This window comes from Amia ocellicauda, chromosome 11, assembly GCF_036373705.1.
Source record: "Amia ocellicauda isolate fAmiCal2 chromosome 11, fAmiCal2.hap1, whole genome shotgun sequence".
NCBI classification, from domain to species: Eukaryota; Metazoa; Chordata; class Actinopteri; order Amiiformes; family Amiidae; genus Amia; species Amia ocellicauda.
Genome location: NC_089860.1, coordinates 3300782 through 3433338, shown reverse-complemented (window position 1 = coordinate 3433338; position 132557 = coordinate 3300782). Strand labels below are relative to the sequence as shown.

General features: G+C 41.5%; 3 protein-coding genes and 1 long non-coding RNA gene across 7 annotated transcripts; 3 read left to right on the top strand and 1 right to left on the bottom strand.

The window, feature by feature from the left end:
* Window positions 1-27265: 27265 nt before the first annotated feature.
* LOC136762834 (solute carrier family 23 member 1) lies at window positions 27266-74062 on the top strand. 4 transcript variants are annotated; one of them, XM_066716383.1, is made up of 15 exons: window positions 27272-27364; window positions 28219-28291; window positions 38015-38140; window positions 43364-43521; window positions 44992-45080; window positions 59777-59844; window positions 63357-63538; window positions 64326-64446; window positions 66680-66836; window positions 67325-67472; window positions 69376-69481; window positions 70736-70865; window positions 71240-71383; window positions 72599-72694; window positions 73571-74062. In XM_066716383.1, the coding sequence occupies exons 2-15, from the start codon at window positions 28274-28276 to the stop codon at window positions 73816-73818; spliced, it is 1791 nt and encodes a 596-aa protein (XP_066572480.1). In that variant the 5' UTR covers window positions 27272-27364; window positions 28219-28273; the 3' UTR covers window positions 73819-74062. The 4 variants fall into 4 exon arrangements, with proteins under 4 accessions (XP_066572479.1, XP_066572481.1, XP_066572482.1 ...); XM_066716382.1 differs by lacking the exon at window positions 28219-28291 and having other exon boundaries at window positions 27266-27364; XM_066716384.1 differs by lacking the exons at window positions 28219-28291; window positions 63357-63538; window positions 64326-64446 and having other exon boundaries at window positions 27266-27364.
* A 5564-nt stretch (window positions 74063-79626) lies between these two features.
* Window positions 79627-83796, top strand: LOC136763592 (solute carrier family 23 member 1-like). Its single transcript, XM_066717701.1, has 4 exons — window positions 79627-79783; window positions 80272-80419; window positions 82323-82428; window positions 83683-83796. Exons 1-4 carry the CDS (start codon window positions 79633-79635, stop codon window positions 83794-83796), a joined length of 519 nt encoding a protein of 172 aa, XP_066573798.1. The 5' UTR covers window positions 79627-79632.
* A 371-nt stretch (window positions 83797-84167) lies between these two features.
* On the top strand, window positions 84168-86985 carry LOC136762833 (uncharacterized). The gene is made up of 3 exons (XR_010820911.1): window positions 84168-84306; window positions 85522-85617; window positions 86494-86985. It is a non-coding gene; the product is annotated as an uncharacterized LOC136762833 (long non-coding RNA).
* Window positions 86986-96658: 9673 nt separating this feature from the next.
* LOC136762832 (uncharacterized protein C4orf54) lies at window positions 96659-102045 on the bottom strand. Its single transcript, XM_066716381.1, has one exon. It carries the CDS (start codon window positions 101990-101992, stop codon window positions 97532-97534), a length of 4461 nt encoding a protein of 1486 aa, XP_066572478.1. The 5' UTR covers window positions 101993-102045; the 3' UTR covers window positions 96659-97531.
* Window positions 102046-132557: the final 30512 nt, after the last annotated feature.

Here is a 132557-nt window from a genome sequence, read left to right as displayed (position 1 = left end):
AGCTTGTGCAACGAGCGAGCGAGCGAGCGCTGTGCTGACAATTTATTATTAGGGGGCCAAGCAATTAAGTTGCTGAAACCCTATAGTTAATATTAGGATTATTGGGCTTCCATGCACGAAGTGCTGGAAGCCTATTGTTTCTGTTAGGATTTTTATTATTATTAGGCTTCCATGCACTATTACGCTTGTTAATCAGACGTTGCTCGGTCTCACGCTTTGTCCGCCAGGCTGCGTTTTCTGATTCAAGCTTTGGTGCCTTCTACTCCATGCCACTTATACCCACTCTTACACAAATTGGTATGCATGACACTAGTACAGAGTACTACCAAGGGTGTTAAAGGCTAGTTGCCCCAGTGAAAAACATGGGTGCTGTGGGCCAATGAAAAAATATGCGTCGCTTCAGACAAGTATCACATTACCTCTACACTGGAATGCAGTACACACATGAAACTCAGCACCTATGTCTATGTCTGTGCATTGAACATAAAACCTGATCATTAAGATTGTGAGGTATACGGTTAAGCCGCAATGTTGGATTTAACATGTGTCCGCGTGCGAAATTGAAAACAGCTACTACTCCGGAACTCTAAAGCCCAGTGCCCTGAAACTTTGCATGTATTACATAGACACTGCTATCTATTATATCTGTAAGAGACAAGTGACTGTGTGCAAGAACATGACAGCCACAAGAAAATGACTGTGCATGAATGCAAAATACACATATTTATAAATAGACCCCAGAAAATCCTATCAGCAAAATTCAAAAACTCACCAAATTGTGTTACATTATGTCACTTATGACAGCAAATATATTCAGAACTATAGCCTAATGAACTTAAATTGTCAGTGATTAAACTAGTACAAAGATCTACCAAAGTTGATGAAGCCAAGTTGATAGGACATAAAACCTGGCTGCTGTACACCAACCAAAATTAAAGCTTCACATGTCAGCCACATCATGACATTCCTTATGTAGACCTCTACCTCCATAATGTGGCCAAACTTGGGAATTGCATTCTGCATCGTGAATAACACAATGAAAACTTCACATATATGCTAGAATTAAGTGAAAAATACAATGGTACCTTACAAAATTGATGCATGCAAGCAAGAAATTAACATTATACTTCACTGACATTAAAATACACACTTCAAGTGACAAAAGATTGAAAACTTCAAATCTGTACTACATTGGATTAGAATTGAAAATTACACATTTAATAACACATGCATTTAAACTACAAATGCCTGCTCAAAATCTGAAACCTACTGATACAACATGGAAGCCTTTAAAAGTTGCATGCAACTTCTAGATATTATTATTATTATTATTATTATTTTCCTTCTGACAAAACTTCTATTGCAGCTAAAATGTTCATGCATACATTAAAATTGTAGACACCACTTATACCTACAAATGCACTGAAAACTACACGTGCCGGTCACAATAGTGCTGCCCGCCATGTTGCAATAAGTGGCAAAATTGTGAAATTCTACAAAAATCTTCTTCTCCAAAACCAACAGATGCATGCATAAGCCACATGCATACCTTATGCCCCACTATTACACTTGTTCATCAGAAGTTGCTCGGTCTCACGCTTTGTCCGCCATGAAGCATTCTCTGATTCCAGCTTTGGTGCCTTCTAATCCATGCCACTTATACCCACTGTGACACAAATTGGCATGCATGACACTAGTACAGAGTCCTACCATGGGTGTTAAAGGCTAGTTGCCCCAGTGAAAAACATGGGTGCTGTGAGCCAATGAAAAAAAAGTACACACAGCTTCAGACAAGTTACACATTTCCTGCACACTGGAATGCAGTACACACATGAAACTCTGCACATATGTTTAAGTCTATACCTTGAACATACAACTAGAAAATTAAGTTTGAGGGGTATACGGTTAAGCCGTAATGTTGGATGTAACATGAATCCGCGTGTGAATATGAAAATGGCTACTACTCCAGAACTAAAGCCCAGTGCCCTGAAACTGTGCATGTATTACATAGATACTGCTGTCTATCAAATGTGCAAGAGGCAAGTGACTGCATGCAAAAACATGGCAGCCACAAGCAAATGACTGTGCACGTATATGCGTACAGTGAGGGAAAAAAGTATTTGATCCCCTGCTGATTTTGTACGTTTGCCCACTGACAAAGAAATGATCAGTCTATAATTTTAATGGTAGGTGTATTTTAACAGTGAGAGACAGAATAACAACACAAAAATCCAGAAAAACGCATTTCAAAAAAGTTATAAATTGATTTGCATGTTAATGAGGGAAATAAGTATTTGATCCCCTATCAATCAGCAAGATTTCTGGCTCCCAGGTGTCTTTTATACAGGTAACGAGCTGAGATTAGGAGCACTCTCTTAAAGGGCGTGCTCCTAATCTCAGCTCATTACCTGTATAAAACACACCTGTCCACAGAAGCAATCAATCAATCAGATTCCAAACTCTCCACCATGGCCAAGACCAAAGAGCTGTCCAAGGATGTCAGGGACAAGATTGTAGACCTACACAAGGCTGGAATGAGCTACAAGACCATCGCCAAGCAGCTTGGTGAGAAGGTGACAACAGTCGGTGCGATTATTCGCAAATGGAAGAAACACAAAATAACTGTCAGTCTCCCTCGGTCTGGGGCTCCATGCAAGATCTCACCTCCTGGAGTTTCAATGATCATGAGAATGGTGAAGAATCAGCCCAGAACTACACGGGAGGATCTTGTTAATGATCTCAAGGCAGCTGGCACCATAGTCACCAAGAAAACAATTGGTAACACACTACGCCGTGAAGGACTGAAATCCTGCAGCGCCCACAAGGTCCCCCTGCTCAAGAAAGCACATGTACAGGCCCGTCTGAAGTTTAACAATGAACATCTGAATGATTCAGAGGAGAACTGGGTGAAAGTGTTGTGGTCAGATGAGACCAAAATCGAGCTCTTTGGCATCAGCTCAACTCGCCGTGTTTGGAGGAGGAAGAATGCTGCCTATGACCCCAAGAACACCATCCCCACCGTCAAACATGGAGGTGGAAGCATTATGCTTTGGGAGTGTTTTTCTGCTAAGGGGACAGGACAACTGCACCGCATCAAAGGGACGATGGACGGGGCCATGTACCGTCAAATCTTGGGTGAGAACCTCCTTCCCTCAGCCAGGGCATTGAAAATGGGTCGTGGATGGCTATTCCAGCATGACAATGACCCAAAACACACAGCCAAGGCAACAAAGGAGTGGCTCAAGAAGAAGCACATTAAGGTCCTGGAGTGGCCTAGCCAGTCTCCAGACCTTAATCCCATAGAAAATCTGTGGAGGGAGCTGAAGGTTCGAGTTGCCAAACGTCAGCCTTGAAACCTTAATGACTTGGAGAGGATCTGCAAAGAGGAGTGGGACAAAATCCCTCCTGAGATGTGTGCAAACTTGGTGGCCAACTACAAGAAACATCTGACCTCTGTGATTGCCAACAAGGGTTTTGCCACCAAGTACTAAGTCGAAGGTGTCAAACACTTATTTCACTCATTAACATGCAAATCAATTTATAACTTTTTTGAAATGCGTTTTTCTGTATTTTTTTGTTGTTATTCTGTCTCTCACTGTTAAAATACACCTACCATTAAAATTATAGACTGATCATTTCTTTGTCAGTGGGCAATCGTACATATCAAATACTTTTTTCCCTCACTGTATTTATAAACGCATGAACTTTGACCCCAGAAAAAACCCATGAGCCATATTCAAAAACTCACCAAACTTGGTACGTACAATAATAAATGACAATGTTATGCTTGATTGTGGTGAGTTTTGTCACCAAAGGGGACACGGCACGGTGGCCACGATGCTTAAGGCCATGTCACATGCAGCAGTGAATTTCTACAGCATAGTTAAACCTACGGTGCTTAAAATATCAGTGATTAACACTAGTACAAACATCTGTCAAAGTTGAAAAAGCCAAGTTGATTGGACACAAAACATGGCTGCTGTACACCAATAAAAATGACAGCTTCAACCTTATACTGACATTTGTTATGCAGACCTCTACCTCCATCATGTGGACAAACTTGGAAATTGCATTCTGCATCTTCAATGCAGAAAACTTGAAACTTTCAAATGTCCCTAAAACGCTCATACATGCATGAAAACTCACAAAACTCACAAGTGTAGTAGAAACCACTTATACCTACAAATGCAAACTGTACATGCTGGTGTCATGGTGCTGCCAAATATTGCGATAGGAGGCTAAATTGTGAAATGCTACAGAAATCTTCTCCAAAACCTCAAGACACATGCATATGCCACTTCATACACATGCATACCGTATGCCCCACTATTACACTTGTTCATCAGAAGTTCCCCGGGCGCTTGCTTTGTCCGCCATGTAGCATTCTCTGATTCCAGTTTTGGTGCCTTCTAATCCATGCCACTTATACCCACTGTGATATAAATTGGCATGCATGACACTAGTACAGAGTCCTACCAAGGGTGTTAAAGGCTAGTTGCCCCAGTGAAAAACATGGGTGCTGTGGACCGATGAAAAAAAACATATGCGCTGCATCAAACACATTACACATTTCCTGCACACTGGAATGCAGTACATGACACTCTGCACTTATGATTATGGCTATGCCTTGAACATAAAACCAGAGAATGAGGTTAGTGGGGTACACAGTTAAGCTGTAATGTTGTATTTAACATGTGTCAGTGTGCGAATATTAAAATGGCTACTGCTACGGAACAATAAAGCCCAGTGTTATGAAACTTTGTGTAAGTTACATAGGTACTTCCATCTGTCAAATGTGTAAAAGGCAAGTGGGTGCACTCTAAAACGTGGCCGCCACAAGCCAATGACTTTGAATGTATGTTAAATATGTGTATTTTCCAACATATGACATTTGACCCCAGAAACAATATGTATGCCAAATTCACAAACTCACAAGACTTGGTACAATAATACATTACATTGTTATGCTTGATTGCGATCAGTTTCATCACCAGTGGTGATACGGCATGGTGGCAAATTGCATTACAAGATGTCACTTAAGACAGCAAATATCTTAGAGCTTATAGAGCCTAATGTACTTCAGTTTTCAGTGGGGAACACTAGTACAAAGATCTATCAACGTTGATGAAGCCAAGTTGATAGGAAATAAAACATGGCTGCTGTACACCAATCAAAATGACAGCTTCACATTTTAGTTACATCATGACATTCCTTATGTAGACCTCTGCCTCCATCATGTGAAGTTTGGAAATTGCATTCTGCATCTTGAATGACACAAGAATGAAAACTTCACATATATGCTGGAATTAAGTGAAAAATACAATGGTACCTTACATAATTGATGCATGCAAGCAAGAAATTAATATTATAGTCCAGTGACACTGAAATATGCACTGCAAATGACAAAAGATTGAAAACCTCAAATGTATGCTACAATGGAGTGAAATTGAAAATTACACATTTAATAACACATGCATTTAAACTACAAATGCCTGCTAAAATCTGAAACATACTGATACAACATGGAAGCCTTAAAAGTTGCATGCAACTTCTAGTTATTATTATTATTAATAATAATAATAATAATAATAATAATAATAATAATAATAATAATAATAATAATATTATTATTATTTATTTATTAGCAGACGCCCTTATCCAGGGCCACTTTCAAAACATAAGAGCATTGTTGCGGTGTCTGGCAACAGGGACAATGCAACAATGATTTGGCACCATCATCACAGACTTCATCAGTAAGCATAATTTCCCATCAAACCATTAACAAATATCACCTGAGATCGGGGGCAGAAGGAGGGAGAGTTGGTGAAAAAAGGAGAGCAGAGTGAGAGACAGGAGAGAAATGGTGAACTGAGAACTCTTCTGAGTATTGAGAGCCAGCGTGCAAAAGCACTGGACTTGGACAAATTTGTTAAACGTTTTGCTGAACGGCATAACAGCAGCCGTGGACCTCTTTTGTCTTAAAACCTGACCTTTGACCATTGTATAATATGTTGTTCTCTCTCTTCATCTCTCTCTCTTTTTCTGTGATGTCAGAAATATATAAATTGGATTTGCTAAGATTTAGAAATCAATTAAGTTAAAAAAGGTAATGTATGCTACTTTTTTGCTTCTATTTCAGATTAACTTTATTGTACTGTGTTTTTTTTGTCTCAAAAAAATTTAAAATAGGCAAATGAACCATGTCCAGGCAGTAATTTTTAAATCTTATTTAATCACCATCATTGTCATACTTGTGTGTCCTTTAGTGTACATCATCCATTCTCCAGCAGATATTGTAGCTGCATGAGGCATCAATCCAGTCCAACTATATCTGGCTAATCTATTTTCCATTATACTTATTTACATTTAGGCTGGCTGATCTGTTTTTGGTTAATCTCCCTTCAGAAATTATATATTTAAATATAATAATGATAATGTACACATAAGAAAATAACTGTACTGATCAGGAATTGAATCCAGATCGCCAGGTTCACAGTACTCTTCCCTTACCACTGCACCAACTGATATACAGCTTTAACATGAAACCTATTTTAAGTAGCCTGCAGCAGTCGCTGCCAGCTGTCATGACTAATTGTATAGAACTTAATTATTGGGGTTATTGTCTCAAATTAATGTATCAATTAAAAACATACATTATAATAAATAATACAAAATAGTTGTGTGTGTATGAACCAGCTCGTCATTGTCTGTGCAGCTGTTTGAACATCTACCGCTCTAATGACACAATGAGTCCGAAAACTATAAACCACACAATAAATCACGGTGAAATTCCTGACGGTTAGTATTACTGTTTCAAATTTTAATTATCATTAAAACTGTGTTTGATTACCACGGTTTGAAAAACTCACAGTAAATACTGTCCAGCATCAACCAAAGTTAGTGTGCTATTGCTGAAGAGTTTCCCATCTATCCCAGAGGTCCTATCTATCCCAGAAGAAAGGCCAATGCTCCATTAACCTAAAACCCTCTTCCCTACACCAAGATTTCAACCACATGTTAAACTTTCTAATCTCAGCCTGTCTCCCTGGCCTGGCTCGTGGTACCGGATGTATTTCAGAGAAAACTACTGTGGAGGTTCTGCGCTTTAGTTTTGTTCCTAACTCTAAATGTGTGTTGCAGAACCTCTGTCCTACCTTTTCCTATGTCATTGGTTCCAATGTGGACCATGACCAGTGGATTCCCCCCGGCTTTGGCCAGTAGCCTGTCTACTAGTTCAGGGAGATCTGTAACCTGAGCACCAGGTCTACGCCTCTAAGAATTGAATCTCCTACTATAACTACCTCCCTGTTCTGGGGGGGAGTGGGCACCATGGTGCTCTGGTGCTCAACTGCCCTTCCATCACCCTCTGAGCTGTCACTGTCCAACTTGGTGTCCAGCAGTTGGAACCTGTTGGGCAATTCTAGCTCTTGGGATGTGGAGACAGGGCCAGGGAGACAGGCAGAGATTAGAAAGTTTAACACGTGGTTGAAATCTTGGTGTAGGGAAAAGGGTTTTAGATTTACGGAGCATTGGTCTTTCTTCTGGGAGAAATGGGACCTGTACAAACCAGACAGTCTACATCTAAACAGAAGGGGGGCTAATGCATTGGGAGAGTGTATGTGCTGAGTAATTGAGAATCTTTTAAACTAGGGACCAGGGGGGCAGGGAGCTCTGACAATGGTAGATGGAAAGAAAACCAAGGGAAACTGCTAGTAGGAAAGCCCTGAAATGTTTGTACCTCAATGCCAGGAGTATAAGGAGCAAGATGTTAGACCTAGAAGTCACAGTGCTGGCGTGTGACTATGATGTTGTAGGAGTTGAAAGGATACATACAGTTTAAGAGGGACAGGCAGAATCAAAGAGGTGATGGGGTAGCATTACATGTCAAAAATGACATTGAGGTAGAAGAACTCAAATTTGATCCTAGTAACCAAGGGCGAAATAGTCACACATTGAGGATGACCAATTTGGTACAAATAAACAGTATGCCTGTGAGAATATTCACATGCATGTGAAACTGTTACATTACATTGTTATTATTATTACGGAGTTTGGGGAAGTCAACCAATGGGAAATTACAGAAATTACATAATTACGGGAAATTATGCAAAAGTAATGTTGATGTTTGTGATTATCTAAAGTTTGTGATACTCTCAATATACTGTCATAAATTATGTCAGTGTGTTGCATAGAAATATTTTCACACCCTCTCATTAATTCAAGTATATCATAATAAATGCTAGTAATTTAAAAATGAATTCCCTACTATCCACATAGAGGTTCAGAAACCTGAACCTTTATATGCAAATTAACTAATGATTATATTGTATAGTATTATATGCAACACAGGAATTACCACTGGGAGTGAACAAATAACTTACAGATAGCATATTGAAAGAAAGGTTTTGCTTCATGATGTCTAATATTAGGGCTGCAACAAACGATTATTTTGATAATCGACTAATCTAACGATTGTTAGAACGATTAGTCGACTAATCATCTATTCTTTCACTGATTAATCAGTAGGATTTTAACGATTATTCAGCTTTTGCAATTTGTAAAAACATTGAGTTATACTTATTCTAACTAATAAATAAAACAAGGAAATCACTTCAGCTTTTTAAAAATAATCTTTTTATTGGACTTTGATCCAACTGAACTGGCCAATCCCTTTTTGTCCAATTCTGTCCAACTCAAATCACAAATGCTCTCTTAGTATTGTTTCAATCATTTTGTTGCTTTAAATCTAAATACAAAAATACAAATAAACAAAAATAAGTCAGTTGCATTACAGACAAAAAAAAAATTAGGAATGTAAACAAATCTCTATTAAATTAGGCAGCAGCATTAAGAGCTTCATTTGTAAGACAACAGGGTTCTGTTCAATGAAAAACAGTATTTTGTTCAAATAAGCAAATTAAAATGAAGAAAGGTCAGCATATCAACATGCTCACATGACAATCTTGCTCTTTTTTGTGAGCAAATGTTTCCTGCAGCAGAGAAGATCCGTTCTGCTGGAGTGGATGTGGCTTCTACTTTTTTGGGTATTTGTGATTCTGAGAAGTATATCTGTACTTCTTTTCTCACCACCTGAATCTATTCGTCATGGTGGGAGTTCTCCTCTTCACTGAGGCTGTCTGTGTCAGACTTGAGGAGGTTTTCTAGCATTGACTGGCAGATCGAATTCAGCCCGGCGACGAGAGTGGGGTGCAACATGTGTCTTTTAAAGTGTCTTTTGGTTATGTTGGTTATTCTGTGTCAGTTCACTCTCCTCCATGTCTGTCTGTGTTTCTGATGCACATTTCTCACCTGCAGCAAAGCGTCGTCCAAATGATGAAAAATACTGCCGTAAAGAATGGGATTTGCAACACAACGATATAAACGTTCATAATATGAAATGATAGACTTTTTCTATCGTCATATCACACAGCCCTAAATACCGCATAATGCGTTTTTATCAACTGGTGTCGCTAACTGGCCATCTTGCTTAGTTCCAGCTGGAGCACACTCCCCTCTCACCGTTTCCATCTCCTCTTTCATCTTGCTGCATGCACGTTCTGCTCCCATGGAAAGCAAGTTCTGCCCTGCACGCGTTACAGATTACAGCATTTTTAGTTTGAACTTCAGTGCAACTTTCCCACACGCGACTTGTTTTGCTCTGTTTAGCGCTGTTTTCATCTATTGGATTGCATACGGCAGGGCTGCATTACAGTCTAGCGCTACAGCGCCGCACTGGTCAAATCACGTTATTGCAAGCACTTAAAATAGGTCCTATGAGATCAAACGACTTGTCGACAACAAAAATAGTTGTCGACAATTTTGTATTGTCAACGTTGCCGAGAATGTCGATTAGTCGTTTCAGCCCTATCTAAATGATATAATGAATTTGGTCAATTCAAAATAGACTCCATACAAAATACTACCACTCACTTCAGCATCTGCCCTGCCCCTGATGGGAACATCCTCTGTCTCCTCCTTAACATCTATACTGCTTGCCCCTACTACAGGCTCAGATGGATCAATTTGCTAAATTAGTAAAACAAACAAACGATAACCCGTCAGACATAGTAACCTTTACCTCATCAAAATGTACATATATGCCATCTTGTAGTACACTAGATGCAATGATGAGAGGAATGATGCCTGCTTCTGTTACTTACTGTTCTTTTAGCAAATAAATTGTGAATATCAGGACCCTTTCTTTTTTCATGTCAATTTCCGGCTGCAAAATACAATAGATTGAGAATTAGATTACGAAAACTGTTTTAGGCTACATCAGTAAAAAAAGAAAAAAAAAATGTAAGTTCACTGCCACCACCTCCAAGAATCTAGGGAAGATGAATGCAAACTACTGGCCACTGCTTTTACAGACTGTGCTTGTCTCACACAACTTTACCAAGACATAGTTATTAGCTGCTAATGTTTTGAGTTGTTGTTTTTGCTAGGCTATTTGCTGAAAATTAGAATAGCTACTATGTCTGCACAAACAAAACATGTAATCTTACGCCAGCAGACAACAAGACGAAAACATTACATGTTCATTAACTAATGCAAACAGAATCTTTTTGGGTTAAACTATAGAATAAGAGATCCGGAGGATTAGTAGTAGGAGTGTGTTACAGACCACCCAATACAGACATTCAGAAAGATGTTTCATTGTACGATGTAATCAGGACTGCATGTAGCAAGGATGTGGCTGTTATAATGGGGGATTTCAATTTCCCAAACATAGACTAGGAAAGCCCAGTTGGGACTACAGAAGCAGAAATATAAATGGTTGAGATGGTAAATGACTGCTTTCTAACTTTTTTTTTGCTTTGTATTTTTTTCATGTATTCACTTTAAATATTTCTTATATTGTCACAATTATTCTTATTAAAAAGGCGTTTGTTTACTTTGCTTTTCCCTCCTCACTTCACAGATATGCACAAGTTTTATTTATGATTGATTGATTTAAATACGAACATGGCTAATCACGCATTCAGGAGAGCACCCGCTTATCCGCCAGGTTACACGAGAGTCAATAATTGACAATGAGGAACACCTGAAAGGCTGGAGGTAAAAAGCTCCCAGGTCTTGAGCTAGCGAATGAGATTGCAGAGTGAGATTGCAGAGTGATCAAGAGACAACTACAGAGCGAGGTCAGGGAAGGGATTGCAGAGCCAAAAGCCAAAGAGGACTTGATAGATGAGCAAAAGAAAGGGCTAAGAGACCCAGAGGAGAGCCAAGACGATCGCAGTAATGCTAATGAGAGTATGCAGGGGAAGGACAGCTTACAGGTTTTTATAACGACAGTAGTGTTTTACCGGATAAGAACTAACAGAACCTGTGGATATTGCTACTTTTATATTTGTATGTTTCCACTTGCATCCCTTGTTTTTAGTATTTTTTTTTGTTGTATTTTAACAATCATTTTAGAGATATTTTATAATTATTTTACTTTTGCCTTTGTGGATCTATTTTGTGGACTAGAAAGGAAGATTTATTGAGGAATTATTAGTATTTTTAGCCACAAACGGACTATTAAAGGCATTGGGTTTTTATTCATCTTTTTAACAAAAGCTTTTTATTTCATTTTAATTTGGACATTTTTTTTCTGGGACTGTATATGGACATTGTGGTTTCTTTGGATCATCAACCCTGGACATGAGCAGAAGCTGGATTTGTTTGTCCCTGCCCATCTTTTCTTTGTGTTAGGACATGTGGACTATTGCCTGCCCAATTCCAGCTCCTGGTACTGCCTGAATAGACCAACAGTCCCTGCAAGAACTTAATTTGTGTTTTTGGTTTTAACCTTTTATTTGTCTTTTAGCTTAAAAAGAAGTCTGCCTGATTTTATATATTATAGAGATCTTTGTAATGAATTTAATTAATTTTACTACTGTCCTGTGTGATCTGTGGTGTGCTCCTGGCTTGTGAGCCCCCAATTTAAAGAACCTAAATCAAAGGGAGAACTATGAGGTAGTCTATGTAAACCAGACATATTTGAGGAATTGACAACCTCTCAGCAGGTCCTAGCGTGTGTGGATAATCGCTAGGTGGCGTAGTCGTGCTTGTATACTAGTTTTATGTCAAGTGGAGTAACTTCCACTTTGTGACACATGCATTGACTTGATCTTTTCAAATGATCAAGATAGAGTCAAAGGGACACTAGTTAGTGAACCAATGGCAAACTGTGATCACAATATGGTTAGCTTTGAGGCATTCTTTCAAAAAACAAGAACCAAGTCTAAATCAATGGTCTACAATTTTAGAAAAGCAAACCTTGAAGGTATGAGGCAGCACTTTGAAGAGTTAGACTGCAGCACACTGGATACAGATTCAGCTGAAAATTGATGGTTATATTTTAAGAATATACTACTTGAGGCTCAGGAGAAATTTGTACCAAAACTTAGCAAATTGAGGACCAAATAACAGTGGCCAAAATGGTTTAATAGAAGTATGCAAAAAAAAGGTATAGAGATTAAACAAAATATAAAGAATATGTTGAATTGCAAAGAGATCTTAAGAAAGGGATCAGGAAAGCAAACAGGGAAATAGAAAGAAACATAGCTCTTGGAGCTAAAACTAATTATTTTTATTATTTTTATTCCTTGGCAGATGCGACTTACAACATAAGTGCAAAACAAAGTGCAAAAATACAGTTAAGTAAAGGCATCAAACATTACAAATTCAATTTACATAAGACATAGCAATTCAAAATATAATACATTTTAAAACTTCCAATTTACACAGGCAAGTACAGTAAGTGAGGTCATATATCCTGGACAGTAAAAGCTATGTAGGGTCACAGTCAAGGGCTATGGGAAAGGGAGCAAGGAGGAAAACAATCAAAAACACAAGAAGCATAATAAAACTCTGTGAAGTGCTATCTAATGGGGATTAAAAGGACTAATATAACAAGTACTGTCTGGAAAGATGTGTCTTGTGTAAGCGCTGGAAGCAGATCAAGGACTCTGCTGTTTTGACTTTGGTGGGAAGGTCGTTCCACCATTTAGGGACCAGGGATGAGAAGGAGGAAGGAGAGTGGAGAGTTAGTCTTCTGGCACTGGAAGACCGCAGTGGTCTGGAGGGGATGTATGGAGAGACAAGTGTCTGAAGGTAAGTCGAGATAGCGGTAGGTGAGGGTCAATGTCTTGAACTGAATGTGTACCGGTATCGGGAGCCAGTGGAGGGAGCGGAGCAGTGCGAATCGGGGCAGAGAGGATAGAGCAACCAGTAGTTGCAGGCAGGCCAGCCAGGAGAGAGTTGCAGTAGTCCAGGCGGGAGAGGACCAGTGACTGGATGAGCAGCTGATTCGAGTAGTTGGTGAGGAAGGGACGGATTTGGTGTATGTTGTTCAGGAAGAATCTACAGGTGCGTGTCAGCATGGTGATGTGCTGGGTGTAGGAGAGTGCAGGATTGAGGGTCACTCCTAGATTTTTAGCGGAAGAAGAAGAAGAAGGAGAGAGTGTGGTGGATTCCAAGGGGATCGAGATGCAGAGGTCAGCAGAAGGTGAGGAAGAGTTGGGGAAAAACAGGAGATCCGATTTGGAGAGGTTGAGCTTGAGGTGGTGCTAGTGCATTCAGGTGGAGATAGCACACAAGTAGGAAGAGATACGAGAGGCGATGAGAGGGTCAGAAGAAGGTAAGACAGGAAGATCTGGGCATCATCAGCATAGAAGTGGTAGGAGAAACCATGGGATGCGATGAGGGGGCCCAGGGAGAGAGAACAGGAGCGGGTCCAGGACGGAGCCTTGGGGAATGCCTGTGAGGAGAGGCTGGGGGGTGGATGAAGAACCTTGCCATGTTACTTGGTAGGTCCGGTTGCTGAGGTAGGAGGAGAACCAGGTGAGAGCAGTTCCAGAGATTCCAAGGTCAGCAAGGCAGGAGAGGAGGATGGAGTGATCAACAGTGTCAAATTCTGCAGAGAGGTCAAGGAGGATGAGGACTGAGGAGAGGGAGGCCGCTCGAGCACAGCTGAGGGAGTCAGTGACTGCCAGGAGAGCCGTCTCAGTGGAGTGACCTGTGCGGAACCCGTATTGCAGAGGATCAAGGAGTGAGTGTTGGGCCAGAAAGTCAGAGAGCTGACGGTGGACCGCCAGCTCGAGAGTCTTTGAGAAGAAGGGGAGTAAGGAGACAGGGCAGTAGTTCTGAGGAGGGGTGGAGTCAAGGGTTGGTTTCTTGAGGAGTGGGATGACAGCAGCTTGTTTAAATGCAGAGGGGAAACAGCCAGTGAGGAGTGAGGAGTTGAGGAGGGAGGAGATGAAGGGGAGTAGATCAGATGCAGTCGCTTGGAGGAGGCGAGAAGGGAGAGGGTCCACGCCACACGTAGGTTTGTCATGTATTAGGAGAGCGGAAACTTCGGCATCTGAGAGACTTGAGAATGAAGAAAAGGAAACTTGATCGGTGGGAGGTTTGGGTGTGATGGGAGAGGAGGGGGGACTGTTGAAGAGCCTGCAGATGTCTGCAATATTGGAGGAGAAGAAGTAGGTGAAATCATCAGCAGTGAGAGATGAGGGAGAAGGAGGGACAAGAAGGTGGAGAAGAGTTTGCGGGGGTTGTTGACAGTGGATTTGAAGAGTGACGAAGTAAAACTTCTTGGCTGAGGTGAGTGAGAAGGAGAATGTAGACTTCGAGGGCAGCTGGGAGTTTGGTCCTTTTCCACTTCCGTTCGGCGGCACACAGACTAGTTCGGGTTGAGCGGAGAACATCAGAGAGCCAAGGCTGAGGAGGGGAGGGACGGGCAGGACGAGACGTGAGAGGACAGAGAGAGTCAAGGGAGGAGGTGAGGGAGGCGAACAAAGAGGAGGAACTTAAAACTAATGCAAAGAGCTTTTTTCGATACTACAACAGCAAGAGGTCAATAAAGGAGGAAGTGAAACGGATAAGGGGCAAAAATTGAAGTATCTTGGAAAATAAACAAGATGTGGCAAATGTTCTAAATGAGTATTTCACAGAGGTTTTTACAAAAGACAGGTAACATGCCACAGGTTAACAACCAGTCCAGTCAAACACTAAGAGAGATTAGGATAAATGAGGAGGAGGTACTAAAGGGACTAGCAGAATTAAAAATAAACAAATCACCAGGGCCAGATAGTATATTTGCAAACAGTACTTAAAGAAATGAGGGAAATTATTTATATGTTGTTAACTAAAATATTCCAAATGACACTTAGAACAGGGGATGTGCCTGACCAGAAGATGGCAATTGTCATACCAATCCACAAGAAATTGGATAGACCAATTATAGAAATTACAGACCAATCAGTCTCACCTGCATTACTTGTAAAATGTTGGAAAAAATGATTAGACAGAAAATTGAGGAGCGTCTTAATGAAAACCATATTCTTGGAGATAGTCAACATGGGTTTAGACGAGGCAGATCACATCTTACTAATTTATTAAAATTTTTTGAACATGCAAATGCAGCTGTAGATCATGTGAAAGCATATGATATACTTAGATTTCAAAAAGCTTTTGATAAGGTTTCACACCAAAGACTGATCCTCAAATTGGACGCTGTAGGCATTCAGGGTAATGTAAGTAGATGGATTATGAACTGGTTGATGTATAGAAAACAGAGGGTGTCGATTAGAGGAGTTGCTTCTAACTGGAGTGAGGTTGTTAATGGAGTTCCACAGGGATCAGTATTAGGGCCTTTGCTTTTTCTAATCTATATTAATGATCTGGACTCTGGGATCATTAGCAAACTTGTCAAATTTGCAGATGATACTAAAATAGGTGGCTCAGCAGATACAATCTCGGCAGCACAGGTTATTCAACTGGACTTAGATAATATTCAGTTGTGGGCCGACACCTGGCAGATGAAATGTGGAAGGTAACAAAAATGTCCACTATAATTACATTATGGGAGGAATAGAACTAGATGAAGTAATGCATGAGAAAGACCTAGGAGGTCTACGTGGACTCCTCACTTTCTCCATCCAAACAATGTGGGGAAGCAATAAAAAAGGGAAACAGAATGTTAGTGTCACAGTTCAAAACACATCCCCAGTTCTTCACTAGATGTCGCCATCACCCTTTTCCAGTCACCTCTCCCAGCTCCCTTCATACAATCAACATTCCTGAAACCCATGTGCACTTCTGCAATCACCCTATTCTCACAACCTGGTTTTCTGTTCCACTTATAAACCCCTCACTAACTCCCAGCCTTTGTGAAGTTTTGTCAGTTTATTCTACATTTCCAAGCAGTCTCCTTGTGCCTTATGAAAACCTTTTGTATCATCAACCCCTTGCTTTTCCTCCCAACCATGACTTTGGACTTTCTTCATTACTCTGTTTGCCTGATTGCCTGATCCTTGCTTGTGACCACGACCACATCTTCGCCTTTGCCTTGCCCTTGTTTGCCCTGTCCTGCCAGTATCTGTCTCATGCCTGTCTGACCACCTCTGCCCCGCACTGCAACTGGGTTCCCCTGTTAATGTTAATGTGGGGTCTTGATTCAAGTCCTCAAAATCATGAAAGGCACTGACCACATCAAACTAGAGGAGCTTTTCCAGATCAGCAGGGACACATGCACCTGGGGACACGCATGGAAATTGAGCAAAGGCATTTCAGACAGGAAACAGCAGACACTTCTTCACACAGAGTCATCATCACAATCTGGAACAAACTCCCCAGTGATGTGATTGTGTGATGAAGTGTCTCCTGTTTACCATCTTGAATGCCTTGAAGCCCAATTTCCATTTGTGTCCTCAGGTCCGTGTGTTGATCTGGAAAAGCTTCTCTGGTTTGATGTGGTCGATGCCATTCATGATTTTGAAGACTTGCATCAAGTTTCCACATAGTCTCCTCTGTTCCAGGGTGAAAAAGTTCATTTCCCTCAGTCTCTCTGAGTAGGACATTCCCTTCAAACCTGGAATAAGTCTGGTTGCTCTCCTCTGAACTACCTGTAGAGCAGCGATATCTGTCTTGAAGTGTGGTGCCCACAACTGTACACAGTATTCCAGATGAGGTCTAACTAGTGCATTGTACAGTCTTAACATTACTTGTCTTGTTTGAAATTCTACACTTATGGCAATATACCCTAGCATTTTGTTTCTCTTTTTAATTGCTTCCCCACATAGTTTGGATAGGGAGAGTCAGGAGTCCACATAGACTCCTAGGTCTTTCTCATGTTTTGCTTCTTCTAGTTCTATGCCTCCCATAGTGTAATTATAGTGGACATACACTCACCTAAAGGATTATTAGGAACACCATACTAATACTGTGTTTGACCCCCTTTCGCCTTCAGAACTGCCTTAATTCTACGTGGCATTGATTCAACAAGGTGCTGAAAGCATTCTTTAGAAATGTTGGCCCATATTGATAGGATAGCATCTTGCAGTTGATGGAGATTTGTGGGATGCACATCCAGGGCACGAAGCTCCCGTTCCACCACATCCCAAAGATGCTCTATTGGGTTGAGATCTGGTGACTGTGGGGGCCAGTTTAGTACAGTGAACTCATTGTCATGTTCAAGAAACCAATTTGAAATGATTCGACCTTTGTGACATGGTGCATTATCCTGCTGGAAGTAGCCATTAGAGGATGGGTACATGGTGGTCATAAAGGGATGGACATGGTCAGAAACAATGCTCAGGTAGGCCGTGGCATTTAAACGATGCCCAATTGGCACTAAGGGGCCTAAAGTGTGCCAAGAAAACATCCCCCACACCATTACACCACCACCACCAGCCTGCACAGTGGTAACAAGGCATGATGGATCCATGTTCTCATTCTGTTTACGCCAAATTCTGACTCTACCATCTGAATGTCTCAACAGAAATCAAGACTCATCAGACCAGGCAACATTTTTCCAGTCTTCAACTGTCCAATTTTGGTGAGCTTGTGCAAATTGTAGCCTCTTTTTCCTATTTGTAGTGGAGATGAGTGGTACCCGGTGGGGTCTTCTGCTGTTGTAGCCCATCCGCCTCAAGGTTGTACGTGTTGTGGCTTCACAAATGCTTTGCTGCATACCTCGGTTGTAACGAGTGGTTATTTGAGTCAAAGTTGCTCTTCTATTAGCTTGAATCAGTCGGCCCATTCTCCTCTGACCTCTAGCATCAACAAGGCATTTTCGCCCACAGGACTGCCGCATACTGGATGTTTTTCCCTTTTCACACCGTTCTTTGTAAACCCTAGAAATGGTTGTGCGTGAAAATCCCAGTAACTGAGCAGATTGTGAAATACTCAGACCGGCCCGTCTGGCACCAACAACCATGCCACGCTCAAAATTGCTTAAATCACCTTTCTTTCCCATTCAGACATTCAGTTTGGAGTTCAGGAGATTGTCTTGACCAGGACCACACCCCTAAATGCATTGAAGCAACTGCCATGTGATTGGTTGGTTAGATAATTGCATTAATGAGAAATTGAACAGGTGTTCCTAATAATCCTTTAGGTGAGTGTATAATTATAGTATTACCTGCATGTAATACCTTGCACTTGTTCACACTGAATTTCATCTGCCAGGTGTCAGCCCACAACTGAATATTATCCAAGTCTCTTTGAATAGCCTGTGGTGCTTGTTTGCTAACTATCCCATAGTCCAGTTTGATTAATATAGATTAGAAAAAGCACAGGCCCTAATACTGATCCCTGTGGAACTCCACTAACAACCTCACTCAGTTAGAAGCAACTCCTCTAATCGACACCCTCTGTTTCCTATACATCAACCAGTTCATAATCCATCTACTTACATTACCCTGAATGCCTACAGCGTCCAATTTGAGGATAAGTCTTTGGTGTGAAACCTTATCAAAAGCTTTTTGAAATCTAAGTATATCATATGCTTTCACATGATCTACAGCTGCATTTGCATGTTCAAAAAATTGTAATAAATTAGTAAGACGTGATCTGCCTCGTCTAAACCCATGTTGACTATCTCCAAGAATATGGTTTTCATTAAGATGCTCTTCTATTTTCTGTCTAATAATTTTTTCCAACATTTTACAAGTAATGCAGGTGAGACTGATTGGTCTGTAATTTCCTGGCTCAGTTTTGTCCCCTTTCTTGTGGATTGGTATGACATTTGCTGTCTTCCAGTCAGTTAGCGGCCTATAAATAGTTTCCCTCATTTCTTTAAGTACTGTTTGCAAATATACCATCTGGCCCTGGTGATTTGTTGTTTTTTAATTCTGCTAGTCCCTTTAGTACCTCCTCCTCATTTATCCTGATCTCTCTTAGGGTTTGACTGGACTGGTTGTTAACCTGTGGCATGTTATCCATTTTTCTTTTGTAAAAACCTCTGTGAAATACTCATTTAGAACATTTGCCACATCTTGTTCATTTTCCAGGATACTTCAATTTTTGCCCTTTATCTGTTTCACTTCCCCCTTTATTTACCTCTTGCTGTAGTGACCACTACGCCAGAGTTCACCACCACATGGTAGTGCCTGGAAATAACTGGACTTGGAGTAACAGTGGGGTGCACCATCTTGCCCTTGGCTTTCACCATGTCCATTGAGGTGATTATCAGAGCTTCAAAGTGGGTAGTGGGTGGGGAGTGTCTGAAATCTGTCCGACTACCACCCATCAGGGCTTACATGGTAAACACAGTCCATGCTTCCTGGCAAACTGAAGCTCTGGTGCCTGCAGTTTGGGCTACTACCCCGCTTGATGTAGCCTCTGACCATTTACAACATCGCCCTCACAAGAGTCGAGAAGATGAAGAGAATGATCAAGTCCTATGTGAGGAAATGGTTAGGAGCTCCATGGTGTCTGAGCAACATTGGCCTCTATGCACATGGAGTACCGAGCTGCCTCTCTCGGGCCTTGTGGAGGAGTTTAAATGCATCAAAGTAAGGCTAGAGATGACACTGACAGTCCCGGGATACATTCATAATAGATGTGGCACCAACCTTGGTGTCAGGACTGAAGTGGACCCCAAAGGGAGGCTGTACAACAGACAAAATCAGCACTCCAACATGGTGACATCGTGGGCCAGGTTCAACAGGGAAGAGGAGGCTTAGGGTTCTGTGAAAGTAGACCTCACTGGAACAAGGCAACCTTGTCAGAACAACCTTGGGATCCATGGTCAAGCCCTATGACAAACCATCAAGGCAACATCAGGTGCTGCACAGTGGAGTAGCCAGTGGCTCTGGATGAAAAGAAAAGACCCCAGCTGGGCCCCAAAGTGAATATTGGCATGGGCAGGTACAGAGGGGGGTGGTTCTGGGACACCAGAACTCACTGTTGAGCCTTCTAGAGATGTTGTGGGCTTATCAACAAAACATCAGGGATGGAAGGTGCCCACTTGAAAACTCCTATGAAATATCTATCCAGCCCTTATCTGTATATTCCCTATCTGAATATCCCACTGTATCAAAGTCGGAATTGAGTTAAAATGACACTTTTAGCCTCTATTCGCCATTGATGAATAAAAATAGCCTGACTTCAATTATTGGGTTAGTAGAATCCGACTAAAGTCTAATTAGCCTGAATGAATTAAAGCAGCAAATTCAATCACGGTAGAAAGAGGATACTACCCAAAGGCAGCATGTGAAAAAAATGTTCTGTCAAAAAAAGACTGAATTACTGTAAGTCACATGGGGCTAAATATTCATAGGGTTTGTGCACCACAAATCTAGGATATGGACTTGTATTAACTGTACGCACTTATGTAATTGTAATTTGAGACTGTATTGTACTTTTATAATGCTCTTATGTTTTGTAAGTTGCCCTGAATAAGGACGTCTGTAAAGACATAATAATAGTAATAATTTGTACACTAATGTTGCAATGTACACCCGGCAACAGCAACCCTGACATGAAGATGCTGCAGGGTGACCGGGCTCACACAGACACAGTTCACCCCCTCATACGTTCTCCACATGAGCTAAGGTAACCATGAGTGCATTCACTTATCATAGAGCCATAGAACACACACATATACACCTATACACACACACACATATGTTCTAATTCCTTATTATTTCCAAATGGATTTGTGATTAATTTCAATAGTGGAGTCATATACAACTATATACAACTACACTTATCAGCTTTTACAATCTAGGATGTAAGACCATACAGTGCATCCGGAAAGTATTCACAGCGCTTCACTTTTTCCACATTTTGTTATGTTACAGCCTTATTCCAAAATGGATTAAATTCATTATTTTCCTAAAAATTCTACAAACAATACCCCATAATGACAACATGAAAGAAGTTTGTTTGAAATCTTTGCAAATGTATTAAAAATAAAAAACAAAAAAAGCACATGTACATAAGTATTCACAGCCTTTGCCATGACACTCAAAATTGAGCTCAGGTGCATCCTGTTTCCACTGATCATCCTTCAGATGTTTCTACAACTTGATTGGAGTCCACCTGTGGTAAATTCAGTTGATTGGACATGATTTGGAAAGGCACAAACCTGTCTATATAAGGTCCCACAGTTAACAGTGCATAGCCATGAAGTCCAAGGAATTGTCTGTAGACCTCCAAGACAGGATTGTATCGAGGCACAGATAATTAGAAGGGTACAGAAATATTTCTGCAGCATTGAAGGTCCCAATGAGCACAGTGGCCTCCATCATCCGTAAATGGAAGAAGTTTGGAACCACCAAGACTCTTCCTAGGGCTGGCCGCCTGGCCAAACTGAGCGATCGGGGGAGAAGGGCCTTAGTCAGGGAGGTGACCAAGAACCCGATGGTCACTCTGACAGAGCTCCAGCGTGTCTCTGTGGAGAGAGGAGAACCTTCCAGAAGAACAACCATCTCTGCAGCACTCCACCAATAAGGCCTGTATGGTAGAATGGCCAGACGGAAGCCACTCCTCAGTAAAAGGCACATTACAGCCCGCCTAGAGTTTGCCAAAAGGCACCTGAAGGACTCTCAGACCATGAGAAACAAAATTCTCTGGTCTGATGAAACCAAGATTGAACTCATGTCTGGAGGAAACCAGGCACCGCTCATCACCTGGCCAATACCATCCCTACAGTGAAGCATGGTGGTGGCAGCATCATGCTGTGGGGATGTTTTTCAGCGGAAGGAACTGGGAGACTAGTCAGGATCGAGGGAAAGATGAATGCAGAAATGTACAGAGACATCCTTGATGAAAACCTGCTCCAGAGCGCTCTGGACCTCAGACTGGGGCGAAGGTTCATCTTCCAACAGGACAACGACCCTAAGCACACAGCCAAGATAACAAAGGAGTGGCTACAGGACAACTCTGTGAATGTCCTTGAGTGGCCCAGCCAGATTGAACCCGATTGAACATCTCTGGAGAGTTGCAACAAAATCTTTATTTTCTCATGTAAAGCTGTCAGTGTTTGGTATCAAACAAAGCATAGTTCTTCCTCTTCCACATTTTATGTAATTTTAAACCATGGGGTGAAATCAGACCAAGGCTACATCCATAAACAATCCGGGCTTGTTTCTATCATGTGACCGTAGAAGCTTCAACAATTGACTAGATCTAACGTGCACATGCGCTTTAGCAACAACTTGACCAAGTACCACTCAGACATACAGGAAGTAATTGCTTGTATGCTGAATGCCAATGGAAAAGACAAGAAAAATTCTCATACTGTTAATGTCGGAACAACTTCACAATCATTCACACTATTTGTATACATGCATAGCACGGTAAAGTAAAGTACAGACACACTGCAGGGAATTAACGAAAGTGTCTTTCTTATTCTATACAGTTGTTACTGGCAAGACATAAAACAATAATACAAGTATCCTGGTATCCTCTTGTTATCTTGTTAGTTTTTGTTTATTCAGTTACTAATTTTGTGCCTGCTCGGACGCGACAATAATAATCACACTCATCTGATCGAAAAGTGCTGTTCTTCACAAACCCTGCAGAAATCGATGTGATTGGATGACCTAATTTATTTTATTTATTTATTTTATTTTAGATGGTGTGTGTGGTAACACTAAATTGGTAATTACAGGTAGAGGAGGAGGGACCCCTAATCTGAGCTTTGATTGGGGCCACAAAATTGATAAACCCACCCCTGACCATAACAGAGTGCAGGGAGATCAGGGGTGATACAACGGTGCTGAAATTTCTAATGAAGCACCAGTAGAAGTTGGCTAAACCCTTGAATCTTTGTAGCTCTTTGATTGTCCAGGGCTGAGGTTTTCACCTTGTTGGAGTCTATATGAATGCCGTTAGCATCGATAACTCCAGTAGCCCAGTGATGCAGCGTTGGTGGAACGTACACTTCTCAGCCATCACATACAGTCTGTTCTATAAGAGACATTGAAGGACTTTTCATACATGGGAGATGTGTTCAGGCGCAGTCGAGAAGTAGATTGTCATCATCTATATTGACGATATTCTAAACTAGGGTTGCAATATTTAACTGATGAATGCTTGGAAGATATTCATAATGACCCCTGCTGGTTATAAATGCGCCTCGAACTTGTTCCAGGGCAGCAGGCACTAGGGGCAGAGGGTAGCGATATTTTACTGTAACTGAATTGATACCTCTGTAATTAATACATGGTCACAGCCCTGCATCCTTTTTAGCCACAGAAAAGAAATTCACCGCTGCAGATGATGTAGAAGGACAGATAATTCCCAGTTCCCTTAATGTACTGCAGAGTATAGATACGACCACTGGAAGGAGAGGCACCTGGAAGAAGATCAGTGGCGCAATCCCAAGTTCGATGTGGAGGCAATTTCGTGGCGTGGGTTTTACTAATGAAGTGGACTCTCAATGTGAGTTGCTCAACAGGGAAGAGACATGCAATGAGAGAAGCAACACAGACCCCAGGAAAGAATGTCTCCTTCTGTCCAGGTTTATGGTAAGTGAGCCATGGGAGATGATGTTGGTGACAATCGATGACCAGTAATATTAAGTTGTGTGGAGGCGACCAATCTGAAACTTGATGGGGTAATCCAAGAAACAAGACCGATGCCGATGGGCTGCTTGTTAATAGCATTTACACGGAGAGGAGGGATGCAAGAAGAGAAGGGAATGTTAAGGCGAGTTACTATTTCTTCATTGATAAAGTTGCCTGATGAACTGAAGTCTAACAAGATGGATACATGGGTGTATTTAGATACCCGAATCAACCTGGCTTGAATACGGAATGAAGATTGTGTAAGAAGGGGACAGAGACCACTAGTCACATGGACAAGCTGGGTAGCTCCGAGGCAATTAGGGCAAGAATCACGAAAGTGTCCAGAACGTCCACAATATAGACAAAGACACTGTTGCATCTTTCTCGGTTTCTCCTCAGTAAACAAAGCTACATCGGCTCCTGTTTGTGGTTGGGACTGGATGTATGATTCAGGTTGGATTATTGATGGGGGATGTCAGATGTGGAGCGCTTTTTTCTTGTTTTCAGCAGATTGTCAAGACAAACTGCAAGTTGGATAAACTGTTGAGTCCAAGGGCTTCATCTCGACAGGTTAATTCAAGTCGGAAAACAGTGATAAATGCATGCTCATTTCATCCACAGATAGCTGCCAGGGTGGAAAACCGGAGCACATAATCTGCAGCAGATGAAGTACCCTGTAAGAAGAGTAAGAAGTTGTTCCCCAGCATCTTTTCCTTTGGCAGGATGATTAAACACTTCCTTGAGGTAAACACAGAAAGCAGATCATGACTGGGTAATTTCTCCCTGCTGCTGCCAGATTGTGGATGTGCAAAAATGAATACAGAGGCTCATCTATTCAAAACGTGAAACTGAAGTACAACCACCCGCAGATTCCAGCCCAAATTCAGCCGATCAGCAGAAGAAGGGCACTGCTGAGGTCTCGTGGACTCCAACTTAAAAGGGACAGCTAAAGTTCATGAGCTGTGTGAATTATGCAGCAGCAGCATCATCAAATGTGATTAACTGCATCAAAACTTTTTCCTCTTTGAAAGCACAGGGGGATGAGGGCTGTAGCTGCAATTAACATTAACTTTCTGATGTCAACTCTACCAAACCAAAATCACATTTTAGCCACATGTGTTCTGTACACAATATACACAATGGTCTAAAAGAGACAATTGGCAACTTTAGCTTTCTTCATTCTTTTTTTGCTATATTAAGAAACCGATAATAAACAAAACTTAAAAACCATAGGCCTATTATATTTAATTTAACTGCTCAGTGTATGTTTTAGTGTAGTAGGAGTAGTCTAGTGCTTGTGGCTGTTTTGTGTGCAAATGTGAATTTGTCCATATTCATGCCTTAAAAAAAAATTCTCGATTGTTACATAAAAAGCATGGCTTATTCTAGTACATAACGTCTTTTACATACACCGATCAGCCATAACATTATTAACAACGGACAGGTGAAGTGAATAACACTGATAATCTCGTTATCATGGCACCTGCCAGTGGGTGGGATATATTATGCAGCAAGTGAACATTTTGTCCTCAAAGTTGATGGGTTAGAAGCAGGAAAAATGGGCAAGTGTAAGGATCTGAGCGACTTTGACAAGGGTCAAATTGTGATGGCTAGATGACTGGGTCAGAGCATTTCCAAAACTGCAGCTCTTGTGGGGTGTTCCCGGTCTGCAGTGGTTAGTACCTATCAAAAGTGGTCCAAGGAAGGAAAAGCGGTGAACCGGTGACAGGGTCATGGGTGGCCAAGGCTCATTGATGCACGTGGGGAGCGAAGCCTGGCTCGTGTTGTCCGATCCAACAGACGAGCTACCGTAGCTCAAATTGCTGAAAAAGTTAATGCTGGTTCTGATAGAAAGGTGTCACAACACACAGTGCATCGCAGTTTGTTGCGTATGGGTCTGCGTAGCCGCAGACCAGTCAGGGTGCCCATGCTGACCCCTGTCCATTGCCGAAAGCGCCTACAATGGACACGTGAGCATCAGAACTGGACCACAGAGCAATGGAAGAAGGTGGTCTGGGGTCTGATGAATCACAAGTTCAAGGTTTGACTTGGCCTCCAAATTCCCCAGATCTCAATCCAATCGAGCATCTGTGGGATGTGCTGGACAAACAAGTCCGATCCATGGAGGCCCCACCTCACAACTTACAAGACTTAAAGGATCTGCTGCTAATGTCTTGGTGCCAGATACCACAGCACACAGAAGTCTAGTGGAGTCCATGCCACGATGGGTCAGGGCTGTTTTGGCGGCAAAAGGGGGACCTACACAATATTAGGCAGGTGGTCATAATGTTATGCCTGATCGGTGTATAATAGTGTAGTATATAGCCTACATTATAGTTAGTCTAATAATGCGTTCATCTCATTTCTGAGTGTAAATGTGCTCTAAGTAGGCTACTTAGTAGTACAATAATCTGTTTAACAATCAATGCGATCCATGATGTGATACATAAATAAAAACGTTAACGTATTTAAGAAAACAACAGGATATTCGTTTTGTTGTTTTCGATGATTCTATTGGTTGCATTATAATTATTACTACATTTGAAAATGACCCAGTTAACACACGATGTTGCCACAACATTGCAGGAGCATAATAATATGTGTGTTAGCTCGGAAGTTCTTTTTAATCCCGGAATCCCGGGATTGAAAAAAGCACCCAAGAGAAAAGGCGACATCTGGTGGTGATCAAGAAGGTAGGTCTGTATACATGACACACACAACATAAATCAAAGCACACATTTGTAACACTTATCGCTATTTTAAATATTTATTATGTTTGTATATTTGTTAATATAACTTTTAATTTTGTAGTTCTACTCTTTGATTGCTTTTGGAATGCTTTTTTGTTTTACTACCTCAACCAATTGACAATCTATGGTTTAATATTATTTATGGATTACATTTATTTAATTTTACTAGTTAGAGTTCAAGAGAACAGCCATGTCAGCCCATCTCAGAACACATGCTAGACTAACATCTGCAATAAATACATTCTATACTTTATTTTACCAGTTTCAGTATATCTATCAGAATCAATGTATAAAATATGGCTAATCATTATCCTGGTTTTGTATGGAATGCAGGTACATAATTGGACACATGTGGTTCAGTTCATTATAGTCACGCAGTGGTGAAATATTTATGGGACTAAATCATGTCCTGGTGCCACCAACTGAAAATATAAGTAGCATCACTGCCACTAGTGGAAAATGACTAGATATTCTTTAAACCATGTTCTCACAGAAATGTAATTAATTAGTAATTCATGTAATTCAAAAGGTGACTGGAGTGCTTAACTGTTATTTACCAACATCTTCACATGAAATAACTATCAGTAAGCATTTTCTTAACCAGTGATATATTCATTAAAGTTACAGTTTCACCTTCTGATTAGCAATGTGGGTAAAGTCCTTTTCGTTTTTAGAGATCATTAACTTGTTTAATCTTTCCTTTCATAAAACAGAAAGGAGTTTTTTTTGTTTTGTCTCATTTAGGGAACTGGATACACATAACCGCATTGCAGCTAGAAAATCACATTTTGCAGAATGGTGAAGACATTTACAGAGTCAGAACCTAAGGTAATTGGATTGTCATATCTCATACCAACAAATTCTCATTGATTGTAATAACGGACTCGTGCTTTGTACCTACTTTTTTGGTTACTAGTCTCTGTTGGTGTCAGTGCAGTACACAAAATTGTAAACCAATCTCATTGTTACAATATATTTAGATATATTTATATTTATTTAAGGATGTTTTTTTGTCTGTGTGTAGTTTCTTACTTCAGTAATTGTACATCAAAACAGAATAAATCAGGGAAGAGCCATGAGGAAATTCTGCCATCTGCCATCAAAATCCATAATTCTTCTGGAAAACAATTATTAAATAAATATGTATATATGAATGGTGTTTCACTGTATTTACATACATAAGTAAATCAGTCAAAAAGTTAGTAATTTAATAAAATACACTTCCAGCACAAGGAATACATTTATAATTCAACACATTTTAATTAATGCTTTTATAGATACTTTGAGTAAACAACCCACAATTAATAATTCTGGAAAACTGACAATATCAAAAGCATTTTTAAAAACTTAAATGTAGTGGATGCTTTTGCTCTGATGATGAAGCCAATTTCTATCAAATTCTATGTAGTTACCAATTTATATTTTAAAGTGTTACCAGATTTTGTCACAAACATGTTTGTTTGAATGTAACTTAACTCCTTTGTTTCTTGACTTTTCTTGACACTGCGTGATTCTCCAGAAGGGGTGATAGTTTCACATATGCTCGTTTCACATTAAAATAATGAGACTAGTATTGATTCTCTGCATAGACAAAACCATTACTCATGTTTTACCATAACTCCAGACTAGACCTCTGGATTCTCTGACCAGTGTGTGATTAAAAACTTTGATTTGATATTCAGCTATACGAGACTGGAGAGACATCCTAAATGTTCCCTAAACCAAAAAAGCATCACCATGCATTTCGATCCCTTGGTAAGTTTACAGATCTTCAAGTAGACAAACGTCAAATCAAAGCATCATTGCAAGTAGTAGCCAGTAAATTATACTCAGATATTGCTACAGAATAGAAAATTAAAGTTATATAAACATAGAAATACATTATGATTCACACTAATATTTTTGGACCATTTTCTTCATTCAAATTGCTCTTAGTATGTTACATGTATTATTTATCTTTTGCTGGGCACATACTGTGCATTTTAGTGATTCCCTAAAATGTCAAGCTATAAACAGGTCTCATTACCAGCATTATTTTAGTTATTGTAGAGTTGTACAGTGATTGCAAAAAATCTAGTGGAGTATTTTAAATGGTAGTACAATCAATGAGATAACAATCTTTTGTGATAAAAAAATTATATAATCTTTAACCGACCCATAACAGTTTTTATACTGAAAGCATGTGATCATAAAGCTTCAGCACATTTCTGTCCTGTTCTTTCAAAGATTATATTTATTTTTTACAAAACAATACTGTTGAGTGAAAAAAACACACAAATCAAATTCCTAATCATCATGCAGACAGAGTAGGTCAGAGTAGGTCTAGTGCAGGGGTTCTCAAACTCTGGAAAGGTGCGGTCCGGGGGGAGGGGGGGAGCGACGGCAATGTGCAGTCCAGGGGGGGGCAGTGGGAGCACTAGCAAAGTGCGGTCTGGAGGAGGAGAATGCTGGCGAGGTGCTGTAATTTGTTTTATAAGTACATTTCGGCCATTCTCTTGCGATACCATTTGCATGTCAGGTGACTACACGTGGGGTCACAACCCAAAGTTTAAGAATCGCTGGTCTAGTGGGTTAGAGGGTCAGGACCTGTAAGGATGATGCTGGGATTGATGTCTGTTGCAAAGGCCACACTACAGTGGGTTGTTGCATTCATATATAATCCTTTAAGTTAATAATTATATATATATATATATATATATATATATATATATATATATATATATATATATATATATATATATATATATATAATCTCTTAGATAATAGTCTCCCCCCATCAAAATCTTAGTTAATTCAGTTGACCTCTTGAGTGACACAGCAAAGTCTATTAACTTATTACAGAATTATTATCCAGAACCAGGAACACATTTTTGCTCATGGCTTGATATCTGTGTAAAAGACTCAAGCCCACAGAACCGCCCAGCAGCCCAGCAGCCCAGCAGCCCACGGACAATTATTAGTACTATTGTTTAAGACCACTTACAGTTTTCACAAAATGTACCCATTTCAACAGTTTTAGTGTTAATTGGAGAAAAAATATAAAGAGGAAGCACAAATGTCTTTAAAGGTTAAGTGGAAGCAGAAATGTGGTGATAGTCACATCAGTGATGTGTGTGCAGTGGGGTGAAAGTACGTTAAATTAAGGCAACATCAGGCCTGATCTCCAAAAGTTGGCAAAGGATTTAGTAATTAGTAAGCGCAATACTTACATTTGTTACATACGTATCTTCAAACTTATCTTTTCACACTAAATAGTGTGAAATAGGTCTCCATTGGTCCACTAGGTGAAGGTTCTTCCTAACCCAATCAGTGAGCAGGGTGGGATGGTCTGCGTTGGATTTCTGTGTTAGATGGTAATCAATTGTCATGGTTTCAACAGCACCACCGATTCTAGCAACTCCTGTATGTGCTCCATAGCCCTTATAGTCAAAACCTGGAAAACCCCTACACTAGATCCAACCGTGGTTATCTGAGAAAAGAAGCACTGCCCCGAGGGGTTTTCAGTGCGCATCGCTGGAACGTATCGAAGACATTTGTCTATCAAACAAATGGCCACATCTGGGCTGCCCAGACGCGAAGACTGCAGTCACGCTGAACTGGAAAGAATTAACGAATGGTGTATCCACGGGGTAACAAGAACCTTGTGCCTACCGCGAAGCCTAGAGCGGCCTCCTGCTCTACTAGCAAGGCTAGGGGCGGGGCCAATACCAAGACCACACCATATAAGCACAGTCTCACATCCTGTGCCCAACATACAGCGGGCTAACCAGACTGGATAGCCACTGCTGGATAATTCAATTAAATCATGAAAATATATACACAGCAGGGCAACAAGAGCCAATTCAAGTGCCTTCTGCTGGACACAGCAGCAGTGGCCCCCAGCACATCTAGCAAAGCTAGGGGAGGGCCACAGACTGCTGGAAAAGGAACTATATACATAGCGAGGCACAATGTGCCCTCGCTAACAACAGGAGCAGTCGTCCATGCTCAACTTTATAATTAGCGGACAACCTCAACTCTCTATTCCAATGAACTATATACACTACGGGTTGCAGGAGCCAGCTCATGCACCACACGCAGGACACAGGAGTAAGTTACACACTGCCGACCAGCAGCTAACGGCAACAGACGCTCTACTCATGTCAATAAATGAACTATATACACAGCGGGGCACAAGAGTAAACTCAAAGCCTCCCGCTGAATACAGCAGCAGTGGCCCTCAACACAGCTAGCGTAGCTAGGGCGGGGCCACAGGCCTGCTGACAAAGGAAGGATGTAAAATGGCAGGGTACAGGTGGAAAACACATGCACTCCTACCTACAGAATGAACTATATACAAGTCACAGTCTGGTAGGAAGGGAAAAATGGTTCTGCATTGCTTTTCCCAAGCACGCTCAACAGGGGCAGACAAGGATAGAAAAGCCAGGAGCCAGTGCCTGATGCCTGGCTACTGAGACTCAACTGAAGCCAACACCGGATTCCTAAAGAAGGAACCAGGCCCATCACATACAGCCTGTAGAACCGAACAAAGGTGTGCGGTGAGATCCAACTCACAGCCCCTCAGTTGTCTGCCAGTGGGGCGCCATGAAAAAGGGCCCACGACGTGGCTACACCTCGAGTCGAGTGGGCCATCAGGTGTTCAGGCATCGGGGCTCCAGCCAACTCGTAGGCCGTGGTAATGGTGTCCACAATCCAGTGCGAGAGGAGCTGCTTTGAAAGCGCCTTGCCCCACGTCCATGCTCCGTAGGACACAAACAATTGGTCAGAGTGCTGAATGTCCTTAGTGCGCTCCAAATAGCACCTGAGAGCCCACACAGGGCACAACAGGTGTAGCCTACTCTCCTCTTCCAAAGAGAAGGTAGGAGGATGGAATGCCATCAACTCAATAGGCCTATTGGTTTGGAAGGGAGACAGAACTTTCATGATTAACGCAGGATTAGGCCTAAGTGTAACCCTGGAACCATCATCCGCAAAACAGACACATGCAGGGTGAATGGACAGGGCGTGTAACTCTCTCACACGTTTTGCTGACGTGATTGCCAACAAAAACACTGTCTTCAGTGACACTAATCTGAGGTCAACTAACTGCAAGGGCTCAAAAGGGGCCTTGGAAAGTGCGTCCTGCACTACATCAAGGTGCCACGCGGGCAGAGAAGGAGCGCGGGAAGGCCTCAGCCTGGGTGCACCTTTCAAAACCAAAAAATGAGAGCCCGGAGGCTCGCCATCAATCCTGACATGACATGAGGAGATGGTGGCCAAATAAACCTTGAGCGTGGATGGGGACTTGCCCTGGTCCAACAGCTCCTGCAGGAATTGCAGAATGACACCTATATGGCAATTAACTTGGTCATGAGACTTCTCCTGACACCAAGTTTGAAAAGTCCACCAGTGGTAGGAGTACTGCGACCTCGTAGAGGGAGCTCTCGCCGACTGAATAGTAGCCACTACTGCGTCTGACAGACCCCAAGCCATCAGGCAATCCTGCTCAGGGGCCAGGCCCAGAGGTAGAACAGGCCCGGGTTGGGATGCCACAGTGTGCCCTGCACCTGAAACAGCAAGTCCACCTGCAGGAGAAGCTGCCAAGGCTCTCCAACCAAGAGGGAAACCAGGTCCGGAAACCACAGTCCGCGGGGCCAGCGAGGTGCTACCAGCAGAACTGTCACTTCTTCCTGCCTGATCTTCTCCAGAACCACTGGGAGAAGAGGGTGGGAATGCATAGAGGAGACAGCATAGCCACATGTGGGCTAGCGTGTCGATCTCCAGGGTCCCTGACTGATCTCGAACGGATGTGTGGACTCTGCCAAAGCAAAAAGGTCCACCTCTGCCTGCCGTAGCATCTCCAAAGCTGCAGAATCACCAGTGGGTGGAGGTGCCATTCCAACACCGGGGGGCCTTCCCAAGAGAGGAGGTCCACTACCATGTTGGAGATGCCCAGGAGGTAGGGTGCTCTGATGGAGCACAGCTGAAGCTGCATACATAGAAGCAGACGACGCACTAGCCGATATCAATCAATCAATCAATCAATTTTTATTTGTATAGGGCCCTTCGCAGGGTAGCCACAGAGCGCTTTACAGACTGGTAAACATACAACAAACGTACAGCAAAATAAATTACATAATTACAATAAAATAAAATATATACCTGTAAACATTTTACATGATCTAGAATAAAGTGAGTGAACATTTAAGTAAATAAACCATTTAGGCACGGAGGAGAGACCTCCCTGCCTATTGATGTAGGCAACCACTGCTTTTTTGTCTGTCCTTACTAAAACATGACTGCCCCAAAGGGCCAGCATTAATTGACAGAGACCAAGGAGCACAGCTCGTAATTCCAGGGCGTTGATATGGAGGGCCCTGATGGGCGCCATCCAACTGCCCTGGACTCCCTGTCCATTGCAGACAGCTCCCTAACCCTACTTGGAGGCGTCTGTTGTCAAAACTACTCGGTGGCAGATTGGCCCCAAGGGCACACCAAGGGTTAAATTCGAAGGGCTCCGCCACCAACGGAGCGCCTTCCAGCACGCTTGAGTCATGCATCCCATGGGACCGCAACACAACGCAAGGGAGCCAACACTACATGCATGCACCTGGAGAAAGTGCAAGGAGCTAGAGGCAGGCCGAATGGGAGAACAGCGAACTCAAACGCTCAGCGAAGCGGAGAAACTTCCTTTGCTTCTGTGCAATGGGGATGTGAAAGTAGGCATCTTTAAAATCCACCAAAGTGAACCAGTCTCCAGGCCTGAGACAAGGCGCGCAGGGTGAGCATCTTGAAACGTAACACCCTGAGGCAGTGATTCAGGTACCTCAGATCCAAGATGGGGCAGAAACTGACGTATTTTTTGGGCACTAGGAAGTATGGGGAAAAGAATCCCTCGTGCTGCCCCAGAGGGGGCACTTTGCAGATACCGCATTTCTCCAAGAGAGTGGCGATTTCGACGTGAAGTGCCACACACTGCAACGGGTCCCTCACTCACATCCACACCAAGCCTCTGAAGGGGGGTGGAAGAATCTGGAACTGTAGGGAGTAGCCAACTGTTATAATTTGGAGCGCCCAGGAGCCTGACGATGCGGCAACGACGTCGGTGTCCAGACATGACTGGGACCCTGTGCGCACCCAAGCGTGAGCAGGGCCCACAGTTGCTCCGTCCCCCTGGTCTGGTCTCAGACAGGAGGGGCAGACCACGTCACCGCTCCAAGCGGGCAACGTGTGGTGGCCGCAAACGGTACTGTGGCGTGTGCGGGAGGAGGAGAAACGGGTCTCCATCCTGTAAATGCCGCGCTCGTGCATGTGAACGTGCAGTGAGTGCTCCAGTCAGGCGACAGTGGAGCACCTAGCGGGACTTGCCGCTGTAAGCGCATCTCGACTGGCAACGCAACACAATACAGTGGGGGAGGGGCACTACACACTGATTAGTAACACCAAGCACTGCCGAAGTGCGCCGAACAAAGCACTGCACACTGCAAGCGCCGCATGGGCTGTACAGGCCTAGTCACACCACGGGCGGAGGAGCCCCTCTCACGTGTGAGGTCTCTTACGACAGACCGAGGCTTAGGCCGGGCGGCCGGCCTCGGCTATTACTGCCGCTGTGTGCGCTCTCGCTGTGGAGGAAAAAATCCTGTGGACAAAAACCAACACAGCGAACTAGCCTGAATAATAATAATAATATTAATAGTAGACGACTAGTAGTTGAATCGAGGCGCTGACGGACTTCTGCAGCGTGGATGGAACAAAACAGCATGGCTAATTTAAAGAAAATTAAAATAGCACAACAACACACAACTGTAGCGAATCAGTGGGTGGATGGTACTATTTGTACTACCAGCCAGCCAAAAAACGAAATTTCTGTTTTTTATTCACAGAGATCCTCTCACCTGTCTTGACGAACCAAGGCGAAGGGCAAAAACAGGAAGTCTTTGTGCAGACGTCACCTTTTATACAAACAAGAAAATAAAGGGTCCTGTTTGAGTGGCGGGCACAAGGGCCATTGGCAGCTTTGATAGACAAATGTCTTCAATATGTTCCAGCGATGCACGCTGAAAACACCTCCCCTTTGGGCAGTGCTCGAAAGATAACACAGTATTCACCTGCTAAGTATGCAGAGTAAAATATTTAATACAATGTTCATATTAATGTAACCTGCACAAGCACTTTAATTCAGCTCATCAGACACATAATTTAGCAAGAGACAAATGGAGGGGCATCATATTCATGAAGAGCATTGTGATGTCCCAGTTTATGTTTAGGTAAGAAACACACATGCAAACACACACACACAAACACACACACACATATATATATATATATATACACTCACCTAAAGGATTATTAGGAACACCTGTTCAATTTCTCATTAATGCAATTATCTAACCAACCAATCACATGGCAGTTGCTTCAATGTCTGAGTATTTCACAATCTGCTCAGTTACTGGGATTTTCACGCACAACCATTTCTAGGGTTTACAAAGAATGGTGTGAAAAGGGAAAAACATCCAGTATGCGGCAGTCCTGTGGGCGAAAATGCCTTGTTCATGCTAGAGGTCAGAGGAGAATGGGCCGACTGATTCAAGCTGATAGAAGAGCAACTTTGACTGAAATAACCACTCGTTACAACCGAGGTATGCAGCAAAGCATTTGTGAAGCCACAGCACATACAACCTTGAGGCGGATGGGCTACAACAGCAGAAGACCCCACCGGGTACCACTCATCTCCACTACAAATAGGAAAAAGAGGCTACAATTTGCACAAGCTCACCAAAATTGGACAGTTGAAGACTGGAAAAATGTTGCCTGGTCTGATGAGTCTCGATTTCTGTTGAGACATTCAGATGGTAGAGTCAGAATTTGGCGTAAACAGAATGAGAACATGGATCCATCATGCCTTGTTACCACTGTGCAGGCTGGTGGTGGTGGTGTAATGGTGTGGGGGATGTTTTCTTGGCACACTTTAGGCCCCTTAGTGCCAATTGGGCATCGTTTAAATGCCACGGCCTACCTGAGCATTGTTTCTGACCATGTCCATCCCTTTACTAAACTGGCCCCCACAGTCACCAGATCTCAACCCAATAGAGCATCTTTGGGATGTGGTGGAACGGGAGCTTCGTGCCCTGGATGTGCATCCCACAAATCTCCATCAACTGCAAGATGCTATCCTATCAATATGGGACAACATTTCTAAAGAATGCTTTCAGCACCTTGTTGAATCAATGCCACGTAGAATTAAGGCAGTTCTGAAGGCGAAAGGGGGTCAAACACAGTATTAGTATGGTGTTCCTAATAATCCTTTAGGTGAGTGTATATATATATATATATATATATATATATACAGTCACCTCCAAAATTTCTGTCAGTATTGATAAAGATGAGAAAAAAGGCTGTATAAAATAAACAAATATGTAATATGTAGAAAACGATTGTCTATAACTTTAATTCAAAACATGCTTTGTTCATAATTACATCAGTGGTAAAGTCAAAGATTTGGCAAATAGTGTTGACATGTCAGACCAGCTCGCCCTGCTCACTGATTGGGTTAGGAAGAACCGTCACTTAAACCTAGTGGACCAATGAAGACTCCCTCTAAACCAGGGGTGGGGAACGTCCAGCTTCCGGGCCGTATACGGCCTCTGAGGCTGTTTGCTCCGGCCCTAGAGTCCATTTGAAAAAATATTTTCTGTGACATACACTAGAAGCGCCGAGCTTATGTAATAAACATCTCTACTGTGTTTTAACTGCATAAACACGAAAATAAATAAGTAACACATTTACCTATAATAGACAAAATCGGGTTATTTTAACCAGTCAGTAAAATACATAAAAACTCAAATATAACCTATAATCCTGCCTGCCTTTTACAATAGAGCCAGTCTGACGCTCAAGTGATGATCTCTACCTGTCTACAGTTTTTCATGTGCTTGAAAAACACACGCATTGTACAGCATTACAGGTGTTTTCTTACAACTGTAGTCAATTATGTTTTGATAAATGCAATAGTTGTTTTTGAACTATAAAATTTTGCTTTTGAGCATTATTCCAATATTTTAGTTTACACTTGTTTCATTATCTTATTGTATGCCGTTGAGCTTTTTGCTTATTGTAGGTGTCACAGTTCAAAACACATCCCCAGTTCTCCACTAGATGTCGCCATCACCCTTCCTTCCCAGTCACCTCTCCCAGCTCCCTTCATTCAATCATTCAATCAACATTCCTGACACCCATGTGCACTTCCGCAATCACTCTCTGCTCCCATTCACCCTACACCTCCCAACCTAGTTTTCTGTTCCACATATAAACCCCTCACTGTCTCTCACTTATCGCAAAGTTTTGTCAGTTTTCAGGTACATCGCCGAGCATTACTCCCCGTACCTTGATCATTGCCTTGTTCCCTTGATTCCTTGCCTGACCTCCCGACCACGACTTTGGACCTTCGTCTTTGACTTTGTTTGCCTGATCACCCGACACTTGCCTGTGACCAGAATCATGTCTCTGCCTTGCCCTTGATTGCCCTGTTCTGCCGGTATCGACCCACACCTGTCTGACCTCCTCTACCCCGCACCACAACTGGGTCCCCTGTTCCCATGCCCCGCTGTACGTTACAGTAGGCTATATAGTTATTTATGTTTTGACTGCAGTGTGTGCGTTTAGAAAAAAAGTGATTTGTTCTTGCATTAGAATGTAAGTTTCATCTGTATTAATGTTTTGATGTAGGTGTATTAATTAAGGTTGTGGCCCGTGAATACATTTGTGAACACTCAAATGGCCCTTGATAGGAAAAAGGTTCCCCACCCCTGCTCTAAACCCTGCCCTCACGGCAAAACAGTGCCAAAACTCATAAAAGAAACCAATGGCGAAAGCAAAGATTGCAGTATTGTAACCAAAGGCAGCGACTCCAGGTGAGCACGTCAGTGAAATGGACTCAATCAATTCAAGTTCTGCTCTCGATTTAAAATGATTTGCATTCAAGTTTTTTTGTGTTGCTTTTGACATAATTATTTTTGCTTTCAATTCTATATATTTTGCTTTCGATTGTTTTATTTTTGATCTCAACATACATTTTTTTCTCAACTTAATTTTTCTCGTTTACGATATATTTTATTTTAAATTCGTTACTTATGGTGCTAATTTGAGCCCATACTGAAGAAATGTGTCTTGAACAGGTATGCCAAAAGAAAAGTAAAAGTAAAAAGAAAATCTGCATGAAATAATAACATAATCCATTGATAACACATCAGTTCTTCCATATTGATTAGTATGAGATTCAATTAAAGCTAACTATGCACAGGTTGGAACCAGTGCTGTATGGAATATAGGCCTCACCCTGTTCTCTGAGTAGAGGCTTCTGCCATTTCAGCCTCTCAGGCCTCCACCTCAGTCATGTTATTTTGACCGCTCTGTGCAGAATTAAGAATACAAACAGTATTTTAATTGCAGAAAAATGACTGCTGTTTAAAACCAGCTTGCTGCTGTGGTTGTACATTGCAGGTAGATGATGCACCTGTTCAAAGTGAGAAGCATGTGCAGAAGGCCCCAACAGACCAAGGCTTTGACATGATCTACAGGATAGAGGATGTCCCTCCCTGGTATCTCTGTGTCTTCCTGGGACTGCAGGTACTGCACTGACCATGTCCACACATCTTCAATAATGCTAATGGCTTCTTCCAGTACAGGGTTGCAGTAAGTCAGAGCCTAACATGGCACACCCAGGGCAACAAAGCAGGATGCCTGTCCTTCGCAGGTCAGCACACAGTTTAGAGACATTTAGAATAGCCAATAACCCTAAACTGTATTTCTTTAGGATGTGGGAGGTTTCACGCGAAAACCCACATCCACGGTGAGCACATGCAAATTCACCACGGGCAGATACCAAAGGCTGGAAACACCTGGGTCCCAGGTGCTGTGAGGTAGCAGTGCCAACCACTGTGCCCTCATGACACCCCACTGGCCAGATCCTGCTGTATGAGGTGCCATTCAATTCAAAATTAACAGAAAAAAGAAATCATATACCAAAGTGGATATGTCATATAGCAGAAAATATAAATCATATACCAAAATGGATATATCATATAACAAAGTGGATTGATCATATAGAAGAAAAAATTATTCATATACCAAAATGGATATATCATATAACAAAGTGGATTTATCATATAGAAGAAAAAATTATTCATATACCAAAATGGATATATCGTATACCAAAGTGAATATAGCATATTGTAGAAAAAAATATTCATATACCAAAGTGGATATATCATATAGTAGAAAAAATAATTCACATTCTAAAGTGGATATATCATATAGCAGAAAAACAAAAAATCATGTACCAAAATGTATATATCATATGGCACAAAAATATAAATCACATACCAAAGTGCATATATCATATACCAAAATGGATAATTCACATAGCAGAGTCACAGGCATTAGAGCTGAATGAGGGAGACATCGATGCAGAAATTCATTAATCAAGATACCATTCACGAAGCCTAAATTAAAGTTTACAAGTGTACATTCTGAGGCTAGTGTATACGTTGCTCGCTATGCTATAGTTCAGGGCTTCCCAACCTTTTCCATCCCAAGGCCCACTTGATCAACATCATAAACCTTTGAGGCCCACTACCCACACAATCCTTTCAAAAACACATTTTTAAAGAAGTACATTTAAATAAATTAGATACATTTGCATAATTGGTAGATGACGTCACATTAACTAGTAATTTTTATGTTTTTTTTGTTTTTTGTTACACCTAATCCATATTAACAAAATAAAACATTCCCAGGTAGTATAAAATAAGTTATCGTGTTTAAATTTAATTTTTACAAGCACATGGTTTATATATAGGTACGCTATTGATTTAACTTGCTATTGACTTAATTTTACTCATAATAAACTGTATGGTGACATATGCATGTTAACTTTAATTTGTATTTAATTCATTCCAGAAAATAGTGTTGGAAATATGGCATCGATGTGAACCCCTTGATTAATATACCCCGGTGTTCAGTTAACACAACAATACTGAAAGTAGTAAATACTACTAGTAGTAAAAAATACCTAACCTAATAGTTGGGTTAACTATAAGTAAAAGACTCCCTTCTACAGTTTGTTACAACATTATATATTTTTGGGTATATAATAATAATAATAATAATAATAATAATAATAATAATAATAATATTATTATTATTATTATTATTATTATTATTATTATTATTAATAATAATAATAATGGGTCAATTGGAATTAAAGTGCAGAGCTGTGTACTAACCACGGGGTCACCTCCAGCACTCTGCTTTCAGTGTGTTGCAATTGACCCATTAAGCCTAATAAATTATACATAATAATTTAAATTGACATTGCTTAAATGATCCCAGAGACTGGTTGTTCACTCCGTGATATACCACTTTTCAGTTGCACAGCTTACGTTCAACTTGTGGAGTCTTCTGTGCATTTAGCAAAACATCCCAAACAGCAGATGTTCTTCTAAACATTTGTTTTGTTTTGGATGTTTTGCACAACACTTTACATGATGGCAGATAAAGAAACAATAACGCAGAATAATCGAGTGGTCCACCTGCATGCTGGTAGATGGGGGGATAGTACTCTTTCAAAGATATATATTTTTTTAATTATCAGTGTAATCGTCCATTTTCAAAATACATTGTTTAAATTGAATCTGGTCCATTACCTGCTGACATGATTGTTTTGAACTTTGTTATATCTACCAACTTTTAGAATGAAGTTGTATAAAGAGCTCGGTGTGGGGGGGACTCCCCCAGAACATTTTGAAAATTGGAGACCTGAAATGCGCGATTCTGAGTCATTTTGAAGTCAAAAACCTGTTACAGCCTTATTCCAAAATTGATTAAATTCATTATTTTCCTCAAAATTCTACAAACAATACCCCATAATGACAATGTGAAAGAAGTTTGTTTGAAATCTTTGCAAATGTATTAAAAAAAAAAAAAAAAAAAAAAAGCACATGTACATAAGTATTCACAGCCTTTGCTCAATACTTTTTTGAAGCACCTTTGGCACCAATTACACCAAGTCTTTTTGAGTATGATGCTACAAGCTTGGCACACCTATTTTTGGGCAGTTTCTCCCATTCTTCTTTGCAGGACCTCTCAAGCTCCATCAGGTCCATCAGAGTTCGATCTTTGTTTCATCATACCAGAGAATTTTGTTTCTCATGGTCTGAGAGTCCTTCAGGTGCCTTTTGGCAAACTCTAGGCGGGCTGTAATGTGCCTTTTACTGAGGAGTGGCTTCCGTCTGGCCACTCTACCATACAGGCCTGATTGGTGGAGTGCTGCAGAGATGGTTGTTCTTCTGGAAGGTTCTCCTCTCTCCACAGAGACACGCTGGAGCTCTGTCAGAGTGACCATCGGGTTCTTGGTCACCTCCCTGATTAAGGCCCTTCTCCCCCGATCGCTCAGTTTGGCCGGGCGGCCAGCTCTAGGAAGAGTCCTGGTGGTTCCAAACTTCTTCCATTTACGGATGTGCTCATTGGGACCTTCAATGCTGCAGACATTTTTCTGTACCCATCCCCAGATCTGTGCCTCGATACAATCCTGTCTCGGAGGTCTACAAACAATTTCTTGGACTTCATGGCTTGGTTTGTGGTTTGACATGCACTGTTAACTGTGGGACCTTATATAGACAGGTGTGTGCCTTTCCAAATCATGTCCAATCAACTGAGTTTACCACAGGTGGACTCCAATCAAGTTGTAGAAACATCTGAAGGATGATCAGTGGAAACAGGATGCACCTGAGCTCAATTTTGAGTGTCATGGCAAAGGCTGTGAATATTTATGCACATGTGCTGTTTTTTGTTTTTTATTTTTAATAAATTTGCAAAGATTTCAAACAAACTTCTTTCACGTTGTCATTATGGGGTATTGTTTGTAGAATTTTTAGGAAAATAATGAATTTAATCAATTTTGGAATAAGGCTGTAACATAACAAAATGTGGAAAAAGTGAAGCGCTGTGAATACTTTCCGGATGCACTGTATATGCACAAATGGTGTGGCAAACACTTAATATATATACGTATGTAAGGGCAGTACTGTACAGTCATGCAACTAGATTGGTTTCACTATTCGGATTGGCTTGCCTTGATTTAGATTATTAGCCAATATATTTTGTCAATGTGATGCTGCCTCTGTTTGTTATAAACTTGACCCTGTGAAGGATCCACTCTCATCTCTAACCAACTGGGTGCACTGTGCATGTCCAACCCAACATCTACACCACGTGACTTTGGTATATATTTTTTTACTGCTATGTGAAATATCCACTTTGGTATATGATTTTTTTTTTTTTTACTACTATATGAAATATCCACTTTGGTATATGATATATGCAGTTTGGTATGTGATTTATATTTTTGTGCCATATGATATATACATTTTGGTATATGATTTTTAGGTTTTTTTCCTGCTATGTGAAATATCCACTTTGGTATATGATTTATATTTTTGTGCAATATGATAAATACATTTTGGTATATGATTTTTTGTTTTTCTGCTATATGATATATCCACTTTGGTATGTGATTTATATTTTTGTGCCATATGATATATACATTTTGGTATATGATTTTTAGTTTTTTTTCCTGCTATGTGAAATATCCACTTTGGTATATGATTTATATTTTTGTGCAATATGATAAATACATTTTGGTATATGATTTTTTGTTTTTCTGCTATATGATATATCCACTTTGGTATGTGATTTATATTTTTGTGCCATATGATATATACATTTTGGTATATGATTTTTTGTTTTTCTGCTATATGCTATATACACTTTGGTATATGATATATCCATTTTGGTATATGATTTTTTTTCTGCTAAATGGTATATACACTTTGGTATATGACAGGGGTGGCTAACCCTGGTCCTGGAGAGCCGCAGGGTCTACAGGCTTTTGTTCTATCCAGATCGTTAACTGCTTAATTGAACCAATTGTGTGTCTTAATTAGGCAAAATGTCCCTGTGTTCAAGGTATCCAATGATTGGTAATTAAGAGAGACCTGGAAATCCTGCAGGATTGCGGCTCTCCAGGACCAGGGTTAGCCACCCCTGGTATATGATATATCCATTTTGGTATACGATAAATTGTTTCTGTTAATTTTGAATTGTACGGCCCCTCATACTGCTGTGCTAATGAATGTTCTGTCTGGAAACAGTCCTTTTCAGCCGTTCATAATAGAATTTGAAACAATATGGAGACAAAATAATTATACATTATACACATCATGGAACAGATTCATGTCATATCATGGTTTGAGTGACAGATATAAATTGATGAAATCATGTAGCCGTTCCAGGATTGTTGAATAATCAACTGCAGTCATAAACCTGTGTAAACCGCTCTAAACAGGTTACAAATTAATGATGCATAGGCAGAGGTGTAGATTATATTATAGCAAACATTCACATAATAATCATTGCTGATTCTATATAGGCTCAGCTGGTTGCATGAAGATCCAATGATACCTGCCCATTGAAGCAACTGACCTAAATGAGAGGTGTTTGTAGGGTATACTTGATGATGCCATTTTCTCATACCACATTATCATTATTTTTTTGAATGGTCAAGCAAATAGTTGAAGTAAAGTCTATCAATAGCCTAAATCATGATTGGAGGTGGAATGAAAAACAGAAGACACAGGGTTCCCACAGGATTAGAGATGGGAAATAGTATACAGACTTACGAGGCTTTAACCAGCTGGGCCAATCAAGGAGCCTGGAACGTTTCTGAGCAGAGCACAATGTTAGTAGGCCTGTTTGTACTGCACTTCTGACTTTTGTGTTGTTCTTCCAAAGCACTACCTGACGTGTTTCAGTGGCACAATTGCAGTCCCATTTCTGCTGGCGGAGTCTCTGTGTGTGGGCAAAGATCAGTACACTGTAAGCCAACTTGTGGGAACTATATTCACCTGTGTGGGAATAACCACCCTCATACAGACCACATTTGGAGTCAGGTATGTGGGGAGAAGAAATTCCTTTGTCAGTCATTTTTTCATGTTAAGCACTTATATATATATAAAATCCGCAACATATGAACCATGTACAAGAATAAAGATTGATGGCATGCTTTTCAGGGCTATTTGTAAATCAAAGTTCACTCTTAGATGTATTACATCAGCCGTTCATTAAGCTAGAATTTCCATACCTCCATTCCCTTAAGTATACATTTATACACAGATTACAACCTTTGTCATCCTTCATGTCGAGCCTTACTATTACCTAATTTGTTTGGTCTTGAAAATATTGTTAAACTATACCTTTTCCCATCCATTTTCAATAATCACTTCATCAAGTACAGAGTTGCTGTGACCTGGAGCCTAACCTCGAGGATACAGGGCACAGCTCGGCTTATTTATTAATTATATTATATTATAATATGTTCAACACAGATTCAACCTAGAGGAGATTGTAAAGATTCCACTTTAGTTAAGAAAGGAGGTGACCCTGCAATAGAGATTACTAGAGTTGCAGACATAAGTATTGGCAGCTGCTGTTTAAACTCAAATGGCTGCTAGGATGAATGAACTCGCTAAGATTTGTACTTAACTGTATTTTAGCACTTTGTTTTGCATTTATGTTGTAATTTTCCCTGGATAAGGGTGTCGTCCAAGAAATAAAAATAATAATAATACGACTTAAAAAATGTATAATTGATAAATTGGTATAAGATTAATGAACTGTATTTACTAACTGGAACACTAACTATATTGGCAAATTATATTTCTTTCAAATGAAAGGTGTCATGATATAATATATTGTATATCTCAGTATTGATTGCTATTAGTAATTTGCCTGTACATTATAATTCCCTTATAGAAACAGACTGGTAAATCCTGACTGAAAAATACAATAAAAGTAAAAACACTCCTTCGGTCAGCTGGGGACAAAAATAGTACCTTTAAGTTTCCCTTGTGGCTTTATGTCTTTCATGTAATATCTAGTTATCCAAGGCTCCTGCACTTGGTAGACTTTAACTGTCTATTAAGGTAAAGATATGGATAAGGGTTAGGATTATGGGAAAGATTAGGATAAGGTTAAGGATAAAAATCTATTACGATTGTTTGAGTTAGGATCTGGTTGAAGGTTATGATTGGCAGTAGGGACAGGTTTCGGATGGCAGTTAGGGCTACAGTCGGACTTGTGTAGGCACTCAACTCTTTCAGGACAGATCTCTCAAAGGTCTCTTGCTCTGCTATGAGGGGCATCCTTTCGAGCCGTCTATAATTTAAAAGGGGAGGCTTGTCACTTTTGAAGGGTGGCCTTCATAATGTTGCCACAGAAGTCAGAGTGCAGAGTCCTGCTTAATTGGAAAAAACAACCTTCCTTACGTTATTCTGTTTGGAAAACATAATAAATCTGGCCAATCCGTTAAGTCTTGTTATTAAACTGTACAGTGACAAAGGTTTATCTTGTCTCTTTTACAGGCTCCCACTCTTTCAAGCCAGTGCCTTTGCTTTCCTCATCCCAGCCAGAGCCATTCTAGCTCTAGATAAATGGAAATGTCCTCCTGAAGGTACCCAAAATAAATCGGTTTGACTTTTTACTCAAATCTACACAGACTGCAGGATTTCACTCACCCTGTAATATAAAAATACCATGCCATACAGACTGTCTCTTTTGATTTAGATAGAATATTCTTTAATGTCCTATGATTACAAAACAGACTTATTAAATCATACAGTTACCCACAGCAATTGTAGTGAGTTTTTCAAAGTACGTATTAAATTCAGTACATAATGGAGGGTAATTTGTAATTTGTTATTTAATAATGAATTAATAAATAAAATCAATATTAAATGCATAAGGCTACATGAATAAAAAAATGAAATCTATAAATAAATATATATATATATATATATATATATATATATATATATATATATATATATATTTATTTTGATTTCCTTTTTTATTTATCTACAGTTAAGTCCAAAAATATTTGGACAAGGAGACAATTTTCATCATTTTGGCTCTGTACGCCACCACGATGAATTTGAAAGGAAACAATCAATATGTGCTTTAAGTGTAGACTTTCATCTTTAATTTAAGGGTAGTTACACATGGTCCCCCCAATTTTATGGGCTCAAAAGTATTTGGACAAGCTAACATAATCTTGAATTAAATTGTGAGTTTCAATACTAGTTTGTAAATCCTTTGCAGTCAATGACTGCCTGAAGTCTGAAATCACCAGATGCTGGGTTTCTTCCCTGGTGATGCTCTGCTAGGCCTGTACTGCAGCTGTATTTAGTTCCTGCTTGTTCTTAGGGTGTTTTGCCTTCAGTTTGCCTTAGAAATCAAAACAAACCAATCAGAGAAATAGCAAAAACATTTGGTGTGGCCAAATCAACAATTGGGTACATTCTTAAAAAGAAAGAACACACTGGTGAACTCAGGAACACCAAAAGGCCCGGATGACCACAGAAAACAATTGTGGTGAATGACAGAAGAATTATTTCCCTGGTGAAGAAAAACCCCTTCATAACAGTTGGCCAGATCAAGAACACCCTCCAGGAGGTAGGCGTATTTGTGTCAAAGTCAACAATCAAGAGAAGACGTCACCAGAGTAAATACAGAGGGTTTACCACAAGATGGAAACAGGAAACAGGAAGACCAGATTAGAGTTTGCCAAAAAAAACTCTAAAGAACCCTGTACAGTTCTGGAACAACATCCTATGGACAGATGAGACAAAGATCAACTTCTACCAGAATGATGGGAAGAGAAGAGTATGGAGAAGGGAAGGAACTGCTCATGATCTGAAGCATACCACCTCATCTGTGAAGCATGTTATGGCATGGGCATCATTGGTTCCCTTGTATTTATTGATGATGTGACTGCTGACAAAACCAGGTGGATGCATTCTGAATTGTTTAGGGCTTTATTATCTGCTCAGATTCAGCCAAATGCTTCAAAACACATTGGACAGTGCTTCACAGTGCAGATGGACAATGACCCCAAGCATACTGGACTTTCCTAAGGTGAAGAAGTTGAATGTTCTGCAATGGCCAAGTCAATTACCTGACCTAAATCATTTGCTGCGCTATACTAAGCGCTGTGATTCGTGTGAGAGCACTGTAGTCCTGATGCGGAGCAGTCACTGTTAGCTTAGTACTCTGAGGGTTAATTATTGTATTATTATTTTATTATTTTTTACCATTTTGTTTTCATTGCATGTTTTAATATGCATACATTTTGTTGTTGAAGAGAGATAGCCTCATCTGTTCAAATAACTGCAGGTCCCAATGTGGGAGGTCAGAGCCTCCAAGTCCAAGTTGAGACATACAAGTAAGTACAAATCCGGCACCCCCTGGATATCGTGCATTGCTTAGCAATCACCTTGATTTCGCACATGTGCAGACCGCTCTACACTCACCTAAAGGAATATTAGGAACACCTGTTCAATTTCTCATTAATGCAATTATCTAACCAACCAATCACATGGCAGTTGCTTCAATGCATTTAGGGGTGTGGTCCTGGTCAACACAATCTCCTGAACTCCAAACTGAATGTCTGAATGGGAAAGAAAGGTGATTTAAGCAATTTTGAGTGTGGCATGGTTGTTGGTGCCAGACGGGCCGGTCTGAGTATTTCACAATCTGCTCAGTTACTGGGATTTTCACGCACAACCATTTCTAGGGTTTACAAAGAATGGTGTGAAAAGGGAAAAACATCCAGTATGCGGCAGTCCTGTGGGCGAAAATGCCTTGTTCATGCTAGAGGTCAGAGGAGAATGGGCCGACTGATTCAAGCTGATAGAAGAGCAACTTTGACTGAAATAACCACTCGTTACAACCGAGGTATGCAGCAAAGCATTTGTGAAGCCACAACACGTACAACCTTGAGGCGGATGGGCTACAACAGCAGAAGACCCCACCGGGTACCACTCATCTCCACTACAAATAGGAAAAAGAGGCTACAATTTGCACAAGCTCACCAAAATTGGACAGTTGAAGACTGGAAAAATGTTGCCTGGTCTGATGAGTCTCGATTTCTGTTGAGACATTCAGATGGTAGAGTCAGAATTTGGCGTAATCAGAATGAAAACATGGATCAATCATGCCTTGTTACCACTGTGCAGGCTGGTGGTGGTGGTGTAATGGTGTGGGGGATGTTTTCTTGGCACACTTTAGGCCCCTTAGTGCCAATTGGGCATCGTTTAAATGCCACGGCCTACCTGAGCATTGTTTCTGACCATGTCCATCCCTTTATGACCACCATGTACCCATCCTCTGATGGCTACTTCCAGCAGGATAATGCACCATGTCACAAAGGTCCAATCATTTCAAATTGGTTTCTTGAACATGACAATGAGTTCACTGTACTAAACTGGCCCCCACAGTCACCAGATCTCAACCCAATAGAGCATCTTTGGGATGTGGTGGAACGGGAGCTTCATGCCCTGGATGTGCATCCCACAAATCTCCATCAACTGCAAGATGCTATCCTATCAATATGGGCCAACATTTCTAAAGAATGCTTTCAGCACCTTGTAGAATTAAGGCAGTTCTGAAGGCGAAAGGGGGTCAAACACAGTATTAGTATGGTGTTCCTAATAATCCTTTAGGTGAGTGTAGATTGATTTGGCGCATGCGTTCCAGGGGTTGCCAAATATTACAGCAGGTATACTGAAATATTTGGCACCCCATGTCTTCTCAAAGGGAGGTGCAAAATATTTCCGTATACCTGCCCCAGGTTGTGTGTGGTCGTGAACGTGCATTTATTGTGGATTGAAGGAGTACAGAATTGCATGTAGGTTACAGTTATAGGGCAGACATGGGGATGCAAAACTGACTACCAAGTTCATATTAATCATACCCAACTCCCAATCACGTTTAATGTCTCAGAATGAAATAATACCATGTATTTTATGTTAAGAAGTCTAAAGCTACAGTATTGCCATGCTGAGAGTGTACGAAACTTAAGTATTAAATCTAGAATCCAATGCTGCATAGGGTGAATGGGTGAATATTCTGTCAGATTTCCCTGATCTGAAATTATTTCTGTGCTCCAGCAACATAGTGCTGAGGAAATCCACATTTCAGGAGTTTGACCAAAAAATACTTTTTAGACTGACGTTTGTCAGTAGTGCACGGCAGCTGTTGCGGGGATGTGCCAGTAACTCTAAGCATTGAAATGGTTAAGGGTCCTCAGAATTTTTACAAAACCTGTTTTGTTTCTATTTTTCATCTTCAAGGCTTTTTTTCCAAATAGGGTCTCTCAATATTAACGGTTGTAGAGATATAAAGAAAAGATCCTTATTTGTGTTTATTGAACCGAAAGGGGCGAGTTTTTCTGCAGGAAACGCATACAGATTCAGAGAATCAGAGCCACTGGGTTAGAGATTGGAAGGGGGAGGTGTTTCTGAGTCATGGTTCTGCTGTTAGTGCTGGGGAGGGATTTTATTTTCTCCAGGACTTGTGCAGGGATACCTCTTAAGAGTAGAGGCAACAATAGGAGAGTTTTTTTTTAACATATATGCTGCTACAGTGAGGGAAAAAAGTATTTGATCCCCTGCTGATTTTGTATGTTTGCCCACTGACAAAGAAATTATCAGTCTATAATTTTAATGGTAGGTGTATTTTAACAGTGAGAGACAGAATAACGAAAAACAAATCCAGAAAAACGCATTTCAAAAAAGTTATAAATTGATTTGCATGTTAATGAGGGAAATAAGTATTTGATCCCCTATCAATCAGCAAGATTTCTGGCTCCCAGGTGTCTTTTATACAGGTAATGAGCTGAGATTAGGAGCACTCTCTTAAAGGGAGTGCTCCTAATCTCAGCTTGTGACCTGTATAAAAGACACCTGTCCACAGAAGCAATCAATCAATCAGATTCCAAGCTCTCCACCATGGCCAAGACCAAAGAGCTGTCCAAGGATGTCAGGGACAAGATTGTAGACCTACACAAGGCTGGAATGGGCTACAAGACCATCGCCAAGCAGCTTGGCGAGAAGGTAACAACAGTTGGTGCGATTATTTGCAAATGGAAGTAACACAAAATAACTGTCAGTCTCCCTTGGTCTGGGGCTCCATGCAAGATCTCACCTCGTGGAGTTTCAATGATCATGAGAACAGTGAGGAATCAGCCCAGAACTACACGGGAGGATCTTGTTAATGATCTCAAGGCAGCTGGGACCATAGTCACCAAGAAAACAATTGGTAACACACTATGCCATGAAGGACTGAAATCCTGCAGCGCCGCAAGGTCCTGCTCAAGAAAGCAAATGTACAGGCCTGTCTGAAGTTTGCCAATGAGCATCTGAATGATTCAGAGGAGAAGTGGGTGAAAGTGTTGTGGTCAGATGAGACCAAAATCGAGCTCTTTGGCATCAACTCAACTCACCGTGTTTGGAGGAGGAGGAATGCTGCCTATGACCCCAAGAACACCATCCCCACCGTCAAACATGGATGTGGAAACATTATGCCTTGGGGGTTTTTCTGCTAAGGGGACAGGACAACTGCACCGCATCAAAGGGACGATGGACGGGGCCATGTACCATCAAATCTTGGGTGAGAACCTCCTTCCCTCAGCCAGGGCATTGAAAATGGGTCGTGGATGGGTATTCCAGCATGAAAATGACCCAAAACACACAGCCAAGGCAACAAAGGAGTGGCTCAAGAAGAAGCACATTAAGGTCCTGGAGTGGCCTAGCCAGTCTCCAGACCTTAATCCCATAGAAAATCTGTGGAGGGAGCTGAAGGTTCGAGTTGCCAAACGTCAGCCTCGAAACCTTAATGACTTGGAGAGGATCTGCAAAGAGAAGTGGGACAAAATCCCTCCAGAGATGTGTGCAAACCTGGTGGCCAACTACAAGAAACGTCTGACCTCTGTGATTGCCAACAAGGGTTTTGCCACCAAGTACTAAGTCGAAGGGGTCAAATACTTATTTCCCTCATTAACATGCAAATCAATTTATAACTTTTTTTTTGTATATGATTTTTTTGTTGTTATTCTGTCTCTCACTGTTAAAATACACCTACCATTAAAATTATAGACTGATCATTTCTTTGTCAGTGGGCAAACGTACAAAATCAGCAGGGGATCAAATACTTTTTTCCCTCACTGTATTCTGGGGAATGAGCACCCTGGGTTCTTTAAAATATTGTCTCAGACCATTTCTAACTGTGACCCTGAAAGTGTGGTGCTCTTGGGGGGGTGATTTTAACTTCACTTTGGATCATGTTGGAGACAGGAATCATGAGGAGCCTCATCCCTGTCAGGGAGAGAGCTAGCCTCAGTTGTCATTTCCATTCAATTGGTCGATGTGTGGAGGGCTCTGAACCCTACAGTGAAACCATACTCTTGGTAGAAAATGAACTCTAATCGGATTTCTGGTGCGAGATTAGACAGTTTCTACGCCTCACAACACAGTCTAAACAGATTTGTTAAGAGCAGTATTTCTCCTAACGGTCTGTCTGACCACCACTATATTTCAGTTGTTTTTTCCTTGCCTCTACCCACGTCAGAACTCCTATTGACATTTATTTTTTATTTGGATCCCTGAGACAGTGGTGGGACATTGGAAAGATCCAGATTAAAATATTTTGTCAGCAATATACATTTAACAGTACTAGAGAGTTGAAGCAGGTGATGGAGGCTTTAGAGCAGGAGATTCTGGACTTGCAAGAGAGCGTGAATCAGGGGAGTGAGGCCCGGCTGGGGCTGACTTTGAATGAGAAGAAGCACCGACTGGACAGCTTGTTGGAGCAGCATGCGCAGGGGGCTTTGGTCAGAGCCAGGTTTACCCAGCTCAAGGACATGGATGTTCCCACTAGCTTTTTCTTTGGGCTGGAAAAAAACACCACAGAGCACAACCAGCTTAATTCTTTGAGGTTGCCTTGCGGTTCTGAAATTACAGACTCAGAAGAGATTCGCAGAGCTGCAGTGGATTTTTATAGCCAGCTGTACCAAGCGAAGGAGTGTGAGGAGGGGGTGGCAGAGAAGCTTCTCCAGGATCTGCCCAGGTTGTCTGACAGCCCCCCTGTCTCTACAGGAACTTACAGTCTCTGTCCAACAGCAGAGTAATGGGAAATCTCCTGGGTTTGATGGCGGATTTTATAAAGCTTTTTGGTCAGTGCTAGGGGGAGACATCTTTGATGTGCTGTTGGAGAGCATTCGGGGCCATGAACTGCCACTGAGTTGTCGCAGAGCGGTGGCGACTTTGTTTCTCGAGGAAACGGGACCTTTGTAATATAAGGAACTGGCACCCTGTAGCATTGTTGTGCTCGGATTACAAGATCTTTTCTAAAGCTCTAACGAACCACTTAAACACTCACATAGAAACTTTCATTCAAATTGACCAACATACTGTGTTCCTGGATTATGTATTTTTGATAATTTGTTTTAAATTTGAGATGTTCTCACCGTTGCTGGTCTTTTTCATATAAATATGGGTTTGTTTTCCCTAGACCAGGAAAAAGCTTTTGATAGGGTTGACCATGGTTATCGGTTAAAAACCATGCATTAATTTGGTTTTGGGGCAGGTTTTATTTCCTATGATAAGCTCTTATATACCCATATGTAGTGTTTTAAAGATGAACAATGTTTTAAGCAGGCCTTTTTCAGTGCTGAGGGGCATCCACCAAGGCTGTACTCTCTCTGGGCTTTTGTATTCTTTATCAATAGAGCCTCTCCTGCATGTGCTGAGGAGGCACTGGTGAGGGCTTACAGTGCCAGGACTGTGCAACTCTCCTGCTCTCAAAATCATGCTGATGATATCACTTTTTATAACAAATAATCATGATGCTACAGCCCTCTCTAATTGTTTAAACATATTTGGGAAGGCCTCCTCTGCTGCAGTACATTGGGGCAAATGTAACTCTTTGTGGCAACATTGTGTGTTAGCAGGGATGCTCCTGAAATTGCAAGCCTATTTCTTGTGTCGGAAGCACTGTAAGGAGAAAAATGGGAGAGTCTAAAATGCCTAATTTAAAAAATACTTAGCTTAATCATGTTTCATGCATGTAACGGGGCTCATCAGGTGTACATGAGCATGTTAGGAGTGACGTAACCCCTGTGTAAATCAGTACATTGATCAGACTCATTACGAGACCCTGTCCTTTGGCGCAGCGGGCTGATCACTCCACTGGGTGCAGCTGATCAAATCCCAGCTGGGGAACTCTGACCCATACAGGCTATATGTTCTTTAAGCATATATATTACGTTTCAAAGTTTGTACGTTTAGATTTGTGCACTTCCAAGTAATGCAACCAAGTAAGCAGTTAAGAGTTTCCTAATTTAAGTGATAGTCACATGAAGTGGATTCATTCTTGGGGTTGGATAATTTTTAAATGCCTCCCGCTGGATTTTAAGTTAGCAGTCACACACAATCGAGCACAGCACAAAAAAGGACTGACCAATGGCATGCTTGAATCTGCTTCCCTTTCGGGCAGGACAAAATCTAGTACAAACAAATAGCAATTTAAAAAAAAAATTTGGAATCTATTTTGAAGTAATAATGCTCTCAAAAATAGTCATGTTAATAGATTCTATTTATCAATTAACTAAATGCAAAGTGAGTGAACAGAGGAAAAATCTAAATCAAATCCATATTTGGTGTTACCACCCTTTGCCTTCAAAACAGCATCAGTTCTTCTAGGTACACCTGCACAAAGTCAGGGATTTTGTAGGCATATAGTCAGGTGTATGATTAAACAATTATACCAAACAGGTGCTAATGATCATCAATTCAATACGTAGGTTGAAACACAATCATTAACTGAAACAGAAACAACTGTGTAGGATGAATAAAACTGGGTGAGGAACAGCCAAACTAAGCTAACAAGGTGAGGTTGCTGAAGACAGTTTACTGTCAAAAGTCATACACCATGGCAAGACTGAGCACAGCAACAAGACACAAGGTAGTTATCTTTCAAGTCGGAAGCACTGCCCAAGGGGGAGGGGTTTCTGCACACTTCCGCGGGAACCCGATCGAAACGTCACTCTATCAAAGCTGCCATTGGCCCCTGCGCTCCTCACTCAGAACAGGTCCCTTCCCACTTCCTGTTCTATAAAACGTGACGTCAGCGCAGGTTCATCCTCTTTTGCCTCTTCGCTTGACTCAGGAACGTAAGCTCTCTGTATCTGTGTTTGTAATAAACATTCAAACTGCGTATTTCGGTTGGCTGGCTCACTTCATAGTGTTGTTCACCACCGTTTTCGCTACACATCGTCTCTGTCTTGTGTGTGTTTAGTTATTATTGATAGCTAATCCCGATTCTGTCCCGTCCGCGCACCGGAGGTCCGGGTGCGCTTTCAGTTTCAGTTTCGTTCACAAGAAGAGCCTTTTATAAAATAATAGTCGTGGTTATATAGTGCTATATATATTCCGACTGCTTGCTGTGTTGGTTTTTTGTCCACAAGGCTTTTTCCTCCACAGCAGGAGCGCTAGCAGCGGCAGTAAAATTCACAGCCCGCGGCTGCAGCGGTAGGAGATCTCGCTCTCTCGGTTCGCCGAGAACGAGCACTGCTAGCCCTCACGGTCCGTGCGTGCGTGCCTCGGTTTTAGATCCCGCTACGGCTGGTGGTCTACTACCCTCGGCCCCGCGGACCCCGGACTCCGCGTCACCCGGTGTCCCCGGAAACCCCGGCACACACGGTGTGGTTAAGCCTACGGGCCTACGCGGTGCTTGTATTCCAGCACCTGGTGTTGGCTATACACAGTGTTCAATCCGGCAACAGCAAGGTTGCGTGTGGTTGGTGTCGCAGCGCCCCCGTGTATATAAACGTTGCCGGGTGGAGACGCACTTACAGCAGCGGGCCCGCTAGGCGCTCCACTTGTTGCACTCTGCTGCACGTTTCCCCAGCAGCCCAGGGCAGCTTGTGGTAGGAGGGGACCCGGCCCAACCCCACCTCCTCCACCACCTGAGCTCCGTCCCTGAGGTGTTCCAGCAGCCTCTGGCCCACCTTTACACCCCCCAGCAACTCTCCAATTGGTAACACTGCACCCAAGACTCTTGGTGCTCCAAATTATATCAGTTGGCTACTCCCTGCAATTTCAGACACGTCCACCCCCCTTCCAGGGCGTGGTGTGGACGCGAGTGAGGGACCCGTTGCAGTGTGCGGCGCTTCGCGACGAAATCGCTGCTCTCCTGGAGAAGCGAGCAATCTGCGTAGAAATGTGCCCAAGAAAGATGGCGGTTTCCGCCACATCTTGGATCTGAGGAGCCTGAACCGCCACCTCAAGGTGCTGCGCTTCAAGATGCTCAACCTGCGCACCATGTCCCAGGCCATCAAGCCCGGCGACTGGTTCACCACAGTGGATCTGAAAGATGCTTACTTTCACATCCCCATTGCGTAGGCGCACAGGAAGTTTCTCCGCTTCGCCTTCGAGGGCCGAGCGTTCGAGTTTGCTGTTCTCCCCTTCGGCCTGTCACTAGCGCCACGCACTTTTTCCAAGTGCATGGACATCGTGCTAGCCCCCTTGCGTTGCCAGGGGGTCTGCGTCCTCAATTATCTAGACGACTGGCTGGTTTGTTCTCACTCGAGGGAGCAGGTTCGGATTCACACGGACCTGATTTTAGGCCGCCTCTCCGAATTGGGCCTTCGGTTTCAATCGAGAGAAGAGACGCCTGACACCAACTCAGCAGGCACAGTTCCTCGGACTGCACCTCGATTCCGTTGCCATGCTCGCCACGCTGGCGCCAGAGAGAGTTGCCTCAATACACACGTGTCTCTCCCTCTTCCGACTGAGAGCTCGTGTCAGGGTGTCCCTTTGCCAGAGGCTGCTGGGCCTCCTAGCAGCTGCATCACAGACCCTCCCCATCGGCCTCCTCCAGTTGAGGCCGTTGCAGTGGTAGTTCAGGTCTCTCAGCATGCACCCTCACCGCGATCGAGCACGCCGAGTCACAGTCACTCCGGCGTGCTGGAAGGTGCTCCGTTGGTGCCGGAGCCCTCACAATTTGACCCTCGGTGTGCCCCTGGGCCCAGTTTACCACCGAGCAGTCATGACGACAGACGCCTCCAAGCAGGGTTGGGGAGCAGTCTGCGACGGACGTGGAGTCCGAGGCAGGTGGACGGAGCCAGCACGGGCCCTCCATATCAACATCCTGGAGTTACAAGCAGTACTCCTTGGACTGTCTCATTTCCTGCCAGTCCTGCGGGATAGACACGTGCTGGTCCGGACAGACAACACAGCGGTGGTTGCCTATATCAACAGGCAAGGAGGTCTCCGGTCGCGCAGACTGTACTGTCTAGCACACTGTCTGCTTCTGTGGGCGCAACCACGGTTCCGCTCCATCAGAGCAGTTCACCTCCCTGGCTCCTGCCTTCTCCCAGTCTGCCCCTGTAAGTGCATCCTGAGGGAGCTAGTAAACCATGTCTTTCCCTTCCACTGGACTATGCCTTCCAGTCGAGCACCCACGCGAGCTGCTCCTGGATGTACAGACAGCCCTGTTGATGTGTCCCTGGGCTTGTCGTTCGGCCTACAGGCATGTTGCCTGTATATAGTTCATTCATTGTAATAGTTCCTTTGTTAACACAGTAGAGCTAATGTTGCCTTGCGTTAGCTGGTCTAACCAGCAGGCGTCAACTGCTCCTGTGTTCCATGGGCGGCGTATGACTTCGTTCCTGCACCCCGTGGTGTATATAGTTCATTGTACGAAATCTAAATTGTCAGCACAATGGAGCTCTTCCACTCTGTACTGTTTAGTTGAGTTGGATGCTCTTGTGCTGTGCGCTGACAGCATGAAGGTCTTGCTGTCACGCAATATATATATGTATTGTGTATTGTTTAGCTCGGCTACTCTGTTGACTAGCCAGCTATGTATTATACTGTATTTTTCTCATTGGGTCTGTGGCCCCGCTCCTATTGGATCAGGGGTCCACTGCCATGATATTGTGCGGAGGACGCACAAGTGCTTGATTGCTCGCGCCAGACATTGTGCAAATAGATTACAGCCTCGCTCCTAGCTGCACTAGTAGAGCAGCCGGCCTTGCTCTTGTAAGCGGAGGGCGTAAGAGTTAACCTCTGTAGCCCCGCTTTGTATATGCTGATTGCAGACAGTTTCTGGTAGAGCGTGACTACTGTCCTCGCTCCTGGGCGGCTCAGGTGCGGCCCTACGGGGCCCCTGAGGTTACTGTCTGGAGTTGTGTTGCCGAGTTTCCCCTAGCGGTGCACCTCGGGGCAAGCTCCCTTATCAGCTCGCTGCCTCCTCCCTTGCGGCGGTTTTGTTATACAGTAACCCCTCCCCCTTGGGCAGTGCTTCCGACTTGAAAGATAACGATAGGTTGCGTATGCAACCCCGGTTATCTGAAAAAGGAAGCACTGCCCAAGGGTTGCAAGGTCGCGCGGGAGTCCAAGCTCCCGGCAAAAGAGGACGAACCTGCGCTGACGTCACGTTTTATAGAACAGGAAGTGGGAAGGGACGAGCGCAGGGGCCAATGGCAGCTTTGATAGAGTGACATTTCGATCGGGTTCCCGTGGAAGTGCGCAGAAACCCCTCCCCCTTGGGCAGTGCTTCCTTTTTCAGATAACCGGGGTTGCATACGCAACCTATCGTTATACTGCATGAGCAAGGTCTCTCCCAGGCAGAAATGTCAAGGCAGACAAGGGTTTCCAGATGTGCTGTCCAAGCTCTTTTGGAGAAGCACAAAGAAATGGGCAACACAGAGGTTCGTAGACCCAATGGTCGGCCAAGGAAACTTACTGCAGCAGATGAAAGACACATCATGCTTACTTCCCTTCGCAATCGGAAGATGTCCAGCAGTGCCATCAGCTCAGAATTGGCAGAAAACAGTGGGACCCTGGTGTACCCATCTACTGTCCGGAGAAGTCTGGTCAGAAGTGGCCTTCATGGAAGACTTGCGGCCAGAAAGCCATACCTAGGCCAAGCGACTCAACTATGCATATAAAGACAGGAACTGGGGTGCAGAAAAATGACAGCAGGTGCTCTGGACTGATGAGTGAAAATTTGAAATATTTGGCTGTAGCAGAAGGCAGTTTGGTCGGCGAAGAGCTGGAGAACAGTACATGAATGAGTGTCTGCAGGCAACAGTGAAGCATGGTGGAGGTTCCTTGCAAGTTTGGGGCTGCATTTCTGCAAATGGAGTTGGGGATTTGGTATGGCCCCCACAGAGCCCCGATCTCAACATCATCGAGTCTGTCTAGGATTACATGAAGAGAGAGAAGCAACTGAGGCTGCCTAAATCCACAGAAGAACTGTGGTTAGATGTTTGGGCCTGCCGAGTTCCTTCAAAAATTGTGTGCAAGTGTACCTAGAAGAATTGATGCTGTTTTGAAGGCAAAGGGTGGTCACACCAAATATGGATTTGATTTAGAGTTTTCTTTTGTTCACTCACTTTGCATTTAGTAAATTGATAAATATAATTTATTAACATGTCTGTCTTTGATAGCATTCTTACTTTACATAATTTTTTCACACCTGCCTAAAACTTTTGCACAGTACTGTATATATTTCAACATTTATTTATTTCAACATTTAATTAAGTCCACTATATGCTTCCATAGTTGGGAACCTAAGAGGAAATTAATCAAGAACTGGGATAAATCTGGTGGTAGCTGAAGAATGTTAAGACCATGGATGTGACATATAGCAAGGCGTGTTGCATGTTTGCACATTTTAATTTGTGTTTTCCCCCTCCAGTCCCCGTGCAATTGTTTGTTGTTGTTTAATTGAATCATTGATTAGCGTATTACAGTTACGGGGTGGACACTCCCAGGTGAGAGGACGGTTGGAGCAGAGATAGTGGGGAGCAGGAGTGGGCAACAGAAGAAAAGCTTTGATTTTAGAATCCCCACTGCTGATCCTCTTGCCTGCACTGCTTGCTGGTTGTTTGTGTTTTCTGTATTTTAATCCATTTTAAACTCTGAATTTTAATTGATTTGAATTAACAAAAACCTGTACATTTTAAATTAAAGACAAAATATATTCTGAAAACTGTCTGGCTGCTCTCTCCCACAATGTTGCTCCCCTCATTTGCACCTGTAGCAGCCCTGCCAAGGTCCAGGGCGCTACATTGGTGGGTGTGTTTTAAATTGTATTTTAGTGAGGGTATGTTGCACACCACCTGAAGAGCAGGATGGGGGGCAGAAGGCAAGATCATTTGAGGTCTGTTAGAAGACGCGCCCCAATCCTGCACCAGAGCCGATGGGAGCGGTTGTTGTGCGGCTGCCATTTAATTTTAAATTGTTAGTGGTTTTTAGTTGTCTTTTGTCTGGCGGGGGCTTATTTTAGGAATACAAAGGTTTGCCTGCATGGGTACAGGAGTGGGAGAAGATTTTTTAGTGATGGTTATTTTACACATCGTTTGTTTCTTTTCATTTGCACATTTTATTTGATTTAAATGTGAGGACACATTTATTTTAAAGTGGCTGAAAATGTAGCGGTGTCAGCCCACTGTACGTTTTGCACTTTGATTACTTTGATTAAATACACCACATTTGCAAGTTTTGTGTTCTCCCCCTCCAGTCCCCGTGCAGTATGATGTTTAATTGTGGCCACTCCCGGGACAGTGCAGGTGAGAGGACGGTTGGAGCAGAGGCAGTGGGGAGCGAGAGTGGGCAAAGGAAGAAAAGTTTTGATTTTAGAATCCCCACTGCTGACTCTCTCACCTGCAATGCTCACTGGAAGTTTGTGTTTTGTGTATTTTAATCCATTTTAAACTTTGTATTTTAATAGATTTTAATTAACAAAAACCTGTATATTTTTAATTAAATAAATGCATTCTGAAAACCACCTGGCTGCTCTCTCCCACAAAGCCGCTCCCCTCATTCGCACCAATAGCAGCCCCACCGAGGTCCCAGGCCCTACAATCGTAAACTTTCTGCAGAAAGTTGAAAGTCGAGTTGAAAAACCGACTAGAACTCCCGTGGGTTTTGGAATCATAGGACATTAAGAAATATTTGATCTAAATCAACAGAGACTAATATACACTAGTGTGTAATTTGTAAGTGAATATGCAAATTGGTTATGAATATGCAAATTGGTGATGAACTGCCAGTGATGAAATGTCCGTAGACATTTTGGATCATGCTTTTTTAGCATATGTGAAACACTCCCCCCCTAACATGAGTAAAAGTAGTATTCTTAGTATTTAAAGGAGTTTTTAAAGGAATTCCCTTAGGGATCTTACTATATAAATTGTAAAGCCCATGCATTTTATCTGAAACATTGGAACAAATACCTTTTTGAAGAACAATATATATTTGTTCTATGTAACTGTATTAATTGTACTTTTCTTGTGTTTAGAGGAAATTTATGGAAACTGGACTTTGCCAATGAGCACATCACACATTTGGCATCCAAGAATTCGAGAAGTAAGACTTCATATGTATATATCATCTCATTTACAAGCACGGGGGGGGGCATCATCATGACCATTGGCCAACTCCCGTCACCGAAACAGATGTATTCACAGATGTATTCGTTATCTTCGGTGCATGTCTAGGTCTAAGTAAGAAATAGAAAAAACACAAACAGTAACTAATATAAGAAGTCAGCAAAACTTTATCTTGCTGGCCCGGTTTAACTTGTTGACCTAGTTAAATTTGCTGACCTAATCTAATTTGCCAGTATTTTTAATACTAATGTTAAGACAAGATATTTTCAGTTAATCTTAATCATTACACTTGCTTCTTGATTAGTGTATCATCATCTTCATCATCAGCAGCCTATATTATTATTATTATTTCTTGGCAAACACCCTTATCCAGGGCAACTTACAAAATATAAGCGCAATACAAAGTGCAAGAATACAGTTTGGTACAAGGCATCAAAGATTACAAATTAAAATTTACATAATACATAGCAATTCAAAGCATAATACATTGTGCAAATTCCAATTTACACAAGCAAATACAATAAATGAGGTCTTACTTCCTGCAAAGTAAAAGCTAAGTGCGGTCAAGATGTCGGGTCACAGTCAAGGGCTATGGGAAAGGGAGCAAAGGGGAAATCAATAATACAAGTATTAGTAATGCAAGAAGCATGATAAAATGTTGTAAAGTGCTATCTTACAGGAGACTAAAGGACTAATATTAGGACTAATAAGTACTGTCTGAAAAGATATGTCTTGAGTAAGCGCCAGAAGGCGGTCAAGGACTCTGATGTTTTTGGTTGGAAGGTCGTTCCACGATTTAGGGGCCAGAAATGAGAAGGAGCGGGCTCTGGAGGAAGGGGAGTGGAGAGGAGGCAGAGTTAGTCTTCTGGCACCAGAAGACCACAGTGGTCTGGAGTGGATGTATGGGGAGACATGGGATTGAAGGTAGCTTGGTGCAGTGTGGTCGAGACAGTGGTAGGTGAGGGTCAATGTCTTGAACTGAAAGCATGCCGGGATCGGGAGCCAGTGGAGGGAGCGGAGCAGTGGAGTAGCGTGTGTGAATCGGGGCAGAGAGAATACCAGACAAGCCGCAGAGCTGGAGCGGGCAGGTAGTAGATGCAGGCAGGTCGGCCAGGAGGAAGTTGCAGTCGTCCAGGCAGGAGAGGACCAGTGACTGGACAAGCAGCTGAGTCGAGTAGTTGGTGAGGAAGGAATGGATTCGGCGTATGTTGTTCAGGAAGAATCTGAAGGTGCGTGTCAGCGTGGTGATGTGCTGTGTGTAGGAGAGCACAGGATTGAGGGTGACTCCTACATTTTTAGTGGAAGAAGAAGGAGAGAGTGTGGTGGATTCCAAGGGGATTGAGATGGAGAGATCAGCAGAAGGTGAGGAAGAGTGGGGAAAAAAGAGGAGATCCGATTTGGAGAGGTTGAGCTTGAGGTGGTGTGAGTGCTTCCAGGCGGAGATAGCAGACAAACGGGAAGAGATGCGAGAGGGGATGAGAGCATAAGAAGAGGGAAAAGACAGGAAGATCTGGGCATCATCTGCGTAGAAGTGGTAGGAGCCCAGGGAGCGAGTGTAGAGAGAGAACAGGAGGGGGCCCAGGATGGAGCCTTGGGTTACGCCTGTGAGGAGAGGTTGGGGGGTGGATGAGGAACCTCGCCATGTCACTTGGTAGGTCCGGTCGCTGAGGTAGGAGGAGAATCAGGTGAAAGCAGTCCCAGAGATTCCAAGGTCAGCGAGGCAGGAGAGGTGGATGGAGTGATCGACAGTGTCAAATGCTGCAGAGAGATCAAGGAGAATGAGGACTGAGCAGAGGGAGGCCGCCCGAGCACAGCTGAGGGAGGGAGGGGAGAGAAAGGGAGAAGGAGATGAAGTGGTGGTCTGAGATGTCCATGGGTATCACAGAGAGTGATGAAAGGGAGCAGCCTCTAGAGAAAATGAGGTCTAGTTGGCGGCCTGCCCTGTGAGTGGGGGAAGACGGGGAGAGAAAGAAGTTAAAGGAGTGAAGGAGAGGAAGAAATCTGGCAGAGTGGGAAGGGTTCGAGAGCTGGATATTAAAGTATCCCAGGAGGGTGGTAAGTGAGGACAGCGAGGTGAGGGAGGAGAGAAGAAAGTCGAGTTCATCCAGGAAGGAGGCGATTGGACTGGGAGGATGGTAGAAGGAAGAACTAGAAGGAAGAGGTGAGAGGGAGAGGTGAGTTCCACTGTGTGGAATTCAAAGCTGTTGGTCGTGATAGAGAAGAGAAAGGGGGGACAGAGAAGGGGAGAGCAGGAGCCGTGTTCCTCATCCCTGCCCGGTAAGATGGGGGGGAGTGGGACAGGACAAACAGAGAGGATAGGGCAGCAGGGGTGGTTGAGTTGTCCAGGGAGATCCATGTCTCAGTGAGAACGAGGAAATCCAGAGAGTGGTGGGAGGCGAAGGCGGAGATGAAGTCTGCCTTGTTGGAAGTGGCAGTTCCACAGGCCTCCGGAGAGTGGAGTAGAGGGGAGGGAGGAGGAGGGGAGAGGCAGAGAGATGAGGTTGGAGGGATTAGGGAAGCAATGGCGTGCAGGTGCACACCGAGAAGATGGAGAAAGCAGGACCGGAATCAGAGAGATCGTCATGGTTGCCTGTTGTTGATGTGCGGTGTCTCCTTGTAGTCTTCTCCTCGCTGGAGTCCCACAGCTAGAGTCCCTACCCTTTGGAGATGGGGCCCTTCGGAAGGGGGGCACTGAGGCTGCTGGTGTTGACTGCTGGCGCAGAAGTCCAGGGGGCTATTAAATACTCCTCCTGTAATTAGTTAGGACAGTACACACCTGTGTTGCGTTGAATGACACAAGGTTGTCTGGGTGGCAATCCCTCCACGCTGGACTGCTAATAGCACAATTAATGGCCGCTTTACATCTGAATACAGACAAAGACCGTGCCGGACACACGCAGTTACACTGATCAATAGCTTGCAACAATGCTAAATAATAACGGCCTACAATGTAACAGCTTCTGATTTACAGAAAGTGTGTGTCGAGTGTGCTACGTAAGTTGCTAATTAACTAACAAACAGTAACTGGCATTACTACAATACAGGTGCAAGATATATAACTCATAGCTAAACAAGTAACCACATAAACAATCAATGTATCTCTTAACTAAACTAGCAAACACATGAGAAAAAAGCAATTCTTAACTGCGGTGAACTAGGCAATTCTTCAGCTGGCTTGCCTGAGTGTCCAGTGGCAAACGACAGCAACCCACCGGCTAATTTAAACTGTATTATGGATACTAATTTAAATTTAAACTGCTGGATGAAGGCCTCCCCAAGATATTTCCACTTGTTTTGTTATATAGCTTCTGATATATTACTATCTCCATATTATGAAATAACACACACACACACACATACTGTATATATAATAATATATACATGAAGATATATTTATACTTGATACTTGAATCCTGCCTACAATCTGTTTTCCCATTCCTGTGGTTTCTGCTTGTTCTTGTCATTGTTTCAGGATGCTTGTCTTTACAGATCCAGGGGGCTATAATAGCATCCAGCCTGGTGGAGGTGTTGATTGGCTTTATTGGGGTGCCAGGGCTATTGCTCAACTACATTGGGCCCCTCACTGTGACGCCAACCGTCTCTCTCATTGGCCTGTCCGTGTTCCAAGCAGCTGGGGATAGAGCTGGTTCTCACTGGGGCCTCTCACTTTTGTAAGCTCTTCTGTGTTGTATTAATCAGCCAATTCCACTGAATAACTAATCCTGGTGACAATATTGCAAGGGCCATAACATTAGGGTAATTGATATGTACTTTTTGAGGTGGATTTCCAGCTGTTGAGGCTGCTTCTTAATTTTACTTGAGTAGCTGTACACTTCTGCAGAAAGTCTCTAACACTTTTGCACCTGATATTTGTGTGTGTTTTTCTCTTTGCCAGTTAGTTTGCCTCTGTTTTTAAAACATTATGGTGTAAGGGCACTAACTATTGCAAAATAGGCTCTCTGATGACCCATAAGCATGATGGTATAATTCATTTTGTAAGTTAATATACAAGTAGATTATTATTATTATTTTTGTCATTTAGCTGACACTCTTATCTAGGGTAACTTACATTTGTACCTATTTATACAGCTGGGTATTTTACTGGAGCAATCTAAGTGAAGCACCTTGCTCAAGGGTACAACAGCATTGCCCCATCTGGGATTTGAACCCACAAGCTTCCAGTCATGAATCCAGAGGCCTAACCACTACTCCACAATGCTGCCTAGATACCATTGCCATACAAGGACAGAGCTTTCAGTTATGCAGCGATTGATCAATTGATGCAGAGGAAAAATTAAGAGTGTTGGACTAACTGTTATGATTACATAGGTGTATTTTCAGAGTATACTGTTTAATGGTAGAAAATGCAAAGCCCAGTGTGGAGTGCGGAGACACATAAGCTCTTGCCTAAGCACAGCTTTAGTGTGGGTATCACCTGTCAGATGTTCCTTTTTCCAGGTCCATTTTCTTGATTGTGCTGTTTGCCCAGTACCTGAGGAACACTCAGTTCCCTGTGCCAGCCTATGACAGGGAGAAGGGCTGTACCATAGTCAAAATACAGATCTTCAAAATGTTCCCGGTAAACACTTAATTCACTTAGCATCATCATCATACTATACACTCACCTAAAGGATTATTAGGAACACCTGTTCAATTTCTCATTAATGCAATTATCTAACCAACCAATCACATGGCAGTTGCTTCAATGCATTTAGGGGTGTGGTCCTGGTCAAGACAATCTCCTGAACTCCAAACTGAATGTCTGAATGGGAAAGAAAGGTGATTTAAGCAATTTTGAGTGTGGCATGGTTGTTGGTGCCAGACGGGCCGGTCTGAGTATTTCACAATCTGCTCAGTTACTGGGATTTTCACGCACAACCATTTCTAGGGTTTACAAAGAATGGTGTGAAAAGGGAAAAACATCCAGTATGCGGCAGTCCTGTGGGCGAAAATGCCTTGTTGATGCTAGAGGTCAGAGGAGAATGGGCCGACTGATTCAAGCTGATAGAAGAGCAACTTTGACTGAAATAACCACTCGTTACAACCGAGGTATGCAGCAAAGCATTTGTGAAGCCACAACACGTACAACCTTGAGGCGGATGGGCTACAACAGCAGAAGACCCCACCGGGTACCACTCATCTCCACTACAAATATGAAAAAGAGGCTACAATTTGCACAAGCTCACCAAAATTGGACAGTTGAAGACTGGAAAAATGTTGCCTGGTCTGATGAGTCTCGATTTCTGTTGAGACATTCAGATGGTAGAGTCAGAATTTGGCGTAAACAGAATGAGAACATGGATCCATCATGCCTTGTTACCACTGTGCAGGCTGGTGGTGGTGGTGTAATGGTGTGGGGGATGTTTTTTTGGCATACTTTAGGCCCCTTAGTGCCAATTGGGCATCGTTTAAATGCCACGGCCAACCTGAGCATTGTTTCTGACCATGTCCATCCCTTTATGACCACCATGTACCCATCCTCTGATGGCTACTTCCAGCAGGATAATGCACCATGTCACAAAGGTCGAATCATTTCAAATTGGTTTCTTGAACATGACAATGAGTTCACTGTACTAAACTGGCCCCCAGTCCATCTCCATCAACTGCAAGATGCTATCCTATCAATATGGGCCAACATTTCTAAAGAATGCTTTCAGCACCTTGTTGAATCAATGCCACGTAGAATTAAGGCAGTTCTGAAGGCGAAAGGGGGTCAAACACAGTATTAGTATGGTGTTCCTAATAATCCTTTAGGTGAGTGTATAGTTACATCTGAAGTCACTAGACAATAATTTGTTTGACTTGTAGAAGTAGTACACACAATGAGATGTTATGGGAAATAATATAAAATAACTATGCATTGTCACAAGATGTGGGGGACCTAGAAAATTGCAAATAGATTGTCGTCAATGGGGAAAGGATAGTCCTCTAAGAGAATCGGCAAGCTATCTATGTTGGCAAACAAAATGTTTCAGCAATGACAATGCACAAAAAATAAATACTATGAACAAAAATACAAAACATGCAATAAAAGTAAAAAAGCACAGTTTTATGTCATGCTTAAAACAACAACAATCAACAACGTCAGATGACAACAACAATCAAATTGTGAGAATAGTTCTTGCTTGAATGTTGCAGTAGTAGTAGTAGTATAAAAGGACAGTTCCAAAAAGCACTCATAAATGCATGGAAAAAATAAAACTTTCAGCCATTTGAATACCAGAGTGATTTCATAATTGCTGTTAAAATTATGATGTATTTAGCCACTACCAGCAGCATATTTTAACACTTTGGGGGTTTCCAGGCCACGACCTCCATTGTCCCGCACCACACTATTACGGCCTTACCGCATCACTAAAAGGCCTAGGTGTCTTAGGGAGGCTTCAGCATTGCTGCAATATGTTTACCATTGCATGTTTTCCACTTTCTTAAGTTGAAAGGGATTCTTGATTCCAACATCTTTCAATGACCAATTGACGTTTATTACTTCACATAATGAAAAAAGCACACAGACAGACCACATATGATTAATTGCTAGTTAGAATACACAGCAATAACACTGTAATCATTGGAAAAGGAAATTTGAGGACACCATAATAACTGTCCTTGCATATGATGTCACTGCTGCAAACTTCAAAGTATAAACTTTGACTGATGTCTACCAAGTTCTATTTCGGTCCACTCCATCTAATGTCAGGAGGTAGTACATGTTAAAATTACCATTATTTATACTAAGAGATTTTAACTGGTTGTAACATACTGCCTTTATGGGCTGGTGGTTTGCTCACAGGGCTTCTCGGCCATTCTTGCAGATTATCATGGCCATCATGGTGGTGTGGCTGATCTGCTACATCCTCACACTCACTGATGTCCTGCCCAGTGACCCCAGCAAGTACGGTCACAAAGCACGGACAGATGCCAGAGGAGATATCATGTCACAGGCGCCTTGGTTCCAACTGCCATATCCCTGTAAGGATTTCTTGGCCAATTTTTGGTCGATGCCGTGTCCTTGACGCGGACAATCATTTTCTGCAATTGTGGACCAGATTTCACACCAATATACCCTAGCTGCCCAAACAAGTTTTCAGCGTTCTTGCAGGGAGAGTGAGGGGTGGATCAAATATTTGTAAATATTAATACCTACCATTTAATTTATTTGTTAGCATTAAGATCACATACAAGTTTTTTTTTTTTTTTTTTTTGGGGGGGGGGGGTGTTCTCTCATTATTGAGCTTTAATTTAAAGATTTAAAAATATGAAAGTGTGTGTCTGACACATCAAGACTACTGGCTCTGTATCCCCTCCCTCCCTCAGGAGCAAACCTTTTGTTTTGTTTTCATTTGACTGAATACTTTCTTTGCACTTGTGACCTTTCAAATGTTTCTTAACATTGTGAAAAGGTTAGTTTCTCAATGCTCCACATTGTACACACCCCTAAGATGTTCTTTGTTGCCCAGGTCAGTGGGGCTTACCAACAGTGACGGCTGCTGGGGCGCTGGGAATGTTCAGTGCAACGTTAGCAGGAATCGTGGAATCAATTGGTGATTATTATGCCTGTGCCAGACTCTCTGGGGCTCCACCTCCTCCTATTCATGCCATCAACAGGTACTATTTTCAGCCCCTTAGAGCAATTGTTGCCTTTTTCTACCTATACACACACAAACATATACATACACACACACATACAGTGGATCTCATAAGTATTCACCCCCTTGGACTTTTCCACATTTAATTGTGTCACAACATTAAATCAGAATGGATTTAATCAGGAGTTTTTGCCACTGATCAACACAGAAAATGTCCATAATGTCAAAGTGGAAAATATAATCTGCAAATTGTTCGAAATTAATTACAAATACAAAACTAATACAAAAAATAATGTAATGCATAAGTAATCACCCCCTATGCTATGACACACCTGATTGAGCTGTGGTGAAACCAACTGTCCAAAAAACAAAAGTGGAATTTTGATGTATAAAAATTAAATAAGAAGGGAAACTCAACATTTCAATTTTTTTGATGTCCTTGATAATTTCCACCTCTGTGCTGTCATTTTCTAGCATGTATGGCACCTAGACCCCACTGTGAGCAAATAAGCACCCAAAAAAACTGTTATTTGAATGTCTAAGCTTAGCAATTGTATTACAATGGTGCTGATGTGATTTCTGGACATCATCTAGATAAAGGTAACTTTACAAGTGTGCTTTACAAGTGTTAGACTGAGCAATCTGGGTGTTTTGAGTGTAGAGTATAGAAGGGCAAAAGCCCTACATTTGGATGACTTTGATATTTTTGCTAGAAACCATAACAATCGCAGGATAGAGCTCATGTTAAATTGTGTTCTCTATGCCTGCTCTCTCACTGGGTTACATGTGGTGTTATTGTGAAATGATTCCCCTGAAATTGTGCTCATTATTATACTGTATGTATCTATTGATATTAAATGCATTGATTGACACACATTGAGTGCTTTAAATAGCCCCCTTCAGCAGGTGAACACACTTTGCACAGCAAAAACAATGTTGATAAATGTGCCACCCCAAAATAACTACTGGACCCATCTGGCATGTAAAACATGTTCTGGATACCCCACTGGATGAAGAACATATAATGTACTGAGAAAACTCTTGTTTATTTTTTATGGAAAGTAAATTACTCAAATTAAAACACTTCACACGTTATATTAACTTGTTATTAAGACAAGTAATATTATTACAGTAGTGCATTACAATACTAATGCGTAACCCACAACTCGGCACACATACATACACAAACACACACATGCACGCGCACACAAACATACTAACTCACAGAAATGTCAAACATTTGTGAAAAAAACATATATTACCTCTCTTTTAGAGCATAGACAAACTTCTATTTTAACAGAAGTTCCTGCTATATGATATGAAAGATGTGTATGGGGGAACTTAAGCACAGAGTCTTTTTGTGATGTAGAATAATTGTAACACCATGCGGAGTAAGTTTCTCAAAGTTTAAAAATAAAGCAGTGTATTGTTATTGGATATTTTGTCTGTGGAATGCAATTATATTAATGTAGTTTTATACATTTCATTATCATCATTTAGCAAACACTCTTATCCAGGGCAACTTACATTTGTACCCATTTATACAGCTGGGCAATTCGTACTGGAACAATGTAAGTGAAGTACCTTGCTCAAGGGTACAACAGCACAGAGTCACCTAAAGTATACAAATTCATGATACAATGCTACAATGTCGTGGAATTTATAAATCAATTTCAGGAGTAAACAACTCTGAGTTCAACACTCTCATCCAGTCAAAAGAGTATATATACCATATCCTCAACACACACCCCCAGCATTCATGGTTTTGCATCCCACCAACTCCCCTGTCACTACCTCTTCAACAGCTCCATGTTCAACATCCACCACACCCCCCACACAAATTGGTGTTGTTTAACTACTGAAATAGTTATTTGGTTAGATAGGAAAATCCTTCATTACTTACTTTGTCTTTTCTTGATCAGGGGCATCTTTACAGAAGGGATTTGTTGCATAATTGCTGGACTGCTGGGCACTGGGAATGGCTCCACTTCATCCAGCCCAAACATTGGGGTTCTGGGAATAACAAAGGTATTCACAGTGTGATCACCACACTGAGAGAACCCTCTGTTTGGCTATCAACAGTTCTTTCATAGCAGCACTTCATCTGCATGTCATCAATATGGTGCACTCAAACCAGACTCTGCATTTTCTGTTTCAGTTATCATGACAGGTGGAGTCTTTAGTAGTCACCGTACATGGTAAACTACTGTGCATTATTTCCAATCACGTGTGGGTGTTAGCCTGTTTGGGTTTCCACGGTGGGGGACAAAGTGTCTTGTCAGCCCCTCAGAGGGGGCTATTTCTGGAAGACAAAAATAAAATTGTGCTCAGGTACTAGTCATGCAATGCAGGACATCTCCAAATACAATTGTGCGTTGCATATCCACAGCCCACCGGCAGCACTATTGGCTAGAAAAAAGGATGAGTCTTCAGCCATGATTTAAAGGCTAAGACAGAGGATGGTCTCTTACATAGGCTGGAAGATTGCTCCACAGTTACGGGGGCCTTTAAATAAATGCTCTACCACCTGCAGTTTCCTTGTGTATTTTAGGGACTACTAAATAACCAGCTTCCTGTGATTTCAATGACCTACCTGGAGTGTATTCGATAAGGAGATCTTTTAGTAGGGAGGTGCCAGTCCCTTTAGTGCTTTAAATGCTAATAAGAGAACTTTGAAATCTATCCTGTAGCGTATGGGGAGCCAGTGAAGAGAAGCAAATACTGGAGTGATGTATTAATGTCTTCTTGTTTTAGTTAGGATTCTTGCAGCAGCATTTTGAACTAACTGATGTGCAGAAATAGTATGGGCTCAAATTAGCGCCATAAGTAACGAATTCAAAATAAAAAATATTGTAAACAAAAATAAAAAGTTGAGAAAAAATTGATGTTGAGATCAAAAATAAAACAATCGAAAGTAAAATGTATAGAATTGTAAACAAAAAAAATTATATTGAAAGCAAAAAAAAACAACCTTGAAAGCAAATAATGTTAAATCGAGAGCAAAACTCGCCTGGAGTCCCTGTCTGTGGCTGCGATGCTGAAATCTTTGCTTTCGCCAGTTTCTTTGCTTTAGTTTCATTTACGAGTTTCACTACATTCAGTCAATTAACTTTCAAAATATACTGCTGGAAGAAAATTGTTTCAAAAGAAGGGTTTTCAAACTTTTTTATGTATAGTACAGGAATGACCTCTTTGCTGGCATGTTTTATTATTGGCATGTGTGATTTCATTGATGGATGCTGGTTCTCATCCAGTGGTTGAGACTGCTACTGTGTTGTATAGGTTGGCAGCAGGAGAGTGGTGCAGTATGGAGCTGGCATCATGTTCCTTTTAGGGACCGTGGGGAAATTCACCGCCTTGTTTGCATCACTGCCAGATCCCATTCTAGGGGGAATGTTTTGTACTTTATTTGGTAAGTAGCATTATATTTATGTGTTTTTTTAAATCTTTCTCTCTTTCAAATTGAAGTTTGTTTTCAGTTCTGATTGTATACACATTTGTTTAATTATTCATTCTACACACTTTCTATCACATTTGTACTTAATTTGCTATATTGCTGTATTCTTTATTGGATTGTGGTGATCCATTTACCACTTTGTATTGTATTCTGGTATTCTGTTAAAACACTTTAAGATATGTAGCACTATAACGTTTCTTGTCAAAAAGTATAAACCAAATAAAGTAGTAACAACAACAATAATATTTAAAAACAGTTTTTAGTTGCTCCCATTCAAAAATAAAAATGCAATGTTCTATATGTTTTTCTTTGTATCTATCATCCTGCAGGGATGATAACAGCAGTGGGTCTCTCCAATCTGCAATCTGTGGACCTGAATTCCTCTCGCAACCTCTTTGTTCTAGGATTTTCAATGTTTTTTGGCTTAACTTTGCCAAATTACTTGGACACACATCCAAATACTATAAAGACAGGTAAATTTTATGAAACTATGCTTTTGCCCTAGATCAAGAATAAATGTTACTCTTGCTCAGAGTTCTAGAACAAATGGAATTTCAAGTTTATTTGTCTGTTTTAGAAAATGTCTTTAAAAGTGTTTCCTGCAGTACAACACTTGTGTGTACACACACAGTTGTGTGTTTACTTATATTTAGGGCATGGGTGTCTGTTCCTGGAGAGCCCCAATCCAGCAGGTATTATAGGTGCCTCTTAAATTTCAATTTTGCAAGCGTTTGAAAGAAAAAGAAACACCCAATAGTCTTCAAGCCTCAAGGATGTTATCTGTAAAAGAGGGCAGCAGAGTGGAAAGAAGCCTGCCAGAGGACGACACCTGCAAAGGGGGCCTCAACTAAACCAGTACTGTTTTACACAGAATACATCAGAGTAAGTTCCCCTAAGGCCACCCCCAGAACTGCCCCAGGAGCAAGGACAACAGTCACACTGTACTGGGCTACAACAATAATACTGACAGGGCAGAGCACAGCTCCTGCACACACCTGTCAGACACTTATCATAAGAGGACAAACTGACCCTTCTGGTAGGAGACTACATAACGCAAATAATAATAACAAGGTCAGATGGCAGGGTAACGGCAAACAGCAACATCCTAATTACACTATGGGAGGAATAGAACTGGAACAAGTAACGCATGAGAAAGACCTAGGAGTCTACGTGGACTCCTCACTTTCCCCATCCAAACAATGTGGGGAAGCAATAAAAAAGGCAACAAATGGAAATTGTGCTTCAAGGCATTCAAGACAGAAAACAGGAGACACTTTTTCACACAGAGAGTTGTTACAATCTGGAACAAACTCCATGTGGTTGAAGCTGAAAAATTGGGAACTGGATAGGATCCTTGAATGACTTTGTTATTAATGGATACCAAACGAGCACGATGGGTCAAATGTCCTCCTTATGTTCTTAAATTAAACTGGCTTAACCCCTCCACCTTTGGGTAGTGTACCTGACTAGAAAGATGACCAATGTTCCCTTAACTGAAATGGTGACTCGCTCAATTGATCAATAAACTAAACTAAATTGGTGATTAAGCATGAGTTAAAATGGACTGTATTGGGGCTCTCCATCACCAGGGGTGAAGACCACTGTTTTAAGCTCTTAATTATTATTTACATGTTTTTAAATGTTTTTTCCATACCCTTTACTCTGATTATACTTTGTGTAATCTACAGGTGTAAGTGAGATTGATCAAATACTGACTGTCTTACTGACGACTGAAATGTTTGTTGGGGGTTTCCTTGCATTCATTTTGGACAATACGATTCCAGGTACTTTCGGAGTATTCCAGGATATTTATACACAGTATAAAACCCTGCCATTTTCTTATTTGCCTTACATTTTATTCACTACCTGTCACAGAGAATGGCTTGACATATTTAGTACTGAGCATTTGAATGTTAATTCTTCCAGTCCTCCTTTAACTTTGTATGTCTTCTGGGCTGACAAATGTAACCAAATCACAGCCCTTTTTTCACTTTAGATGCACCCCTTTTCACTCTCTAAGAAGTAAAGTGGCACTTTCTCCAGTTCATAACTAGACAGCTTGATACCTCTGTATTGCCTTATCTCTTTTATAATATCTGTATTTTCTCTTATTGTAGTGTTTTCTATGGTCTTATTACTTAAAGTGTAGAAGACTAACAAATTAATTGCTAATATTATTAGTTACTGAGTCTCGCAATCACCGAATATATCTGAAACCTTGTGTTCAATTCACTTGACAATCACAGGGTACTCGGATGGTATCATGGGTATGAGAATGACACAGAGAATAAAATCATCACTAGATGGCGATGCACTCATTGGTGTGCTCTATATAAGAAAGGAAATTGCTTATTAGTCAACATACAGACATGACTTGCAGTATAAAGTGCTCCTTCTAAGACAATGCTGTAATTCCCATCTTATGTAGAAGTCTGCAATGTCATAATTCACTTGTCTCTATGTACATATTGAACTGGCCTCGTGATGTTGCTCTGCCTATTTCCATTTGTTTTGCCCTACTGCCATTTATATGCCTGTGACTCGATCTGTGTAAGCTGTAATTCATGGATAAAGAACAATGCTCATCAGAGTTCATCTTCATCCTGCATTAGGTTTTACAGGGATTGAATACTCTTGTGTGTCTCAACTTCTCAACCTAGGTTCTCTGAAAGAGAGGGGCCTACTGGAGTGGAAAGAAGGAGCTCACTCCAACAGCGAGCAGTCAGTGGATCTCAAAACCTATGATTTCCCCATTGGCATGAGCTATGTGAAAAGGGTGGCCTGGCTGAGGCACCTCCCTATCTTACCCACTTTCAAAGGCTTCCACGTCAGAGAGAGACACAACAGGGGAGCCAGTGGTGATGCCAAGGAGAATGGGGATGGGGCAGTGGCTTGCACACGAGTATAACATTGCCATTTTAGGCTATTAATGGTGACTCCTGCCAAGCTATTGATCTCAGGACTACCAGGTTTTGCCCACCTGCCTCTAACAGGACAATATGCTGTGTGGATCTGCCTCCTGACCTTCTTTTCCATTCTACGTTTCACTTCTATTCCATTCTATCGTGCAATTTAAGGTCAATGTTATGTCCACTTGCCGAGGTCAGCCAAGCCTATTTGATAAATAAACGTATCAAACATTCGAAAGTGAAGATGTTTAACCTCCATAACTAAATGTATATTTTTTAGGATGCAATACTTTGCACTCACATCTTTAAAAACAATATAGTTTTATATACACTCACCTAAAGGATTATTAGGAACACCTGTTCAATTTGTCATTAATGCAATTATCTAACCAACCAATCACATGGCAGTTGCTTCAATGCATTTAGGGGTGTGGTCCTGGTGTGAAAAGGGAAAAACATCCAGTATGCAGCAGTCCTGTGGGCGAAAATGCCTTGTTGATGCTAGAGGTCAGAGGAGAATGGGCCGACTGATTCAAGCTGATAGATGAGCAACTTTGACTGAAATAACCACTCGTTACAACCGAGGTATGCAGCAAAGCATTTGTGAAGCCACAACACGTACAACCTTGAGGCGGATGGGCTACAACAGCAGAAGACCCCACCGGGTACCACTCATCTCCACTACAAATATGAAAAAGAGGCTACAATTTGCACAAGCTCACCAAAATTGGACAGTTGAATACTGGAAAAATGTTGCCTGGTCTGAATGAGTCTCGATTTCTGTTGAGACATTCAGATGGTAGAGTCAGAATTTGGCGTAAACAGAATGAGAACATGGATCCATCATGCCTTGTTACCACTGTGCAGGCTGGTGGTGGTGGTGTAATGGTGTGGGGGATGTTTTTTTGGCATACTTTAGGCCCCTTAGTGCCAATTGGGCATCGTTTAAATGCCACGGCCTACCTGAGCATTGTTTCTGACCATGTCCATCCCTTTATGACCACCATGTACCCATCCTCTGATGGCTACTTCCAGCAGGATAATGCACCATGTCACAAAGGTCGAATCATTTCAAATTGGTTTCTTGAACATGACAATGAGTTCACTGTACTAAACTGGCCCCCACAGTCACCAGATCTCAACCCAATAGAGCATCTTTGGGATGTGGTGGAACGGGATCTTCGTGCCCTGGATGTGCATCCCACAAATCTCCATCAACTGCAAGATGCTATCCTATCAATATGGGCCAACATTTCTAAAGAATGCTTTCAGCACCTTGTTGAATCAATGCCACGTAGAATTAAGGCAGTTCTGAAGGCGAAAACGGGGTCAAACACAGTATTAGTATGGTGTTCCTAATAATCCTTTAGGTGAGTGTATATATATATATATTTGTCACAGACGGGTGACAAATTAAAGGAAAAAAATGAATAAATCAGTGGAGGAACATAACGAATGCAGATGCCTCCAAACAGGTCTACTGCATGATACAATTTAGCAATTAACATACTCTGGCATACATACAAATGCTGAACAGGCCCTCAATTTTGGATCAAAATGGCAGTGCATAAACCCCTCATTACAAAGACAAATGCACATTTGAGAGTACAGTGGTGCAATAACCATAAGCATTCTGATATTATCACATGAGTCATCCTTCACCATATTCGTCACAAGTGGGCGATTGCATGTGTGACGTACACCAAGAGAACAGTACAGTCCTGACTGCTTGACCCCTACAATGAGGGGGTCCGGAGGCTCTGTTATGCTGTGGGGGACATTTTCCTGGAATGGTTTGGGTCCACTTGTCCCCTTAGAGCAGGGATGGCGAACCTTTTTTGGCTGGAGTGTCCAAAGTCTGGTTTGTATACTTTGCCAAAGGGTCCCAATGATAAATTAGGGATATAAAAGATTATACAGTGGCTAAACAGGATTATAAACCAATATTTATATTATAATTTTTTTGCTGTAATTAAGTTATTAAGCAAACATGCTAACAAAACAAACTGCACTACAGAAAAATCTAAAAAGTATGGACAGAGGAACCATCCCGCCCACCTGCCACCTGCATCCACTGCCAACCTCCCCCCACCTTGAACCCACCCCCTTATTCCTCTATAGTCTGGAGAGCAAATGCAGTTCCAGTCTGCTAATGGGAGTCTGCTGCACATATTCTTCCCAAAAAAGATTATAAATATGCAGGTTCCATTTTTGCTCACAGATTATTGTCAATTTACAAATATAAAAAAGCAATAGTAATAGCACTTCACTAGCTCGGTCATTTTTGGAATATGTCCCTTTTTATTTTGGACAATGAGAATCTATAATCCTCATTCAAATTAAATCAATCAATCTTAATTATATATAGTGGAACACCATGCCAAAGCATGTCACAACATTAAAGAATAAAGAATAAGTGCATCATACAATGAATACATAATTTAAATGTTGCAGTAAAATGCATGAATCACACTTCATCATGCATTAGTTTGAGGATTATAATGCTAAAGTAAATTTAAAAAACCCATTAAAATCACAATCTACCCCCAAAACAAAGTCCCACATGTTCTCCCATTGCCCTGCCGTTACATACAAGAAGTAGAAGTTTGTTCATTTGGCTGCATTAGTAACCCTTCCATATTGTTTTGTTTTGTTTACACTTGAACTCAATAGCAATGCACCTTTCAGTGTATATTTACTTAATATCTACTGCTTTTACATTTTGTAAAATAACTAAAACAGGTAGATTAATATACATTGTGTGGCACTGTGGCATTGTGTGTTTTAAGAAAAAAATAATGCGGTGGTATCAATCTACCGTGAGAATGAATGTGCACAAATGTATCATTTATTTATTTTTGAGAATTTGAATCTTTCTTTTTCCAACTTTATGAAGTTTTTAAATTGTCGGAGTGTTAAATATGAATGTGTGGCCATTTCTCCATTTGATACAGGAGATAACTAAACAAAATGCAAAATACGTCCATTGCTGAACACAATTAATCACAACAGGACAGACTTACAGTTTTTGTCATCTTCCCGGTCACAGAGTGCCGCACCGCAGCATGAACTGGCATAATAACATTAACATCTCGTTCGTGAAGTGCAGCTTTCCGCAGTTCTGCGCGGATCTGCGCAGCTCCACCAATGGTAGAGCAGGATTCTTCAATTCTGCACGTAACTGCGAAAATCTGCGTACAAGAACCAGACGTAAAACATGAATATTCAGATAATAACGTGTGCGCTGCTCAATTACTTGGGGGCGGTACCGTCACTGCCAAATATAGTGACAGATTTTCTAAAGTGGCAATCAGTTTAGACACTTGAGCAGCGGGCTGAAACAACAACAACAAACAAACAACAACAACAACAAAAAAACGCACATAGTCGCTCGCTTTGCGTGCCAACCAATACGGTTCTGCCTGCCACGGGTTCACCATCCCTGCCTTAGAGGGAAGGTTCACCGCAAATCATTACAAAGTTATTCTTAGTGATGACCTTTATTCTATGGTGAAACATTTCTATCCTGAGTGGTCTCCTCCAAGATGACAATGCCCCCATCCACAGGGCACGAGGGCTCACTGAATGGTTTGATGAGTATGAAAATGATGTGAATCATATGCTATGGCATTCACAGTCACCAGAACTCAACCCAATTGAACACCTATTGGAGATTTTGGACCGACATGTTAAACTGTTAAACATGTTTATGCTGCTCCACCACCATCATCAAAACACAAAATGAGGGAATATCTTTTGGAAGAATGATGTTCCATCCCTCCAGTAGAGTTCCAGAGACTCTGTGCCAAGGTGCATTGAAGCTGTTCTGGTGGCTAGTGGTGACCCAACACCTTACTGAGACAATTTATGTTGTTTTATTCCTTTAATTTGTCACCCATCTGTGTATATATATATATAGCAGGATATAGGATATACACTCACCTAAAGGATTATTAGGAACACCATACTAATACTGTGTTTGACCCCCTTTCGCCTTCAGAACTGCCTTAATTCTACGTGGCATTGATTTAACAAGGTGCTGAAAGCATTCTTTAGAAATGTTGGCCCATATTGGATAGCATCTTGCAGTTGATGGAGATTTGTGGGATGCACATCCAGGGCACGAAGCTCCTGTTCCACATCCAAATATGAAAAAGAGGCTACAATTTGCACAAGCTCACCAAAATTGGACAGTTGAAGACTGGAAAAATGTTGCCTGGTCTGATGAGTCTCGATTTCTGTTGAGACATTCAGATGGTAGAGTCAGAATTTGGCGTAAACAGAATGAGAACATGGATCCATCATGCCTTGTTACCACTGTGCAGGCTGGTGGTGGTGGTGTAATGGTGTGGGGGATGTTTTTTTGGCATACTTTAGGCCCCTTAGTGCCAATTGGGCATCGTTTAAATGCCACGGCCAACCTGAGCATTGTTTCTGACCATGTCCATCCCTTTATGACCACCATGTACCCATCCTCTGATGGCTACTTCCAGCAGGATAATGCACCATGTCACAAAGGTCGAATCATTTCAAATTGGTTTCTTGAACATGACAATGAGTTCACTGTACTAAACTGGCCCCCAGTCCATCTCCATCAACTGCAAGATGCTATCCTATCAATATGGGCCAACATTTCTAAAGAATGCTTTCAGCACCTTGTTGAATCAATGCCACGTAGAATTAAGGCAGTTCTGAAGGCGAAAGGGGGTCAAACACAGTATTAGTATGGTGTTCCTAATAATCCTTTAGGTGAGTGTATAGTTACATCTGAAGTCACTAGACAATAATTTGTTTGACTTGTAGAAGTAGTACACACAATGAGATGTTATGGGAAATAATATAAAATAACTATGCATTGTCACAAGATGTGGGGGACCTAGAAAATTGCAAATAGATTGTCGTCAATGGGGAAAGGATAGTCCTCTAAGAGAATCGGCAAGCTATCTATGTTGGCAAACAAAATGTTTCAGCAATGACAATGCACAAAAAATAAATACTATGAACAAAAATACAAAACATGCAATAAAAGTAAAAAAGCACAGTTTTATGTCATGCTTAAAACAACAACAATCAACAACGTCAGATGACAACAACAATCAAATTGTGAGAATAGTTCTTGCTTGAATGTTGCAGTAGTAGTAGTAGTATAAAAGGACAGTTCCAAAAAGCACTCATAAATGCATGGAAAAAATAAAACTTTCAGCCATTTGAATACCAGAGTGATTTCATAATTGCTGTTAAAATTATGATGTATTTAGCCACTACCAGCAGCATATTTTAACACTTTGGGGGTTTCCAGGCCACGACCTCCATTGTCCCGCACCACACTATTACGGCCTTACCGCATCACTAAAAGGCCTAGGTGTCTTAGGGAGGCTTCAGCATTGCTGCAATATGTTTACCATTGCATGTTTTCCACTTTCTTAAGTTGAAAGGGATTCTTGATTCCAACATCTTTCAATGACCAATTGACGTTTATTACTTCACATAATGAAAAAAGCACACAGACAGACCACATATGATTAATTGCTAGTTAGAATACACAGCAATAACACTGTAATCATTGGAAAAGGAAATTTGAGGACACCATAATAACTGTCCTTGCATATGATGTCACTGCTGCAAACTTCAAAGTATAAACTTTGACTGATGTCTACCAAGTTCTATTTCGGTCCACTCCATCTAATGTCAGGAGGTAGTACATGTTAAAATTACCATTATTTATACTAAGAGATTTTAACTGGTTGTAACATACTGCCTTTATGGGCTGGTGGTTTGCTCACAGGGCTTCTCGGCCATTCTTGCAGATTATCATGGCCATCATGGTGGTGTGGCTGATCTGCTACATCCTCACACTCACTGATGTCCTGCCCAGTGACCCCAGCAAGTACGGTCACAAAGCACAGACAGATGCCAGAGGAGATATCATGTCACAGGCGCCTTGGTTCCAACTGCCATATCCCTGTAAGGATTTCTTGGCCAATTTTTGGTCGATGCCGTGTCCTTGACGCGGACAATCATTTTCTGCAATTGTGGACCAGATTTCACACCAATATACCCTAGCTGCCCAAACAAGTTTTCAGCGTTCTTGCAGGGAGAGTGAGGGGTGGATCAAATATTTGTAAATATTAATACCTACCATTTAATTTATTTGTTAGCATTAAGATCACATACAAGTTTTTTTTTTTTTTTTTTTTTTGGGGGGGGGGTGTTCTCTCATTATTGAGCTTTAATTTAAAGATTTAAAAATATGAAAGTGTGTGTCTGACACATCAAGACTACTGGCTCTGTATCCCCTCCCTCCCTCAGGAGCAAACCTTTTGTTTTGTTTTCATTTGACTGAATACTTTCTTTGCACTTGTGACCTTTCAAATGTTTCTTAACATTGTGAAAAGGTTAGTTTCTCAATGCTCCACATTGTACACACCCCTAAGATGTTCTTTGTTGCCCAGGTCAGTGGGGCTTACCAACAGTGACGGCTGCTGGGGCGCTGGGAATGTTCAGTGCAACGTTAGCAGGAATCGTGGAATCAATTGGTGATTATTATGCCTGTGCCAGACTCTCTGGGGCTCCACCTCCTCCTATTCATGCCATCAACAGGTACTATTTTCAGCCCCTTAGAGCAATTGTTGCCTTTTTCTACCTATACACACACAAACATATACATACACACACACATACAGTGGATCTCATAAGTATTCACCCCCTTGGACTTTTCCACATTTAATTGTGTCACAACATTAAATCAGAATGGATTTAATCAGGAGTTTTTGCCACTGATCAACACAGAAAATGTCCATAATGTCAAAGTGGAAAATATAATCTGCAAATTGTTCGAAATTAATTACAAATACAAAACTAATACAAAAAATAATGTAATGCATAAGTAATCACCCCCTATGCTATGACACACCTGATTGAGCTGTGGTGAAACCAACTGTCCAAAAAACAAAAGTGGAATTTTGATGTATAAAAATTAAATAAGAAGGGAAACTCAACATTTCAATTTTTTTGATGTCCTTGATAATTTCCACCTCTGTGCTGTCATTTTCTAGCATGTATGGCACCTAGACCCCACTGTGAGCAAATAAGCACCCAAAAAAACTGTTATTTGAATGTGTAAGCTTAGCAATTGTATTACAATGGTGCTAATGTGATTTCTGGACATCATCTAGATAAAGTTAACTTTACAAGTGTGCTTTACAAGTGTTAGACTGAGCAATCTGGGTGTTTTGAGTGTAGAGTATAGAAGGGCAAAAGCCCTACATTTGGATGACTTTGATATTTTTGCTAGAAACCATAACAATCGCAGGATAGAGCTCATGTTAAATTGTGTTCTCTATGCCTGCTCTCTCACTGGGTTACATGTGGTGTTATTGTGAAATGATTCCCCTGAAATTGTGCTCATTATTATACTGTATGTATCTATTGATATTAAATGCATTGATTGACACACATTGAGTGCTTTAAATAGCCCCCTTCAGCAGGTGAACACACTTTGCACAGCAAAAACAATGTTGATAAATGTGCCACCCCAAAATAACTACTGGACCCATCTGGCATGTAAAACATGTTCTGGATACCCCACTGGATGAAGAACATATAATGTACTGAGAAAACTCTTGTTTATTTTTTATGGAAAGTAAATTACTGAAATTAAAACACTTCACACGTTATATTAACTTGTTATTAAGACAAGTAATATTATTACAGTAGTGCATTACAATACTAATGCGTAACCCACAACTCGGCACACATACATACACAAACACACACATGCACGCGCACACAAACATACTAACTCACAGAAATGTCAAACATTTGTGAAAAAAACATATATTACCTCTCTTTTAGAGCATAGACAAACTTCTATTTTAACAGAAGTTCCTGCTATATGATATGAAAGATGTGTATGGGGGAACTTAAGCACAGAGTCTTTTTGTGATGTAGAATAATTGTAACACCATGCGGAGTAAGTTTCTCAAAGTTTAAAAATAAAGCAGTGTATTGTTATTGGATATTTTGTCTGTGGAATGCAATTATATTAATGTAGTTTTATACATTTCATTATCATCATTTAGCAAACACTCTTATCCAGGGCAACTTACATTTGTACCCATTTATACAGCTGGGCAATTCGTACTGGAACAATGTAAGTGAAGTACCTTGCTCAAGGGTACAACAGCACAGAGTCACCTAAAGTATACAAATTCATGATACAATGCTACAATGTCGTGGAATTTATAAATCAATTTCAGGAGTAAACAACTCTGAGTTCAACACTCTCATCCAGTCAAAAGAGTATATATACCATATCCTCAACACACACCCCCAGCATTCATGGTTTTGCATCCCACCAACTCCCCTGTCACTACCTCTTCAACAGCTCCATGTTCAACATCCACCACACCCCCCACACAAATTGGTGTTGTTTAACTACTGAAATAGTTATTTGGTTAGATAGGAAAATCCTTCATTACTTACTTTGTCTTTTCTTGATCAGGGGCATCTTTACAGAAGGGATTTGTTGCATAATTGCTGGACTGCTGGGCACTGGGAATGGCTCCACTTCATCCAGCCCAAACATTGGGGTTCTGGGAATAACAAAGGTATTCACAGTGTGATCACCACACTGAGAGAACCCTCTGTTTGTCTATCAACAGTTCTTTCATAGCAGCACTTCATCTGCATGTCATCAATATGGTGCACTCAAACCAGACTCTGCATTTTCTGTTTCAGTTATCATGACAGGTGGAGTCTTTAGTAGTCACCGTACATGGTAAACTACTGTGCATTATTTCCAATCACGTGTGGGTGTTAGCCTGTTTGGGTTTCCACGGTGGGGGACAAAGTGTCTTGTCAGCCCCTCAGAGGGGGCTATTTCTGGAAGACAAAAATAAAATTGTGCTCAGGTACTAGTCATGCAATGCAGGACATCTCCAAATACAATTGTGCGTTGCATATCCACAGCCCACCGGCAGCACTATTGGCTAGAAAAAAGGATGAGTCTTCAGCCATGATTTAAAGGCTAAGACAGAGGATGGTCTCTTACATAGGCTGGAAGATTGCTCCACAGTTACGGGGGCCTTTAAATAAATGCTCTACCACCTGCAGTTTCCTTGTGTATTTTAGGGACTACTAAATAACCAGCTTCCTGTGATTTCAATGACCTACCTGGAGTGTATTCGATAAGGAGATCTTTTAGTAGGGAGGTGCCAGTCCCTTTAGTGCTTTAAATGCTAATAAGAGAACTTTGAAATCTATCCTGTAGCGTATGGGGAGCCAGTGAAGAGAAGCAAATACTGGAGTGATGTATTAATGTCTTCTTGTTTTAGTTAGGATTCTTGCAGCAGCATTTTGAACTAACTGATGTGCAGAAATAGTGTGGGCTCAAATTAGCGCCATAAGTAACGAATTCAAAATAAAAAATATTGTAAACAAAAATAAAAAGTTGAGAAAAAATTGATGTTGAGATCAAAAATAAAACAATCGAAAGTAAAATGTATAGAATTGTAAACAAAAAAAATTATATTGAAAGCAAAAAAAAACAACCTTGAAAGCAAATAATGTTAAATCGAGAGCAAAACTCGCCTGGAGTCCCTGTCTGTGGCTGCGATGCTGAAATCTTTGCTTTCGCCAGTTTCTTTGCTTTAGTTTCATTTACGAGTTTCACTACATTCAGTCAATTAACTTTCAAAATATACTGCTGGAAGAAAATTGTTTCAAAAGAAGGGTTTTCAAACTTTTTTATGTATAGTACAGGAATGACCTCTTTGCTGGCATGTTTTATTATTGGCATGTGTGATTTCATTGATGGATGCTGGTTCTCATCCAGTGGTTGAGACTGCTACTGTGTTGTATAGGTTGGCAGCAGGAGAGTGGTGCAGTATGGAGCTGGCATCATGTTCCTTTTAGGGACCGTGGGGAAATTCCCCGCCTTGTTTGCATCACTGCCAGATCCCATTCTAGGGAAGTAGCATTATATTTATGTGTTTTTTTAAATCTTTCTCTCTTTCAAATTGAAGTTTGTTTTCAGTTCTGATTGTATACACATTTGTTTAATTATTCATTCTACACACTTTCTATCACATTTGTACTTAATTTGCTATATTGCTGTATTCTTTATTGGATTGTGGTGATCCATTTACCACTTTGTATTGTATTCTGGTATTCTGTTAAAACACTTTAAGATATGTAGCACTATAACGTTTCTTGTCAAAAAGTATAAACCAAATAAAGTAGTAACAACAACAATAATATTTAAAAACAGTTTTTAGTTGCTCCCATTCAAAAATAAAAATGCAATGTTCTATATGTTTTTCTTTGTATCTATCATCCTGCAGGGATGATAACAGCAGTGGGTCTCTCCAATCTGCAATCTGTGGACCTGAATTCCTCTCGCAACCTCTTTGTTCTAGGATTTTCAATGTTTTTTGGCTTAACTTTGCCAAATTACTTGGACACACATCCAAATACTATAAAGACAGGTAAATTTTATGAAACTATGCTTTTGCCCTAGATCAAGAATAAATGTTACTCTTGCTCAGAGTTCTAGAACAAATGGAATTTCAAGTTTATTTGTCTGTTTTAGAAAATGTCTTTAAAAGTGTTTCCTGCAGTACAACACTTGTGTGTACACACACAGTTGTGTGTTTACTTATATTTAGGGCATGGGTGTCTGTTCCTGGAGAGCCCCAATCCAGCAGGCATTATAGGTGCCTCTTAAATTTCAATTTTGCAAGCGTTTGAAAGAAAAAGAAACACCCAATAGTCTTCAAGCCTCAAGGATGTTATCTGTAAAAGAGGGCAGCAGAGTGGAAAGAAGCCTGCCAGAGGACGACACCTGCAAAGGGGGCCTCAACTAAACCAGTACTGTTTTACACAGAATACATCAGAGTAAGTTCCCCTAAGGCCACCCCCAGAACTGCCCCAGGAGCAAGGACAACAGTCACACTGTACTGGGCTACAACAATAATACTGACAGGGCAGAGCACAGCTCCTGCACACACCTGTCAGACACTTATCATAAGAGGACAAACTGACCCTTCTGGTAGGAGACTACATAACGCAAATAATAATAACAAGGTCAGATGGCAGGGTAACGGCAAACAGCAACATCCTAATTACACTATGGGAGGAATAGAACTGGAACAAGTAACGCATGAGAAAGACCTAGGAGTCTACGTGGACTCCTCACTTTCCCCATCCAAACAATGTGGGGAAGCAATAAAAAAGGCAACAAATGGAAATTGTGCTTCAAGGCATTCAAGACAGAAAACAGGAGACACTTTTTCACACAGAGAGTTGTTACAATCTGGAACAAACTCCATGTGGTTGAAGCTGAAAAATTGGGAACTGGATAGGATCCTTGAATGACTTTGTTATTAATGGATACCAAACGAGCACGATGGGTCAAATGTCCTCCTTATGTTCTTAAATTAAACTGGCTTAACCCCTCCACCTTTGGGTAGTGTACCTGACTAGAAAGATGACCAATGTTCCCTTAACTGAAATGGTGACTCGCTCAATTGATCAATAAACTAAACTAAATTGGTGATTAAGCATGAGTTAAAATGGACTGTATTGGGGCTCTCCATCACCAGGGGTGAAGACCACTGTTTTAAGCTCTTAATTATTATTTACATGTTTTTAAATGTTTTTTCCATACCCTTTACTCTGATTATACTTTGTGTAATCTACAGGTGTAAGTGAGATTGATCAAATACTGACTGTCTTACTGACGACTGAAATGTTTGTTGGGGGTTTCCTTGCATTCATTTTGGACAATACGATTCCAGGTACTTTCGGAGTATTCCAGGATATTTATACACAGTATAAAACCCTGCCATTTTCTTATTTGCCTTACATTTTATTCACTACCTGTCACAGAGAATGGCTTGACATATTTAGTACTGAGCATTTGAATGTTAATTCTTCCAGTCCTCCTTTAACTTTGTATGTCTTCTGGGCTGACAAATGTAACCAAATCACAGCCCTTTTTTCACTTTAGATGCACCCCTTTTCACTCTCTAAGAAGTAAAGTGGCACTTTCTCCAGTTCATAACTAGACAGCTTGATACCTCTGTATTGCCTTATCTCTTTTATAATATCTGTATTTTCTCTTATTCTAGTGTTTTCTATGGTCTTATTACTTAAAGTGTAGAAGACTAACAAATTAATTGCTAATATTATTAGTTACTGAGTCTCGCAATCACCGAATATATCTGAAACCTTGTGTTCAATTCACTTGACAATCACAGGGTACTCGGATGGTATCATGGGTATGAGAATGACACAGAGAATAAAATCATCACTAGATGGCGATGCACTCATTGGTGTGCTCTATATAAGAAAGGAAATTGCTTATTAGTCAACATACAGACATGACTTGCAGTATAAAGTGCTCCTTCTAAGACAATGCTGTAATTCCCATCTTATGTAGAAGTCTGCAATGTCATAATTCACTTGTCTCTATGTACATATTGAACTGGCCTCGTGATGTTGCTCTGCCTATTTCCATTTGTTTTGCCCTACTGCCATTTATATGCCTGTGACTCGATCTGTGTAAGCTGTAATTCATGGATAAAGAACAATGCTCATCAGAGTTCATCTTCATCCTGCATTAGGTTTTACAGGGATTGGATACTCTTGTGTGTCTCAACTTCTCAACCTAGGTTCTCTGAAAGAGAGGGGCCTACTGGAGTGGAAAGAAGGAGCTCACTCCAACAGCGAGCAGTCAGTGGATCTCAAAACCTATGATTTCCCCATTGGCATGAGCTATGTGAAAAGGGTGGCCTGGCTGAGGCACCTCCCTATCTTACCCACTTTCAAAGGCTTCCACGTCAGAGAGAGACACAACAGGGGAGCCAGTGGTGATGCCAAGGAGAATGGGGATGGGGCAGTGGCTTGCACACGAGTATAACATTGCCATTTTAGGCTATTAATGGTGACTCCTGCCAAGCTATTGATCTCAGGACTACCAGGTTTTGCCCACCTGCCTCTAACAGGACAATATGCTGTGTGGATCTGCCTCCTGACCTTCTTTTCCATTCTACGTTTCACTTCTATTCCATTCTATCGTGCAATTTAAGGTCAATGTTATGTCCACTTGCCGAGGTCAGCCAAGCCTATTTGATAAATAAACGTATCAAACATTCGAAAGTGAAGATGTTTAACCTCCATAACTAAATGTATATTTTTTAGGATGCAATACTTTGCACTCACATCTTTAAAAACAATATAGTTTTATATACACTCACCTAAAGGATTATTAGGAACACCTGTTCAATTTGTCATTAATGCAATTATCTAACCAACCAATCACATGGCAGTTGCTTCAATGCATTTAGGGGTGTGGTCCTGGTGTGAAAAGGGAAAAACATCCAGTATGCAGCAGTCCTGTGGGCGAAAATGCCTTGTTGATGCTAGAGGTCAGAGGAGAATGGGCCGACTGATTCAAGCTGATAGATGAGCAACTTTGACTGAAATAACCACTCGTTACAACCGAGGTATGCAGCAAAGCATTTGTGAAGCCACAACACGTACAACCTTGAGGCGGATGGGCTACAACAGCAGAAGACCCCACCGGGTACCACTCATCTCCACTACAAATATGAAAAAGAGGCTACAATTTGCACAAGCTCACCAAAATTGGACAGTTGAAGACTGGAAAAATGTTGCCTGGTCTGATGAGTCTCGATTTCTGTTGAGACATTCAGATGGTAGAGTCAGAATTTGGCGTAAACAGAATGAGAACATGGATCCATCATGCCTTGTTACCACTGTGCAGGCTGGTGGTGGTGGTATAATGGTGTGGGGGATGTTTTCTTGGCACACTTTAGGCCCCTTAGTGCCAATTGGGCATCGTTTAAATGCCACGGCCTACCTGAGCATTGTTTCTGACCATGTCCATCCCTTTATGACCACCATGTACCCATCCTCTGATGGCTACTTCCAGCAGGATAATGCACCATGTCACAAAGGTCCAATCATTTCAAATTGGTTTCTTGAACATGACAATGAGTTCACTGTACTAAACTGGCCCCCACAGTCACCAGATCTCAACCCAATAGAGCATCTTTGGGATGTGGTGGAACGGGAGCTTCGTGCCCTGGATGTGCATCCCACAAATCTCCATCAACTGCAAGATGCTATCCTATCAATATGGGCCAACATTTCTAAAGAATGCTTTCAGCACCTTGTTGAATCAATGCCACGTAGAATTAAGGCAGTTCTGAAGGCGAAAGGGGGTCAAACACAGTATTAGTATGGTGTTCCTAATAATCCTTTAGGTGAGTGTATATCTGCAACTACTGATAACTATATCCTGGCACAAAAAGGTACATTCATATTTATTTACTTATGAAGTTAATTAATTAATTTATTATATATATATAAGTTTTTTTGAGTTTAATTGACAGTAAGTGTGCATAGTTAAGTACAATATTTAAATAATATGAATTTTCGATTAATGTTATTTTTCTTTATGATGTAATGGACCCAGCAGTAAGTCTCTGAAACTGCTATATTATCTGTGAAATAGTTATATTGTTGTATTTACTTGTCTGCTATGTTAAAGTGTGTATTCCACCTTAAAAGTTATCAGTTACGATAATTGACATGTCACGCCTAAGGGCCGTACTACGGAATCCGAGACGTGCTAAAGCAAAACAAACTCGTTAACAGGACGTTGCAGCAACCACAGAAGAGAAAGTGATGGTAACATTTGAAACACGTCAGCAGCGTCTGAAAAAGGCGTTGCTGCAACCAGGAGAGAGAGGGGGCGGTAACTTTGGAAAAACGTCAGCAACCAGTGGAGAGAAAGGGGTGGAAACATATGAAACATGACAGCGGCATTCAAAAAAACACCGACACATCCCAGAGAAAACAGCAGCGACATTTAGAAAACGCGTGGCTGAAATAGGGTCCTGTGGCGGAAATAGCTGAGGCGGAAATATGATTGTGTGGCGGAAATATGATTATGTGGCGGCAAAGACATTTTCCAAGACACTCGCCTAGTTTCCCATTTCTGTCATTTTGACACATCGCTCTCGGTGTTGTGGACAGTCTCTGCTATGTTTAGGGTTACCATGGCTCCAGATTATTCTGGGGTCACACTACACGATTTCTGCAATCAGACCAGATTTTGTGAACAGTGCGCAGCTCACACTTAACCACTATTTTGCACCGAATTTATGTATTTTGCGTCGTGTAGGAGCGCACACACCCCAGTGCTTCAGTACAAGACACACACTTCACGACTGATCTGAAATCGCTGTCGTGGATCTGCGTCACAGCCGCCACACTCCCCACATCTCACACAAACACAGTGATCCTCACAGAGAAAAGGTGAACACACACGGACGCGGACATTTTACAGGTCACGTTCTGCGCTGCTCCACCAATGGGATCAATGGATTTCTGCAGATCTGCGCAAAACTGCGGAAATCTGCGCAACAAGAACACGACCACAAACTGCTGTTGCTGTTCGTGTTCGTGTGTGCGGACAACCACACAAAGCGAAAGAAAAGAGGATGAGTGTGAAGACATGGCCGTGAGAGCTGCAGCTGAGCAACAGTCACAGCTCATCCATCCCACAGTCTGAGCATCGCATTGTAGGGGCCGATATTTAGCGCAGACCTGGTCAATTACAGATACTAATTGGTATTTGAAAATATTATTTTCCCTGTATTCGAGTATTTTAAAAAACCTGCGCCGAAACAACCATTGGTAAGTATTTTAATAAATACGTATGGAAATCTTATTCTCCTGTCATGTTTATTCTTCTGTTTCTTTTCTCTTCTTCTGTCAGCTCAGCTCTCATTGGCTGCTGATCACTCACTCTCCACGATCGGTGCCAATCGAGTTTGAAATATTAAACATGTTTAATAAAATCGTAGCGGCTCCGACAGGCTTACGATCGGATCGGAAGCCAACGATGCATCAGCCCGTCTCACACTACACGACCATCGGCGGCGGTACGCGTCCCGACCAGGCTGCTTGTCGTGATGATCAGGGCCGATTTGTCGTGAGGGCCAAATCGGGCTCAAATCCGCCTTAAAATCGTGTGGCATTAACTCAGCATTAATCGGAGGACGTGAGACCGAACGGGATTGGGACTAAATTGAACTACATGAATGTGTAAATTAACCATTTAACTAACTAACTAACTAACTAAATAAATAAATAAATAAATATAATAATAATAATAATAATAATAATAATAATAATAATAAACACTTATTCAAGAGTATTATTAAGCTAATAGCCCATTACCAGGATACAGCTCTGCAATTAAATACATCAGTAACTAGGGCTACCATATGGCTCCAGATAATTGTATAGTGACGCTTTGAGACAGAACAGGATTTCCAAATTCCACCTAAACTGAAAAGTATTTTTACCTATAACTTGCTTTAGCTAAACCTTTGCTTAGATTGGTGGAAATGCTACAGAACACATGTGATGTTGCTTTGATCCTATTTACATACTGGCTAATTCAGTATTAACAAAATATAATGTAATATAAGTAAATACCAACCGGTTGCATTTAATTCTTAATATAATACAATTAATTGCTTTTTTCAAAGTTACCGCCCCCTTTCTTTCCTGGTTGCAGCAATGCCTTTTTCTGAATGCTGCTGATGTTACCATCACTTTCTCTTCTGTGGTTGCTGCGACGTCCTGTTAACGAGTTTGTTTTGCTTTTGCACTTCTCGGCTTCCGTAAACATGTGGCCGAGTGTGACCTGTGTTACACAACCTATACAGTATATAGGTACAAGATTAGAAATCATGCATACAAAGTTCATGTTACTGACAACTGTGTCAGAGCATCTCCAAAACTGCAGCTCTTGTGGGGTGTTCCCGGTCTGCAGTGGTCAGTACCTATCAAAAGTGGTTCAAGAAAGGAAAAGCGGTGAACCGACAACAGGGTCATGGGCGGCCAAGGCTCATTGATGCATGTGGGGAGCGAAGGCTGGCCAGTGTGGTCCGATCCAACAGACGAGCTACTGTAGCTCAAATTGCTGAAAAAAATAATGCTGGTTCTGATAGAAAGGTGTCCAATAATAAGTGATCCAAGGATACTGTAGAATTATGTTGGGTGTATTTTGATAAGAGCATTTGGGCTCTGAGCTGAAGCACTGATCTAAAGAAGACCTCTCCCCCCCCAAAGTTATCAGATTTCCTTAGCTCATGAGCTTGGAACTGGTTTGCATCAAAGTGACAGTTTTGGGGAGGATGGCACCGAGAAGAGGCCAAATAGTTTGGAATTCTGCTATGAGATGTCTGGAGAAAGGGGCCTGTAGGTGATAAAAACTCTTTGAAGTGGACGAGAGCCGAAATCCCGACATAGAGCTACGAACCCGGGCCAACCGGCATTTCCAAAAGATGGCATGGATTGACATCAGTCATAAATCAAGCCCCCCTCCAATAGGACACTGGGGGCTGAAACCGAAGTCCAATCTCAAAAATTCAACAACCAATCACCTATTGATCTGACACACTATAAGGAACTGCACGGTCTTTCTCTCTCTCTCTCTCTCTCTCTCTCTCACCTGAACCAGAAACTCGCTGCCACAGCTCAACCTGTAGCTCTGTTGCCAGAACCGGAACCAGAAACCAACCAAGTCTTTGCCGGCAACAGAAGAGTTAAACTGGGAGAAGGAGATTGAGCCGTACGAAGAATTCATTTAAAGGACTTTATTAAATAAAGAACTTTACAGACTGCGCATGCCCGTCTGTGCCCACCTGATCAGTGGAGTTTTACAGCTGGACAATTGACTAAGTCGTCTGTATACAAAAGTGTTCAGTCATTTAAATAGCTATTGAGTCTTAAGAAACTTGACCCTTGGAACAAACAGGGCCCTGCTTTCCTCAAAGACTTTGTCTTCAAGTAACTACGGTGGAACCCTGCTTACAAAGAAGATTTTGTGCACAACCTTGGAGCCTTCAAACCAGTGGAAAATCTGTTTGGAAAAGACTCTACATTCACGAAACCCCAACTTCCAGGTGCATCGACTGAGTGGAAGTTCTTGGACAAAGCCGAACCGGACTGCCTTTGTTCCAAACCACACGGACCTCGTGCCGTGTGCTGTTATCTGAGCCCGAAGACAGAGAGGCCTCTCTGCGACGAAGTTCAGATAACAGTTTGGAGTTCATGATTCATGACATTTGAGAAATCAATTAGAAATGTTAATCTGTGATTCATAACTCTAGAATGTGTGATATCATTTAGTTTTCTTAAATATAAATGTGTGTTGCATTAAACTGTTTTGTTGATAATTTTAGAAATAAAATCTGTCAACGCCGAGAAATATCTTCTCATTCCTGTTTAACTGTTTAGCCTATCCTTAATCATTGAATAATAATCAGTTAAGGGAAATTGTGGTAACAAGTAATGATAGGATCTTTCTCGGCACCTAAACGTAAATGAGACTGATATACACTCACCTAAAGGATTATTAGGAACACCATACTAATACTGTGTTTGACCCCATTTCGCCTTCAGAACTGCCTTAATTCTACGTGGCATTGATTCAACAAGGTGCTGAAAGCATTCTTTAGAAATGTTGGCCCATATTGAGAGGATAGCATCTTGAAGTTGATGGAGATTTGTGGGATGCACATCCAGGGCACGAAGCTCCCGTTCCACCACATCCCAAAGATGCTCTATTGGGTTGAGATCTGGTGACTGTGGGGGCCAGTTTAGTACAGTGAACTCATTGTCATGTTCAAGAAACCAATTTGAAATGATTCGACCTTTGTGACATGGTGCATTATCCTGCTGGAAGTAGCCATCAGAGGATGGGTACATGGTGGTCATAAAGGGATGGACATGGTCAGAAACAATGCTCAGGTAGGCTGTGGCATTTAAACGATGCCCAATTGGCACTAAGGGGCCTAAAGTGTGCCAAGAAAACATCCCCCACACCATTACACCACCACCACCAGCCTGCACAGTGGTAAAAAGGCATGATGGATCCATGTTCTCATTCTGTTTACGCCAAATTCTGACTCTACCATCTCTCAACAGAAATCGAGACTCATCAGACCAGGCAACTTTTTTCCAGTCTTCAACTGTCCAATTTTGGTGAGCTTGTGCAAATTGTAGCCTCTTTTTCCTATTTGTAGTGGAGATGAGTGGTACCCGGTGGGGTCTTCTGCTGTTGTAGCCCATCCGCCTCAAGGTTGTACGTGTTGTGGCTTCACAAATGCTTTGCTGCATACCTCGGTTGTAACGAGTGGTTATTTCAGTCAAAGTTGCTCTTCTATCAGCTTGAATCAGTCGGCCCATTCTCCTCTGACCTCTAGCATCAACAAGGCATTTTCGCCCACAGGACTGCCGCATACTGGATGTTTTTCCCTTTTCACACCATTCTTTGTAAACCCTAGAAATGGTTGTGCGTGAAAATCCCAGTAACTGAGCAGATTGTGAAATACTCAGACCGGCCCGTCTGGCACCAACAACCATGCCACGCTCAAAATTGCTTAAATCACCTTTCTTTCCCATTCAGACATTCAGTTTGGAGTTCAGGAGATTGTCTTGACCAGGACCACACCCCTAAATGCATTGAAGCAACTGCCATGTGATTGGTTGGTTAGATAATTGCATTAATGAGAAATTGAACAGGTGTTCCTAATAATCCTTTAGGTGAGTGTATATATAACGAGAAGTTACCTGACTTTAAATACTAACCTGCGTAGTTATTTAATGTCTGACTAACAATACTACTACAAACAGGAAATTGACAGAAATTGAGTTCTACAAGATTCCAGGATTCTTGATAAGGTGATACTATAAATTCACTTCTTAAATTGAAATTTATAAGTGTACCTTACGCTACAATACTATCCAGCCTATTTTTTAATGTTCCCAAATTGTCGGCTTCAACCACATTGCTGGGGAGTTTGTTCCAGATTGTAACAACTCCCTGTGTGAAGAAGTGTCTCCTGTTTTTTATTGAATGCCTTGAAGCCCAATTTCCATTTGTGTCCCTGTGTGCGTGTGTCCCTGCAGATCTGGAAAAGCTCCTCTGGTTTGACGTGGTCGATGCCTTTCATGATTTTGAAGACTTGAATCAAATCTAAAGCAGTGATATCTTTACCCGTGCTTATATCTTGATTATGTTATACCCATTTTCCACCTCACAACATCTATCATATTGTGGACGACTCTTGGACAGGAAGGTTATTTAAACAGGTTTATCCAATGTAATCATCCTTGTTAGTGTCAAGGCAAATAAAATTACAAGTTTTGGGAACCAGAAGGCAAATACACACAGGCCACTTATAAGCCAATTTTAATGATTTGTATAAATTAAATATAGATTCTGATCAATACCTGTATTCAAATGTTTCTCAGGTGTATTAAAACAGTAATGATCTTACTTCTTTTAACAGCAATGCTTCTTACTGTTTCTGGCAAACTCCAGGAGTAAAATGCATAAAATATGCAGAAAACAATACCAATAAATAGCCAATATAAAATATTTACGTTTTTATTATATGTAGAAATTCACAGCACAACCACAGAACACCTAAACACATTTTTTATTAAATTTTATTGTAAAGTCTAAAGCAAAATTGTTATTCATCTAACAATATGGGAAAATAATTCTGCTACTAAAATATTTATATTTGGGAAGCTCTTTTAATATATATAGAATGTAAAAGATATATAGATATTGATCTGAATCTGAATTAAAAATGCCACATATTTCTTTGATTGCTATGTTCAAGATTTAACATTGCTTGGAGATTCAGGACAAGTGTCCCTGATTAAGAATTGGCACCTACTTGTACAGTTGCTAATGTCAAATAAAAATAACCTGATGCTTCTTCTTTTCCACTGTGAGTAAACTGTAGTCATGCAGTCCACTCCATAGTAAATGTTTTAAATAGACATTTTGGCCATAGTGGAAAATGTCTGCTTCAAATTACATTATATTATTTTACCTTTTATTATTTCAGTGATTTACATTTACTTTATTAGTACTGCTGTGATTATTGTAGAGATCTCTGTGATGCATTTGTTTTACAAGCACAAGGTGTACAAATAACAAAGTGCAAAGAACTGAGTGACACAAAAGTCCTGATATTTTCTTGTAATTGTTTTCTGCAACTTTTCCAAACAATTCCAGTTTTTGTCACATTATGACATGACCTACACCTGCTGCTTCCTGTTTGTAAATCTCATATACTGTACTCATATACTGAATTCAATACATATCAAATTATGATGTACAGTTACACAAATTCCCCTTTTTATTGTTGTATGAACAGGGAGGTTAGTTAATTAGTTAGTTAGAGGCAGATCAGTGCAAGGACACAACAATAAACAGTTAACTAAGAAACTGGCATTACAGATGTACAGATTGTAACCAAAATATGGGCAAAGTATTAGGAGCATTTTCCACAACAGTTGAGTGAGGCAGCAGTGCTTTTATTTGTAGCTGTTTGCTTTAGTAATAAAGACATTACAGAACAGTTTTAAGAGATACTGATACAATCCCCTCCAAAGTCCAGTACTCCATAAAGATTGCACAGTGATTTGTTTGACCAAAGTTTCAAAAAAGAATTTAATGTGAGAATATATATATATATATATATATATATATATATATATATATATATATATATATATATATATATATAATGCTAATACTGCATATACATATATTTGTTACAGTGCCATGGGCAACTTAAGTTGATCATGCTTCATTAAGTGGTCACATTGAAACCAATTGTGTTTTAAGCTTATAACAGTGATTTGCAGAGATATATATGCAGCTGAACATTTCAACTATTTAAAAGAGCACACATCATCATTAAAACCATATAAAATAACACCAACAACTATACTACTAATAATAATGTTTATGATCAGTATTACAAAAAATTGCATCAATTAACTATAATTATCAATCCAGATCCACATTTCTCACATACCAATAGCCTCTTAACTCCTGACACATTTTATCTCTTCAGTATCACAGCTGAGGGCTAAATATATAGCCTCATTTCTCACTACATACCACATACTGACAAATCAGTTTCTTTCTGTGCATTTTGATACAGCCCATCTGTAAATGTTAAATATAAACTGTTTATTGCAGATGTATTTCAGGCTCAGCAAAGATAGTAAGAAAAGGGAAGAAAACATCAAATACATTGAAATGTTTATTATTTTATTTATTATTAATTTTATTAATTTATTAATTATTTAACAAATTAATATTTTTTTGGGGGGGAGTGGGGCGTTGAAAGGGAGAATTATATGTTACCTAATCAAAGAATAATATTGCATCAACACGTAACTTATTAGGAAATCATGCACAGACTTCACCACCCTTAAATGTTTACTCCTCCTGACCTCTTCTATTTCATGAAACTGCAAAAGTAATGGAACTCCTAAACCCAAAAACTCAGGCATAGTTCTCTAAATTAATTCTCAATTAATATATACTAATATTGTAATATTAGTCCTCTATCCCTGCTAGATAGCACTTGGTTATTATTACAGTTTTTATTATGCTTCTCGCGTTCTTGATTGTTTTCCTACTTGCTCCCTTTCCCATAGCCCTTGACTGTGACCCTACATCTTGACAGCACTTAGCTTTCACCGTCCAGGATGTAGGACCTCACTTACTGTACTTGTGTAAATTGGAATTTGTAAAATGTATTATTTTGAATTGCTATGTTTTAGCTAAATTAAATTTGTAATGATTGCCTGGATAAGGGCGTCTGCCAAGAAATAAAAATAATAATAATAATAATAATAATAATATATATATATATATATATATATATATAATATTAAATATCTGTAGCTGTTTAGAGGCTGAACAATGCATTGATAGTACGTGCAAATATTTAGAGAAGTTCAAAATAATGAGATTGCAACCTATACACAATATTCAACTTTTAACAGCATCACAAGGGACTATGTTTTCTCCTTGATAAGAAGTGCTTATTTAATCTGACAGTTGATTATTGATCCTTTTATATGTGTTCCCAATTTTTTTGATATCTTTGAAGACTGAAGGCTAACAAAATGTGAAATGGGGATGTGCTTTACACATGCTCCCAGGTATAGCACAAATACATTTAAACAATCCCTTGACTGTATCTTCAATGCAATTCTCATTATCAATATATGGGGTTTCATATGAGAAATTATGTTTTATATTCTATCATTAGCTGTCAGTTATGTGTAATTATACACTTACTGTGAATTAAATGTTAAAAAAGTTAACCTCTTTATTGTAAGCAAAATAATGTCAGACATGTTATTTGATATGTAGTTTGGCATGAAGGTTGGAATGCTGTACCTGCCCATTCCCACAACTTGGAAAACATTGAAATGAGTCCACAAGTCCATTATTATCTGTCACTATTTTTTAGAATGCTCTCAAGAGGCTATTTCTGAATATAATATATTTTATAATACCACACCTTTTTTGAATATCTAGCATTAAAACTTTTCCCTTCCACTTATATCTACAGTAACCTTCATTCAGTTTAGATTATAAAATAAGCCAATCTGAAATTATTCACAGAATGGTCTACAGCACAGACCTTAGAAAAAAACAAATTAAATGAGAAAATGGAAACAAAGCACACACAGCCCAAATTTGTACATACACATAGTCCACAGATCTTAATATTTCTCTATAAATCCTGTGTGCGCTGCAGTTTTGTGCCAAGCATTTTAGGATCTTCTCCCCCCACCAGTTGAGCTAGAGGGAAGCTTCTGATAAAATTCTGGCTGTGCAGGGCTAGGGCTTCCTGTCATTCCTGTTGGAATGTAGTACATACTCTCCAAGTAGGTGTGATCTACTGTCTGATTACTTTGCGAGTCTGGCTTTGTGAGGTTTTGATTGACTGCTCCATTGAATGGAGAGTTATTCTTAAACAGCATGTGGTTTGGGAGGTCAGGTTGACTGCCTGCTGAAGGTGGGTGGGTGGTTACTGACAGCCCTGAATAAGGCATGTATGGGGAACCGTACATTCCTGGGTTCATGAAGGAAGAATAGGGTGAGGCAGAGGACTGGTACAAGCCACCATGTGACAGAGCTTGTTGGGGTATCAGTACCTCCACATACTGGCCCGTTTCAGGATCATACAGCATCTTGCGCAGGGGTTGAACAGGAACCTCAATGTAAAAATATTTGCCTGTTTCAGGGTCGAGCAAGACTTTTCTGGGGCTCTGGTTGTACTGGAAGCAGGACACATTGGCGTTTGCCACGTTCTCTGCATATGGGAGGCTTTCTCCACTGCACTCTCCATCAAATGGAGACATGAATCCACTTGGGCTGCATGGGTATGGTGGCCGGGCCTCCAGGACCCTTTTTGGGGAGGCTGGGTGGATCAGGAAAGGGTTTCCGCCCAACTGTGGGGATTTGAGATGAGTCGCCCTCTTCTCTGGGCGTTGTCTTGCATGTCTGTCTTCGGGCCTGAGCTGTAATGGAAAATGTGAGCTGGCTAGGGGAGGGGGTTGAAATGCTGCAGGGGGTGCGGGGATTGTATGCCTGACCTGAGGAGAACCTGCTGGGAAATTCACAGGCCTGGCAGGGTCCTGCACTTGTGGTCTTGGCAATTGTTGGGGTGGTACGGTTATAGTGTCCTCTTGGGCATTAGCATCTGACGGTTTCAAGGGGCTAGGCAGTGGCACCTGGCCAGGACATCTCTCAGCAGCACACGTACACGTGGGTAGAGTGGGGTTGTAAATTACAGATTTCCCCTGTGGCAAATCTTGTAAAAGAAGTGGGCTGAAGCTTTCCCTTTCATCATAACTGGGTGGGTCATCTGAAGTATAAAGAAGATCCTCACTTGATTTTTTGTCACTGGAACTCTCCGACTGTGGTGTGGAATTCTGTGGGCATTTCAGACTATATTCTTGTTGTTCTGCGCTGGCTTCCGACACTTCTGGAAGGGGATCTTCAGGTGCAGTTTGACTTGCATTCTGCGGTGGTCGCAGGAGGTCAGGCTGGATTAGGGTTTCTTTTTTTTCTTGTTCAGTGTCTGTCGCTTCAGAGACACATGTTTGTAAAGGCACCTCCAAAGTGTTTACATGCTTTGGAGTGGAGCGTCTCTCTTCGCTGGTGACATCACAGAGACCAATGTCAGCCTGAAATCCTTTCTCTTTTAAGATTATGGAGATGGAGTGGCTACTGCTACTGGGCAGGCAGTCTGCTGGAGCATTTTCATTTGATCTGTCTTGTACGAAAAGCAGTGTTGATATTTCACATTCTTTGTTACGAAGTTTGGCACTGGTGTCACTAAGCTCTGTCTTCTGAGTAGCCTCTGATTTAGCCTCTGAATTCTGGTCTTCATCACTTTTGAAAGATTTTACAGTCTTGTCTTTAGCATCGGTAGTTTCAGTGAAATGGGTTGTGTCAGGTGCTTGTTTGGTGTCTTCAAGAATGACAGTTTCAGTTTCACAGGCCTTAGGACTAATATTAACATAATAATTTCCTCGTGTTTGATCAGAAAGGGCTTTTGGAGTCATCTTTGCAGTTGTCACTGCCTGTTTCTCAGAAACAAAGCTGTCTTCTAAACAAAGCTTATCCTTTCTACTTACTGCCTTGCACTCAGTTAAAATTGGAGGTGGGGAAGTAGGCAGCATTGGGGTCTCTTCTGCTTCTGGAAGCAATATTTCTTGAGGTGGGATAGTAGGCACCTTAAATGACAAATTATATGTGTTTTTCACAAGCTTCCTCACATCCCTTACTTTGTGCATTGGAGTTTTTGATTTGTTCTTTATATTATTTTCCCTGTTTTCCAACTGTGCTGGCCCTGGATACTCATCTTTCTTAATGTCTTTACTTGTATGCAATAAGCTTTCACTGTTCGGTATTTCCTTGTCTTCAATATCAGGGGAAAGGCAGGCAACCTTCAATGTGGTCTTCATCTTTTCATTTATACTGCTGGGTTTGAGGGTAATATCTTGTGTTTTTGACATAAATACATTTATTGTGTTCTGGGATTTACAGTTTTCCTGTTTTGTGTGGTATTCTTTCACTTTGTCTGTGCTGCTCAGCTGAATGCTGGTAAGTCGTATGTCACTTGTGTTTTCAAACATGTCTACAGTGACAAAATCTGCAGAGTCATTCTGTGTCTTTTCAGGATTGCTGTTTACAAGCTTTGCTTCATCTCTAACATGCTTCTCACCTGATTTCTGGTTTTCATAGGGTATACCCAATTCTGACCTTTTCCCTTGCCCCGCATTGGTGCTGTACAAATCAGGTGTTTTGACCATGCTGTTTTCTAAGGCATTGCAGCTGAATTTGTGAAATGGCTTCTTGTGTGACTTTGGGTTGACAGTGGTGTGCTGTGTTACACTGCTGGGTACAGTCACATTCTGATTGCTCACCTCCAGTTTGCCAGGCAATACAGGCTTCAGTGGTAGGTCTCTTAATGATAACAAGCCATCCGATTTCAACTCAGAGGTATAATTGAGATTTGAGATTTCAAACTTAGAAGTCTCAGTGACGGGTGGTGATTTTGGGCATTCTAAACCTTTGTCACTTGCAACTGAAGGACTAAATTGTACAGGCAGTTCCACATTTCGAACAGTCCCTTGCACCTGTTTAAGTTTATGTTCATACTGCATTTTTTTAATTAAAACATTCTTTATGAGGCAAGATGCAAATTTGGCTTTACTAGAAGTCTCATCCAGAGAGACAGATTTCTGCAGTTTCTGCTTCTTCTCATTTTTGTCTGAGACATCCTCAGATGGGTGTTGTCCATCCTGAATAGCGGCAGGGGTGCTGTGTTGACGTAAGAAAATGTCCTGTGCTCGTCTCTCAGCGCTCCATGTCCTATATGCAAGCTTACAATCATTTGGATCACTAGAATCGCTGGCTCTGGATTCACTCGTGTCACGTCTCTTAAGTTGGATCTGTCTCTTGGGCACAGTCCTCTTACCTCTTTTCATTTCATCTTTGCTTTCCAGAGCCACATCCACGCATTCAAAGTTACCCATCTCAAAGCGCTCCAACGGCAAATTGACGTCGTCATTGTCCACTCTTCCCAAACCCTGCAGATCCGCATATGCTGACCAAGCGTTGGCTCCATAACTCTCTTCTGTTGAGGGCTGAGAGGCATTGGTGGAAGATCTGCAACTGGAGTTGTAAATATCCAGGTAGTCAGCTTGAGGGCTGGAGAGGCTTTTGAAGGCCAAGTCAGTGAACCACTTCACCTCATTGTCAGCCTCGTCAAACTCACTCCCCATGCTGGATGATTCACTGGTGCAGTCCGGGGTTCGGCTGTGGGCAACAGAAGTGCCGTGACTGCTTGGAGAAACTGTCTTGTTCTTTCTCACAGTTCCCGTCTTTTCCTGCTGGGTCTGCTGTGTCTGCTGCTGCTGCTTGCAGCTAAAAAGATCCTCGGAATAACAACACCCTGGCATTCCCAACAGGGGCTCTCTGTCTGTGACTGCTGTGCTGGAACTCACAGGCATTTTTCTATTCTTGGCAGTGAGTGACAGCTGAACCTGTTCCTGCTTGCAACTGGCACTGCAATCTTTTCCAGTCAGGCTTGGATTGCTTTTGAGGTGTCTGCTGACAGGACTTGAGCTAATGAGGCCGAGTACTGCAGAGGCCTCCGTCACACAGGGGGTTCCCCCAGATGTCGCAGGCAGATCACATGGTTTCTGCCACCCTGATTCGCAAATGGTTCCTGAGCCCTGTGCCTTAGCTGGTTTCACCAGCCCAGCAAGCTGCAGAGTGGAGCTGGAGATTAATGTCCCATTTCCAGATCCAAAGCCACTATGATCTTCTACTGGAGCAAATAGTGTCTTTTCTGTTATGTACATGGGCCGTGGGGCATAGCTATCATCATTGACAGAGGCTTTGGCTTCGGTGTCCTCTGGGCAGAGATCCTCTTTGGAATCCTCAAAATTCTCACTGGTGTCGCTCAACTGCTCTGCGGGCTCAGAGCACAAGGCAGTGTGGTAGGAACCAGACGAGTCACAGATCACATCATCCACCCTGCAGCCTTCAAATAGGTCCTTCCTGATGAAGGCGGTGCTGCTTAAGGATACAGGGGTGTCACTTTCATCCCCAAAAATATCACACAACGAAGTCCTCTCTGCAATAGAGGTCCTTTTACTCCTGCTGCCTGTTACATTGCTTGAGAACATCTCGGTTGTGTTGTCATTGTTTCCCATACTCTGATCTTCTGCTGCTCTCCTCAAGAAATTAAAGTTTTCCTCTGATGAAGACGTAAACGTAATTTCCATAGCACAGTGAGCACTAGAGTGAAATAAAGACAGAAAGAAAATAATTTTTTGGAAATATATTTTTTTCAGAGAAATTATTTTTATTTGGACTCATCCAAATATAAGAAATCCTGCTAACTATACGCTGCTTGATATAATACTTACAAATCGACCTCATAAGCATAAATCCAGTGGTGTCTTACTGCAGGATAGTAGTGATCACTGCACTGTTGCCTCTTGGACACTAAAATTATTAAATCTGCTTGTCGAATTATGTATAAGAGACTTTTTTGGCATTTTAATTATCAGGCCTTCTTACATGATCTTTATCATTGTGATCTAGTTAACAATACACTTTTCATGGAGCCTGAAATGACACTTGAGTATTTTACTTCTATTTTTCATTTGATTGCTGACAAGCACACGCTGTATAAGAAATACAGGATTAAAAACAAGACTAACCCTTGGTTTTCTCCTGGGCTAGGTGAAAGCTTCTTGGAAAGGAATGCAGCTTGGGTTAAAGCTAGAAAGTCAGTCTTGAATCTGACTGGTCAGTTTTCAGATACCTAAGGAACAGATGTTGCCTTGTGGTAAAGAAAGCTAAATCTAGTTAATAATCATTTAAGGGTACACACTCTGCTAGTCTTCCTCTGGAAATTAACTTGGAATTTGGTCCTATAGGTGGCTAGCACTACTACCTGTAGGCAATCAATCTGTAGATAATAATGTAGATATGTAGATAATTGATAATAATAATAATAATAATAATAATAATAATAATAATAATAATAACAACCATATCTTCCAGCTGTACTTGTGAAATGGCATTATTTACCAGAGAACGGGGAGACCTGTGTAAAGCAGCAGGAATTGGTTTTAGGTATTTTAAATTCAATTTCAATTAGGTTCCTCCACTAACCTTTCCCTATCTAATCAATAATCAGTCCAATCTGACAATCTGACAAGTAAAACCAATGCACTTGCATATTTCTTCGCAGCCGAAGCATTTTAAATTAAAATATAATTCTATATTTACAAAACAGCCTACTTTTACAACTATGTTCACCAAGGATTAAAAAAAAAAAAAAAAAAAAAAAAAAAAAACATTTTTACAGCAATAAGTTTCCCAGGAAACCCCACCATGCAGTGCAATGAACATGTAGTTAACCAGTACAATTCATTACATATTATACTTTAGCAATAAAATACTAAATGTATAAAATTGCTATATATATATATATATATATATATATATATATATATATATATATATATATATATATATATACACTTTAACATTATTTAAAAACTTGCTCAAAGTGAAATAAGGTAAATGCAAAGTTTGAAATGTATTTTTTTTTATAAGATGAAAACATCTCTTGCTGTAGTATGTTGCACACATCCTGCTCACAGTGGACTCAGGTCCTCAAGGTGAGAGATTCTCACTCCAAGCTCAATCCATTCATTTTCATCTTCACATCTGAGATCTCAAGTTTGTTTACTTCAGGCTCACTAAATATGTGAAAAACAATTAAGAATAAGACTTGTAATCCAGACATTCTGTTAATATTAAGTATAGGTTTGTATTTCTCTAAATATGCAATATTCACATTTATGTCATATACATATGACACGTACATATTGATTGATTTTAAATGTTCAAAATACTTGATTAATATCAAATTAATCAATCTATTAAACAGGTTTTTTAAGGTAAATGCAATGGTAAGGGTAGAGATGGTAATCAAGCAATGTTATTACTAAAGACCATATAAATGCTGACAAAAATAATATATAAAGAGAAAAAATTCATTGGTATAAATTAAAATAAAAGATCTGTATTAGTTTGTATATTTCACATACTTTTCAGTCTGATGTATCCAGAAATATCCTGTTTGAAATAAGCATGATAAATCCAAATTAGACATTTTAACAATAGCTATATCAATTCCTACTGTATTCATATATTATGGTAATAGAAAGTATAGAAAGAATAAATACTAAGTTTTTAATAGTTATCCTTTGTCAATCAGGTTGTAGGTTCAGTGAGGCACACACTTTCAACATGCTCAGTGTTTTATACATGTACGTGTGTATGTATATGGATACAATTTGTATACAAAATATTTAGAGAAATACAAACCTATACTTAATAATAACAGAATGTCTGGATTATACCTAGAAGAATTGATGCTGTTTTGAAGGCAAAGGGTGGTCACACCAAATATGGATTTGATTTAGATTCTTCTTCTGTTTACTCACTTTGCATTTAGTTAATTGATAAATATAATCTATTAACATGTCTATTTTTGAAAGCATTCTTACTTTACAGCATTTTCTCACACCTGCCTAAAACTTTTGCACAGGCCTGTATATACACCGATCAGCCATAACATTATGACCACTGACAGGTGAAGTGAATAACACTAATAATCTCCTTATCATGGCACCTGACAGTGGGTGGGATATATTAGGCAGCAAGTGAACATTTTGTCCTCAAAGTTGATGTGTTAGAAGCAGGAAAAATGGGCAAGCTCAAGGATCTGAGCGACTTTGGGCCAAATTGTGATGGCTAAAACTGCAGCTCTTGTGGGGTGTTCCCGGTCTGCAGTGGTCAGTACCTATCAAAAGTGGTCCAAGGAAGGAAAAGCGGTGAACCGACAACAGGGTCATGGGCGTCCAAAGCTCATTGATGCACGTGGGGAGCGAAGGCTGGCCCGTGTGGTCCGATCCAACAGACGAGCTACTGTAGCTCAAATTGCTGAAAAAGTTAATGCTGGTTCTGATAGAAAGGTGTCAGAACACACAGTGCATCGCAGTTTGTTCCGTATGGGGCTGCATAGCCGCAGACCAGTCAGGGTGCTCATGCTGACCCCTGTCCACTGCTGAAAGCGCCTACAATGGGCACGTGAGCATCAGAACTGGACCACAGAGCAATGGAAGAAGGTGGCCTGGTCTGATGATTCACGAGTTCAAGGTGTTGACTTGGCCTCCAAATTCCCCAGATCTCAATCCAATCGAGCATCTGTGGGATGTGCTGGACAAACAAGTCCGATCCCTGGAGGCCCCACCTCGCAACTTACAGGACTTAAAGGATCTGCTGCTAACGTCTTGGTGCCAGATACCACAGCACACCTTCAGAGGTCTAGTGGAGTCCATGCCTCGATGGGTCAGGGCTGTGCAAAAGGGGGACCTACACAATATTAGGCAGGTGGTCATAATGTTATGGCTGATCGGTGTATATTTGCAGTTTTATACATTTACTTTTTTATTGCTAAAGTATAATATGTAATGAATTGTACTGGTTAACAACATGTTAGTTGCACTGCATGGTGTTGGTGGGTTTCCTGGAAAATGTACTGCTGTAAAAAAAAATGTAAAAATCCTTGTTGATCCTTTACTGTTGAAAATGTAGTCTATGTTTTACATTCTGGAATCGCACCAACGAGACTTGGCTTGATGTCGGCTGATTCCGGCGAGTCCCCTTGGGCCGATTCTGGGCCATAATACAGTTTGACACTGGGCCGATTCTGGAAAAACAGCATCGGGCCGACTCGCTGCCGGAATCAGTGTGATGTCTGTATTCACTTTATTTTTTTTAATTAGTTTTCTATAGCAAGTACAAATATCCTAAAATAAAATGATTTTATAAGTAAAGAATATGACGTTTTGTTTTATTATTGTAGTGATCCAGACGGGTGTCTGTGTGTATGTGTGTGTGTGTGTGTGTGTGTGTGTGTGTGAATGTGTGTTATATGTGGGGTGTTATTGTGTTGGATTAGGGAGGGATGTTGTAGGTCTGATGTGTCTGCGTGGCTCCCCCTGTGCAGTGATAGAGCTGGAGGGAGTCACCAGATAGAGAGATATATAAGAGTGTGGTGATGCGCCGGGAGTCGAGTTGAAGGAGAGCTGTATAGAGAACAACACCTGAGTGAGAGTTTTATGAGAACCTGCATTGAAAAGGGGGAAAGTTGATGAACCACTTGAGAAAGGTTAATACAGCTTCAGTTTTTGTTCAATTGTTCGACACTGATTTGTGTTTTCTTGAAGCGGCTGCACCGCTGTCGGCCCGGTTCCAGCCCGATTCCTGGTCGCCAATTGCGATGGCGAGCCGACAGTGCTAATAACATGCCAGTGTCAGGCCATTTCCACTGGCTGTCTGGCCTGTCTCTTAAACACTATTGATGGACAGCTTGAAATAGTGATTCGAAACTGCTTCGAAAGATTTGAAGCACCATTGTGTCGAAACAGTGTTTCGAAGTGTGTATCAAAGTGACAAGGTCACATGGTTACAACGAGCAAAGTTTTGTTACGTCATACTGTTTCGAAACGTTTAAAACCTTTGCTGCTTCAATGCTAGGGGTGAAACAGATTGAAATAATGAACACACTGCACGAATCAGGTGTCATAAGACAAGACCACCGCTAAGATTAAATACAAAAATACATCGCGGACTCGGACTTATGTGTATCTGCAATGTACATGTATGATTATTATTGTAATGATTCAATATTACTGGTAGTAATAATAACAACAACAATAAGTACATTTGAAGATACTTTTATATTTATTCAACACCGCAAACTGTTTTGTTTTTATTGTTTTGCCTGTAATTCTGACAAGCTTCTAGAGAGGTGTGCTCCTTGCAAAACTGATGATATCCCTTGAACAGTTATTTGTAAACATCTGTGTTTTTTGGTATTTTATAAAGAACATTCTGAGGATTTGTATAGATGATTATTTTATGTGTTTATAAGCCAGGTTGATTTTAAAAACAAAAAGTTTTGAGAATAAAAATGGTGTCTGTATAACTTAGGTTTCTTTGCTAATGCACATTCTGTATTCTTTCCGAATATAAACACATTAAATAAACTTCAGTGGCTTACATTTCTTGTGATATATAGGTTTCATATGATCATTATATTTATGTAAAATTAAGTAATGTGCATACCAAGTGCTGTGATATGTGTGAAAGCGCTGTAGTCCTGATGCGTAGAGTGGTTGCTGTGAGCTTAGTGCTCTGAGGGTTAAGACAAAGAGACTCAGCTAATTATCGGCATAGTATATCAACAGATGGCTAGCTTTTGACCCCATGTTGGCTCATTCATATTTCATTATGTACAAAATAAAGTTGTGTGATTGGGTGCCAGACCCACCCACAGATACGCAGTAGGTTTAAAATTTACCCAAAATTAGTTAATAGTTAGTGGGCTCCTTCACGAGCTACTATTGCATGGGAGCACTTTGAGATCATCCAGCATAATCTTGTACAATGCTTGATATGTCACCAAAAACTGTCCTACTGCAACAATACCTCATCAATGCTGAGGCACCTTCGGTCTAAGCACTCTGATAGTCTATCTGATATTCCTTATGGAGGTGAATCTGGAACCTGACAAGGTATTATTATATTAGGTTATTTAAGTTTGGTTATTGATTTCATGTTTGTGAATTTTGTATTTGTAAGCCATATAATATAGATGACAAATGTGTATAAATAACTGACTAGAGTAAGTCATTACAGAACAAAATGTATTCAGGATTTACACAAGCACATCCTATCACTGAATCCCCTATACCATGTCATAAATAATGAATACATTGTCAGACATACTTTATTTTACACAACATTGACAAACATGATCAACCAACATCAAATGCAAAATAGCTAGACTAAGTCTGAACAAATACAATTTATTTCACATAAAAAAAAATATATATATATATATATATATATATATATATATATATATATATATATATATATATATAGTATTAAAATAGTTTATGTAGGCTACTTAAGTTAGCATCCAAAGAATATAGTTGGTTACTATATAAGCATATAGAGGACTTAATTAAAATAATGCAAAATGGAACATCATTACTTAATCCCACAATTGCATAATCAGTTGCCATTTATGCAAACATTATTTGGGACAATTTTTACATGAAGATGTAATAATTTCATTTTCATTTTCATTTCCATATACTAGTATGCACATTTGTACACTATTAAAATGTAAATGCAAAAGTCAATTGCAATTGCATTTTCAATAACTTCCCCCGCTTTATGGTGGACTTTATTCAAATTATAATGTATTTGTGAAAATAGAAAATCAACACCCCTCTTTGCAAATAAATGTCCTAGCTCTTAGGCTGTTTTCTGGACAAAATTTAAATGCAAATGTCAAATGTTATTGTAAAAGTCAAAGACTGTTATTACAAATGCATGACCAACCCCACTTCAATATATCAATTCAATATTCAATTGATAATGCAATTATGAAATGGGAGAAACAGCACTGCTTTTTGCAAATGCATGTCTTTTTAGTCCGTTTTGCGGACTAAATGTAAATGCAATTGCAATCGCTATTGCAAATACATGATCATGCTCTACCGACATCTAAATTTCAACCTCTGAACCTCTGAACATGATCATGATCGATATATACACTTGTCTCTCTATACCAGGGATGGTGAACCTATGGCACGCAGAGCCGTATAGGTTGGTACACAAACTGAGCAACTATGTGAATTTTATTTGCCAGCCCGCCCCTCAATTGTCTAAACCGATTAGCACTTTAGAAAACCAGGCAGTATATTTGGCAGTGACGGCACCGCCCCCAAGTAATTGAATAGCACTCTGAATATTCATGTCGGGTTCTTGTTCACAGATTTTTGCAGTTATGTGCAGAATTGCAGAATCATCCGCTCCCATTGGTGGAGCTGCCCAGGTCTGCACAGAATCGAGATGTTAATGTTATGATGAAAATCTGCGAGATGTTAATGTTATAATGAAAATCTACGAGATGTTAATTTTATGATGACTGTTCATGACAAAAACTGTAAATCTGTCCTGTTGTGTATGGCAAGCCGTTGTGACATTTAATCTCAGCAATACATGGTTGTCCGTTTTGATATTTAATCCTTAACCAGATGTTAATTAGTACGCATGTTTGATATTGTAACAGTTTTGGTACTGCTAAACCCTTGTGGGTCCAAACAAGGAGTCAGACACCTATACTGTTTTATTAGGTTGAGTATTTTACATTGCATAATAAAAACATTCAAAATTGTACTTTTGGTTAAACATTTTAAAATCCAATTCTAAAAACCATTTCTAAAATCATTAAAATTCTGAAATGAATCAAACAGTGAAAAATTAACTTAACATTAATGGCTTCCTCCTTGACCCTCTGATGGATCTTCAGATTGACAACATGGTCTCTAACTAGGACCATGCCCCTCTGCACGATGACTTTTGGGTCCAGCTCCTGTTTGTTGAAGAGGCAGATGTTCCGTCCCTCCCACAGGGCCTGCTTCACCGCACAGACGACACACCACCAGCACCTCAGAGTTGATGTTGATAGTGCTCTGGCTGGTCCATACGGGATCTGCTAGGTGGTCGCCCGCGCAGGATGGCAAACCTGCGGAGGAACGGGAAAAACAGGAGCCAGACCCTGTAAGGGGAGGGGCAGTCCCTAAAAATGTGTCTCCCTTCCCAGGCAGCCCTTGTATTGGCAGGTGTCAAACAGGGCCAGGCCCCTTCTGTACATGAACACTCAGGTGGTGAGACACCGACTCACGGCCATCCAGGATACATCTTTTTGCATATTTGTTTGGCAAACGTGCGTAGCATTAGCCCAGATATTCTGGCAGGTTTCGGGAGGGAAATCTTCTATTCCGCTGGTCTCCTGGGTAGACCAGCGCAGCTTTGTGGAGGCCTACTTCGAGTGCAAAGGCTCGGAGCGACCTGTAGAACTGCGGGGGAACCCATGAGTGCGGCCTAGTGTTGTCCATGGCGCAGAGGCCAAGTGGTCTGGATGTTCTTAACAACATACACCAGCCCCCCACCTTGATGAGCCGCACAACGTCCGGGACCCCCCTACCTCCATCCAGGGCGCCCTTCACCATCTGCACTCTTTTCAGCCTCTCCATTTTACTCCCCCAGACGAACCGAAATATAATTCTGTTAACCAATTTTGCAGTATGCCTGTCTGGGGGAAATATCATGCCAAGAGAAGTATCAGGAAGAGGATGGCCTTTATAACCAGCACCTTACCAGCCATCGTCAAGGGCCCTGTGCTCCAGCCGGGGATCTTCCTTTGAACTTTGGATAAAGCTTCCTCCCAATCAGACACCGATATGTGGTAGAGTGTTCTTTATTTCTACACCTGCAACATCCGCTTTTACAAAAGCAGCTCCAGCAGTGGATAAGAACTGATAATACAGAAAAGGCGGGGAGGGCTGTTTCCAGCCCAGACGAGATCACTCGGGGGGGAAACAGATCAATAGACAGGAGGACAAACACAGTGGGGGAACATAGGGGAACAAAACGCAACACACAAATAAACATTCCCCAAACCTAACACCCCATGCTGTCCTCTTTAATGTTCAGCGGACTGCTTCCCGGCAGTCCTTGCACGCGGCGCACATACAAATGAGCATGGGCGACTCAGGCTTCCCATATCCGTTACAATATCAAGAATACAATTGATATTAATAATACAATTGCTGATATCAGAAATACAATTCTTGATATCAAAAATACAATTGCTGATATCAAGAATTAACTGACAATTGAATTTTTGATATAAGAATTTGTATTTTGGATATCAAAAATTGAATTCTTGATATCAGAAATTGAATTCTTCATATCAGCAATTATGGATTAAATGTCACAAGGGCTTGCCATAGTTGTGATTTATTGTGGTCAGCAAAGGATGTCTGCTGAACACACAGAGGAAAGAATTAACTATTATCTCCTGTATCAAATGGATAAATGGTCACAATCATTCATATTTAACACTCCAACAATTTAAAAACTAAATAAATTTGGCAAAAGAAAGCTGTAAATTCTCACAAATAAATAAAATATGCCTTTGATTGGTACATTGGTGCACACTCATACTCATGGTAGATTGATACCACTGCATAATTTTTTTCTTAAAACATAAGTGCCACACAATGTATCTACCACTTTTAGTTATTTTACAAAATGTAAAAGCAGTAGATATTAAGAAAATATACGCAGAAAAAAATGTGCATTGGTAATGATTGAGTGCAAGTGCAAACAAAACACAAAACAATATGGAAGGGTTACTAATGCAGCCAAATGAACAAACTTCTACTTCTTGTATTTAATGGGAGGGTAATGCAAGAATCTGTGGTACTTTGATTTGGGGGTAGATTGTGATTTTAATGTGTTTTTTAAATGTACTTTAGCATTATAATCCTCAAACTTAATACGTGATAAAATTAATGCATTTTACTGCACTGTTGCAATACTGCAACATTTAATGTATGTATTCATTGTATGATGCACTTATTTTTTAATGTTGTGACATGTTTTGGCATGGTGTTCCAATATTTACAATTAAGATTGATTTATTTAATTTGAATGAGGATTAAAGTAAATAAAAGATTAAATAAAAATTGATTATATGCTCCAAAAATGATCGAGCATTTCAAAATAGACATGTTAATAGATTATATGTATCAATTAACTAAATGCAAAGTGAGTGAACAGAAGAAAAATCTATATCCATATTTGGTGTGACCACCCTTTGCCTTCAAATCAGCAGCAATTATTCTAGGTACACTTGCACAAAGTCATGGATTTTGTAGGCATATAGTCAGGTGTATGATTAAACAATTATACCAAACAGGTGCTAATGATCATCAATTCAATAGGTTGAAACACAATCATTAACTGACACAGAAACAACTGTGTAGGATGAATAAAACTGGGTGAGGAACAGCCAAACTCAGCTAACAAGGTGAGGTTGCTGAAGACAGTTTACTGTCAAAAGTCATACACCATGGCAAGACTGAGCACAGCTCAGGCCAAGGTAGTTGTACTGCATCAGTAAGGTCTCTCCCAGGCAGAAATTTCAAGGTAGACAGGGGTTTCCAGATGTGCTGTCCAAGCTTTTTTGAAGAAACACAAAGAAATGGGTAAAGCTGAGAATCGTAGACACGGATGGTGGTCGGCCAAGGAAACTTACTGCAGCGGTTGAAAGACACATCATGCTTACTTCCCTTCGCAATTGGAAGATGTCCAGCAGTGCCATCTGCTCAGAATTGGCAGAAAACAGTGGGACCCTGGTATACCCATCTACTGTCCGGAGAAGTCTTGTCAGAAGACTTGTGGCCAAAAAGCCATACCTCCGACGTGGCTACAAGGCCAAGCAACTTTGCATGAAAATGCAGGAACTGGGGTGTAGAAAAATGGCAGCAGGTGCTCTGGACTGATGAGACAAAATTTGAAATATTTGACTGTAGCAGAAGGCAAATTGTTCACCAAAGGGCTGGAGAGCGGTACACAAATGAGTGTCTGCAGCCAACAGTGAAGCATGGTGGAGGTTCCTTGCAAGTTTGGGGCTGCATTTCTGCAAATGGAGCTGGGGATTTGGTCAGAATAAATGGTCTTCTCAATGCTGAGAAGTACAGGCAGATACTTATCCATCATGCAATACCATCAGGGAGGCATCTGATTGGCCCCACATTTATTCTGCAGCATGACAATGACCATCAGAGCCCTGATCTCAACATCATAGAGTCTGTCTGGTATTACATGAAAAGAGAGAAGCAACTGAGGCTGCCTAAATCCACAGAAGAACTGTGGTTAGTTCTCCAAGATGTTTGGGCCAACCTACCTGCCGAGTTCCTTCAAAAATTATAATTATTATGGTATAATTGTTTAATCATACACCTGACTATATGCCTACAAAATCCCTGACTTTGTATTCATTTGTTTTGTATTTTATTTATGTATATAGTATTATATTTATGTCTTTATTTCTAAATGTTGTCACAAATTATTCTCCATAGTTGTGTAGCAGCCTTTATAAAGTCATATGCTACGTGGGTTAACAATGCCTGAGCCCTGTCGATGTTTTGTCCGTGTTAAGGACAGTGTGACGTCCGCTGATGAGGTGCTCATGTGCCGCAGCTGTGTTGTCTGCTCCCTCGCTAACAGGCTGCGGACTCACGGCTGCAGGCAATGAGCACCGAGGCGATTGTGACGTCAGCGGCAGCTGTGCCCTGTTTATTTAATCCCTCTCCCTCCCCGACGGAAGTAGCTAACCAGAGAGAAGGAGAACTGTTTGTAGAACCCCTGCCTGTCCGGAGCACCCTGTTTTGTGGACGTTTGTGTCTTTATTTTGCTTTTGTTTTCCCTGTTTGTCTGTGTCCCTGAACGAACCTGACCATTAATAAATCCCGAACACTACCGGAATTAGAGAAAATCCCCATTGTGTCCGGCGTTCACAGACAGCTTCTGTGTTATTAAACTAGGACAGAAAAACAGTCCTTCTTTGCACTTGAAATGTTTGATGAATATCTTCACTTCCCCTACATGAATAGGAAATAATATGCTAATTATGAAACTGTTGTGTTCTCTTTAGGATTTGACAGATTCCTAAAAACAGTCACATTTGAGCTATTTGAGGTACGTGACATCACTCAGTTGTCGGGAAGCACGAAGTCCACATTTGATGAATCACAAACAGTTCTTAAACTGTTTTATTCTGTCCATAAAAAGGATTTTTTAAACTGACACTTTGATGAATAGGGCCCACCGTCCGCTAATCTCCTGGAAGCGTGTCTTTCTGCTACTTCAGATTAGCCCAATAAAAACTCAGTCAGCGCCAACAGGCAAGACAACACATCAAAATACAGCCACTCACATCTACAGTGCATCCGGAAAGTATTCACAGCGCTTCACTTTTTCCACATTTTGTTATGTTACAGCCTTATTCCAAAATGGATTAAATTAGTATTCACAACCTTTGCACAATACTATGTTGAAGCACCTTTGGCACCAATTACAGCCTCAAGTCTTTTTGAGTATGATGCTACAAGCTTGGCACACCTATTTTTGGGCAGTTTCTCCCATTCTTCTTTTGCAGGACCTCTCAAGCTCCATCATGTTGGATGGGGAGCATCGGTGCACAGCCATTTTCAGATCTCTTCAGAGATGTTCAATCGGGTTCAAGTCTGGGCTCTGGCTGGGCTATTCAAGGACATTCACAGAGTTGTTCTGTAGCCACTCCTTTGTTATCTTGGCTGTGTGCTTAGGGTCGATGTCCTGTTGGAAGATGAACCTTCGCCCCCGTCTGAGGTCCAGAGCGCTCTGGAGCAGGTTTTCATCAAGGATGTCTCTGTACATTGCTGCATTAATCTTTCCCTTGATCCTGACTAGTCTCCCAGTTCCTGCCGCTGAAAAACATCCCCACAGCATGATGCTGCCACCACCATGCTTCACTGTAGGGATGGTATTGGCCAGGTGATGAGCGGTGCCTGGTTTCCTCCAGACATGACGCTTGCCATTAAGGCCAAAAAAGTTCAATCTTTGTTTCATCAGACCAGAGAATTTTGTTTCTCATGGTCTGAGAGTCCTTCAGGTGCCTTTTGGCAAACACCAGGCAGGCTGTCATGTGCCTTTTACTGAGGAGTGGCTTCCGTCTGGCCACTCTTTCTGGAAGGTTCTCCTCTCTCCACAGAGACACGCTGGAGCTCTGTCAGAGTGACCATCGGGTTCTTGGTCACCTCCCTGACTAAGGCCCTTCTCCCCCAATCGCTCAGTTTGGCCGGGGCAGCCAGCTCTAGGAAGAGTCCTGGTGGTTCCAAATTTCTTCCATTTACGGATGATGGAGGCCACTGTGCTCATTGGGACCTTCAATGCTGCAGACATTTTTCTGTACCCTTCCCCAGATCTGTGCCTCGATACAATCCTGTCTCGGAGGTCTACAAACAATTCCTTGGACTTCATGGCTTGGTTTGTGCTCTGATATGCACTGTTAACTGTGGGACCTTATATAGATAGGTCTGTGCCTTTCCAAACAAGCGGTGGCAGAGACAAGGATGGAGGACAGGAACAAGAAAGCTTGTAAACAGTGGTGGCAGGAGAAGGGGGGCGGGAACCACCGTGGGAGGAGGTTGGTGTGTTTTTTCTGCAAGCTGGGCGGGGCAGAAGGAAGGACAGATGTCATTAGGAGGGGAGGGCTGGGGGTCCAGTGGCGGGTGTGGGCAGAGGCCAAGCATCACAGAATGTACCTGCGTGGAGGAAAAGACCTGAGGCTGGGGTAGACAGCGAAAATGTGGGAACCGCAAAAAACCTGGGCAGGTGAGCGATGGTCCAGTCACCTGGAGCCGAGCAAGTAGAAGCCAGAGAGAGACAGAGGAGGTCCGAGGGCATTAGAGAGAATCTGAGACCAGAGCCGGACAGCGGGGAAATTGGGCTTCAAGCACCAAAGGATGCAGGGGAGCAAGGGAGAGGATTGGAAGCACAGCAAGGTGAGAAGATGATGGAGGAATGCTGGTCCCAGGCGGAGAAATGCGAAGAATCTATGGAAGTAAGCAATCATCCGGATGAAAGGCAGGAGAGCGACAAATGCGACGCAGGTAACAGAGCGATGGGCTGACAGGTGTGTGGTGGAGTGCTTGAATGATGCAAGAGAATGAAAGGCTGGGGGGGTGTGCTGATGATGGGGTATTTATACTCTCTGAACAGAAGTGAGTGTGATCGGAGTTGTTTACTCCCAAAATGAATTTATAAATTCCATGAAAACAAGTGAATCAAATCATAACCCCTTGAACGTGTTACCAAAGAACTATTGACAATAAGAAAATTAGAAAAAGTTAAACAGAATAATGAATACCACACCATGCAATTTAAAAGACTAAATCAACACACCAAGTGAAACTTCCCCAGAGACAACTATCACAACTCAGCTTTTAGGCAATTCTCTGTGCATCTGCACCCAACCTGGCTTCCTTATTTATTAAACAAGGTCATGTGCATTTAGCACAATAGAGGAATTCAAACCTGGTTTCACAGATGAGGTGACTGGTCAGCACGCTCATTTAAAGGGTCCCACCCACATCATTATTCAAATTATGGTACTTTGTAAACGTAGTGTATCAACAAAACTGAACTGTACTCAAGGCTAGCCTGAAGGCATAGTCTAGGGCTGCAATATGCCACAGTTTAACAATCAGTCCAGTCAAACTCTAAGATAGATCAGGATAAATAAAGAGGAGGTACTAGCAGAATTAAAAACAAAAAAATCACCTGGACCAGAGGGTATATTTCCAAAAGTACTTAAAGAAATTAGGGAAATGATTTATAGGCCGCTATCTCAAATATTCCAATTGACACTTAGAACAGGGGATGTGCCAACTGATTGGAAAACTGCAAATGTCATACCTATACACAAGAAAGGGGACAAAACTGAGCCAGGAAATTACAGACCAATCACTCTCACCTGCATGACTTGTACAATTTTTGAAAAAAAATATTAGACAGAAAATGGAGGAGCATCTTAATAAAAACCATATTCTTAGTGGAGTTCCACAGGGATCAGTATTAGGGCCTGTGCTTTTTCTAATCTATATTAATGATCTGGACTCTGGGATAGTTGGCAAACTTGTCAAATTTGCAGACACAATCTTGGCAGCACAGGTAATTCAAAGGGACTTAGATAATATCAAGTTGGGGGCTGATGCCTGGCCGATGAAATTCAATGTGGACAAGTGTAAGGTATTGCATGCAGGTAATACAATGGGAGGAATAGAATTGGAAGAAGTAATGTGTGAGAAAGACCTAGGAGTTTATGTGGACTCTCAATGTTAGGGTACAGTGAGGGAAAAAAGTATTTGATCCCCTGCTGATTTTGTACGTTTGTCCACTGACAAAGAAATGATCAGTCTATAATTTTAATGGTGGGTGTATTTTAACAGTGAAATCCAGAAAAACGCATTTCAAAAAAGTTATAAATTGATTTGCATGTTATTGAGGGAAATCAGCAAGATTTCTGGCTCCCAGGTGCCTTTTATACAGGTAACGAGTTGAGATTAGGAGCACTCTCTCTGTATAAAAGACACCTGTCCACAGAAGCAATCAATCAATCAGATTCCAAACTCTCCACCATGGCCAAGACCAAAGAGCTGTCCAAGGATGTCAGGGACAAGATTGTAGATCTACACAAGGCTGGAATGGGCTACAAGACCATCGCCAAGCAGCTTGGTGAGAAGGTGACAACAGTTGGTGCGATTATGCGCAAATGGAAGAAACACAAAATAACTGTCAGTCTCCCTCGGTCTGGTGCTCCATGCAAGATTTCACCTCGTGGAGTTTCAAAGATCATGAGAACGGTGAGGAATCAGCCCAGAACTACACGGGAGCATCTTGTTAATGATCTCAAGGCAGCTGGGACCATAGTCACCAAGAAAACAATTGGTAACACACTACGCAGTGAAGGACTGAAATCCTGCAGCGCCCCCAAGGTCCCCCTGCTCAAGAAAGCACATGTACAGGCCCGTCTGAAGTTTGCCAATGAACATCTGAATGATTCAGAGGAGAACTGGGTGAAAGTGTTGTGGTCAGATGAGACCAAAATCGAGCTTTGGCATCAACTCAACTCGCCGTGTTTGGAGGAGGAGGAATGCCCCCAAGAACACCATCCCCACCATCAAACATGGAGGTGGAAACATTATGTTTTGGGGGTGTTTTTCTGCTAAGGGGACAGGACAATTACACCGCATCAAAGGGACGATGGACGGGGCCATGTACCGTCAAATCTTGAGTGAGAACCTCCTTCCCTCAGCCAGGGCATTGAAAATGGGTCGTGGATGGATATTCCAGCATGACAATGAGCCAAAACACACAGCCAAGGCAATAAAGGAGTGGCTCAAGAAGAAGCACATTAAGGTCCTGGAGTGGCCTAGCCAGTCTCCAGACCTTAATCCCATTGAAAATCTGTGGAGGTTCGAGTTGCCAAACGTCAGCCTCGAAACCTTAATGACTTGGAGAGGATCTGCAAAGAGGAGTGGGACAAAATCCCTCCTGAGATGTGTGCAAACCTGGTGGCCAACTACAAGAAACGTCTGACCTCTGTGATTGCCAACAAGGGTTTTGCCACGAAGGGGTCAAATATTTATTTCCCTCATTAACATGCAAATCAATTTATAACTTTTTTGAAATGCGTTTTTCTGGATTTGTTTGTTGTTATTCTGTTTCTCACTGTTAAAATACACCTACCATTAAAATTATAGACTGATCATTTCTTTGTCAGTGGGCAAACGTACAAAATCAGCAGGGGATCAAATACCTTTTTCCCTCACTGTATATTGTCAAAAGTGTAGAATTTAAAACAAGGGAAGTAATGTTAAGACTGTACAATGTACTAGTTAGACCTCATCTGGAATTCTGTGTACAGATCTGGGCTCCACACTTCAGGAAAGATATCATTGCTCTAGAGGCAGTTCAGAGGCGAGCAACCAGACTTATTCCAGGTTTGAAGGGAATGTCCTACTCGGAGAGACTGAGGGAACTGAACCTTTTCAAGCAGTGGCGTGTCCAGAACATTTTTAACGTGGGGGCACAGGACCAATTTAGGGGGGCCATCCTTAATCGATGCAACGGGGTGTGGTTAAGGTGTTTCATCAACACTAGTGGGGTGGGTGCTGATGTTAGCGAGAGAGGGGGGGTGATGCTGACAGTGTTTTGTCGCCCTTGTTCTTTGGTCGTAATTTCTTGGGGGGTCACTTGGGTGGACAACCTCATTTCAGGGGGGGCCGTGGCCACCCCCTAGATATGCCCCTGCCTGGAACAGAGAAGACTACATGGGGACTTGATTCAAGTCTTCAAAATCAATGAAAGGCATTGACCACGTTAAACCAGAGGAGCTTTTCCAGATCAGTAGGGACACACGGACCCGGGGACACAAATGGAAATTGTGCTTAAAGAAAACAGGAGACACTTTCTGGAACAAACTCCCCGGTGATGTAGTTGAAGCTGACAATTTGGGAACATTCAAAAATAGACTGAACGTGATCCTTGGATCACTTAGTTATTAATGGACATTAAACGAGCATGATGGGACGAATGGTCTCCTATTGTTTGTAAACTTTCTTACGTTTTTTTACATAACCTTGTTTTGAAATCCAGTAGCCCCAACTGTTTGTTTTCAGTCTAGGTTTAGACCTGGTAATAGTACTATCATTGCAACATCACTTGTTGTAAATAATACTGTATGTGCTCTTGATAAAAAGCAGTACTGTAAAGCTTGTAAAGCTTTTTTGGAACATGATGTATTTTTACACAGATTATGTACAATTGGTTTTGACCAACATGCATGCTCCTGGTTAAGGAATTATCTCTCTCACAGAACCCAGTGTGAGTGTGTTGGTGCTTATGGTGTTCATTCCTGTTTCTTAGAAATTGTGAATGAGGTCCCGCAAGGATCTATATTTGGGCCTGTGCTGTTCACCTTGTACATCAAAGCAGATGTATAAAAAATTGTAGAATTCATTTTTATGCTGTTGATACTGTGATTTATTCCCATGCCTCTTCCATGACCCAAGTATTGGAAAATTTACCATTTAGAAGAATTTTAACCTGATTCAGAATTCCCTACTGGACCTGAAATTGGTTCGTTGTGTTGAGAAGACTAAATATATTTATTTATATATTATATAGATCCATTTCAGATATCCAGTTGTTGTAACTATGTGTTTTTATGTTTAATGTACATGTGCTGAATTTCCTTTTAATAACCTACATTTAAATGTATTTCCTGACTTTGTAGCAGGGCCCACTGCAAATGAGGTTTCGGTCTCAGTTGGGCTTCCCTGCATAAATAAAGGTTTGATTGATTGATTGGATACCTGTTTCATGATAATCTGATATGGAAAGTTCTGCAGACATTGGATCCCAGATATGTCATTGAATACTGTGTGTGTATGTGTGTGTGTGAGTTTGAGTGTCTCCTCTCCTGTCATCAAGCAGTACCCCTTTGTAATCCTTTCTTTATACTGCAGTCTATTAGAGAAGAACAAGGGTTCCTTTTCCCTCTGCCATAATATTTCAACACAAAACTTCAAACAATGTCCTGGTTTACAAGCCTGGGAGTTTACACTTGGTTTACATAACTTTCAGGTCATAAAATCAAGGGCTGCTCAAATAATGCTCAAAGTAAAGGAAACGCAAATTGTTTTCATTTTATATTTTAAAGCTTACTTAGTATGTTTTCTTGTTGAGCAGCAACATAACTGATGTAATACATTATGAATCAGCATGTCTGCACATTCTCCTTGTCTGTGTATTGCCTTTTTTTACCTGAGTCCACTAAGCAGGAAGGACTGTTACTGACAAAGGGAAGCATAAGAAAACATTAGCCATTGCGTTAATTTGTAATATATTATTTTAATCTGTAAACAATGCACTTTCAACCGCTAAGTAGGGGAACGCCCTTCACATTGATGTCAGGACCACAGAGTCCCTGAGCATGTTCTGGTGATTACTCAAGACACATCTGTTCAAACTGTACTTGAAATACACCAGTGTAATCTCCTGAGCTGCTCAGTACTCTTGCTGTTTTGCACTTCATTAAACTATGTTTCCTTATGTTCCTGCTTCCTTCTCTGATGGCTCTTACCATTTCATTCTTTATTATTATTATTATGATATTTCTTAGCAGACACTAAGCCTAACTGAGTATTACACCTTAGGTATTTAATTATTTAAGTAATGAACATAGCAATGTTTCCCTTAAATTGCATACTAAGTTACAAGTTACAATACTTTGTACACCCTTCAACTCAAGGAACAAGGTGAGAAACAAGGGAAAACCATAATTCAGTTTAATCTGGCCTGCTGCAGCTCTCTCCTGGAAGGTCTGTTTGCTTCTGCAGCCTACTTTCTACAGTTTACTCAAAACACTGCTGTTCTTCTTGTACTCTATCTTGCTTCTCCCACATGCATCCTCTGTGGTCTATCTGCTTCTTCTCCCAGCAGTAGCCATTCCTGATTTACCAGCTGCAGCTCTCTAGAAGGCTTGTTTGCTTCTGTAGCCTACGCTCTACAGTTTTAGACTGGTGTTCTTCTTGTACTCTGTCTTGCTTCTCCCACATGCCTCAGGTCTATCTGCTTCTTCTGCACTCCTTTGCTCAGCAAACAGTGCACCTTCCCTTGGGAATTACTATTTGGAACCAGCGATAACACAGCTATGATGCATCCTCACAGGTGTAGGCTTTTACTAGGCTATAGCCCCCTACTTCATCCCTTCTTACCAAAATAGAGATAGCCTGTGATTCAATGATTACTGGAGGAGTAATCAATCTGGGGTTTAATCCAGGGTTCAATCTTGGGTGAGACTTTGACCATTTCTGGTGGCACCAGAGCTATTTTTGTGATACATTGAGGAGTCCAAGGTACTGTTAATACAAAGCATTTATATCTGGTTTAGAGGTATACAGACCCAGAATAATTATACTGTTGACTCAGAATTCAGGAACCGCATAGTCCAAAAGCTCATTCTTCTTCCAAAATATACTCAGACACAACTTTTTATTTTTAAACTACAAATGTAAAAACTGAAATAATTTAAACATTACATTTCTCAAAGCATTTCTCTTAAAAGTATTCCAGAAAGAAAAAGGATTTTAATACATTCAAGTACACATTTAAAGTAATAGTAATTAGTACAATACTGGCTGTTTTCTTAAATACTGTATATTTTGGTGGTAAATCTGAATGACCTTTTTAAACCATGTTGTTGCCTTGTTAGAAAATAATTTAAATTTCTTTAAAAAAATATATACAAATTAATTTACATGTGCAGTTTTATTTATAATGAAAAGCATAGTTTTCTTACACTAGGTGTAGTCTTCATTCATTAATTTTTAATTGATTCATTATACATTGACTAAAGTTAAAAAGTTCTTATACACATAATATAATTTCAAACCCAAGTTCAAGATCAATACTCTGAAAAGGATGTGGACTAATGCATACTATGAAGTGAAAGCTTTTAACATTTGAGAAGCAAATCTAATATTACCTTCAGGTAAAGTAGACTGGATCACGTTGGGAAAAAAACAGTAGAATTCACAGGTGCAGTCCAGTGCTATTGAACCTTATTCTTGCAGCAGAGCATGAAGTCCATCTCACAAAAAAGGCTGGGAAGAATTAGTCTCAAGTTAAAAGTCAAACAACTGAAAAGATTTACATAGTGGCTTTATACAGCTTAAAGATTGAATTACAAACAAGGATGGGCCCATTCAAGGTGTGGCGGACTCACAACTCTTATAATTCAGATTTCTTCTGCCTGATGTGCTTGGGCACTTAACGTTATGTTACAGTCAACATCCTCTTCATATGCATCAGCATACTGTAGTTATAGTTAGTAGCAGGTGCTAAACCAATCTGGACAAAAGCATCCAAGTGTAATCTGAAACCCTGAGCCACAAGTCACAGGGCTGTGCTAAATTTAAACCTGCACTATCACTGCAGATACAGCGATGAAGAGAAGGTGCACAAAATGGCTGATCCACTAAGGGAACATTTTGGGGATTAAAACTAGACCTGAGTGTGTCAACATACTGTACAGAGTTGCAGAAACATTAACATCTAACTTTTCGTGATGATGAATATATTTTTTATTTTAATTCAATGAGGACTTATTAAAGTGTTATTTCAAAATACAGTATCAGATACAGCAAAATAGCAAGTGAATGTACAGGACTGCTGGTATGCATGTATGGCTACAGTGAAAGGGGCTTGTGATATGATTCACTTCCTAGCTAGCTAGTTAATTAGTGAAAAAGAAACCCATGGGTTTTGAATTGAATACAGGCAGTATTAGGAAAACAGTGTACACTATGAAAAAAGAGGAGAATGAGAAAAGCAATGTAGAGAGAATATATGGTGAGCAACATAATGTTTAATAGGTTTAAGACTTAAGGTTGTTTTAAATATAAAATAAACTAGTCATTAAACTCTGTAAGACTACATTGAATTGAATTGAATTGCTCATCATTTCCAATGTGATCCCCACCTCATTTGATTTATGACCCAGTGTATTGTAATTGAATAGCAATGAATCATAAGAATGTTGTGTTGACACTGTAGTCATAAATACAGCACAATTGGTACAGCAGTACAATTGTTTTCAACAAAACAGTTTAACAGCCTGTTAAGATGTATAAATAATACATTATTACAAACTACATTCAATATTTTTATGTGTAACAGTATTATGTGTAATATATATATATAGCATCCTGGAGGGTAGTGTAGTGATCTCGAGCCTCGCTGCACTGGGGTGCAGGAGAATGGGGTTCCAAGTCCCTGTCGTGGTTACTACCCTCGAAATACTACTATATATAAATAGTATAGTAATATACTATATAATAATACTAGTATATATAAATACTACAAAAATACTACTACAGTTAAATTGACTAGTTTCAACTTGCATTTAAAATATTTGTTACTTGCCCTTAGCTAAGTGCGAGTACGTGTACTTGCGTTGTGATCTGTGTTCTGTGTTCTGTTGTCCTCCCTATGCCTATCCCACGCTGGTGTCCGGCTGCGATTGGTTCTCGTCCCCGTCACTCAACTCCGCTGTTCCTGTCTAATCCGATGTCTCCGACTGCTGCTTAAATACCCCGTCATTTCTCCATTTCGATAGCCGATCGATTGCAACTCCATTTCATGTTGCTATCCTGTCTGTTTGCTTAAAAAATACCTTTGTGGTTGATTGTGTTTTCCTCGTGTAAATACCCACTGCCCTCTTCTCTGGTTTGGTTTCATCACATTGTAATCTGTTATTGACTTTTGTTCAGGGGAGAACGGGTAGATAGTTGAGATCACGTTTACACGTAGGGAGATATGTTGTCTAGCACATTAGGTATTTAGGTAGGGGCGGTGATCACCCCTTTTGTATTAGTTGTCAGGGTATTATAGTGTAGCGTGCCACCGCACTGTAGGGGTTAATGGGTGTAGGCAGAGTGGTGGGTGGAGCATAAAGGGGGAATATAAAAGAAGAAGGAAGCAGAAGAAGGGGGTCTGAGAGTGTACGGTGTAATGGTGTGCACAGGGCATGTGCGTAGTGTGGAGTTCTATTGAAAGAATAAAAGAGAAGTTGTGTTACACCTTGAAATATGAGTATCTCTTACAAAACTTCCGGGGCGCTACAATGGTGTCAGAAGTGGCGACTCACAGGAACTACCCTCCATACCCTGAAAAGCTGCGTGAGGTGAAGGTTGAACCGGGAACCCAGGCCGCCATGCCGGAGCGCTTCACGATGAGCTGCACGACCGAGCCGACACAGAAACCTCCCACTTTCGATGGTGAGTCCAGTTGGGAGACTTAAATCACTCAGTTCGAGATCTCCAGTAAACTGAATAATTGGAGTGAGGAAGATAAAGGGGCATATTTAGCGCTGATTCTGAGGGGGGAAGCAATGAAGATCCTAGCCACGGGGAACGCACAGAGCTGCTGTGACTTTAAGGAGCTCTGTCAGACTCTCTCATTGCGATACAGGGTGGAGCGGAAAGCAGCGATCACTAAAATGCAGTTCAGAGCTAGGAGGAGAGAGCCCAGGGAGACGCTGCAGGGATTTGCGCTGGAGCTCGCACGCCTTTTTGCAATCGTGTATCCAGGCATGGTGTTGGAGTTGCAGGACCAGATGGTCACGGAGTAGTTTATCGAGGGATTACAAAATGCTGATCTCCGCATCCAACTCAAACTAAAAAACCCCAGCACTTTGCAAGTGGCTTCAATTCTGGTGGAGACTGTGTATTGGATTGAGAAAAATAGCCATGCTTTAATTAAAACACGTGTGTGTGGAGCTAAAAACATGGCCGCTGCTGTTTGCTGTTTGTTTGGGAGGGACCGCCCACTTTGAATGTGAGGCAACCAGCAATGTGATGGCCAGTGACGAAGTGAGCAGGAAGTGTGGCAGTGAGGTCAAAACCAATGCTTTCCCTATGAGACTGGACTGTGAGACTGATATTATGAATCAGCCGGCATTAGTCCCTATGGAGAGACATTCAAATAATGATGTGAGTTTGTACATGAGCCTGCACAATGTCGCAGCAACACCACAAATAGGAGGCGTTACTGAGCGCATGGACCGGTGGGGTCCCCCTGGAGACAAGGAGATATCTCCCATATAGTGTATCCAGTAAAAGCACGCAGGGATTCAGGCCATAGATGAACTGGCCTTTGGGGGACCCCATGGGCCAACAGGGGACCCCACCGGTCCATGCGCTCAGTAACGCCTCCTTTACTCAATATGCTGCTCTTCCATCACATCAATAGCCTGTGGTTCAGCCAATGCATGCATTTGGAATAAATGCAGCCCCTGTAAATAGCGTGAATGCCCTCTTCAATGGAAATGTGACTGTTGACGTGCTGTTGGAGCCATCTTCTTTGGGGAGCCCGCATTCTGACTACCTGCACAGCTGGCCAGGGATGTCACAGCTCACCATGCCATGCTACCAGACTTCCTTGATGCAACCCCAGATGCCAGCTACTCACCCTGGGCCCTCCATGATACAGAATTGGTCTCCGCAACAATCCAGCCAGACCCAGAGTGACTTGAGAGAGGTGGTCAGAGCAGTCCTTGAGGTGCGTGATGAGGTTTCCCTGCCTATACAGCGCCAGCGCCAAGTCTGCTGGGTGTGTGGCCGCCTGGACCACTGGGCTCACAACTGTCCAAAGAAACACATCTGGCCAGAGAGAGGCCAGCAGAACTCAAGGCAGCCGTCGGGAAACTAAAGGGAGCCTGGCTCATGAGGCGGAACCAGGCTCGCACATCTGAGAAAAATGCCTCTAAAGCGGCAAGTCCCACCACGGCCACTGCAGCAGCCAGCCCGAAAAGGCGACACATTCCACCACGGATGAGGACCCCACCCATGGTCTGCCAGCTGGGGAGAGCACGCCACCTTCGTGTCGGTTGCTGCGTAGAAGATATTTACTGCCACGGCCTCATAGACACAGGGGCCTCAGTCACTATCTTGTGCGCTGATGTGCTGGACAGAGGCGGACAGGGATGGTGAACTGCTTAATGCGACAGGCGAACCGGCTTTGGTGCTGGGGGCCATGGCACAAAAGTTTAGTCTCTGGGAGCTTGTTAATCACGCATGATGCCTGGATTGCTGATGTGGAAAATGAACTGATCCTGGGCCTTGAGTTTCTGCGGGCTACTAAGTGTTGCCTGGACTTGGGCCAAGACAGACTGGTAATAGGGCCCCAAGGGCAGCAGTTTCACATTGGGTTAGTGACGTGCGAGCGTAGAAAGCCTAACAGCCCTGGTGCTCCAAGCCCCTCTCATGCTAGTCATATGACACAGGCGATGATGGAAATGTGTGAGCTGGGAAGCCGCTGCTTAAGCGAGGAACAAGCGGGAGCCATCCAGGTGGAGGAATTTTACGATGTCTTTCCCCAATGTGAAGGTGATAGTGGGCGCACAAGGGTTAGTACAACACCATATCGACACCAGTGGTGCTGCGCCTATTCAGCTGCCCCCTCGTCACATGCCTTGGGCCTGCCGCAACAAAGTTGACCGTCAGATGCAGGAAATGCTGGAGAAGGGAATAATTGAACCTTCAAACAGCCCATGGTCCTTCAGGGTGGTGCTGGCGGCAAAAGAAAGATGATTCGAAACGCTTCTGCATGGACTATCGCAAACTTAATGGAGTCACTCGAAAGGACTCTTACCACGCATTGACGACATCCTGGATGCGCTGGCCGGGTCTCAGTGGTTCTCTACGCTGGACCTGAAGAGCGGCTACTGGCAGGTGGAGTTGGACCCAGCGTCGCGACCAAAGACTGCATTCAGCACGGGTAAAGGACTGTGGCAGTTTACTGTTATGCCATTTGGCCTGTACAATGCTCCGGCAACCTTTGAACGTTTAATGGAGCGCGTTCTGGACGGCCTCCCGAAGACGCTGATCTATTTAGACGACATCCTAGTCCATGGAAGGATGGTTGAGGAGGCGATGAGACATCTACGGATGGTTCTGGAACGCTTGCGTCATCCTGCAAAATGTAACCTTTTTCAGAGGGATACCCTCTTCCTAGGTCACATAGTGAGCGGGGAGGGGATATCGACCATGCCTCCTGTGACTGGCCCCCATCTGTATTTGGGCCGCAAGGGTGCTTCTTCAGTCCGATGACAGCAGTTACCTATTTCACAGGCGTCTTTAGCTGGGAGTGCAGGATGTAGCGCCCCTGCTGGTGAGCATGGAGTAAACCGGGGAGTGCAGGATGTGGCGCCCCTGCTGGTGAGCTTCAACCACGCAGGGGAATGCAGGACTTGGTGCCCCTGTTTGTCTCTCACAACCACAGACTTTTATTCCCACAAAGTAAAAAAAAAAAAAAACACAAACAATCCTACCAAATACTTCAAAACTACAACACACTCAACCTCCTCACCTCTAACGTTTAGTTTGGAACATGGGGTTGTGTCTCTAACCCCTAGTAATGTTGGGAAAGACTTTTGTTCTTTGTTTAAGCACACAGAAACAACCTTCTTCCCCACGGCCAGCGCCTTGACTGCTCTGCACTGCTTCCTTATATAGTGCCTGGCTCTGCCTTCCACCACTAATGCCACAGCAGTGGCTTCTGGACAATGTAGTGTCCTGGCCCTGCTGCACACTCCCTACAATGGCTCATGAGCTTCCACAATCCAGAAGGCCAGCTTGCCCAGTGGCTAGAGAAACTGCAGCAGTACAATTTTGAGGTAAAGCATCGACCAGGCCACAATCATAGCAATGCTGATGCCCTGTCGCGACGACCCTGCCAGGAGGCGAACTGCTTGTACTGCCACCGGAGGGAGGAGAGCGACAGACAGGTCTGTGGAGTCAGGGTTATAATAGAGATGGTGGAGCAGCCACCGGAGGAGTGGACAAGTGAGCAGCTGGCTGCCTTGCAGAGGGCTGACAGAGACATTGCACCCCTTGTGAATTGGGTCAGAGGCCTACATGGGAAGAAATCGCCCCACATGGAGCCATAGTGAAGGCGTTATGGGCTCAATGGAACAGTTTGGAAGTGAAAGACGGGGTGCTTTATCGGACATGGCGGGTATTGGCGGGAGATTGCACTGTTTGGCAGTTAGTAGTGCCCACTGCTATCCAGCACTCCATTTTAAGAGTTGCACATGACCTTCCCACTTTGGCATTACTAAAACCTTTTCAGCGGGTGCGGCAGCGCTTCTACTGGGTGCAGTCTAAAAGGGATGTGTAGAGCTGGTGCCGACGCTGTGATGCCTGCACAGCGAGAAAAGGGCCCCAACCGCAAGTGAGAACTCCAATGCACCAGTATAATGTCGGTGAGCCTATGGAGAGGGTGGCCATTGATGTTCTCGGGCCTCTGCCAACCACGGAGCGAGGCAATCACTTTGTTCTGATTGCTATGGACTATTTTTCTAAATGGCCTGAGGCCTACGCATTGCCCAACAAAGAGGCGGTGGTCGTGGCAGAAGCTCTCATGGGGCAGTTCTACAGTCGCTTCGGAGTGCCTGGTGAGCTCCACAGTGACCAGGGACATAACTTTGAGTCCGGGGTTTTCCGGGAGGTTTGCAAACTTCTGAAGATACAGAAGACACTCACCACGGCGCTGCATCCCCAGAGTGACGGCATGTTGAAGTGGTACAATCGCACTCTAGAGGTACAACTATCCCTTTTCATGGAGCAACACCAGCGCCATTGGGACATGCACGTCCCTCTGCTACCCATGGCGTACAGGACTGCGGTCCACCAGACTACTGGATGCACCCCATCATGTTTGGCCGGGAGCTTAGAATGCCACACTGAACTGCTTTATGGCAGACCGCCTGATGAGGACACCACTACAGGGCCGGGGCTGGAGTACGTGCACCAACTACAGGACAGCATTGATAAGATTCATCAGTTTGCACACCAACATATGACGCAGTCCGATCATCAAAAACGCCAGTATGATGTGCGTGCCAGGAAGACTCACTTCGAGCCGGGTGACCGGGTGTGGGTTTACTCGCCACACAAAAGCAGAGGCAGGTGCCCAAATCTCACCAGTTCCTGGGTGGGCCCATGTACGGTACTCGAGAGGATCTCTGATGTTGTGTACTGGGTGGAAATGCCTGGCAGGCAACGGAGGTTCATACTCCATCAAGATTGGCTGGCGCCATATTGTCCGAAGGAGGCGGCCGAGAGGAGTTTCCAGGGCCCCATCTGCATGACTCATCCCTTGACTTACCAGCCCTTTTTCAGAATCCGGATACACCTGTGTCCTCTGAAGCTGCATCTGCAATGACTGACGGCCCCGCTGCGGAGAGCGGGCCACAGGCTGTTCTGGTGGGGGGGGGCAGAAGGGGTTAACTCACCGGTTATACCTGGGGACATTGTCTCGGGCCCCAGTGACTTCTCCCCGGAGTGTACGCCGAACGCTGCTCCAGAGGAGGAGGAAGAAGAGGAAAGCATGTGTCCCATGGTTGAACTGGGACAGTAGGAGACTCTTGAGGACATTGTGCCTAGCACAAGTGGAACACCGACCACACCGACCAAAGAGGGCCACAAGGGCTCATAAGTACTGTCCTTTTTGTTAGGCTATGGGGGGGGCAATGTAGCATGCCACCGCACTGTAGGGGTTAATGGGTGTAGGCAGAGTGGTGGGTGTAGCATAAAGTAGGAATATAAAAGAAGAAGGAAGCGGAAGAAGGGGATCTGAGAGTGTATGGTGTAATGGTGTGCGCAGGGCATGTGTGTAGTGTGGAGTTCTTTTGAAAGAATAAAAGAGAAGTGTTACACCTTGAAATATGAGTTGGGCTCATCTCTTATAAAACTCCCGGGGCGCTACAATAGTTTAGTGTAGACAGTTAGGGTCTGTTCCAGAAATACAAGTGGATTTCCTTCTAGACTAGCTTAGTTAGGTTTTGTTTTGTTTTAGTATTAGCCGACACCGCCCAGGGTGTTTTCCTCTGTGTATATTTGTTTTTTATTTGTATTATTTTTATCATCACGTGTTTTTGGAATATTGTATATAGTTGTATATACTCCCCTCCCCTTTGTAAATAAACCCTTCTTGTATATATATATAGTTGACCTAGTATTGTTTTTTTGCACTACCCTCACTCTCCCACTACTACATTTGTGTGTTCTATGTTATGTCACCCTTATCCCCTTACATCAGCCACTTGGGGTCGTAACATAATAATTAAGGAAAAATAAGTGAACGCTATTTAAAAAAGCTTTAAATGGTTTGGAAAGGTGTATTGCTGTTATATATGTTGCTTAATATATTGAAATATAGCAGGCCAGTGGGGAAGTATCAGTGACAGGGACACATAGGAAACACTGCAACAACTTGCACACTGCCAAGAATACTCCAATAATTGTTTTTGCATTGTCCAGTATATAATAAAACCAATGTGGGTATATCAAGAATGAGGAAAATGCTTTTGACATCAACTCATTAAAAACATGTGCGTTAAATACTGCTAGATAGCTACTTCAGGAACCACTAGGAACATACCACTCCCTTTAGGGACACATTCAGGAATAATTAAGTTAATTGGCTTGACAAAGGTGAAACTGCATTACTCCAGGAACAAGTATATAATAGTGATTATACAGCCTGTTCCACGGACCTTATGTAACACTAATTTTGGAGTAGCCTAACTTTTACACTGGGTAGTCCAAGACCAATTGTTAATGTCTATAAAACTAAGCTGATTTACAACCTACAGATATCTTAAGTGTTAAACAAAAACAAAAACAAAAACAGTCACCTGAAATTATATAATTGATATTTTCAGACAGACCATTAGAAAATGTAAATATATATATATATATACACTCACCTAAAGGATTATTAGGAACACCTGTTCAATTTCTCATTAATGCAATTATCTAACCAACCAATCACATGGCAGTTGCTTCAATGCATTTAGGGGTGTGGTCCTGGTCAAGACAATCTCCTGAACTCCAAACTGAATGTCTGAATGGGAAAGAAAGGTGATTTAAGCAATTTTGAGCGTGGCATGGTTGTTGGTGCCAGAAGGGCCTGTCTGAGTATTTCACAATCTGCTCAGTTACTGGGATTTTCACGCACAACCATTTCTAGGGTTTACAAAGAATGGTGTGAAAAGGGAAAAACATCCAGTATGCGGCAGTCCTGTGGGCGAAAATGCCTTGTTGATGCTAGAGGTCAGAGGAGAATGGGCCGACTGATTCAAGCTGATAGAAGAGCAACTTTGACTGAAATAACCACTCGTTACAACCGAGGTATGCAGCAAAGCATTTGTGAAGCCACAACACGTACAACCTTGAGGCGGATGGGCTACAACAGCAGAAGACCCCACCGGGTACCACTCATCTCCACTACAAATAGGAAAAAGAGGCTACAATTTGCACAAGCTCACCAAAATTGGACAGTTGAAGACTGGAAAAATGTTGCCTGGTCTGATGAGTCTCGATTTCTGTTGAGACATTCAGATGGTAGTCAGAATTTGGCGTAAACAGAATGAGAACATGGATCCATCATGCCTTGTTACCACTGTGCAGGCTGGTGGTGGTGGTGGTGTAATGGTGTGGGGGATGTTTTCTTGGCACACTTTAGGCCCCTTAGTGCCAATTGGGCATCGTTTAAATGCCACGGCCTACCTGAGCATTGTTTCTGACCATGTCCTTCCCTTTATGACCACCATGTACCCATCCTCTGATGGCTACTTCCAGCAGGATAATGCACCATGTCACAAAGGTCGAATCATTTCAAATTGGCTTCTTGAACATGACAATGAGTTCACTGTACTAAACTGGCCCCCACAGTCACCAGATTTCAACCCAATAGAGCATCTTTGGGATGTGGTGGAACGGGAGCTTCGTGCCCTGGATGTGCATCCCACAAATCTCCATCAACTGCAAGATGCTATCCTATCAATATGGGCCAACATTTCTAAAGAATGCTTTCAGCACCTTGTTGAATCAATGCCACGTAGAATTAAGGCAGTTCTGAAGGCGAAAGGGGGTCAAACACAGTATTAGTATGGTGTTCCTAATAATCCTTTAGGTGAGTGTATATGTTATATAAGAAGCATAGAATATATATGTAGAACCTAGGAAATTTCAATAAAACTCAATAAATGCAGCATTTGTAATAATATTAGTAACAAAACATCAAATTATTTTAAATAAATATCTAATGTAATCCATTCATGCAATACATTTAAGTAAATACACAATACGATTTAAGCAAAACCCTATGTGTGTATGTATATTTACACATTACAATAGCTTGGGGGTGCAGTCTGAAGATCTTAATGGTCTTGGTTGTATTGACAGTTAGACATTTGAACAGCCTTCAGTACAACTAACTAGTAACATTCTTACAGACATAAAGAATGAAAACACAATTTTAATAATTTCCCCCCTGACAGTAAGTAAATGAAACTAAACCACACTTACTTCACTTAAGAAATACAGTCTATACATTTGTGTCATTCAAATAAGTAAACCGAATAGCAGGGGACCACAGCCCGGGTGGAAGTGATTTAACTGTGTCTGTGTATTAAAAAGTCAGGAAACATGATTGTGAAACTTGGCCTTATTACATAAGCTTGAATTACTATTTATTTATTTATTTATTTATTTATTTATTTGTGTTTTCTTTAGAGTTTTCTTTCTGGTTGAGCATCCTGAAAAGAACTGTACGTACATATCAGATCAGGGGCTTATGAGAGAG

Coding starts and splice junctions, on each gene's coding strand:
- LOC136762832 (XM_066716381.1), bottom strand. CDS start 101,992: ATGGGAAACAATGACAACACAACCGAGATGTTCTCAAGCAATGTAACA.
- LOC136762834 (XM_066716382.1), top strand. CDS start 27,332: ATGGTGAAGACATTTACAGAGTCAGAACCTAAG. Junction 67,473..69,375: donor CCTATTCATGCCATCAACAG/GTACTATTTTCA, acceptor TTTCTTGATCAG/GGGCATCTTTACAGAAGGGA. Junction 69,482..70,735: donor GGGTTCTGGGAATAACAAAG/GTATTCACAGTG, acceptor TGTGTTGTATAG/GTTGGCAGCAGGAGAGTGGT.
- LOC136763592 (XM_066717701.1), top strand. CDS start 79,633: ATGGCCATCATGGTGGTGTGGCTGATCTGCTACATCCTCACACTCACT. Junction 80,420..82,322: donor CCTATTCATGCCATCAACAG/GTACTATTTTCA, acceptor TTTCTTGATCAG/GGGCATCTTTACAGAAGGGA. Junction 82,429..83,682: donor GGGTTCTGGGAATAACAAAG/GTATTCACAGTG, acceptor TGTGTTGTATAG/GTTGGCAGCAGGAGAGTGGT.